At 43.5% G+C, this 114,737-nt stretch overlaps 4 protein-coding genes across 4 annotated transcripts; 2 read left to right on the forward strand and 2 right to left on the reverse strand.

Annotated features, from left to right (window-relative positions):
- Positions 1–5,135: 5,135 nt before the first annotated feature.
- Positions 5,136–13,802, reverse strand: nfx1 (nuclear transcription factor, X-box binding 1). The gene is made up of 23 exons (XM_079181802.1): positions 13,576–13,802; positions 12,004–12,924; positions 11,654–11,815; positions 11,305–11,382; positions 11,019–11,124; positions 10,854–10,925; positions 10,575–10,714; positions 10,381–10,480; positions 10,067–10,284; positions 9,845–9,942; positions 9,710–9,740; positions 9,551–9,633; positions 9,182–9,290; positions 8,873–8,992; positions 8,711–8,790; positions 8,395–8,625; positions 7,943–8,016; positions 7,752–7,853; positions 7,246–7,383; positions 7,070–7,136; positions 5,701–5,846; positions 5,512–5,616; positions 5,136–5,414 (listed from the first exon to the last, which is right to left on the reverse strand). The coding sequence occupies exons 1-23, from the start codon at positions 13,592–13,594 to the stop codon at positions 5,339–5,341; spliced, it is 3,276 nt and encodes a 1,091-aa protein (XP_079037928.1). The 5' UTR covers positions 13,595–13,802; the 3' UTR covers positions 5,136–5,338.
- Positions 13,803–16,022: 2,220 nt separating this feature from the next.
- On the forward strand, positions 16,023–65,312 carry asap1b (ArfGAP with SH3 domain, ankyrin repeat and PH domain 1b; the record flags this gene model as incomplete). The annotated part of the gene is made up of 28 exons (XM_079181465.1): positions 16,023–16,148; positions 33,422–33,494; positions 35,709–35,854; positions 37,975–38,049; positions 38,510–38,559; positions 38,763–38,892; positions 43,127–43,212; positions 45,158–45,233; positions 45,805–45,891; positions 46,783–46,883; positions 47,019–47,088; positions 49,042–49,129; positions 49,395–49,443; positions 51,712–51,878; positions 53,828–53,961; positions 54,219–54,310; positions 54,395–54,581; positions 55,689–55,774; positions 56,932–57,047; positions 57,139–57,206; positions 57,760–57,867; positions 58,381–58,609; positions 60,691–60,852; positions 62,082–62,160; positions 62,316–62,380; positions 62,464–63,005; positions 63,700–63,822; positions 63,951–65,312. The coding sequence occupies 28 exons, from the start codon at positions 16,023–16,025 to the stop codon at positions 64,023–64,025; spliced, it is 3,390 nt and encodes a 1,129-aa protein (XP_079037591.1). The 3' UTR covers positions 64,026–65,312.
- A 596-nt stretch (positions 65,313–65,908) lies between these two features.
- eef1a1l3 (eukaryotic translation elongation factor 1 alpha 1, like 3) lies at positions 65,909–67,835 on the reverse strand (the record flags this gene model as incomplete). The annotated part of the gene is made up of 7 exons (XM_079181141.1): positions 65,909–66,009; positions 66,099–66,333; positions 66,408–66,664; positions 66,831–66,981; positions 67,058–67,354; positions 67,435–67,614; positions 67,692–67,835. The coding sequence occupies 7 exons, from the start codon at positions 67,833–67,835 to the stop codon at positions 65,909–65,911; spliced, it is 1,365 nt and encodes a 454-aa protein (XP_079037267.1).
- A 1,230-nt stretch (positions 67,836–69,065) lies between these two features.
- fam49bb (family with sequence similarity 49 member Bb) lies at positions 69,066–98,428 on the forward strand. The gene is made up of 12 exons (XM_079181836.1): positions 69,066–69,173; positions 76,692–76,783; positions 85,581–85,663; positions 86,757–86,878; positions 87,769–87,874; positions 91,205–91,344; positions 92,779–92,856; positions 94,853–94,969; positions 95,066–95,145; positions 95,232–95,358; positions 96,042–96,112; positions 97,702–98,428. The coding sequence occupies exons 3-12, from the start codon at positions 85,591–85,593 to the stop codon at positions 97,763–97,765; spliced, it is 978 nt and encodes a 325-aa protein (XP_079037962.1). The 5' UTR covers positions 69,066–69,173; positions 76,692–76,783; positions 85,581–85,590; the 3' UTR covers positions 97,766–98,428.
- The last annotated feature ends 16,309 nt before the right edge of the window (positions 98,429–114,737 follow it).

Raw genomic sequence — 114,737 nt, forward strand, 5'->3', positions numbered from 1 at the left:
GTGTTGCTGTTAACTTAACTATTCCTCTAATTCCTCTGCTCGTTTCAGCCCTAATATTTTGTGAAACTAATAGTTTTCCTGTAAACCGGGTAAGTTTCCGGGGTAACAAACAGCCATTGAGCCAGCACATTCCTCACCAGCCCAAAAAAAAAAAGGAAGTGCTCCTTTGTCCGTTTATCCCTGCGAGTCACACAAAACACAAAGCCGGGGGAACATTTGATTGATACAAAGCCAGATCTGTATAGCTTTCCCGTCTCATCAATCTCACTGCTGGTGCAGAAACAGTGTGGAAACTTATGGAAAACTCCGGAGCTCCAACACTCAGCGAGACATTGATTGACCTTGATTAGTCGCCCAAACTAAATTTCAAACATGACTGAGCAGAGTGAGTGGGGTGTATATATATATGAGGAGGGGGGGGGGGGTGTCCTGTGCAGCTTTCCTTAAAAAGTCAGGTCATGCATTCTGCAGACTGTAAAAGGAGCTGATCCTCTGATCCTCCATCAGACCTCTGGAGCTGTGACGGCCCCCTCGCATACTAATGTGCCTGTTCTCCTTTTTCTTTATACTGAAGGGAATCTCTGTGCCAGCAGCTGGGTCAGGGAAGACTGTGGATTTTAATTAAGCTATTTTAATCCTGTTTTCATAGAGAGGTGTGCCTGTATCGCTGAAAGGGTTCAAGCACTCTCTCTACGGCAAAGAATAATTTGACATAAAAGCAAATCAAAAGCAATAAATAAAATAAAAGCAATCACAAAACAAGTGCGGAGCAGCTCAAAGGCCTCCTGTGCAGAGTACGTAAAACTGAGCAGCGAGAATAGAAGAGGCATGTCATCCCTGCACCATTTCAGGGAAATTCAATGTAAATTGTATCTGGAAAGAAAGTCTTTGCATACAGGAAGGGATATGGAAAGCCAACACAAAGCAGCAATTTCTTGGAAATAAAAGTGGTTATGCAGTATTCTGTTAGCTGATTGCACCCAAATGCCAGCGTCTGTGCTTTTAGTTTTATATAGATCATCAAACCGAAGTGCATGTGATGATGCAAGCATCTGAGTCACCAAGTCCTCCATAACTCAACAGTTCTGTACATGAAACCAGAGCAGGAAAAATAGAGAGAGATGGAGAGAGGGGGACATCTGAGAAGGCCTTTAAAGTGTGCAAAGAATTCAGCAACTACACATTCACAGAACATTTTACGAGGATGAAGGCCTCATCAAAAAGATTTCAGCATCTTCAAGTCTCCCCTAAGCGTTTTAAGTTTTACTGACTCACACTGGGAGCAAGAATAATGAGATGATAATACAAGCACAATAACAAACGTTCCCCTAATGTAATACAGTAAAAAATTAGCGTTTCCCTTTCTTGTCCAAAGATAGTAAAGAAGACTGATAGCACTCTTATGTCTGTATGATAAATATAAAGCTACCTCTAGCAGCCAGTTAGCTTAGCTTTGCCTAAAAAGTAGGTGTAAAATATTAGCCTAGCCGGGTGCATTGACAAATAAATAATCCAGAATATCACCACATAGCATCATAGCTTGTTGTTTTTATATTTTATATTAACACAGATTAAACAAATGATAAACATGTTCTTAAGAGTTAGCCAAGCTAGCTATTTTCTGTTTCCATGCATTCTCTATGCTAAACTAAGCTAACAAGGCTAGCTAAACTATAGTGAATATTGCAGACTACAGCTAGAGTATAAAAACTAAATTTTCCTTTGGATTAGCAAATGTAGATCTGGCCTCAATTGTACACTCCAATTTAATACAGTAAAAAGTAACTTTTCCCTTTCTTGCCTATAGTTACAAGAAGCTGGATAGCACTCTCATGTCTGTATCCTAAATATTGAGCTACAGCTAGCAGCTAGTTAGCTTAGCTTTGTCTAAAGACCAGGAGCAGGTGGAAACAGTTAACCTGGCATTGACCAATAAATAATACAGTATATCACCACATGGCCACATAACGTGTTATTTTACACCTTGTTTTCTTTGTCATAGACTGTATATGGTTTGTGTAATGAGATGTAACATGTTTGTGAGATTTAGCTAGAGGTTAGCCAGGCTAGCCGTTTCCAGTCTTTATGCTAACTAGGCTAGCTAAACTCTGCAAAAAAACTGTCCCAAAACGTCGACATATTATTTTAATACAAAGTTTAGTGGCTTCTCTACGTGCATAAAGCAGATGTAGCTCCAACAGAAGTGAATGTGTTGCAGGCTACAGCTGGAGTATTAAAAACTACATTTTTCCTCTGGATCAGCAGAACTAGATCTGGCGTTAACTGAACACCCCAAAAATTCCTCTCCTGCTGCTGTTGTGCACCCACAGCAGAAACTTTCCCCGCAAGATCCAAAACACACATGCACACTTAAAGGAGAGGGGGGGGGGGGCACTAACGTGAAGCACCATTATATCATTGTGTGAGCCCTGAATCAAGGAGGGAAGGAGGGAGGAAGGGGGAGAGACTGCGAATGAATTAGAGGCATGCGTAAAGAGGCGAGAGGATGATCCTATCTCTCTCTCTTTCTCTCTCTCTCGCCTCACCGTGCATCCCGTATATTACTCCTCAAGTGTCTGTTTCCCACACCAGACAAGGTTAACAAGCCGCGCTGGTGTGTCTGCGTCGGCTGGAAAAAACGGGGAGGGGTGTGAGGTGGAGAGGTGGAGGGGTGGAGGTGGCTGCAACTATACAGTGATGTGCTGTGTGATGATGCAGACTACAGCTACAGTAGCCTCACACAGTCCCCTTAAATATACAGTGAGGTGTGTGAGGATGCAGACAGTATAGCCTCACACAGTCCCCTTAAATATGCCCAACCATACAGTGAGCTGTGTGATGATGCAGACAGGCTACAGTAGCCTTAAATATGCCCAACCACATCCCACTCCCTGCTCAATGTTCTCGGATACATTGTGCACCATGCAAGCTGTACACCGGAATAATCCTAAATACACCGAGAGGGTGGAGAATAATCCTGCTTTTATTTATTTATTTATTGTAGATATGCACAGTGAATTACAGCTATAGACGAGGTAAAAAAAAAATAACTCCGGTGCGCACTAATCCGGCTGGCAACGCGCCTACAGGATAAAGAAAATAAAATAAAGAATAGTTTTAATGGTGGATGCGTATACGGAGCAGCGCGGCTGAGGCAAAGTGATGTGCAATAAAACAAATGGTAGCATCCATACCTTTCTCTCCATCACTATGCGCTCTTTTTTTTTTTTTTTTTAGGCTACTCAACAACAGGAACTGTAGGATGTGTCTCTCTCCGTGGAGGTGTCCGGTCCAGCGCGGCGCGGAGCTTCCAGTCACTCCTCAACTTCCTCACACGGCTTCTTCTTTTTTTTCTTTTCTTTGAAGACAGAAGCGTCTCTCCGATCACTTCCCCATTACTGGACAGCTAGGCGACTTATATTAGCACTGGCCTGTGGGACGCCGAGTCGGGGATGGAGCCAGAGCCGGGATTGGTGAAGCCTCGTTCGGAAGGGGAACAGGAGCGCAGGCGCGGATCTCTCTGCTGGAGAGTCGATATAATGAAAAATCACCAGTGGCAGGGAGCGTCATCAAATTATCCTCAGGAGCAGGCTTTTTTTTAAGGGGGGGGTGTACTGTCCGATGCAAGCTTTAACAAAAGGACTGTGACATGATGACTACAGGTTATTATTATAATGTGCACTGCAAGAACAAAGACACATTTTTTTTTCATTCTAGGCCTCAATGATGTTCTGAATAAAGCCTGTTTACACCACCTTCAGCTCCCTAACCACATGGACTGTGGCACTTTCTCATAAAGCACCCTTTATGTAGGGGTTGCGAGTTGTAACTGCTTTATGGAGCAGTTATAGGCCGATATTAAGGACGTTTGGTCGCCAGATTGTGAAAAAGAATCCCCCTTGGTTGCATTGAATCACCATTTAATTGATTACTAGCATTTATAACATTATAGTATATCATTTATTGTCAAGCTAGGTACATCTTTAAATCTGCTTATATTTGTTGGCTGTTTTTTATTGTATTGTTCTGTAAACTTAAGTATTGAGAGCGAATGGGAACTGGAGATTCTTCATTATTACCAAATTTAAAGGATGATTACCAGCCAAAGGGATTTCCCAACCTGGCAACCCACGTTCTGCTCCTTTTAATGGGTCATAGCGGACATAAAAAGCTTTAGTAAATGATCGATTGACCATTAATGAAGCTATAAGTTAACCCCTTTATCAAGAAAGGTAGTATCTAAAGGGGAATAAGAAATGTGTGAATGCAGGACTACTACTGAGATTTACTGACACCATGAGAAAATGTATATCAATAAGCATGGGAATATTATCAAGATTAAAGGGGTATAAATACTGTTGTTCTCCGAAATAAGAGGTATTAAATGAGAAACATCGTATATTCTTACCTTCCATTTTTATATTTATTGCTTTTCCCCTGTTTAAGTTTCTTTTTGGGTGAGTTTTCCAAATCAAGGGCCTAAGAATAAAAGTGTTGTATGCTGTACAGATTGTAAAAACCCTTTGAGGCAAATGTTGTGATAATGGGCTCTAAATAAAATAGACTTGGAATCTTTCAATTTAGGCTGTACAATTGAAATATCGCTTGCCGGTGAACTTAAGAGTCTTCAGATCTATATCAGAATATTAGTGTCAGTGTTCAAAACCATCATGATGAGCAGCATCCTCCCTGTTTATGAATCCCACTCACGTCCATAAGTTATGAAACTGACCTCACCTATGAATTCCTTGAGGTTTTACCTAGGAAGAGTTTTTTTAGAAAGTGCAGCACAATATCTGGGTCATAGCCGTGTTTCCACACAAAGCCTTCTTACCGCAGTGTAGCCCACTCCTACCCACCCACACTCAATCAGCAGAGGTTCACTATGGAGGCCTTGGCTCCACACCAGCAGATATCCCACTGCTGGAAATGTTCTCCAGCTCAATCTGAAGAAGCATCTACTGTTGAGTCGTGAGCTCGTTTTATGAGTGATTGAATATTGACGCAGACGCATTAAATTCGACAATTGTGTCCTTTAAATAAGGAAGAATTGACTGTTTATTAAGTTCAGTGAGGGACCGGTTGCATTCAAAGGAGGCAAACAAAAAACACTCAGCTTTTCAAAATGATCCGTGCAGAGCTCAATCAACTTTAATTAATATCGAAATTCAACTCCTCCTCCTCCTCCTCCTCCTCGATAAAACAAGCAGGTGTTCCCAAACTTAACCATTTAATTATGAAGCCACAAATGAAATAAGGTGATTCAGACGTTTTGGCAGATTGATGTTAATGAGTAGATCCTGAGGTTTCTTCTTCGTATTACTATTTTGGCCTCATTTTAGTCCTGGACGTCAAAATAATCTATCACAGGCTCTTCTTTAACCATCTTCGACCAGGTGCCTCCGCTGGCGGCCCTGAGAGGAGAATCAAGAGGAAAAAGAGTAAAAGAGTCAGTAAATGTGAAATCTAACATTAACAACAAGAGCAAACAGTCCAAAGAGGAAGACCTACTTGCTGCTGTGCTGTTTGATGTGAGCGATGGGGGGAGGGGCCCTCGCAAACGTCTCTCTCTCTATCAGCGATGTCAGGGTTGAGTTTGGACAGGCGGACTTCCCCCTGAGACAAATACACAAATTCTTCAAATCCACAGCCAACACTTCTTTATTTATTTGTATTATTACCGTTTGAATAGAGCCTCACTTTTGGGCTGTGATGACCACGTTGCGTTTGGGCTCGCTGTCGTAGCTCACGCTCTCCACGGTGTAAACCTCGGCCAGCTCGTGGATGATCTTGCGGTGCTCTCTGTTCATGGGGGGGAAACAGTGGCTCCTCCTCGGCTGTTTTCCCTGCAAACACCAGCACCGCACAAGCATTAGCAATTTAAACAGAAAGGCATTTCAAAAAGCATCGCTGATCTGCTTCCCGCTTCGCTCCAGCTACACTGGGAGTTACTGTTTCTATCACTCAAATACATCGAAAAATCTATCCTCAGATAAAGTGGCAGGTCAGGACCTCTGGATGCAACGCAGATCTGAGGCAGAGCGAGATCATTAACAGGATGGGAAAGAAGAAAGTCTGACTAATGCTCTTGTGGCTGAATTCCTAAAGCCAAGTTAAACAATCTGAAAAGCCTTCACCGAGAAGCAGAGGCTGTTATAATTCACATATATTCCCACGGTACGGGTGTGATGTGTGTGGGTGTCCACATATGTATTCCACCTGACTTTTTATACTAGTTTACTAGACATGGAGAGTTTGGGAAAACTACAACTGGCATAAAACTGACCCACTTCCTCTGCCACAAGCTAGTTTTGCAACATTTTGATAGAGGACAAAAATAATAGCCTCTGTATTAATAAAGTATGAGCCCACAAAAGAAGGTTAAGAGCAGAGAATCACGTCAGTACACATGCAGCAAATACAATAAAACCTTTCAGAAGCAGACTCTGAGGCAGAGAAGCTTTTGCCCCCATGATTCATCGTTCCAAAAAGAGATCCAGCTGGTCATAAACAATACATTTTTACATTTAGCACAGAAACCAGAGCAGCAGTGACCTCGACTGTTTGGCTCAATGCATCCGACGAGACTGTTTTTCTAGCTGCCCCATGAGGAACCTACTCATTTAGTCTGGCTTGATACTAAAGAGGCTTCGCCGTCCTGTCAGAAATCTACCACAGCCGGTTCTTGCAGGTCCACATGGAGAATTGACCCGAGCTCAGTAACAGCTGAATATACAACAACCAGGTCAGAAAGCAACGTAGAAAATAAATATGATAACAAAAATAATGCACGTTGTGGGTTTAGACAGCTCTTGTTTTGCTTTACTTGATGGTGCTCCGGCTGTTCCTCACAGCGTTGTATCTGAACTGACATGAAATGAACCTCCTTGGGGTCAATTAAGTGCCATTCGTCGTTATGCAAATGAAAAATCAGTAGATGCTTCGGTACTGAGAGGTGATAAGTTAAGGTTGTCAATGTGCAGGAAGAAGAGAGAAGAGTGGGCTCACAACACAGCCAGCAGAGGGAGCACAGGAGGACATCTAACTGTCTGTACTCGGCTCATCTTACCTTATTAGCAAGCTCAACAAGATTCTTGATCTCCTCTTCTACCTCGGTGACAAATTTCAGGTCCTTTCTAAAAAGAGAGGAGGAACAGAAGAACGTCTGTATTTTCTGTCTGTGGGAAACAAACAAGATGGCCGATAATAAACGCGGTAAAACAGACGGAACAGTAAAAGTCGGACCTGGCATCGTCTTTGAGGCTGTCGCTGTATACAGAAGTAGAGCGGGCGTTGAAGGGGTCAGAAGATAAGTCGATCTGCAACGCCTCCGCCAAGCGCCTGTTTCTCTCCAAGGTAGCGCACTCTTGATCACATTCAAGCCTGAGAACACAAACCGGATGAGTTACACAAACACGCAGGCCGATCTCAAATCACATCTTTACGTTTCACTCCTCGTTTCTTTCTCTTTCTTTGCCGTCTTAAAATGCTTCTTATGAATCACCGGATGGTTCCGAGTGGCTGATGTAATCCAGTAAATGCATTACCTCTGATTGATTGATTTAAATATTTATGCACAAACAAAAAGTAATCCCTCATAGCAAACAGGAAATCAATTTCTATGCAGAGGACTATTTAAATAATGTTTTATTATTGATTGAAAGGAACGGCATGGTGCCTCGCGGCTGTACTAAAACCACTGCAGAGAAACATGCCTCGCCTCCTCAAACACTCCACACCCTGCTGAATACCTGGTCTGCTTCAGCTCCTTCTTAGTGAGGAGCGGGCCGATGTCCATCGACTCGCCGAGCTGCATGTCAGACAGTTTACTGGCCATGGCGATGGCTGCATACCTGCGGGCACAGAGGGGTCGAGGGTTTCAAAAGCGCACTCAACATTCAAAAACATCCAAACAGCCGAGCACGGAAACGGTTTAACCGACCTCTGGTATGAAGCGGTTGCCTCTGTGCAGGGCACCGTTTCCTTTCTTCGACCGCAGTCACACTGTAGAGCGACCTGTGAAAAGTTAGAATTAGACTCCCACCGGTAGTGTTTCACATGCAAGTGGAATCGACTTCAGGCTTTTTGTAAGCAGACAAATATGTCACTTTGTTTAAAGGTTTGGTGCTGCTCGTGTGAGACATTCCTGCAGCTGTGAAAGCTCTCGTTGTTTGTTGAGCTTTTGAGTTTGGAGGACTGCCACCGAAATGTTATTACTTGATGCCAAGTTACTATTTATGACAGTTCCACTCTATTAGAGCAGCTTTCACCGACATGTGGCTAACAGGAACAGAAAGAATACACATCTGTACTGAGCACAACCCACGAATCCAACGACAATCTGCGCAAACTTTGCCACCCATGTGTCTGCTGCTGGGAGTCCAGCTGTTGTACCTTGGCGGTGCAGGTGGTGCGTGGGCAGCTGCTGCCTTTATGACAGGGAGCGCAGCACGGGTGGCCACAGTCTGGACGCAGCAGCGCGCACGGCTGCAGGCAGCTGCCTCCCGCCAAACACTCGCTCCGGTGGCAGATCCGTCGGCAGCGGTGCATCTCACACGGCAGCGTTTTGTTACACGTCAGGCCACAGGAGATGTCTTGCAGATGACATGCGATGTTGCTGCGTTGCTGCGGGCCGAAGAAAAATACTTTGGTCACAGGAGTCAAAAAAGAAAAGAAAGTAATACGAGTTATGCAGCTCGGGGGACGTTACCTCGTGCTTTCCCATGCACCATTTCTGAGTGAGGTACGTGCACGGCGGACACTTGTCTTCACTGTGGCAGTTGTGGAACACTAAATGAGAGATAAATGTTAGGATTCTCATTCACAGTTTAGAACTGCAGTGTGAACGTTTGCCCTTTTTTTATTATCTCACCTGGGTGGTCGCACTCGTGTCTTCTCGTGCACATGCTTTTGCACTCTGGTGGCTTTGTGCCACAGGGGATTGGCGGGTACAAGACAGTGAGTCCACAGTGACACGCCAGCTCATCAAAACCTACGAAACAAAGGAATCATAGCAACATAAGTCATAAATCATTGCACATTAATGCCAGACATAACGCCACAGAGGACAGAAAAACTATGCAACAATGTCAAATGACTTTTTTTTTTTTTATTGTTTTTGGAATGGCAGGATGTGGTTCCTCTGAGACTTGGCTCATGAATACAGTGCTGCAGGACTCACTGGACTGCCAGCAGGGCTCACAGTTTCCACGGTGGCAAGAATCCTGGCAGCGGTGGAGGCCACAGTTGAGCTTGTAGCCGCAGATCAGAGGACACTTGTGCTCCACGTTCTGGACGGACAGACAGAAACCAGTGACACCACCTATCGCCTAGCGCTGTCCCAATAACAACACTTTTATTGCCATTTTGATTCATTGTATTAAACACTTCATCAGACTTATGTGTCATCTCCAGATGTGTCTAGCTTGCATGAAAAACTCACATAAATGCTTTGCCACATGTTCAGCAGGATAAAAACCAGCATCTTTTCAGCTCTTTTGCCATTTTCGACATCAATTTGTTCAATTCTACGTAGTCACAGGATACTCACCACACAACACAGCTCGCCGCACTTGTGTCGGCCGCAGGAGCGTTTCTTGTTGCAGCGCTTCTCACAAGTGAAGACGAGCTCTTCTAGAATAGAAAGAGTCAGAGGTGAAACACCAGACAATGCAAGTAGATGGTGACCTCGATTGTATGTAAATCTCACCTTCTTTTTGGATCGTTGCACATGGGACCTCCTGAAGAGCAAAGGATTCTTTTTAAGTTCTTTAATATCATAATTTGAGCATAACTAATGACAGCGATGATAAATGATAAACGTTCTGCGGAGGTTTCTGATTACCTTGGTCTTGGAGCCACATCTGCATCTGACAGTGGAGGTCAGGCAGCAGGGACCACAGCTGTCCTCATGGCACATCTTCTCACACAGGTGGATGGTGTCTGAAATAAACAAAGACATTTAAGTCCTGACAAAGTGTAAGAACAACGCACGCGAGCTCAACAGAATGCACATGGGAGAGTCTGAGGCACGTTGAAACACACACACTTTGTCCGTCTCCCTTACCGCTGGAGCCGCAGACCAGGGGCTTGTTGCAGGTCTTCCCACAGGAGGGGATGGCATCAGAGCAGCACCGGCGCTCAGAGTAGCCCAGCTCCAGGAGCTTGGTCAGCGGCGTCTGACTGCAGGGACACGTCTTCACCAGGCTCGGGGAGCGGGGACACGGCTGGCACGGGCCGCGGTGGCACTCCAGCTGGCACCGGTGAGCTTCGCAGTTCAGCATCCTGAACGGAGGAAAAGGAGTGTGAGGCAGTGGTGGGAACTCTCCAACTGAGGCTAACGGAGGACGGACGTCATTAGTGTCACGGGGTCAGACTTACTTTCCGCATAACTTTTGACAGGAGAAATGTCCCGAACCATCGAATCCGTCTTTATCTGTGCCGCACAGGACTTCACGAGTGGTGACGCCACAGTAGCACCCTAAAGACAATAAAACCAGGAGAAAGCAGGTCAAATCAAAAGACAAACGTTTATCCGTCAGAACATTGTATGGTGGGAACAACGTGAGACTCACCCTGCTGAACTTGCAGCTGGCAGGGTTGACACGCCCCGCTGTGGCACACCTGGGTGCAGGTGTGTTTGGCACAGTTGAGTAAGGCAGCACACGCCGTGTTACACCGGAGCGCTGCACCCTGGCCACAGCGCATTGGTTGACTGCAAAGATAAAGTTCTATCAATACCATGGTATCAAAACCACAGACAAAAAAAAAGGAAGCAATCTCTTTGGGTAAACAGATAAACACACAAAGACACACAGACAGAGAGGAGCAAACGGGATTCAAATGTGGCGGACCTGGTCTTCCCACAGATACAGGATTTCGTTATGAAGGCGGGACATTGTGGACAAGGTCCAGGGTGACATAAGCTGAAGGGAGACACAGAAAATACTGTTGAACAAAAATACAACAAAAGAAAAACAACATCAAAACACTGTAATCCTGTGATCTTCAAGGCTCACATGTTACAGGGGTGGTTGCAGTCCGCTCCGCTTCTTTTCTTCCCACACATGTCACCACAGCTGTGGGGGATCTCAGTGCGCTGCCACTCTGGGTTTGTCACTTTACCTGCCAATCAAAAGTTGAATAAAAAGAGTGATGACCTTGTCTTACAGCTTGATTTGCTATAAAACGGGGGAGAAAAGAAGTCTCACAAGAACAAATTATACATTCAATTATCCAACCGGACAACTAATAAATTACTGCTCATGAAATGTATTTAATTGCATGAATGAAACAGTCACTCACCACAGAAGCAGGTGTAGGAGGTCGGTTGTTTCGGTGCAACATTCTGGCAGGCCGGACAACGCCAACCTTCAGCCGATTCTGAGAAACAGCATGTTTTAGTACAAATATATATTGTTTGTATAGACTTTCCATAAAGACAACAACAGATATTCCCTCTGGACTCAAAACTGCAATGTGATACAATGTATTGTTGATGCAGCAGGAACTTCAAAGCCTTTTTGTTAATGGGGCCTCAGCGTCTAGGTATTGTTCAGCCACACAACACCATTATGCATTACAGTGGATTACGCTGTTGTTTCGTAGCCTCACAGAGACCACCATACTGGGGGGGGTAGTTTAAGGGCTGTACCGTCTGCCTGGGAGGCCGGGGATCGAGCCCACTTCTTGATGCAGTTCAGGTGGAAGACGTGGAAGCAGCTGAGGCAGCTCCACACCGGGGCCATGCAGCGGATGACGTCACAGCAAACCATGCACTCATACTTCTCCTCAGACAGCTGTTCAATCAGACACCCTGTGGAGGGAAGAGTTGAGAAAAGATTCTTTAACCTCAAGAACAGGCAGCTCCGATATTCATTTTGGATACCGCCAAATGATGCGAGATGTCTACTGTGAGTGGTAGAGTTATCTTGGCGTCCCGTAATATAAAAAAATATAGTAAACAACTCTTTCTCTATGAGTTTACAGGAGTTATGGTCTCACCTGTCTGCGTCTCCTTGCTCTCTGGCACCTTGTCCCAGCTCCTCTGGCCGGGCCTCTGGTTCTGATGATGCGTTGTTCTTCTCCCTCCTCTGGCCTGAAGGGGTGTTTGTCGTCCTGAGCCACGTCCAGCTTTACAGGCAGCATCCTGAGAGGATCTGCCGTAGCCGGAGTCATCCTGGACACTGGCCCCCCTCTCTGAGTGCGTTTCCTCTTGCGGTGGTAATTTGGGCGGTTTAATTGGGCCCTGACGTTGTTTTACCTCGGCGTGTTTCCTCTGATGATCATCGTGTTGATAGTCTGGACCTGTCCTGCTCCTCTGACTTCTTTCCCTGATGTCTAAAGAGGGGTTTTCTCTTTTGACGTCGTTTGATCTCTGACCATCTCCTGCAGTGTTGTTCTCTTTTAAGCGAGTACTCTTTTCAGTTGGTTGTCCTCTCCTCTGCTCCTGGCTAAACTTCCTGGCTCTTTTAGCTCCGGCATCCGGGTCTTCGCTGGTTTGTTCAAGATTCCTGCCTGCATCTTCTCTTCGCCAGCTGGGTCTATCGGGTCCATCATCCATGGGATGTGCCCGAGAATGAAACCCCCCGGCACCCCTGTTGTTAGCACCATATGGGCCAAAGTCACCTCCGGGTCTTTGGCAGCTGGAGCCATTTACACCTCTATTTCCTTCTCCCCTCCCTCTACCTCTGCCTCGCCTCCTGGCGCCATCCTCTCCCTGGTAGTGAGGCTGCTGATGCAACACATAATCTGAATTATCGTGGCTAAATGGGGGTTTAAAGCCCTGATGAAAGTGTCCGTATTGTTGAGGAGGATCATAACTATTTAGGTTTCTGTCATTGTTGTATCTGGACCGGCCTCTTCTGGATTTCTGCGGAAATTGTTTTTGGTGCGACGCCTCATTTGGATTGAGGTCAGGTGGGTCTGCAAACACAAACAGTGACAATGTTAAAAGCCTGAAGCTTCGTGTATGATAATCTCAACCAAATACAGCTACAGTATATAGCTAAATATGCTATAAAGAGGGAATGAAAACATGTTCACCGGTCAATTAGTGTGTCTTTAAATCAGTCTATAACAATCAATCGCTACCAGAGCCCAGAATAATGTCTTAAAACTTACATTATACAGTATGACCAACAAAAATAAACAAAATAACTCCGCAATTCAGCATTTTGCTGTTGATTTACTACTCAATCACAACACATACGCGGGTCATGTAGCCAGCAGTTAGCACCACAGGCTACCAACATTACTCAACTAAGCTAATAATCATAAATAATGGATCATAAATCAGGTGTAACGTTGGCTTACAAAGTTCAATGTCACGTGATGTCTACGGATAGCATGACGACACTACTGTTACGTTAGCCTTCAGCTCGCTAATGTTAGCTGAAAGTTAACATCAGCTATGCAACCAAATGAGCTTATTTACCAAATAAAGAGTGTGTGTAAAACGATATAAAACACGTTTGATCAAGCGGTCTATCGTTACAGAACAATTAAGTTAAATTTGGACAGTAATAACTTGTTTTCCTATGTATGGACACGTTATTTCGACAGCATGCTAGTTACCTGAGGAGCCCTCAGCCATTCAGTTTGAACTCTGGTTATTTCTACTCAAGCTTGAGGCCAACAGGCTGTTATGTGAGAGATGACAACCGTGTGCAGTTGATCGGCAACAATATCCACTTCTTCACTCGTGTTCTGGTTCTTAAAACCTGCGACGAACTCCCTAAAAGAAGCAGCAACAATCTCCTTCTACCTTCAACTCACTTTATCAACACTAGCTTAGAGCTAACGCAAGCTACGTTACGCTAGCTAAGGCAGAAGCTATCAAAAGCGGAGCTTCCGGTCAGTATTTTTCAAAGTAAAGGTAAACAGAATTCAAATAACCGGACATAAAATACTTCCCCTCTACAGAAACTCTATTTGATACCATTGTGGTTTTAAAACTATAGTTTGGAATATGAATGAGTCATGCTTATGGGTATAATATTTATTTGCGAGGACAACTCATTCAAGGCATAATAATATATTGGACAGAAAATAATACTAGTGAACGGCCACAAGGTGGAGCTCCATGTTTGGATTAGTACAATATGGAAAGAGAGGCTTCTCTAATTAGGAATAGTGGGGGAAATCGAAATAAGTCTAAAGATATTAAAACATACTTCAATACTCAATATTTCTCAGATTTTGAAGATATGACACACAGTTGTGAAGTTGGTTTAAAAAAGGAAGTAGTATAATGTTACTTTGTGGCAAATATCTGTTTGTGTATTATAATACACATATTGTATTACATGTGTTTGACATATTTCTTTATTTTTTAATGCAAACCTTCTTCCCTTGAGGATAATGACGTTTTAAATGAATTAAACTGAACTGAATTTATTTTAAAAGGACAAAAAGATTTACCATACAGACAATGACATACTTTATAAATTCATAAAATGATTCTTTGGACACCTATATGGGATTAATAAATGAACACTAACTTAATACCCAGGAAACTATTTTTTTCATGTGACATTCAGCTGAACTAAATTGAAATAAACTCATCTGACAGTAGGGGACACTAGTCCAAACTCACTAAAACCAACTGTTCAGTTTTATCAGCCCATGCCTATGATAGGCTCATATTCTTCTGACGACACTCAGGATTATAAATATGATAACAATTATAAATATATATCCTTCTAGTTGTCGCTTCAAGTCAAACAAACGAAACATTAATGTTTATTTTGTCTGTAAACCGTTGTTTTCTGCGGTAAGCAGGCCTTCAGTGGTGCGGGGCTCTAGCAGTCACAGATTCCAGATCACGCATGCGCAGAGTGACATCTCGGCCCCCGTCGTCCGGGCGAAGTGGGTGGAAGAGAGTTGTGTCAAGTTGCCACCAATAGGAGCAAAATGCCGTAAAAAAGATCGTTTGTTTTCAAAATAAGAGAGTAAGACTACATCGTGATGATAGCGTACTGCTTTTTGTTAAAGCATTACATTATGATAAAAATGTGATTATATATCATCAGAAGCTCCTTACATTTTTTATTTTTATTTCAAATCAACTCAATTAATTATAGTACAATATCTACAATTATTTTGCAATGTTGTATTAAACCGGCTGCTCATTAGTCCGTATTAGTCCACATTTTGCTGAAGTTTGAACACATTTGCCATTTAACCACTGAATCCAGGGCAATACTAACAAAATGTGACAAAAGTTGACATCTATTTTGAAAAAATAGTCAATAAAATTGAATTTGTGCATCAACTGGGTTTTCTGAAATAATTACATTTTGCAGAATTATATGTTCATTGGCCTGCTTTATGTGACGAGGGGAAAATATGTATATATATATATATATATTGTTTTTCTATACTCATTTGGGGGATTATCACATTTAATTTACCCCGGGGTCTTATTTTGAAAGCCATTACCGGAAATGAGATCATTCTTTCCAGCTAGCTTGACCCTGGCTCTGAGAAAGCTCGAGCGCGGCCGAGCAGGAGAGAGTGGCAGTGAATGTGTCTGCGGCAGCGTTTTAGCGTTAAAAAACCACAAACTACGGCCGGAGAAAGGAGGACCAAACCCCGCTGCAGCGAGAGACGACCTCGGCAGACCACATGGACTATGATAGAATCTAAACAGAGGCTGGTAACGGTGCGCTGTTTGGACGACAAGCGGTTTATTGAACATCTGTAGAGCATATAATGAGGGCATCCGCTATTCTCTACGGTGGTTTTTCCTCCGAGGTTTAGTTATAGACGCAGAGTGACACTATTTATACGTGCATCGCTTTTAGACATCTCTCGAGGAAAAAGGACGCACCGAGGTAACACATCCTGCAGACATTTAGTTAATTCCCTGCAGTGAAGTCATCTGAGAAGAAGACACGTCTTAATCATCTCTAGTTTAACACAGTTTCGCGAGGAAAATCGGCATTCCCCTTCCATCGGCTCCTCCTGTGGGCATTTCCCCCCCCCTCTCCCTCCCTCCCCACCACCCACCAGTTTAAAGGATGCCGGATCAAATATCGGTGTCCGAGTTTCTCTCGGAGACAACAGAGGATTACAATTCCCCGACAACGTCCAGCTTCACCACCCGGCTGCAGAGCTGCAGGAACACCGTGAATGTGCTGGAGGAGGTAAGGCCACGGTGTCCGCCTGGATGGATGGATGGATGGATGATTGAAGACGCCTGATTAAACAACACCAAATACTATATTATTATATTAAAGAATGCATATTTAAAGCACATACAACAGGTTTTTACATGGCGGAATGCAGTTCATATACATGCAATCAACCCTAAATTCACTGGTTTAAGTTTAAAATCCCATTAGAGGCCCAAATGCATTATTGTGTCGCAACAGGAAATAAAATAATTGCACCTGTTGAGCTGCAGTTGCTGTGAAAGTGCATTTTTTTTATTGTACCTGATGGCAAAAAATGTGCATTTCCCGCCCACACACACACACACACACACACACACACACACACACACACACACACACACACACACACACACACACACACACACACACACACACACACACACACACACAGATAGTTAGTGCAGAGCTGGTGCATGTAGGTGACCTCTCATCCTGTGGATCTGCTGCTCCTTTCTTACCAGAGTAATAATAGAGGGTGGGTGGATGTGTAGGCAATAGGAGGATGTGCACTCAGGCCTGCAGCTCTCTCTCTGTGTTCACTGTTACATAACTCACAGCTTCAGAGCATGCTGCCAGGCTGTGGCACTGTGTGTGTGTGTGTGTGACAGAGAGAGAGAGAGACCTTCCCCAGTCACTGGCAGTCAAATCTGGATTTAACTGTCAGGATTATAGAGATTCCCCGCTCTCGTATTGGCCAGGTTTGCGTCAAAAAATGCAATATTTGTCCTCAAAAAAGTGAAATGCGGTGCAGAAACACACCCAAAGTCACACTCTGTGATGCTGTGTCACCTTCGATCATGTGGGGGGGGGAATCGGGCCAGGCAGGTGTGTTGCTATATGTGTGTGTGTGTGTGTGTGTGTGTGTGTGTGTTTCCCACCTCCCCACCCCCCACCATCATCCTTCCTGCTGCGATTAAATGGAGCATCAAACCAGGATGGCGCACACCTTCTCCGTTGTCCGTTAACGCCAACATGTGACCTCATTTCCTGCTTTTAGCTGCAGACGTGAATGACCTCAGACTCAGTCTTTGGTAGTAATCTGTCATGTGATGCAGACAGTTTGAAAGTGATCAAATGGGGTTTATTTATGACTAAATAACTGTACAGGTCACATGTAAACAGTATAAGATGAGCAGGACAGTAACCAGATATGTTTGTTTAAAGGGAAAGAACACAGGCCTAGTCCTCTCTTCGACGTCCTAACAGCCACTTCAACAAACCGTCCGTGCTATCCATCACTTCTATCTTCAGGCTTTTACAAGCCTATTATATCATGATGATAAAAAAAAAAGAACAAATCCACCAAAACAGGACCATGGTCGTGTTTATTCTCCACTTTGTGTCTGCTGACTGTAACGAGGGAAAGGCTCGCATCATGAATCACCTCTCTGGCTCCGTGCCTCTGAACCCAGAGACTGCAGCAGCACAAACGAAAAACATCTGGTCGAAAAAAAGGGCCGCCATGTGCGCCGGGCTTCGGTAGCCGCTCTGGAATTCTTTTTTTTTTTCGTTGCAGAGATCACATGACAGGGACGACCATTATGCTGGTACCGAAGAGAGGGCTAACACGCTGTTTTAAACAAAAGGCTGAAACATTTAGGGCGAGGATAGTCGGGGAGGGGGGAAACACCCATCAGACGGCAAACACACCAGCAGACAGCCGGCCTAAAGATGAATACAGTTAGATTAGTGTCTGTTTCGTAAAATAAGCTTCCCTGTTTGATCCCTGCATGGACATGTAAGGGCTCACTTGCATCATGCACACAGAGCCGCTGCAGTAAAGCGGCCCTCGGCGTCATTTTGCCTGAAGACGAGTTTGTTTAAAATGTCCCGGGGTTTTCTGCTGAGCTCCGAGTTCCTGCCCTCAAACCTAAACCCCATTAAGTCCCTATTTCTTTCCCCACCCACGAGTCACTTCCTCGGTATGTTGACGAGGTAAATTATGCAAAGGTCCGGCTTGAATATTTAATGCTGTAACTTGAGGGGGTGAGTTGACCTGCAGGATTCTGCAAGTTATCTATCGGTGCAAAGAAAGAAAGAAAGCAGCATCATATCGTCCTTACTCATCAATTATTGATCCGCGCATAATGACACAGAAGTATTCACGAGTCAACAACGAGCAGCACGGTGGACAGATAAAACCTTCACTGTAACCTTCGAGATCGGGCCGATGTGAATGTGTGTGGGCGGCGGACCAGGAAGCCGTGTTGGTACGTGTTGTGTTTTTTTTTATTTTAGTTGTCATCTTTGGTGCTGAGCAGCCATTGTTGTGGTTTCCCACTGCATTTCCCAGAAATCTGTGAGAAGTTGTTAATGGTGATCCTCATCTGTTCATCCAGATTCCAGAGATTATAGCGGCAACTAACAGCAATTTCCGTTATTGATTGTTGTAAGAAAAATGACAGTAAATGTCCCGTAATCCAGGAACTCAAAGTCCTACAATTGGTTGTCCGTGGTATTTAATTAACAGTGATATGAATGAGAGAACGGCAGTAAAATCTTTAGATTTTTGACACTGGAACCCAAAGATAAATACTGATGGAAGCAAACGGATGATTGGTCGGTTGGTTCGTCAAACAGCCAAAGATTGCCATAGATTTTTGTTTGTTAATTCCTGCTCCGAGCGCTTTATTTCTCATGTCTTAGTTTGCAGACCACCATGACATTTGCCAGTACATTTTGGCTATCAAAGGGAAAACCCCGTTTTGTTTTTTATGACCCTCTGACCTTTTCTTGAGTGCCATCCTCAGGGCACACGTCACATGTTTAGCACCACGTCCACGATGCTGGCGAAACCTCAAGAATAGAACGATTTCTATGGTTTATTTTGTCGTTCGTGACATCCGCGAACATTTAGCCTCAGGCAGCATCTGCTTTCATTGTCTCTGGTGAAACCTGGCAGCTCACAACAGTCAACCCAAAAATGTTTCTGCACTCAAACGATGAATTATTTCTGCTGATAGTGGTAACTACTGCTTTCCTCTTTTAAATGTAGAAATACACATCTATGGTGTAGAATTTGTATTGCCTTAGAACTTACTATATTCCATAAAGTTAAAGGTAACCTCACTACATAATATATTACAGTAAGGATTAGTTTGTTATATTTAAAGGATTGTTTTTGCTTTTGTGGTTGTGGAATAGTTTGGTTTTCTGGGAGAATGTCCCTTCAGTTAATTAGCAACACAATAAATTAGAGCAGCAACGATTAGTCGTATAGTTGATTAGTTGGTTGGAAAATCGATAGGCTGCTATACGGGAAATCAATTAATTATATAATATTATTAAATGAAGTTATTATTTCAGAAAAACTATTCTTGGGTTGCAGATTCTTCAACGTGAGAATTTGTTGCTTATCTCAGATTTACGTCATTGTAAACGGAATATTTTAAATTTTGGAACTGTTGTTCGGACAAAACGAGACATTCAAAGTCTTGTTTCAGTATTTTCTGACACTGGTCGACTTAATGATTAATCAAGGAAACAAACAGCACATTCATTGATCATGAAAGAGTTAGTTGCAGCTCTACGGCAGACGATAACGCAGAAGACCAAAGAAGAGTAAACACGATAGCAAAGCAGCAAATCCGACATTTGCTGGTATGAAAATGAATTCCCCGCTTTCTCTTATTTAGTTAATACTAGCAGCTAGTTATTCCCCCGTGGGGCGTTTATTGTCTCTCTCTCCCCCCCCCACAGATGGCCCTTTACGTCACTGGGTTAGCTCTCCTAAAGCACATACAGCCACAGCAGCAGCAGCACAAGGGAAACCCTCACTGCATTGGCATTCCTTTGAGCGCGCCTCTCGCACCACATCACATGGGCCGCACCAGAAGAAATGTTGACTTTTCACAGTCATTCTATTCAAGCATGGCTGGGCTTGACCTAATAGGCAGAGGCCTTTTATATTCTTTATATTTACGTAACGGCCTTTTCAGTCGCCGCATGTTGGACTCGAGACACTTTTGATGCCCTGCTGTATTTGAAAGAAGAAGCTGAATGAGGAGTTTTATTCCAAACCACTGCGCACGTCGTTGCCTGAAGTCGTCGGAGAGTTATTCAAAGACAGAAGAAGATCTAGTTTTATAAAATGTCTCTTAGATGTTGCCAGGAAAGGAATTAACATTCCTCTCATTCTTTTAGAAGCGTAAAAGTTTATTCTCGTCAATTTATATGAGTACGTGTCGCTCCAGTCAAACGTTGGAGGCCTCATGTAGGAAGAAGCTGGTCTCAAAGGTGCCGTGTGGAGACTGTAGAACTACTGAAGATGTCCATGGGACACACATTCAGAAATGCATATGAGGCGGTAATGTGCTGTAAAAGCCAGCAAAGCACCAAATAAATAAAGAGTACAAGAGCTGTGTGTCAAGTTCTACTAAATCAGGTCAAAGGACCCCAGTGAATATGGCCATGCCAGTTTTTTCACCAGCCAATATTTAGACTACTTTCAGAGCCTCATTTAACATCTTTCACGACAAGCTAGCAGGACACGGTTGGTACCGTAGTTTCATATGATTACCGTGAGTCTAAAGCCGAGCCTGCTACAGCCTCTGTTCGGCCGAGGACGTCCGCGTCCAAGTGAAGTGAAGGAGGTTAAAACAAAAGAGAGCAGTTCATGCATATGATTTATGAGTGAAACATGTTGAAAAAGAACCCAAGGCGGTGACGTCCTCACATGTCTAGTTGTTATAAAATTCAAACCTATTCTGTTTACTGTCGTATAAGATAACGAACGGCAGCATATCTTCACATTTGAGAAGCTGGAACCGGGAACATCTTTGCGTGTTTGCTTGAAAAATATTCCCAAACGATAATTTTCTGTCGCTTGACTAATTTGTCTAAATGTTTCAGCTCTTAAACACACCATTAGGAGTCATGCTGTGTCTTTTTTATACAACACACGACAGATGAACATATGTCTGATACTCTCATAATTAAAGTCATCATGCAGAGGAAGTCAGAGGATGTTTCTGAATTATGTTTTTACATTACGTTTTTACAAGTTAATAGTCAGAATTATAAGCATGTATAATAGTTAATAATATAATGAGTTTGTATTAGTAACAGATACAGTATTTGTTGACTATATAGTTTGAAGTTGTTTGTCTGTAAAGCACCTGAGGCCGTCTCGTAGACGCTGTCATGTGAGCGTTTATTCTCGTCACATGTAACATCTGGTCCACCAGCAGGGAGCCGGTCGTAACAATATCGACACAGATAACAGATATTATTTGTTTTGTTCATTAAGCCGTAGAGCATTTTCAAAGCTTACGTGTTTCGCTTTTTGGGGAATATCTTGTGTCACACACTTAATTAAAACCAAATACTGTAGATTAATTGGTTCATGGATTATTTAGCCTCCGTGGCTCCATATTTTGGACCTCTCTTTGCCCCCCCCCCCCCCCGCCCCTTCCATCAAAAACCAGGCAAAAAGGATGAATAATTCAAAAGTTCGAGGGAGGGTTTTTATCATACTTGGCTTTACATAACATAACTGAGCGCTGGCTATTTAAGGCTCCATCCACCAACATTTGCAACTAAGGAGCACAGCTGTGTCAGATTCAATTATTAATCAAGTTATGGCTTTTTTTTTTTTTTTTATTCATCATTTGTCCCCCGTGTCACCGAACCCGGTGAATCATATGGTGCGAGAGAATGGGAGCGTTTTTTCGTCCCATGGCGCCGTTACTCACATGACATCTTGTTCCAGTTAAACAAAACAAAAAGCAGTTAACGTGGTCATTTCCACTTTGTCAGTGCTCACTAAATGCTGTTTCAAAGATAACAGTGACGCCACTGCTGTGATGTTTAATCTTTCTGGGATATCTTGTTGATGAAGTTAGAACTTTATGACCCAATAATGACCTCCCTGCTTTATCTACCTTCAGTAAAGTAGTAAACATATTTCTGTATAAAAAGGCTTCAGACTCAATCACATAGTGCTTGCTGCAGTCGGTAGGGCTGAAAAACACAACTTGAGTAGTTCCTCAACTTAGATTCTTTGCCTCGAAGCGTTCATGTCATCAATGGAGCTATTATATGGGGGTCAAGTGATGCTTATTGACCGCACAAGTTGAAAGGGAAGGAAAGAGAAAATGCAAAAAGAGTGAAAAGAAAGTCAAAATGGCGGAAATTGTCAAAGTTTTGCAAACTGCTTTGTTTGGCTGCTTCTTTGCGCTAGCAACTAATTAGCGGATAATGCAACAATGCAGGCTGAAGTGCTTTATTTAGCCTGTTAGCTTAGCCACTGTAGCACAAATCTTTCAGGCGTTCCCCTTTTCTAGGCCTGTAGTCACGTCACATGAATGTAAATGAATCCTAAATTAGCTGAAATGTATGTGTTACTTATTATCTGAAACCAGATACAAACAGTTTAATAAAAGAGCGTCTCAGGGGGGCGATTGCTCCTTTAAATCTCTCACTATAAATACGAACAAACCTCTTAGCCATTTTCTAATTTGCTCTGTCTCCCGCAGCAGGAGGTGAGACTCTGTTGTGTTGCTTGTTTTGTCGACGTGTTTGCCGATCTGTGGCTGAAATCTGATAATCGGTCCGTGGGCCACAGCTGTTGGCCTACCTTCCTGCCACAGCTGCACTGCGTATATCATCAAGGGCTATTAGCCGGCAGCGGATTAGCCCCGGACCAGACTCTGCCCCGGCGCTCTGATCCCCCTGCTCTACCCCAGATTTAGACCAGGAAGAGTGGGTCAGTGTTCACATCTGTCTGCAGCGATCCTCACACGGATGGATGCTGTTAAAGTCTTCCTCCATCAACAGCCATTTTGATCTCGGTGTGCCATCAATGCAGCTATACTGTTACATTTCCATGACTGTAGAAATATGGTCTTATACAAATATGTTTTATTAGCCATGCTAGCAGTGGGGCTATACAGTAGATATGCTAATGTCGGTCGGTTGGTCTGTCCACCGCTTTGATTCAGACTGAAATAGCTAAAAAAACGTGATATTGTTTATTACGTTCATGGTTCCCTGAGGTTGAATCCTACCCACTGTGGTGATCCTAAGACTCCTCCATTAGCACCACCAGCAGGTCGACATTTTGAGTGTAAAAATGTGGCTGTACTGCCATGAAATTTGGTACAGATGTTCCTGTGACATCAGCATGTCAGCATTGTCACTGTGAGCATGTTAGCATGCTGATGTTAGCATTTAGCTCAAAGCACAGCTGTGAGCTGCTAGCATGACGATAGTTTTGTTCCTTAGTGACCTTCATCCATCTTTACTGTAGTTTATATGAAATATTGTGTTAAAGAACCATCACTTTACATTCAAATATTATCCCAGTATTAATGCCAATAAAACAGAGTGAAAAATATGATATATACCGATATATTTAAGAGATCCTAACACAGAAGACAAAGCTACTTTTCTGTACTTCAGCTGCATCGACACATCAACACCCACAGATTCCTCCTCTTCCTCTTATGTTCATCTTTTGCAGCTCTTCGTTTTTCTTCTTCTATGCTTGTATGAGCGCAGTGCTAACATTGTTGTACTCACTGACTGCCCTGCAGAACCAGGAGACAGCGTTGTCCTGTGATGACTGACTGTCTTGTTGTCGCCTGAGGGGTAAACAGTGCATCTCTGTTTGTGAGCTTTGATGGTGTTTGGCCCCTGGACTATGTGTGTGTGTGTGTGTGTGTGTGTGTGTACCACAGCTAAGCATTTGATACAGCCTTTCAATGTTGAATTTGAATACTACCTTTCCCAGAACAGCCAAGTGCATTGAAGCCCGGAGGAAAGGCGTGGACAGTCCTTCAAGACAACTTGTTTACATCTTCTCCTAATGCCATTAAATGTCAGTAAAAAGCATTGCATCACTTTCTTTTCCACATCATGACAGCGGCCGTCAAAGCTCCTCACTGCTCTCTGAAAGTACACAGACGGGGGGAAATCCAAGTGGGGATGTAGCATTAAGAATGGTTCAAGCTTTTGTTTGGACGTCACAGTAAAGGCTTATTTCTGTTCCTCTGCGTGTCCAGTTGCTCAACATATCTGAACATCCAAACGGCCCGTGGGAGTGGATACACCTGTGGTTTTGGAATTAGCTGGTCTCTAACCCGGCAAGAGTCCCATAAAGTGTGAAATTCGAGACTCGTCTGCAGAAAAACTTCAAGGAATGCTGTAAAGCACTCTGCAGAGTCTGTGACTTTGGCCAAGGCCTCACGGCCGAGCGTCCGTGCAGGAACGTTACTCAGAGGCTAAAAAAAATAAGGTTACTTCTGATTGTGCGTTTTTTTATCAAGGGAGCACATTCTTTGGCGGCGTGCCCGAAAGATTTACTACGCGGGCGGCTGGTTGGTAGGAAGTTGAGCTGGCGGGCTTATCAGTTGATCAATGATCAGTGAAAGATTAGAGATAAACGCGTGGAGTTGTTTGTTTTAGTGTTTCTTTGATCGACATACACAACGCTGGTTTGTAAGTCTTGGCCTTTAGCTCTTTTTGTGAAGTATTGTATACTGTGTAATAATGATCAATACTCAAACACTTAAAAGTATTTAAGTGTTGTTGATATAATGAGCCAGATTTTTCTGTTATTGTTTCTCATTTGTTACTGATTAACATTTAAACAAAACACCTTTCGCTAAGTCCCGCCCCTGGAAAGCAGATTGGCCAATCATAGCGTAGCATCGGTTAGTTGAGACTATATGGCTGTGTTCCATTGACTCTCATTCAATCGTTTCAGATCTTTATTTTCAGGCTAATGTTGAGGATTTGGAGCTAGTCATGGTTAAACATGGTGTGATAATGATGGAAGGAGATATACGTTTGTAAAACGTTATGTTAATATGTCAAAACCTGTGAAGCTAATGTTAGCAGAGTATGTTAGCACATCATTAAGTAGCGTTAGCACATCAATGCTACGCTACCTACGGAAGGTACGTACGAATGTATAGACATGCTGCAAGGTCAACAATGAATCTCAACTTTTAAAACCAGAAGTTACTAAACATCTACAATCCATCTGCTGAGGAAGGTCGTGTTATATGAACGAAAGGTCCAGAACAGCTACTTGGTGAACATTCAATCTCCACCAAGACCAGCGATTCATTGTGGGTTTTTATCTAAAGCACCATCGTTGATTTGTTTTGTTCAAGTGAAGCAGTTTCTGAGGTTTGTGGGTGAACAAACTTCTCTCTGGTCACGTTTTGAACCGGAAGTTAAAAGTCAGGAGACCGTAAATGTATCTCTGTTTCAACACATACCTTATTGTCTGTTGAGGACTAAATGATCAATCAAAACCAGAATCACTAGATCTGTTATAGTTCCTCCATCCCTGACTAGAAAGTGTGAGTTTTGAGTTTCATATTTTTCAGGAAGCAAACAACCTCTTTGCTATCAGTGAGAAAACAAAGAGCAAAGAGCAAACACTGTAAGAAAGAGGATGCTAGGTCTCACTTTTTTTAAATAATCAGCTGCGAGTTCCTGTCGCTATTCTCCCGCTGACAGCTGCGTCACACGAATAATGACTTTTTAACACCATACAGATACAGGTATGCTGCCTGTTTGATGAATGCAGTCTAATGCAGGGGTGTGTGGGCGAGACTATAAAAACATGCACATCGCTCGGATAAAAAGGTGGTGGGCTGAGAACGAGAGAGAGCGAGAGAGCATCGTAGAGGGAAGTCGCCAAATGAAGTGTGAATGCGACGCTGCAAGCGTGCTCGGCTTGACTTTTCGCCGGCCGCACGCATGCGTGTCAGTTCCTGCGAGATGCAGCTCGTTCCTTTCCCTCTGAGGGTGTAGCTCCAGGATGCTAATAGCGGGACTAATAGCCGCAATACATAATGGAGCAATCTCTGACTTATATTGACTTCTCTTACTGGCCAATAGCATTAGCAGGTCAAGATTTGTGTAATATAGATACAAGTGAATTAGAGCAGATGTTTCGTGCATGAAGTGCCAGTGACTCAGTCTTCTTCCGATTGTCATTTCATCACAGTAGATGTTCCGTTCAACTTGATTCTTCGTCAAAGTAACATTATTATCACATAGCACCCCAGTGGAGAGCAGGGACCGTTTCATTTCATTGTGGTTTGGACTTCCAAGTGCTAATGGCGAGGTTACTACGAATGGGAGTTTGAGAGTTGGCTGCAAAGATTGCGACGCATCGACGAGCTGCGCTTCTGGATAGTGTAACAAAGAAGGATGAGCATAACATGCAAAATATGATATTGTGATTAAAAAGAGCAAAAAGCAAGCGATGGCATCCTTTGCACTGCAGCTGCTTGAGTGTAATATCTGATTACAGATGTTGAGCAAAGATCACATGTGCTATGATTTGGTTATCAGATTCTTTATTGCTTCGTGGTAGCTGTCGGTCTGTCGACTTCTTTGGCCCTCACTGAACCTTCACAACCAACTCAACTATCAGATGGATTGGTTCAGTCATTCGTGGTCTTGTATGAATTTAATTTCTATCAAAAAGAATAACCGTGAGTTTTTAAGTTCCTCGTCTTTCTACCAGAAAGAAGTACTATCGGTGTATATTAATGTAATTTTCCAAAGAGAAAACAAACAAAACATCAGTTTGATTCATTGTCCCCTTTGATATGAAGCAACTTTTGTTTCCAGTAAGTGAATTTATGTACTAAAGACTCCCCTGAAAAGTATGAAACGTATCTTAAAACACATGTTATGCTGTGTAGAGTGGTCAGCAGTAATGTGTACGTGCATATGTATGATGTGTAGTTTAGGGGCTGAGACTTGTAGAACCACTGGTTTGACCCTTTTGAACTGCTTTGTCATTTTCTGTTTATTCCTCCACTTTGGTCATTGGTCTGGTCCTCCATCGTGGACTAGTAAAAATGAATGTGAGTAGGTGGAGGGAGGTGTTAGAGTATGCTTTGGATTGTAAGCATCAGCATGTGGCCGAGTGATAGCTTAATTATTGCTATTGATCGAGAACCCCCTGTAGAAATATTATGGTCTTTTTCAGTGTGAGGAGGTAAAGACCACTTCGTATTGATCGATGTTTGGGATCCTCATTAACTTCAGAACCCTGGAAAAGATGTAGTCTCACTTGATCCTTCTTGCATTACATCGGTCCTGTGGTCACCCTGATGCACCTCCTTAACCAAAACCAAAACCACCGGCAGTCGATCGCTCTCTTTCAGTACTGTGTGTGTGTGTGTGTGTGTGTGTGTGTGTGTGTGTGAGAAATAGGCCATCTGACCTCAGCTGCTTTTGGAAATGTTACATCCTCTCATTTTTCCTCTCCCACTTGGAGAGCTGAAGGCCTCTCTCCGGCTGCAGGCCCAGAGAAAGGGATGTGCATTTGTTTCCTGCCAACGAAAGCAGCTCCCCACCCTTCCTGCTTGAGTCATGCCACATAGACTCAACAGACAGACAGACAGACACAATGACCTGACTCCACTGTGAATTCTTCATCCAGACAGAAATAGAAGCTTTATCACTGTAATTTACACAGACATGTAGCCTTGTTTTTGTGTTTTTAGGGTGTATTTTTATAGTAGTTGTTGTGTAATTATGAGCCAGAAAGGAAATGAGAATACTTTAGTGAAAAAGGAAGCAGAAATAAAACTTAAGGTTGGTCCGGAGATGTCTGTAAAAAAGCCACTGCGGATGTTTTTTAGCCCCGTGTTCTGTTTCTGGGGAAGTCCTTTGATAATTCCCTTTCCTGTTTTCTTCTTCTAGGAAATAATTAGCGTATTAGCAATTCTTAGATCTCGGGTGTCCAATTTTTTTAGCTGGGTGAAGCGTCAAAGCTGCCACAGTGGCACAAGTTGAGTCCCAGTGTGCTGCTGACGAGCAGCGAGCGGGACGGTTAGTCAGAGCTGCTTCCCACAATCTCCACAGCGAAGAATGTTGAGCCGACGCGTGAGACGGCCAGACCGCGACTCCTTGGCAGCCGCACAGCCGCAAAATATCGAGGTGGAGGAGAAGAGCAGCGAGGTTCAAGGAGCCGGGGAAGGATGAGTTCAGGGAGGAAATGAGGAAGACGACTTAACGTGCCATGAAAGTGACGGGAATGTGGGAATTTCAAGCGTGGATCAGTGGATCAAGAAAAGCTTTCACCAGACAGCCAGAAAGCGTGTTGTTTTTCAATTCCTCAGCTGTCAGCGGCGAGCAGTTGGTGTCATTAGACGGGGTGCTGCCGACCCGGGACAGGACACCGACGAGCCTGGCCGCTTCCTGCTTCCTGTCAAAGGACGGCTGCAGGGGAAACTGCAGGCCTGCTGAGGGAGGATAAGGCCTCCGGGCAGGAAGCATGAAGCTGAGACAGCCTCCAGTCAGTCATGCCCAGTCACTTACCCCGACAACCCCCCCCCCCCCCGAGGTTCTGACCTCCTGGGCATGACTGTGTGTTTGTGCGGTTGTTTGGGAACCAGGAAGTCTGCCCCATTAACCCCATTGGTCACACATGGGTCACACTTTAAGGGCTTTTTGGACTATGAAATTATAAAGTAGGGCTGCAACAAACTTGTTTCTATTTGTCTAGTATATGAAAAGCCTTAACAGTTTCCCCAAAGTCCAAGTTGACCAAAACACAAAGATATTTCATTTACAATAATATAGAAGCGAGAACAGCAACAAATTCTTACAAACATACAAACAGCTGATGGATCACTGACTAATAACATCTGTGATCTTTTATTTATTTTTTGTGATATTTGTTGTTGATGGAGTGGTTTTTGTGGCTTTTAACTGCTCTTCAAGCTGCTGAGCCACAATTGATTAAAACCCGCTTCCATTTCTCTCAGAATGCACCAGAGAGAAACCTCCGGCCACGAGCTAGAGGTCGGTGATAACACAATCCAGCGCATCGCTTTCCTTTCCTTTTTTCGTACCGCGTTTCCTCTGCGACCGTCTCTAGCTCGGCCTGGGAAGGCCCGGGATGAAGGCTTGCGGCTCTGGCCCTAAACCGCTCTCTTCCTGTGGGGAGGGGCGGGGCCACGCTGCTCCCAGCTCGACTGTCCCCGATGGTGATGTCGGTGGCCCACCAGACTTGTCTTGGATCACGGATCCCTTCTTGTCACCATGCTCTGTGGGTGTGACTTTTTTCTGCCGTGTCATCACCATTCTTATTTATACAACCAATGTGTTCGTGATTAAATTGTTTACTAGAGCTAAAAGTGTTTCAAAGTTCTTCATAGCCTCTTAATTTAGCTCTCATAGTGCGGCAGATTAATGCATTTTACTTTAAAATGAACAAAATCATCTTTCTAAATGCACGTTTCCAAAATCAATGAGTAAATTACCGCGATCTCAATATTGAGAAAGAAAAAATTATGAATTTTGCCATAATCGAGCAGCACTAGACTTTTTTCAACATTTTGTGACTTCTTAAAGACCAATCCATAAATCAGTAAAATATTTGTAGATAATGAAAATAAACATGAGCTCCACCCATTGCGTGAGTTTTGTGAACAAACAAGGTTATGCATACACGCTTGCACACAATAGCAGCAAAGTTACAAAGAGTGCATTCGCCAAGTATGTTTGTGTCCACGACGTGATGAAATGTGGAGTGGATCTTTATTTTGGGTTTCAACCCTATTGACACCACCATCAATACTTCTAAAAGAATTGTGTTTGAACAGGATGAAATGCAAGAAATGCCTTTTCTGCCTGCTGATTTTTAACACCAGACATTTTATGAAGTTTCAAAGGCATTTATTTGTGACCTCGCTGCTCACGCTGGTTACAAACTCTGTCCTTGCTGAGGCACCGAGCACCGCCACCGCCCTTCACCTCCTTAAAGCTGGCCCTTGACCTGTTTGGCTCCGCTTCTGACAGACTTCTACTTAAAAGCATTCTGACACTGACACGTTGACTTTCACAGCACAAATGTTTCTCCGAGATATGTATTTCTCGTTGGAATAACACAATGTTCTTTACGTCTTTTTCCTCAGAGGCACTAAATAAATCGTCCACATGCATCACTCGCTGTTCGGGTGGAGAGACGAGCGACCGCAGATGTTTTGGCATTGTCGCATTTTCTAATCCCCCCCCGGGTTGAGTTGGAGCTTGCCGTCGGTTCCTGGCAGATAAAAAACAATCCTTTGACTACATTCAATAGTTGTCGGCCTTTTGGAGAGCAGAGTTTGGATGCATTCTTGCCTGTTGCCAAGGGCTTGCAAAGAATGTGTGCCAAGACATCGCTTATACATTGATTCCCCCCCCCCCCCCCCCCCCCGCCTCTAAAAAGCTGAGAGATAACAGCTTTAGCAAACCACCTCTCCAAGTTACATTCTTCACATTTACCACTGAAACGGCGCCGGCCAATGTGCAGATATTTATTGTTTATCTCATCAGAAAAATTGCTGAATGAATGTTCCCAGCCTTGTTATCCAAAACAAACCGTCTAAAGCTGTCACTTAATCCGATTTTTGACACGGTGACGTATGGATGTGTTGGCACGCCAAAATCTAAATCGGGTAAGAAAGTGAATCTGTGCAAGCGTGTTAATGTTACGGCTGAACATTTTAATTACGAACACAGACAGTGGATTATGGGTGACCCTTGGGTGGCGGTGCCAGCTGCTCTCAACATGAGCGCCACAAAAGTCAGCCCGCCTGTTCATCCTAATCAGCACACGGCACTACACCGTCTGAATAATCACGGATTTGCTTTCGGAGTCGTCTGAAGTGCACACTGAGCGGGGTTTTTCGTGCGTCGCAAAGAGGCGAAGAAACGCAGCTTGTTAGTAAATGTGTCCGCTGTAACGGGGATCTAATGCGTGACCTTTGTGGTTTAACTCGTGTCTAATCACTTCGATGGAGTCTGCAAGAAAATATATGCTGCGGAAACAAAGTCAGCTGATCATTTTCTTTATTTAATTATTCATTGTTTAGCCACATTAACCCAGAGCCCATGGTGGCGTCTACAAATGCTGGAAGATATTCACTTCACAATAATACAAAAACTCATAAAATGGCCTCTGAGTGGAGGCGCCTCACTCGTGTTTTCAGAGAACAGGGGTCACTTGATTAGTAACCTCAAGTTTTCATCATTTCAGCATGTTTTCATATGCTTTGAAGATTTTCCACTATAGTAATTATCAAGATGTCATATACAGAGACAATACTGGTCAATACTGGTACAAGCCACTGTAGAGCCAACACAGGGCTAAATAATGAGGCCGTGTGGGGAGTCATAGGGCAGCGGAGTCTGTACCTATGTGCAGGAGGGGGGGGGGGGGGATCAAAGGGCTCGGCCCCGGCAGAAAGGGCCCTGCAGCGGCAAACTACTGTTGCCATAATTGGGGAAGAGCCATGTAAAACCGCCCAGGGGAGGCCAAGGACGCCTTAATTATGTCGTGAAATTTAATTAGCCCTCTGTTGTGTGTGTGTGTGTGTGTGCGTCTGCTCTTAACCGCCTGACCTTGATGTAATGGTGTTTTTCGCTGGTGTTTATCATCCATTACGAGCGGACACGAGCAGAGTTACGGTTCCATTCCCTCCGGTTAAGAGGGACTGCATATGAAATGATTGTGCTGTCGGAATAAATTATGGTGAAAAACGGTAATAATGGCTCAAGACGGGTGATTCAGGTGACGGTCTGCGTTGCCTGTGTCTTTTTCATATTGTTGCGGAGGAAAGAATAAATGCTCGACCTCAATATCGCTGCATTTGTGAAGCCGGTCAGGAGGGTGCTGTTGCATTTAACTCCCATATTCCCCCAACAAATAAACACCTTCCTTTCACTTCATTACACTGTGATTACACATCATAATCAGGGAAACACCACCAGCCAATAACTGCTAGAAACTTAATTAAACAGAAGGTGCTGTGTTTGAATACTCCAGGGATGTATTAGATTTAACATAAAGGCTGTTGGACAGATACTGAAGGTGGTCAAATTGAATAAAGTTTTTAATTTATAACAGCATGATGTGCATGTGAGTATAGACGCAGAATGTCTTAACATATTTAGAAGAAGACGTTCTGAAACAATTATTTATTATTTGAGTAATTCGGATGGTTTCTATTACTGTAAATCCAACAAATGGAAATTCACCAGATCTTTGGGCTCGAATGAGGTTTAACCATCACCAAACATGTTAACATTGTTAACTGTTTATTTTAACTCCAACAACAAACTACATTTATAGTATGCACATGTATCAGAGTAGAGTCACTCCAAAAATAATAGAGGCGTTGTTGCACTTTTAAACCAGAGTTCAGAGAAAGTTTCTATCTCCTGATGGCAAGTTATTCTTTATTATTCCAATATAATATTAAACATTTTTTAATAAATTTACATTTCAAGGCTATGAAATTGAAAAGAAGCGTAGAGATTGTGCTAGACCGATGAGGTAATGACAACGAGAGGCAACCGGTTGTTTGAAGAAGATTATTCTAAGACGGGCTAATAAAGACAAGACAAGGCTATAAAACACAAGAAAGGCTTTTAGAAATGTCTCCTTAAGAATAAAATGTACTTGAGTTTAGGTTTCAGGCCACAAATCAAACCGGGCAGCATGAAAGATGTTTAAATGTGGCGTAACGTCCGATGATGTTGATATTTTCTCTGGCAGGGAGTGAGCTCAGCAATAATAAGAGCACATGAGTTATTCTAACAGGCGTATGATGTTTATGATGATGAATTTTCCTCGTGCAAAGCTGTTTTTTGAGGGTCGGGGGTGACGAGTAAAATCGGTTCAAAGGTCACACAAGCATGGCTTTGTCTTAAATGGCTTTGCAGGCTTTTCTCTAAATATAGACATGCATCATCGTTAAATGGCGTTATGATCTATGGCGTCTTTGAAGTGTTTCTCCTGTTTGTATTGGTCACTATTTTAACTTTGGGTGCTGAACTCTTGAGCATAAATCTCTAAACTTTGCATGGAAGTGAGACTGTAACAATAGGTCAGTGGCACTGTTTATTCTTCTCGCATTTGAATGTTTCACAGTGAATAATTATCGTAATAAATAGCCTGACTGTTATAAAATTGGATATCCTGCCTATTTATTTTGCCTATTGGAGAGGACAAAGGCTTTGCTCCAACGGTCGACAGTGAAATAATGATTTATGCCACATTCAGGTCAAGCACTGTGTTGTGAGCACTCTGTCTACATTAGCTATGCATGCTTTGAATTACTGAGCAAATATTCTTCTTCTTTTGCCCTTAATTCTTCAAGTTTGCTGTCGCGTTAAATCAACTGTCTTTTCATGTGAATGCGTGTCCCGTGTGTTCCTAAAAGATGAAACCGATTCGGAGGTTTTAAAGGCGTCCTCTGCTCCTCTTTCCTCAGGCGTTGGACCAGGACCGGACCTCCCTGCAGAAGGTGAAGAAATCAGTGAAGGCCATCTACAGTTCAGGACAAGGTGAGACGAGTCTGCTCCTAAATGTATCAGGACCGAGTGTGCTTAAGCTGATTGTTGGGTTTGTTCTCACAACTCTTTCCCACAGGAGAGCCCAGGGTTTCTTAAATATCTTTAATAAAAAATGAGGCTTGCATGTTTTTGTTGTTTGGAACATTGCCTTTTGTGGGACAGATGGTGTTTTGTGTGTGTTTTTCAGGCTGTCCCAGAAACCGACACCTGAGTTTTGTTTTGTTCGTTGCTGTGACATGGATCCTCAGTAATTTTCCACTGAATACTTCTGAGAGCAGCCTCCTCCCTGTAAATTGACAGTTTCAGATCCCACAAAAACTGTTTGTTTGTTCTCCACAGAAAAGAGAGTTTACCTTCCTCCCATTTTGACTCTCTCATGAAAACAACTGCAACAACTCTTCAGTCGAGTGCCTTACCAGTTACACAGTAGTTAGTTACTTTGGTTTGACGTAGTTACAGTGAGAAAAATACTGTTTGTGATCTAAACATAAATCAGAGTGGGATGTTTGTACTTCTTGCAAATATAATGAATAGTTAGACTCATGGCCGTAGAAACACTTCAGCCCGCAAGTTATAATCCTTCAGATTTCAGTCCTGTATGTTCAGTTGATTTGGAGACACCCGGGGTTACTGATGGTAACAACAATCACTCTATACTTCACTCTACACTGTAGCCAAACAAACTTGTGTCGATGTTTTACAGAAGTCGGTCAATAATTGACCCTTTTCACCTCACGTTTGAGCTATCGTGATTTGATATCATGGAGCACTCAAAGCAGCAGCAGCGGCAGTATGAAATGTTGAGTTTGCATCAGCAGTAACTAAACACGGCTCTGACATTCTATATATTATGTGAAGAGAGTCAATGGTGAGGCTGTTAACAATGAGACAAAACTACAAACAGTAATGCTGCGTCATTGCTTGTGGATTTCTCGTGCGTAGGAAGTTAATCTGAATCCGGTAAATGAATGGTGGACCCCGCCACTGCTGATAAAACCTACTATATATAGAGAGAGAGGTATTAGCTGAAAGTAAGATTAATTAAATGCCTGTTTCAGAAAAAAAGTATGACCATAAACTTTTTAAATATGCAATTTTTTGGTGGCCCAGATAATACCTACAATGTGGAGTAAAAACTAAAATATATATATAGAAAAATATAGAAAATACAAAGATGAAAAACACAAAAAACATACAGAGGACAGAACTGCAGCCCTGTTTGGATTGTATTTGAGTTTCCGGTCTGACAAAAGTTCAAAATGGCCACCACAGCTCTTCGTGCTCCTTGTCTCACCTGCCCACCGTCTCAGAACTCAACCTCACATTTGGCAACGGTCTGAACATCGCTCCCCCTCCGTCCCTCACTTAGCGACGAGGACAGATGCTGCTGTTTGACTGACGGCTCCTGCAGAGCTTCAGACTCCTGGAGACCCACACATCTTGTCACGCCGACATGTGCTGCGTATAAAGACGACTTATTACAGTCAACGATGTTTAAACAAAGTTTCTCTGGAGCGGCTCTGATCAGAAATCACGGGTTACGGTCACATGTGTCTTGTTATTGTGTCACTCGTGTTGCTGCACTGATGAAAGGAGAACGTTGCATTGTGGGATCTGTTAACTATTTCCTCCACATCTGTGTTATCATGAACACAACGAGGAGATCTTAGAAGATGCACAAGCCTGTTTGTTCCAGGTGTTTTTGCCTCTTTGCTGTTTGGAACAAAGAATGAACAAACACTTTTCTTTCACTCATGTTGTTGTAAAGTAAAATCTTGCAACATCAGCAAGCATATATTTAGGATATTCTTGGGAGAGTTATAAAGCTCTGTGTGACTTGCATAGAGTCATCTTCACCAGTAAATTATACAGCATGTATGTGAACATCCTCGCTCATTGGATAATAGAGGTGCTGAGTCAAAGGCTAAAGTTATGATGTAAAAAAGACACCATCTGATCAGAGAAAAAGTTAACAGGATTATAAATCTGCTAACGTTTGGTTCTTAAAAGGTTTTCAATATTCCGAGCTTCGGACGTGTGGAGGTTTGATAATAAGCCAACCGTCACCTTTCTGACCGTTGCCCCTTTGCACAGACTGCGGGCCTCGACACATGCTAATCATGCTAACCATGCTAATCATCAGCCAGAGTTTAGGGCAGAGAGACTAAACCAGCGGTTGTTCTTTCTCCTCTGTCTCCAACACAGACCACGTCCAGAATGAAGAGAACTACGCTCAGGCTCTGGACAAATTCGGCAGCAACTTCATCAGCCGGGACAACCCCGACCTGGGAACGGCTTTTGTCAAGTTCTCCTCCCTCACCAAGGAGCTGTCTACCCTGCTGAAGAACCTGGTGAGTTCAACGTGCCAGCACTTTTGATGTCAAATAAACGGAGTAGCTTCTCCCACAGAGTGCTCTGCGTTTGCTGTGGATAGCCAGAGGGAAATTCTCCAAAGACAGAGTATAGTTTTTCTTTCCTGTCTTCGCTTCTGTAAGTGGTTTAGGATTTGGGTTTAAGGTTAAGATTAGGATTAGGGTTTAGGTTGGGCATGTAGTGGAGAAGGTGACGAGGTTATTGAGGAATAAAACTCATTTAATGCATATAAAGATAGAGGTGTATGTGCCTACAGGTTCATCAATCTCTACCCTTTTAAAAAACCTGTATAAAATGTGCTGACACCGCCAGACGCGTCATAACAGCCGGTCAGTATAGCTGACTGCGGCTATATCTACCTCAAAGCTTTGTATTTTTTTTTTTTTCCCAGCCGAGGCTCTTATCTTCCTGCCGTGGATTTCCCCTGACGCTTCTGTTGAATAATGTGTCCTGTTTGAATCCTCTGTGAGTGATTGTTGTTGGAAGAAGAGCCGGTCCCCGCTCTCTCCCTCTCTTCCTGTGTGGCTGACGGCGAGATTAGACTCCATAAATACACTTGGCAGCACCAGGAACAACTGTGTGTGTGTGTGTGTGTGTGTCCATAAACCTTCCTAAATCGCCCACCTGTTGGCGCTACCTGCATATTGCAGAAAAGTGAAACTATCTCCACTCGTTCCTCTCTCCTTGTTTTCCCCTGTCTCTTAACTCTCGTCTTTTCCATTTGGAGTGTTTTATTGAGTGACTCTTTTAGACTTCAATAACTGCGCCCCGAGGGCTGCTGGTATGTGCGTGCACTACAAATGAGAATTGACGAATAGTGCTAGTGCCCTAGATGTCCTACATGTGTTATCGGCTGAAATGTAAGGATTTTATAGACAAATTTGGCCACGTTGTTGCCAGCTTTTCCTCATCCTTCTCGGTGGTTGTTTCCTTTATTTGAGAACGTTTTACTAGAAGAGACGGTGGACGCTTCCAGGATGGGCTGTTAGAGCACGCCGGCAGCCGGCCAGCACAGGATTGATTCTGACACTGGCCATATGCAAGTCAGGCACTTAAGAAGCACATTACCGCCCATTAAGCGTAGTTTACTTCCTTGACCGCTGCTGTGTGTGTGTCTGTGGAGCCTCGGCTAACAACAGCAGGGACTTAAATGCTTAGTAGTGTTGTAAATGACCTCGCTGATCCTAATGGTTAGAGCTGCTGAGCATAACTGTGGCAACCCAAGCTGTTGGCAACCAGCTTTTGCTAATTCTTCAATAGACTAACTTGCACTTTCACTATTATGTCGCTGATGTCTTAAGTGTTGCTCTGCACTGCAGGTTAAAGGGACGAGGCCGGCGTTATTCTATATTTTTCTTATGGTCAATAAACCCATTATGTAAACTAAAACCGACGTTCCATCTTTCAGTGCATAACAATTCCCGTATTCCTGTTTTTTTATTGACAACGAATCAAATGAGCACATGCAATGTGGAAAGGGTCGCTTTAAATGAAAAAAACCCACTGAGAATTAACACCTAACTATGCAGCTCACCTCACCTATATGGAAGAGTTTTAGTCGATGTCTTTCATTGGCCACGAAAATTAGACAAAACGATTTAAGGTTCAGCAGAATCTCCTCAAGCGCAGACTGGAGCGGGGCCTCCATCAACGACAGACCTGCTTCGCTTCCTCCTTCGACCCGCTGCAGTAAAATGAGAGGTCTTCTAAAGGGAGTCAGAAACACTACCTCTTTCATCCACAGGGACCGCCAGAATCAACACAAAACGAAAGTTTAAAGTAGTAGCTTTAAAAATGGGTCACAACTATATATTTTGATCCCTCAAACAACAATTCATTTATTGGGGACTATTTTCAGCTGCTAATAAGATACACATTTAGGGCAGTGTTCATCATAATGCACCATGATAAGGAACATGTCACCCAATACAACAAAGTAGATGACTTGTGTGTTTTTCATCAAGCTTCAGCGACACAGACAATACTTTTGTAAGATCAGTTGAGCCTTGTTTTATAAAAGTTATGATATGTCAGCGCTGTTTCCTCGTGACAACAGCTGCATTATAATCCCCTGTGTTCTCCGTGTGTCCTCTTCCAGCTCCAGAGCCTCAGCCACAATGTGATCTTCACCCTGGACTCGCTGCTCAAGGGGGATTTGAAAGGCGTTAAGGGGGTAAGATTTACTGTTGAACAGTTTCTCTCCCTGACATTTATTTTCTCTCTCTGTCTCTCGACTCTTCCGACGCTCCCCCATCCCCACGGCACAGCTCAACAGCGGCACAGGGACAATAGATGCCTCCTCTGCACATCTCTCTATTAACCTCTGTATGTTGAGTGTAAGCGAGGCCAGAGAGACTCTGTTTTAAAAGCTCGCGCTGTAAATCTTGCAGAAGTAAACATTTGTGCCTTTGTGTTGTGCTTGAGGCGAGTGGCGGGTAACTGGGTCATGAACCGTTGATGTTCGGGGTCCAACAAGAGGCATGGACGCCCGCTTGGCCGTCCCGGGCGTAAATTGTGAGCGGAGTGAGGCATTTGTTGGACCTCTGGTAGCGATCCAACTCTGCAAATAACTCTGGTCCCCGCGGTGACCTCTTTGTAGTCTGCTGATGCTTGTCCCCCATGTGTTTCTGCAGGACATAAAGAAGCCCTTCGACAAAGCATGGAAAGACTACGAGGCCAAGTTGTAAGTGGATAATTAAAGTGTACTGTTGTAATACAACACATTTGCACCATTAAGCTAATTATAGAGCACTGAATAATGGATCAACACTCTGTGGATAATGTGTCGCAATGTTTGGTATGCCCTCCAGAAGATATTGAACGCATTGCAGAACAACAAACCTGCATGCACGGTGAAAGAAGTAACCGTCCTCTTCTCTGTGTCAGTACAAAGATCGAGAAGGAGAAGCGAGAGCACGCCAAGCAACACGGAATGATCCGCACTGAGATCACCGGGGCTGAAATCGCCGAGGAGATGGAGAAGGAGAGGCGTCTCTTTCAGCTCCAGATGTGCGAGGTAGGTTGTAAAGCGAAGCTACAGTTTAGGACCTTTTTGGTTGGCTTCTCCGCAGTAATCAAGCATCAGAGAGGCCCAGTAGTTAGCCAGGCCCCTTTAACGGGCAGGTCAGAGGTTAAATGCCCACAGTACAGCACTGTGTGCTGTCCAAATATCCTCTTTTATGGAGCTGTCTCATTCTAAATCACAAAATGACCGTCGCATGTTATGTTGTGTTCCGTTGTTGGCAGACAACACCTGCACTGTGGCAAACAACACATTCATTTCAATGACAAAAAAACTGCAGCATTGTCCGACAAGACAGTTGAACCTTGCTCAAGTTATGCTGCAACATAATATAACGTTGCCTGCATTTAATACCGTACATGCAAGTAAACATTTCTGGTAGATTACTTATTACTCTGGCATTATTAGACGTGATTAGATGGTCAAGATAGAGATATTAGATCGATTTTTATCACGATAACCTTCCAGATGTGTGAAATGCTGTCTTATCTTGTAGTGTTTTAGCATTCAAGCCTTCAAACTCATGGTTCTGTCACCTGAAACCAACCTTCCTGGGTCGTATTTCATCTTCTTACGGACACCCGTTGCAACACAAACCCTCCAACGCATGCGCTATTTTTGGTTTGAACACCCACTTATTACAATCCTATACGTGAATGTATGTAAAGTCTTCTTCACCAGCTGCGCTTAAAGGAGACTTTAAGCCTGAGATTACTTTTTCTTTCTGAGATGATTTGAATAATTTAGAGAATATCTTTAAAACTTCTGCAGCTTCACATGTAGGGATTACAGCAGCCCCCAAAAAGACACATTAATTCATGAACAAGGTATGCACAGCTGTCTGCCTCAACACTAGACTGAAACTGTTTTTTTACAATGATTGTATGTCACGGGATATGATTTAGAAAATACAACACAAAACATCTTGTGTGTCAGTCAGATATTTGAGCAGCTCGTACTTTAAGTGTTGTCAGATGTTTCTCTGTTTCTGTAAACTTGTTTTCTTCTCAGCATGCTGTGACCCTGTTTGAGTTGTCTTCGGTATTAACGCTCTAAGGCGAATACTTAAAGAACTCTGACAGCGAGAATAAAGTGTAAAACCAATGTGAGGTCGTTATGTGCCCAAGAGAATCAGAACAAACTGTAAGCGCTCACTCTGCTCTGCCAGAAAACCTCTCTCCTTGTGGGTGGTGACCGCCTACGCCTTGTTCACTGTTTTATCCTGCGAGGATTTTTTTTACTCAAATTACATAATGGACCAATGGCTGTTGCACTGCTGTTGCTCGTGTGAATTATTCAGTACAGAACTTGCTGCAGTCCTTCTGTGCCCTGCAATGCTGATCTGCCCTCGTCTCATGGTGACTCAGAGGTGTTTCCTTGCCCACATTTTCCACCTGTGTTCCCACCTCTTATCCTGCTAGAGACCTGGTGTTTGATTACGGTTATGTACACGTACATGTTTTCCAGGAAGTGCTAAAACATGGGACAAGGGGAGCAGATGAGAGTACAACAGATGGAGGCTGTACTGTATGAAGAACAGCACGCTAACATGCTGATGTTGTGCAGATGTAATGTTTTCACCATCTTGGTTTAGCATCATAGCACTTGAATATTTGCACAAAGCACAAAGTACAGCCGAGGTTGGTGGGAATGTCAGCGGCGTGGATTAAAAGAAAATTCACTAAAGTTGATGTGAATCGTCAGAGTGTGAATCTACTGTCATCCAACGTGAAGCCCTCGTCTCTAAATGATATTTACCCCTCCTAGAAATGTTCTAAGTGTTGGTTGTTGTGTTCAAACCACTTTAGCAAAGTGTTTGGAGAAGCCAGCACAACACTCTTTCAAATATTATCATATTATATGAATATTTAGACCAACACAGAATTTAATATTATTAGATTTTGTCACTTCTATCACAATTCATTGTTTAATACAACTATAAATACAACTTCCTGTATTTCTGGGCAGTATTTGTTTACATTTTGGCTAATAGGCATTAAAAGCTTTCAGAATTACCAATTAGCGGTCCCTGTTTGCATCTTACTCATGGATGGATACTTTGATACTGAAGATAGCTTTTATTTTGCTATTATTTTTGCCAAAATAAAATAATTCAAGCGAGTCAATTTCCCTTTTTTTAGCATTAAAGTTTGAAGCAAAACATTTTGTCTTCATGATTTCATAAGATCTACTCGACGGTCTGTATTATCCATTGTTGTAGCTCGCCTCCAGTTGATGCCGGATGCCAAAAAAACGAGCTGTAGCTCCCACGTTATATTAGCGCTGGCTTCCTCTTTCATTCTCAAGTCCAGATTTGATTTTATATTTCTCATCATATGCAGAGCTTTGCATGTTTGTGCTCTGACTGACGGTATGATGCCGATCTGTTGTGTCCTCACAGGACTGCATGAGTCGTCTGCACGGTGCCTGTTGGTTGTTGCAGCATAACAACGTCAAACAAAAGGCCTTTGTGGTTTCGGCCTCTTGTTACTGAACCAGCCTCGCTGTAAACGGTAGTTAGATGACTCCGTGGTTTGAGGAATTCGCCTTAAAAAAGCATTAAAGGGCTCTATTATAAGAGCATAATTGACTTGTTTCTGTACATATATGATGTGATGGTTTCAGGCCAAGTGAAGTTCGGTGCATCCCTAATTATTTTATACTCTGTTCATGTTCCAGAAAATGTTCTGTATTTTACTAAGATATAAGAGCTGAAACTATTACTATTTAAAAAATATGTTTAAGATGACCAAGAAATTGTTACTGGCATTTTTACTATTTCTTGACTAAATTAATTAATACTGTCAGCAATTATTTCCATTAACAACTAGTCTATTTGCAGTATTGATACTGCAATGTAAAAGTGACATACTGTGTTTATCCATATTGCACATTGAATATCTTTATGTGAAGCATTTCTTTAATCTGACTAGTTTTGTGTGATGTAATCCACAACGTTCTGGGATTTATCTGTACTTTTAAGCTTGTACCTCTATAAAGTAGTATAAAATACTCTACCAATACAAAGAGGAGCTTGAATGATCACAAACAAAAAGAGATTTCCTAAATCAACAGTCATCATGGTTGGAAATACCAATGTTGCTGCTGTGTGTGTGTGTGTGTGTGTGGGGGGGGGGGGGGACAGTTGCTGCAGTCAGTGGTACAATCTGTTCATCCCACTTAACCTCATTTCTCTCTGTGTGCGTGCACTCTCTCGCTCTCTCCCTCTCTCTCTCTCTCTCTCTCCCTCCATGTTACTCAATCACCAGATTGCAGGATGCTCTCACTCTCTCACCCTTTTCATCCCCACGCCGCCAGTTGAAGGAGTGTGGAAAGGCAGGGCTCAGCAGGCTGCATTATGTCCCGCACGGACACGGCAGCGGTCCGAGCGATGCCGCTCGTTCACACAAAAGAGCCCCGACACGCACATGCGGCAGGGCTCTCCAAAAACACTGAACCCACACAGGGCTCAGACAAAATGTGGATAATCTCCCATCCAACAGGCTCTGTCAGCCAGACAAAGGGACAACACATGCGTGCGTACACATGTATGCATGCACATACAGATGCACTCATGCGTGTGCTAACGCATGCATCCACGCACGTGATATAGAGAGCAAATTGAAAATGCATGTTGGCGTCGGAAGCTTTTGTGTCACAGATTAAATTTGGCTGCGGAGCTGAAAGTGGTCTTTAGCTGTGTGTCTTTGTAAATCTCTGTGGATTGGCATGCTGCGGGATTATTTTAGATTAAGATTAGCTTTTATTCGTTTGTTTGGTGGGAGCCCTGTCTGAAGACTCCTCGTTTGTTTTGAATCCCCAGACACCCAGACTGAGCATACACTCTACAAAGCACTTCCTCTGCAGGCTATTCTCTCTCTTTTTATAATGCTAATGTGCAATATTTCTCATCATCCTTTTGAAACTTTATTTAGATCAAGGCACACTGGATGGTATTCTCTTGTACTGCAAGTGTGTTTACCAGTCTGGTCCCCACTCCCACAGTGTCAAGGCAGTCTTGGCTCGTACATCAAAGCCTTCATAAAGCGCTCAGATGTGATTATCATGAGGAAAAGTGTTCATACTCTTAAGTGTCTACGGCAAAGCTGATGTCTTCATTCTCTCTGTAACAGCTCTGCCACATTATACCTCATTAAACCAAAAACCCTTTAAACACACCCTGACTTTCAACTCCCGGCTGAACTTTTCACCTCTCTTTGCTTTGCAGTACCTGATCAAAGTAAATGAGATCAAGACCAAGAAAGGAGTGGACCTCCTCCAGAACCTGATTAAGTATTACCACGCACAGTGCAAGTAAGTACCACCGTAATCCCCCTGAACCCGAATGTGTGAAGGACCCCTGTTGTGTGCATCACACCCACTAAGAAATGTATTTCCAAACACGGCAAAGAAAATGGTTGCTTCACTCTCCCTCTTTGCAGCTCTTGATGTCAATTAGTTTGTCCCCTGTATGATTCACAGATCTTGAGGGTGCACAGTCGTGTGTGTGTGTGTGTGTGTATATCCCTCATAAATATGCACAGGTCATCATACAGATATGTTCTGACAGCTGTCGAGTTCGGTGGGTAAATAAGTGGGCGCTCTCCGTGCCAGAACCTCAGCTCACAGCGTTCTGCGACAGAATGACAAATTTTCTCTCAGCGTTGCTAGGTCCTGTCATAACACTGGGACAAAACAATACACTTCCCCCACCTTTTAATCTGTTCAACCTGGGCGTTGATGGATCGAAAAGCTGCAGTGGAGATGGATTAGAAGCAGAAAAGCAAATGATGGAGAGCTGAGGGACGAGTGTGACTGCTCGCAGCCAGAAAGAAGACGATGTTATCGTTTTTACCACCTGAACCACCGCTTCATTCAACAAATTAAGGACGGCACTTAACGGGAAATTTGGGTATTTTGTCAGCCAGGCCCAGGGAAACATGGACTCTTGCAAGAACAACAGTGGGTCTGTTCAAAATTACACACTATTCATACTAATATGATGTAAAATTGAGTGTGTAGTGCGTTCTGACCGGTTCTGACTGCACAGTATGTTTATTTTGTGCATTCATGAAACGGCCGAATGTATACTAGATTAGCAAGAGTTTCTTAATATGAGACATGAGTTTACAGTCTGCCGGTAACAGCATGCTAAACGGGGAACTTAGTTGGCAGGATGTTAGTATTTCATTTCAAACACAGACCTTGATCGGGGTGAAATCCCTTTGGCTTCCCAAAAAAACTTCAAAGTAACAAATTACCTCAAATCATCTTCTATTGACGGGTAATAAAGTGTGTTGCTTGTCATTTTATTTTATTTTACTACTTGACTTACTGACAGACGCACTGCCTCTCCAGCATGCACACAAGCTAAATCACTCCTCACTAGCATAATCACTTTGGCGTATGCGCATCAATGCAGCAGGTACGGCAGGATGTTGCTCTGCAGTTTGCTACAGCTCCTACGGGGATTTCTAAAGAACTACTTTCTGTGCTTTGAGAAGTTTTTTTGTTTTACAAAGATGTGAGAGTCTCTTACTACTCATCCCAATAAACATCATTCTTGCTGGAGGCCACGATTCCCTGAATGTGGTGGGTAAAATGTTATCATGACCAATAGTCATAATAGGTAAACGTAATGGTAAAAACATTCATAACTACATAGTGCGGCAAAATGTGCAAGAAAGTCCACCGAGCTGAACCCAGTCTATACCTGCAGCATCAACACTTTTAACTATATATTCTGCAAGGCCTTCAGTCCGCGTGGGGGAGCCGGACGGAGTGGGAGGAGAGATGGGGGATCCTTAATGCACAGATTAAAAGAAAACAAGCAGAGGAGAGATGTGACAGAGAAAGTAATGAGCAGAGGAAGGGAGAGGAGGGCGCGGGGTGGAGAGAGAAAAAGGTCATTAGCGGTGATTTGCGACTGCAGCGCTGCATCGAGGTGTGTAACGCTGACAGATCTGTGATGGATTTCAGGATGTGCTAAGCACCTCAGTGAATCTGCTGCGGACACGGCCAGTCGCGATTTCTGTGCCAAGAGGCAAAGGCAAGAGAGTGAGCCACGCTATACATTAAACATAAACTGCACCAATCTCCTCTCTCTCTCTCTCTGTGTGACCTTCATAGGGGCCAAAAGCAGCGCGCCTGACATTTGCAACGTATTAATTCGCGAAAATTGACCACTTGTCTCTCATATTTATACCAATGCATGTTAATGTCAGTGAGATTCACACGTGCCGCACCTTTTGTTCTCCAGTTTCTTCCAAGATGGCTTGAAGACGGCAGATAAGCTGAAGCAGTACATCGAGAAGCTGGCAGCGGATCTCTACAATGTAAATACGCACATCTTCCATCTCGTGTTATGCTTGGACAAAAGTGCCACGTTGACATGCATCATAATACGTTTTTGGAAAGTTTTGTTGTGCTCAGAACAGCAAACAGTTTTTAAAAAGACGAGCCTTCACTGACTGCTCATTAGCGTTTCTTATTTACAGCACTGCTCGGCTTTCCCCTGAGGCAGCAGTTTTATCAGCATATAATGCTCCTGCAGATGTTATGTGAGGGGAAAGTAGCACATCTGCAGCAACTGTCATGATTCAGAATCTCCTGGAAACTAGAAAAACCTCACATATCCAAAGATGGTAACGCCTGGAAGTCAGACAGAAGATTCTCACAAAAACACTTGGCAGCCATCGGCACAGTGTGCGGATCTTCTGTGTGGCCCTCGCTCTTTGCTTTGTGATGCAGCACCTAAAAAAAGTTGTTGGGATGTTTGTTAAAGCTTGGGGAGAAACACACAATTCACTAGAGTGAGAGACTTCGATTTTCAGAATAGAAAGTAAATATGAAAAGGCTGCTAAAGTTTTGTCGGTGCGTCCTCATCTCTGCATTTGTTCTCCTCAGATCAAACAAACTCAGGATGAGGAGAAGAAGCAGCTGACTGCCCTGCGGGATCTGATCAAGTCCTCCCTCCAGCTGGACCAGAAGGAGGTAGGCAGGTCACATTCAGAGACACCCGGCCAAATTTAAAACGCATACAGGACCAAACGCAGCACCTGATTCACCCGCCTCGTTGCTCCGGGTGCCACACAGATACGTTGTTAGAAACCGATGATCCGACACTCCGATCCCACGTTTATTTACCCCGCACCTCCTCTCACTCTGGCCACTACCAGGTCTGGAGCTCGTCTCCTGCAGCACAGAGCGAGTGCCCAGTGCTGTACCATGCTGGTAGCCAGTGTGTGGTAGGCTTTGCTGGTGACCAGTGTTGTGCCTCACTGGCTGCTCAGTGGAGAGCCACTCACTGCCCCGACTTAACACCACATCCCTTAAAACACTGCCAACCCCCGGAGTTACTTATAAACGTAGTCTGTCGCGGCTGTACGTGTGTTTTTCACACATTCACGTTTCTGCATGACACAACAGTCTTTCACATTTCACATAGCACCTACGGTAAGCACGACATTTAGAGGGTTAAACACGTGAGATTGTTTTTTGGGGCGGGCGGCACACTTTTTCACACCCACCGCCTGCACCTGAGCTAGATCTTTCACACCTCTCCCCTCTATCTCCCCTCTTCTGCCTTCTGCTCGTCTGGATTCAAGTCTAGAAGAGTAAGTGCTGGTGCATGTTGAGCATGCTGGCATCAGTCTGTTCTGCTTGACAGTAGAGTGGTTTGGCCCTTTAGAGGCTTCAGAGCATGCCTTTCTAGTTTCAAATGTTCTGTTTCTGTTAGCACTTTGGTGTTGAGAAGAGACCCTGTGCTGTACTTTGGTGTTGGAGGATGAGTTTGTAGTGTGTTTGTGTCTGCGTTGCGTGTCCTTCAGCGGCTCCTCAGTGCACCCCGTGTGTTAAACGTTGGTATTGTGTGGATTCGCACAGGACTCGCAGAGTAAGCAGGGTGGCTACAGCATGCACCAGCTGCAGGGAAACAAGGAGTTTGGCTGTGAGAAGAAAGGCTACCTGCTGAAGAAGAGTGATGGGTAAGCTGCAGACACGGCCATTATTTTTTTTTTAAAAAGGCCGTGGAGCGCCATTCATGTTGCATTAAAAGTGGACACAGAAAAGAACATAACAAGTCCTTACGTCATGTCCCTCCCTCCCTCTCTTCTTCACAGGCTGAGGAAGGTGTGGCAGAGGAGGCAGTGCTCAGTGAAGGGGGGCATGCTCACCATCTCTCATGCCACAGTGAGTTCAACACACACACACACACACACACACACACACACACTGACTGCGCAGATCAAAGGGAGAACATCATGCGGGGAGGTTGTGTTGGTCTTTCTCAATCTGCAGGCTGGCAGAGTGGAATTGACATAGATGGGTTGTCATGGCAACACCCCCCCCTCCTTCCCACACCCCCAACCCCCCCCCCCCCCCCCCCCCCCCCCTCCGCCTGCTGCGCCTCGGTGACTCATCTCAGAGCGAGTGTGAGCGTACTGTATACGCTGGCACGTCTGCAGGGTCGACTCCTCTGCTGTGCAGCTGCAGTAGCTGCTGTGTGCCGTTTTATGGACGAGAGGGAATCTAAAAAAAGATGAATTTACATCTGATCTCACGATCCGTTCAGCAGAGCAATGCAGTTGTTTCATCAGACACCGATAAATCCAAAATGTGACAAATGTTCATTTGGATTTAGGAATTAACGAGGTATAAGCGGTGCATGTTGGCTATGTCAACCTGACTCTTACTGCACTTTGAAATTATCCAATTATTGTTAAAAGAAGCTCCTGAAAGGTATCAGAGGATTAGGTTTTTCGATCATATGTCTACAAACAAACAAATTCACTTTTAAGATATTTAGGGAAGCTCATCTGATTGATAACAAGCAATGGTACCAAACATGCAATTCAAACTACTTGATTTTATACCTTTTGTGGATCAGAAATCAAACTGAAGCTTAGTTTTTTGTAGCTGCTTGATTCTTAGACTGTAGGCCAACAATAAATAGTTGTGGTTCAATAACACTTCAATCTATCTGAAAGATGACACGTCAGACACTTGTCTTCTTACCACATCTCTTCATTATTCACAGTTCATTGCTGGCTAGGAATCACACGAACCTTCTCTATATGAAGAGATTTTAGTTTGTCATCTTGAAGAAGATCCTTTTCAGATTACATTTTTACCAGTTTGATGAATAAAGTTCACTAGTTTGCTGCCAGTTCTAGTAACTTTGAGTAAACTTATGGTAAACTATCGGACACGGCTGGCTGTAACATGGCCGGGAGGATAAGCTCAGTGCATAGCACTGACTGAAGTATCCATGAGTTTGTATCGGTCACATGTTTTCAGAGTGTTCGGGTGTGAAACTTCACACAGCCGCTGCGTCAAACATGGAAACATCCTTCGTGTCTGCTACGAGAAGCTCAGGGGAGGCGTTCGTCTCCGATATGATATGAAAGGTTTCATTTTGTTCTGCTGAGTGATGGAGGGCCTCAATCTTGAACCTGTCTTGTCTGCTCTTCGTAGTTCTGAGAGCTTCTAATCTCCTCTCAGTTCTTGTTTTCTTCAGCTCTGGTGGCAGCTGAACTCTAGGTGACTCCAGTTGACATGGCGGGATGCCAGCAGGCCAGCCGAGCTCCACGGCTCATCACAGCCTGTTAGCATTTCATTAGCACGTGTCCTGGCCCCTCCTCCGCCCCTGGCACTGGCAGGAGACAAAGTCCAGTGTACATGTGCCAACTGGGCCCACTATTACAGTATACAGAGCAGGCAGCACGGTCCAGTTTCTTAACGGGGACAAGACAGTTCATCCCGTTTCTGTGTGACACAAGTCTGCAGCTTTAATTATGTGAATTATAAAATTCCTGAGATATCTATCTGGATCGTAGCAATAGTTTTGAATAATTGATGCGCAAGTTGACACAAAAATCTACGGCGGTTCCAGCTTCTTAAATATGATGATTCTTTCTGTTTTACAATATTTTTAATGTAATATCTGCGGGTATTTGTTGGACCAATCAAGCTATTTGCAAACGTCATCTTGGGTCTTGCGAAGTTCAGATTTCCTGACATTTAATCCATCGAAACAACAATAACTAATTCATAGAAACCCTTGTGTGTAATATAGTGTTTTTTTATGTGAAAACATATTTCCTGATTGATCCGTGTGACCCTCAATGTGATTATTCTCCACAGTCCAACAGGCAGCCGGTCAAACTCAACCTGCTCACCTGCCAGGTCAAGCCGAGCACTGAGGACAGGAAGTGCTTTGATCTCATTTCCCGTAAGTTTCACTAGATGCCCGAATAGTTTAGTCGTCCGCATGTTAGTGGGAGACAGTTTGGGGGGATTCCTGCACTTCATAAACATCAAGGAAAACGAATCTGTGGAAGTACAACAGACTATTATTAGACTGCACGTCCAATAGGTGCCACACAGACGAGTGGTGTATTTGAATAAGTGACTGCAGGCTGTCTGTTGCTTCTGGTGTTATAAAATGCAAGATAAGACATTTACTTACTTAACGTCATTGTTTCTGTGTCCAACAGATAACCGGACGTATCATTTCCAAGCTGAAGATGAACAGGAGTTTGTCATGTGAGTACTTCAGAGTGACACAAAGAGCATTTATCATGATTTCTTAAGGTTTACGAGTTTACCTGTTACACTGTACGCTTCTTGTATATCTGGCCACATTCAACTGAATCCAGTGAATGAGTGTGTGTGTGTGTGTGTGTGTGTGTGTGTCACCTGATGGCTTTTATTAATGGAGGGGCTGGTTAGCGTCTGCTCTCATGCTTAAAGACAGGAAGTTACAGAGAGTCTGTGAGAGTGAGTGGCACCGAGAATAGCAGTGGGATTTGTGGTCTGCAGTAATTCACGTCGTTGTAATCTCACGCTGTCACACACATGCATGTCAGTAGGCAGACACACCCACACATGCACAGACACATATTACTAGAATTCTAGTTTTATTGATTATCACACAGACTTTCAGAAGTAAGTTAAGCTTTTCATTCTTAACAAACATACACACACATTTGATTGTACTTCTGAGTTTTGATTGGACTAAGAGACAAGTGACTTAAATTATTTTTTTAAAGTTCAGTCAGTGACTCGCGTTGTTTCCTCTAAATATGTTGCCTGAAGACTACACAATTGAAAATAACATTAATTCGGGGTTGAAGCATTGCCTCTACTGTATTCAGTCTTCGACTGAACTGAGTTATTTCATACTGATGCTCTGCGTTTATTCCACCTTTTTTTACATTTTGCACTTCTTCTAATATAGATGTTAATTTCAGGTAATGCTTATTTAAAATATCAAGCTAATAACATTTCTGTTTTTATTGCTGGATAAAAAGGTTATGTTTGTTCTTAAATCACAAGAATTGTGGATGTCAAAAATAGTCTCAAGGCATTTAAATGATCAGAAACACACTGAATCATATTTAAAAAAAAGGTGTTCACACTGATCTTCTTAAGCTGTCGAGACCTAAAAAGTCTCTTGATTTGTGGCACTTTTCTGCTCTGGGTCTTGCGTGTCCTCACTCTGATGCCTTGCTGCGGTTGAACACTGTGTATCACCGTGTCCTTGTCGTCCTTTGGGATCCAGCTTGCTGCTGCTCACTGCCGCTTCAGTCACGCACTTCCAACTGCGGCAGCATCAGCGTCTTCTTGGGCTTTTCCATGAAATATTTAGTATTCCATAGGGCTCCTGCTTTGTGCGATCACGCTCCCCCTCAATTAGGCTAGGAGCATATTATGCATAATATAAGTAAACACACAAACGCTTTGGCTCGGCATCTGTACACCTACGCAGCTGTGGATGAAAATATCTTGTTTTTTTTTCACACATACAGAAAAACAGACAATCTAACACATTGGTTGGTGTGCCCAGTCCCTGTTTGGCCTCTGCCTTTGCAGACGGGGTCGAGTGGCAATGACAGAGGAAGTGCTGACGTCAGCCTCATAAAGCCCTATGTGTGTGTGTGCGTGTGTGTGTGTGTGTGTGTGTGTGTGTGTGTGTGAGGGCCTGTTCAGTGGTTAGACTGCAGGAGCAGATTGTGTGTTGTAGAGAGCTGCAGGAAGCCAAGTTTGAAAGGCAGCTACATCGCTTCCGATCTGCATGATTCTTAATGACTACAGTGTGTGTGTGTGTGTGTGTGTGTGTGTGTGTGTGTGTGTGTGTGTGTGTGTGTGTGTGTGTGTGTGTGTGTGTGTGTGTGTGTGTGTGTGTGTGTGTGTGTGTGTGTGTGTGTGTGTGTGTGTGTGACCTTTTCCAAGTAAATAAATAAAGTATGTTGAGGGATTTAATCCAAAATGAGTGCGTTTTCAGACACTTCATTAAAAAGGAACCATGTTCGAAAAATAGAAGTAAGAAGAGTTAAAGTAATTATCATCAGTAGTTATAGAAATATTTCCGTCAAGCATCTTTTTTTTACTATAATTTACATTTTTTAATGATTTGTTTATGTCTATAGAGCAGAAAGGATTAGTCACTTTCTAGAAATAGGTGACTCATTGTTGAAGTTATTTTTTAAGAGAAAATAGCAGCTTCTCAGTTGTGAAGATTTTCAGTTTTTCTCTGTTTTATATCGTTGTAGAGTGAATATCTTGGGGTTTTGGACTGTTTTGCTACAACAAATGGTGATGGCCAACAGTCACAATTTTCTGCCATTTTATAGACTCATCAATTAAGTGACTTGAGAAAATAATCTCTATACTTCGGCAGTTGCAGCTGTAGATTTTTCATATTAGCTTAGTGGTGCTTTTATCTCTTAGTCAAATACCTCTGCAACTGTTGCTTTCATGAATGCATTTATTTTATGTATAACACCAGTAATGATGTGATCCCTTCTGCAGCTGGATCTCGGTGCTGACCAACAGTAAGGAGGAGGCCTTGAACATGGCGTTCCGTGGCGAGCAGAGCAGCGGCGGCGAGGACGGTTTAGAGGATCTGACTAAAGCCATCATAGAAGACGTGCTGCGCATGCCAGGCAACGAGTTCTGCTGCGACTGCGGAGCTGCAGGTGTGTACTGCTGCTGTTTGTGTGTCCAGAGAGGCTACATACACATCCTCTTCCTGTTTTATGCTTAGTCAACCCTCACCTTGTTGACGGAGAAGGCAAACAACCTTACTTCAGCATTTTCTTTATTTCACTGTGGGCCAATGTTTTATTTAAAGCCACGCACCAATCTTGATTTCTTTGCAATGTCACAGCTGCCTTGAACTCCGTGACCTTCAGTTCGATGGTAACCGAGCAAGCTGCAAATCCTCCTGCAGCTTTCAACAAACAAGTGTGTGTGTGTGTGTGTGTGTGTGTGTATGTGTGCGCGCGCACAAGCGCTGTTAGCATTCAGGACACAACCCGATCCTGATCCTCCCCCACATTAGGAAGCACGGACTCAGCACTCAGGAGTGGCGTAGACATTCAGGCCCTCTGACACTTAACACACACACACGTATACATGCATATACACACACACACACACACACACACACACACACACACACACACTCTCTATCCTCTGTCAGCTCACACACTGCAGCTCACCGAGCCACTGAAGAGAGGACTTTATGCTCCGAGGGTTAAAAAAAACCAAAAACATTTGTACGCTTTGAGAAACGGCATCATTACATCATGTTCTTACATAAGTCACGCACGCTCTGTCGACCCCTGCATTCTGCAGAGAGGGGAGGTAATATGTGTCTATATGCTCTTGTTGCTTCGTCCATTCGCGTACATGGTTTCAGTACAACACATGTTCCAGATGTGGAGTTTAAGCCCCGTTTCCCGTTTGATTACTGTTTTTCTTGATCAAATGCTCTGACGGGGTTTACTTTTCTCAACCAATAAAATGACTGTTACTTCGCGCTTGAAAGATCCCGTCTTTGTTCCATCTGGTCTCATTTGATATTCTCCCAGGATCTCCCTCTGTACGACACAGCTTTGCAGCTTTAGCATTAATCAGCTGTAGAGGTCACCGTGCATCAACAGTGCACTCCGTGACCCATCGCTAGCCTGCATCTGCTCATTGTGTTGTGAGAATGTGTGTGCGTGCCTGGCTTTTGCCTGTGTTTCGGTGTATGACTCATTAGTTTTCGAGCTGCCTCCGACGTGTCCGCCTGGTGTTCATTTGTCGGGTTCCAAACAGAACAACATCCCCGGCCTCACGGCATCAGCGAGCACACAACCGACAAAGCTTTTAAAGCTCGCTTAAATCTCCCAGATTGCATCAGAACATCAGGCGGTGACGTCGGTCGATGACGGCGGTTTACAGGGCGCTTCATCACAGCGTGCTCGTGCCGTTTGATTGGCAGTAGGTTACGCAATGGGCTGTACATGCCTCCTGCAGTATGATGCGACTGTGGTCATCGTTTGTGCCTACGACAGTCTAGTGGTCTGAAAGGTTGATGTATTAAGAAATACAGAAATTTTTATTTTATTCCCACAGAAAATCATCTAGATTTAGTGTTGCATCTCTGTTATAAAGGAATTTCAGAGCAGGAAATGTATAGAAAACATTGGTGTCAGTCAGTGATTAATAGCTTCTGTCAAGGCTCAACATTTTTCTCCCCAAGTCTTAGTCATACAGGAATAAATCAAATGTAGGGACGCTGAGAAACCAATTCCTCTACTGACAGCGGCCTTAAAGGACCAGAATACAGAGCAGACACACAAAACATCTAGTAAAGGACGGATTTTATGGCATTTAGTTGCTAGTTGACAGTAGAGAAGCAGACGACATGTGTCTGATGTCCCAAACTGGACTTAAGTTGAATTTTACCGCCATTTATTTTCACGATTTCTGGCTTTTCTTTCTGCAATGTGGAGCTTTCACTGTTACGTGGCACTACTTAAATCAAAATATTTTATTTGGTTTTCAGTTACCACCTGTGATCACGTTGACTATAGCAGCAACGATATATACTGTGTAGATTATAAAGAGCCTTTCCTCATATTGTCTGTGTCTATAGATCCTAAGTGGCTGTCCACCAACCTGGGGATCCTGACCTGCATCGAGTGCTCTGGAATCCACCGAGAGATGGGAGTCCACATCTCCCGCATCCAGTCCATGGAGCTCGACAAGCTAGGAACTTCAGAACTCTTGGTGAGTCAGAGAAATGGTCTACCAAGTGAATAAATAGCCGTTTGAGGCGGCAGTCCACGCCCTTTTCCGCTTTCATCTCGAGTGAAATATTAGAAGTAATGAAAGAGTAGTGGAAATGCTGCAGAGAGCCGAATTTGATCCTTAAAGCTGCACAGATGCATAATCCCAGAACCGACGTGCTCATCTGTCTCTGAGATCATACAAATGCTGTTCTACTGCTGTGAACTAATGCAGACTTTCTCTTCTTTCTCCACCAGCTGGCCAAGAATGTAGGCAACAGTAGTTTCAATGAGATCATGGAGGGAAACCTCTCTACCCCTTCACCAAAGCCCACTCCATCCAGTGACATGTAAGTACTCTCTGAGCAAAAAAGCTGCCCGGAAACTAGATGTGCTGACTATCCAAACGGCTGAATTCCTCTTCTCCGCCACAGGACCGTGAGGAAGGAGTTCATCTACGCTAAGTATGTGGACCACAAGTATGCGAGGAAGACGTGCACGTCTGCGTCGGCTAAAATGATCGATCTGTTTGAGGCGGTTCAGTCCAGGGATCTGCTGTCCCTCATCCAGGTCTATGCAGAGGGGGTTGAACTTATGGAGCCGCTCCCAGAGGTTGGATCGGTAAGTCCTCAATCAAATATCACCCATATCAAAAAAACACAGGTACTCACTTACCTCTAGTGGTATCTGGTCGAGTCATATTTGGTTGCTCATTTGACTAAGATGCCTATCCAGTGACAGTTTAGTTTAGTATGTTGCCTGGAATCTTGGCACGTCAACGTCCTCATACACGGTTACATGTATATTCATCCTCGCGTGACGTTCACTGCCAGCAGGACAACCAACGCTGACACATTTCTACCAGTTGGTGAAGTATTTGGCTGGTGGAAACGGGTGTAACAGTTGGAAAATTGACAGTCATCCAGATAAGTTCACCAGCAGGTGGTGATATCCAGCAACCTCCATTTTTATTTCGAGCTCACATTCACTCAGATGACATCTGTGGCGGCACAATTCATGTCTCTGTTGTTGTTTTTTTCCCCCCGTGATTCAGCCTCTTTGTTTCCTCGCCTTTTTTTGCACTCCTGCTTCAGGCATAAACGAAAGTTAAATAACAAGCGGTGGATGGTGGAGATGCTGGGTGATCAGACTTAGTCTGACATAAATGGGTCAAGGTTTTATAACACAGACATGGTAGTTCTCTAATGAAAAATTAAGTGTACGTTGCAGCAGCAGAATAAGAGAGGATATCGTGTGTTGACAGAGGGAGCTGCTGCTGCTGCTGTCTGCGCTATGAAGTCTGACTCACCGATATCTGATCCGCTGTTGTCAGTACAGCTGAATGGCTGCCGACAGCACAGCGTCATTCCCCCCCCCCCCCTCCTCCCTGCACGACTACATACGGCCCTTACTCTACCCTATAGATGCCACCAAATATACAGCACATACACTCCTATACGTCTAGTCTTTCATCTCCATCTTCAATGCTGCATCTAAAGAAAATACATTTAGTTTAAATTTACATTGCCGGGGGAAATTATTGCAAGATACTCGCAGAAATGTGCAGATCTCAGCTTCGTGCCTGCTGAAAATAATATTTTAGGAGCCATTTTGTTTACTGCAGCTTGTTTAAATGCTGAAAGAGACTCAGAGAGGGAGAGAATACAGAATGGATGCTGCCCAAGATTGTCTCACCGTGTCTTTGCTGTGTTTGATGGCCCCCTGCAGGAATCCGGAGAGACGGCACTGCACTACTCTGTACGGACTGCTGACCAGACCTCCCTGCACTTAGTGGACTTCCTTGTGCAGAACAGGTAGATTTTTAGCTACCTAATGGCATTTTTTCCCCACTAAGAATAGAATTGCGGGGGGTTTTTTTTACGTTTGTTGTGCAAGTTAAACAGCATACAAAATGTCTTTAAACACATCAGCGGTTTAGAGATAAATGATGTAGTAAACAACAGTTTTGTGCAAACGCGTGGCATCAAATGTGATCCCTTTGTCTGCGGTGAGTCTTTCTTCTTCTCTGCTTCAGTCTGTAATAAACGCAGTGGAAGTGCAGAGCAAAGCTTAGCGCTGCACAGCTCAGCTCAGATTCCCACAAGGCAAACAGAAATGGGTCAAGCACTTGTTCCCTGCCTTAATTTATTCCTCTCTTTTCAATTGTTTACTCACCACTGCTCCAACTGCACACACAAGAAGTGGAACCCTCTTATTAATTAATAGCTGTGCTGGTACGGTGTCATGCTCGGCCCTCATTATTTAAGATAATTCTCTCGCCCTTTCTGAGAGCTACAAGAGATGTAAAAGGGATTATTTACCTGCTGTAGCATGAAGTTGGTTTTGCACGGCTTTTACAATTACAGCATGTCGGTCTTGTGTTATTTATTTTTTTATGACTGATTTCATTTGCTCACATTAGGATCCCCATTAGCACAAACAGTGTCTGTTCGTCCTGCAGTCAAACACACTTATACGAACTTGAATTATTTAATCTTCAGACAAATAAAATAGTGATTCTTAATAAACATTAAATCCTTGTCTTAATGACCTTAAATTATATATTTAACCATCCTGTGCTTTCACACATTTAATTCCAAGTAAATGGGGTATTAAATACATTCTCTCTCAGGTTTACATTTGATTTCTTAGACCTTTTTTAATATTTTACACACACACACAGTTTGATTATGCTTCCTGAAATGTTTGGAGATACTGTTTTAACAAACAGCACACTATAAAGTGAAAACAAATTCCAGTTTTCTCTCACGCTAAATCACAAAACTCTGCGAAATAACACATTGACCTGAAGCTGCAAGACTGTGGAAAACACCCTGAGGCTTGTAACCTGTGTCCTGACTCTGTGTGTGTGTGTGTGTGTGTGTGTGTGTGTGTGTGTGTGTGTGTGTGTGTGTGTGTGTGTGTGTGTGTGTGTGTGTGTGTGTGTGTGTGTGTGTGTTTTCTCTCCCAGTGGTAACCTGGATAAGCAGACGGAGTGGGGGAACACGGCCCTTCATTACTGCAGCATGTACGAGAAGCCCGAATGCCTGAAGTTGCTCCTGAGGGGCAAGCCGTCGACTGATATCAGTGAGTCACCTCCTCTCGTTAATGTCATCCGTACGCACGTATCCAGTCTCCTAACTGTTGCTCGTCCCTCCTCCCCCCCCTCCCGATTCAGCCAATCAGAACGGAGAGACTGCGCTGGATGTTGCCAGGCGACTGAGGAACACTCAGTGTGAGGAGGCAGTAAGTACAAGACCGCCCGGCTGGTGGTTTTTGGACATCACAGTGGATTTGAATGCTCTCAAGAAAAATACTGAATCGCAAAAGAAAAATATGGAGAAATGAAACAAAAGGTTGCAGAGAATAGATGGCGGGTGATCAAACATGTTAATAGGCAGATTATTCGGAACACTAGATGGCAGTCAAAGGTCTGGCTGCAGCCTCGAGCAACAGGGACAGTAGAGTGGAAATAATTGTTGATGTATGTTCATTATTAACGCTAGTATGACCGTGCAGATAGAAAAAAGCTGTTTTATATGCAGTGTACAGTGTCTAATAAATATATTAGCACATGTAACAGATTAGTGATACTGTCTCCTTGTTAATTAACCATACCCAGAGAAGACTGAACCCTATTACACATTTTTCAGTGTCTGTTTATAGATTTTTATATTGGCAGGCAATTTAATGTCACTCCTTTTATCTTGTTGCTGTTTTCCATTTGATCGATAATGGTTTAGATGTGTGTAACTGATGATGGTCTGTGTGTGTGTGTGTGTGTGTGTGTGTGTGTTAGCTGGTGCAGGCTGCAGAGGGGAAGTTCAACCCCCACATCCATGTGGAGTACGAGTGGAGCCTCAGACTGGAGGAGATGGACGAGAGCGACGACGACCTCGACGATAAGGTTCGAACAGAGCGTCTCATTCAGTTGGATGAGCTGGAATTCAATCAGGCTTTCATCACGCCGCCGTACCGGGCCGTTGAATCTAATAATAAAAGCGGCTTTCGAGTCAGTCTGGAGTGGTGTCTACAGAAACGTCGGTATTGTCTATCAGCCAAATTGTTATATATGTAGTGACAGAAATTCATGGTTGAGGCAGACATACCAATTTATTCTACTTACAGCAGCATCAATACACCATCGTGCACCACGGCTTTGAAAATGGTGCCTTAAGTAGTAAATGTCAGATAGTTGACAAAAGAATAAACACTTCCCGGTGAGCAGATTTGGTGATTTACTAGTCAAAAGTAATCTAAACATTGAGGTTAGAAAGTCTTTTTAACTACTTTTCAATGGTTATATTTCAACGGTCCTAACTCCATGCCAGACATCTACAGATATTTTGGCCTGCAATTCAGCCAATCTGCACTTGTGTGCATGTCGGCTCCGTCTCAGCTGCGTCGTGTCCCTCTGCAGCCCAGTCCCATCAAGAAGGACCGGAGCCCGAGGCCTCAGAGCTTCTGCCACTCCTCCAGCCTCTCCCCCCACGACAAGCTCTCCCTGCCGGGCTTCATCAGCCAGCGGGACAAACAGCAGCGTCTGTCCTACAGCGCCTTCACCAACCAGATGTACAGCGCCTCCACCGACCTCACCTCCTCCCCCGTGGCCGACGGGCCGCCGCTGCCACCTAGGAACCAGGGAAAAGGTCAGACCGGCCTGCTCCAAGTGCTTTTGAAACCATATTCTGACGACATTTACAGTTTTATCAGTGTTTAGTTTACATCCTGTAATGCAAATGCTGTCGGACTACTGTAGAGGGAAGATAGAGTTTGAAACTGTACTTTGTTATGTCTGTTAATGTTTGATTATATTCAGGACAGGATAAGGTGCAGATGAGTGCTTCCTAATCACTTTTTTCTCCTTTGCACTGTCAGTCAGTCCACACACACACATATACAAACCCTCCCCGCAGTGGAATGCAATTTGTCAACACGCGAACCGGAGGGCGGGATACAGGTGTCATGAAGATTGCCTACGCAGTAAACCTTCAGGAAAACATAGCTGCAGGGGAGGGAAGGGTGGCGATCGTTAGTCAGTGTGAGAGTGAAGCTAAATGCAAACTTCATCGTTATCCTTCGACACAGTATACACACGGTGCGCTGTGGGCGTGCTGTCTCTGCAGTATTAGAATTAGAGATAACACTTCTTCTGTGGACACCAGCACATCGCAGGGTGAAAACATTCTAAAGCTTACACTGCAAAACATCCATCTCAACAAGTCATTTTTAATCCATTATTGAGTTTTTAAATCTTAATTTTTCTTAAAACAAAAGTTATTTCAATTGAACCCTTAGTTCATGTTGCTACGCCTGTCGGGCTTTCCGTTCTCAGTCCATGATGACAACGAGGCAGATTAACCGTCGGCCTTTTGCTTTCACACAGACGTGAACAGCAAAAAGTTGGCTCCTCATTTCGAGCTGGCAGCCGTTGATTTCGTTGGCTGAAATGACGACTGTCGCTGGCAGATTTTTATCTAACTAATTAACACCGACTCTTTCTCCAGCTGTTCATCTTTTTAAGCTGAGTCGCTTTAAAATGAGAACCCTGTTAAATGGTCTTAGATATGCACATGATAGCCACATACTTGACAAAATGCTAAAAGACTGAGGCTAAAGCTGCGTCTCTCGGGACAGAAAGTCAGCATCCTAATCATTTGAGGAACCGCGTAGAAGACATAAAGAAACCATCACCTCCTTTAAATAGCACTGGAAACGAGTGAAGTTTGATTTATTAAAAAATAAGATGAAAAGCCAGAATAAGAGGCTAAATGACACACATCTAGAATAACATGCTAACTCTTCAGATGCAGCGCTCTCTCTCTCTCTCTCAGCGGGTGCTGAAGAGCTCGGCCCCCGGGGGCCAGCTTCGTGCCATTTTTCCTCTTTTTATTTCCCTTCTTTGCTTGCCACTGACAAGATTTCATCTTGTTATTTTACAGTGTGTGGGAGCAGCTCTTTTCTTTTTAAGACTGACATACTGTAGAATCTCTCCCACACTCCTCATCTCGCTCTCTTTTCTTTCTCTTTTTTGTTTCTCTATTCTTTCAGCTCCACACTTGGCATTCCTCGGCTCTCATTCGCACTACGCCACACTGGCTGGCACCCGACCATACATCAGTGAATATCCTGGTTTTATGTTCTCCCCCTTACTCGGCTGTGTGCCCCCATACAGTATATACCTATCCCTCAGCTGTTTCGTCCTTTACAGCTCAGATTCGCAGGGTGGTGGTGGTTTATTTAAGTAGAACAATGGGACCGTGTAGGCCAGCTGATTCTCCAGTTGATTATTTCTCGCCTACATGGGTTTTTGGAATCATGTCCCACCATCCTTGAGCTGTAAACCCTTAACCACAGCTGATTCCTCTCTGGCTGAGCTCTCTATTGGCTGCTTTCACCCTACTTTTCTCTATATTAGGGAACAATTAGTGCTTTGGGGTCCCGTTACACACAAACGGGCGTGTTCATGAACAAATTCACAGAGTAGAGACACCAGCAAATGTGCCCGCAGCCCAAATGTGTCTCTTTTCATTATTTCGCATTCCAGTCCAGACCTTTCTGTTGTATATTTGTTCAGACAGTATGTTGTTCTACTTGCTCCTCCTCTCCTCTCCATGCTTCATTGTCCTCTCCCTTACTTTCTCTGGGGGTTTTTTGGGGGAGTCTAACAGAATGACTTTTTTTAGGGGGAGCCGCATCACCTCATGTGTTTTATGTATCGCTCCTCCAGCTCCTCCCCCATCTGGCCCTCCCTCTACACTCACACCAGGAGGCAGCTCCACCCTGTCCAAGAAGAGACCTCCGCCCCCACCTCCTGGACACAAACGCACCCTGTCTGACCCACCCAGCCCGCTCTCTCACAGTCCACACAGTAAAGGGGGCTTGACTGGGGGTGAGACGCAAGCACACGTCAGAACAGTAGAGCTGCTTTCGCTCCAGCCTGAAGCGCCGATGCTATCATCGTCCAAAATTGCAGGGTTATTTAAAAAAAGTCCTGCACTGAAATTAAAATTAAAAAAACTGGGCGCAGAAAAAGCTCCTAAGAGGACCTTGAGTTAAGACTTGTTTGATCAAATGTTCCCAAGATTAAGAGTGAATTATTAAATGTTTCTAGATTTCTTGAGGGTTTTTAATTTAGACCAGTGGAGGCTTTTTTTATTTCTCTTTGTGCAGTTTAAAGGTATGTTTAATGGTAGTCTGACTCATTAGGTGGATATGTGTAGGGCTCCACATAACATTTATTGTAGTTATGGAATAATCTGGTATTTTTATTAATCATTTGGTCTAAAGTCCAATGTGACTATTTTTTGACCTTTTTAAGGAAATTAATCATTTTACTATCACATAACATAAAAGAAAACGGTAAATAAATAATGCAGTTAAGGCTTTTCTCTGTCCTTTACTGCGAAGCTGTGAAAAGTATTAAACCCTCAGCTTGTCGTATGTGCTGGATGGTTGGTCGTGTGAGGGTTAAAAATAATGTGATTTGACATTATAGCACCGTATCCAATACATTTGCGTTTAACTACCTTGAATGGTGAACATCTGACTGAAAAATGTTGTACTTTGCTACCTTTAAGAGACAATTTTAATCATTAAACATCCACAAGTTACGCTGAGTTCACCAGTAAACATACTTCCAAACGGCACAAAGAGACACCCAAGAGAATGACTCTGTTCGGGTTAGAAGAACTGTAAAAAGTCACAGAGACGAAAGCATCGTTTGGTTTGACTCTGGTTGGTCTACACTGAAAAGAAAAGTGATCTTGTAACCACCACAAAAGAAGACACCTCAGTCATCTTACCTGCAATCTTGTGTTCCTTATGTGTATTTTGACTGTTGTTCCACTTTTATCATTTGTCCTCTGTGGTGTTTTGTGCATTCTGTGTCAGCCGTACAGTAACACCCAATCACTAATTATCATGATGACACTTTATTGCACAACCACTAATTATCAGGGGCTCATAGAAAGCTCAGCCAGATGACTCCTCCCTCATTATTATTTTTTAACCATCACAGCATGTTTAAGTTATTTCCACATTTATATTAAATTCATCTCTTGGTGAGTGCTCTGTTATGGTGTTGAACGATCTGTGTCATCATCAATGTCGATGTTTTAGGGAGCGACTCCACCCCTCCTCCTGTCAGCAAGATGTCTCCTGTTTCTAACAAGTTTGAAGGAATTCCTCAGCCGCAAAGGTACAAAAAAAAAAGAGTCCCAGGGAAATTTCAAGTTTAATTGGCTTGAAATGTATTGCTTTATTTGCTATGATAACATATATTCCAGCTGATGATGCAAACATATTCTTGGATTCTGTTTTTCCATTTAACTTCATTTGAAAATCTTTTCCCAGCACTACTTCAAGCAACACAAAGTCTACACTTGGTCCACGGGTTCTTCCCAAACTACCTCAGAAAGGTACAGTCTTGGTCCAGTTTTCATTTTGATGCCAGCTGTTGAATTGAAGACCTTATTAAGTAACTGTATGCTGCTCTCTCCAGTGGCATTGCGGAAGATTGACACCATACACCACCCGTCTATGGATAAGCCCAGCCTCCCTCCAGAGGTCTTCCAGAAGTCCCCGCCGGCGATTGACACCCCGCAGAAGGCTCCTCTGGCGGACAGGCCTCAGCCGGGAGACCTGCCCCCTAAACCGCAGCTGTCTGAACTTCCTCCTAAACCTGGAGAACTTCCACCGAAGCCGCAGCTCTCAGACCTCCCTCCTAAGCCTCAGCTGGGCGACCTCCCGCCCAAACCCCAGCTCAAAGACCTGCCTCCCAAGCCGCATCTCGCTGACATCCCCCCCAAACCTGGAACAGCCGAGTCCACTCCCAGGCCGCCTCCCGGTGAGACGGTGCAAAGGCCTCAAACGCAGCCTCCGCCTCCGCCTCAGCCTCAACCGCAACCTCAGCCTCAAGACTCACCGTCACCTAATCAGCAGGCCACTATAGGGACCCCCACCCAACAAGCTGCTGAAGACACCAATGGGACCCCAGCAGGGACTGCGGAGACACCAGTGCCCCTGCCGAGGAAGATCAACACGGTATGAACATGCTTACCTTTTAGTTCTATTCTTAAGATTCCTTTAGTTTCTTTTTAAAGAATCGTGACCCAGGTAGGTACTGAACAGGACAAATAAACTCTCAAGTACATGAACTCTAATGGAGACCCTGATTTTAAATGACATATTCATACATATCTTTTTCTGTTCTGCGATTTTGTGTTTGATAGATCTTAGATAAATGACCAATTAATCAGTCTATCTTCTATAAATGTAATACATGTGATGCGTTATGCCATTTAAAGGCTCTTCTCCTACTGCTGACAGTGTGGTATCAGTTATTTCTACTGCTCCGTGTTGCATATTCCGTTGTTTTTAGATTATATTTCCCCATTTTCTCACTCAAAATACACTAGAAACAGTTACCCGATGAAAGAAACGTATCTACAGTGGTCCAAGAGGATCCAATATTCCCACATATGCATGAATATGACAGTAAATAAAATGGTGAACTGCCCCTCCATTTTGAATTTGTCAAGAGTATCTGAACCCGGTGGTCACATAGAGAACACACTTAAGCATTTATGTGATTTTGATGCATTTTGTTGCTTTTTCTGCCAGGTCTCTTCGTTAATATTAATATTCCTGGACACCTTTTGGTTACTAAGCTAAATGAGAGTTAACAGAGACACGTTTGTGTTAACTATGGTAACAGTTTTGTTATGTAAATGTCCAGGGGAAGAGCAAAACCCGTCGGGTGAAGACGATCTACGACTGCCAGGCTGACAATGACGACGAACTGACTTTTGCTGAAGGAGAGGTGATAATAGTTACAGGAGAAGAGGACCAGGAGTGGTGGGTGAGTCCAGCTTCAGTACTACGCTCTTGTTTGCAGCACTTGTTCTTCTTTGAACCATCTGAAGGGAACAAAAAAGAATCACTGAATGCCCCTCTACTCTTCCTCACATGTTCTCTTTACACTTCCAGATCGGGCACATTGAAGGAGAGCCGGACAGAAAAGGGGTGTTCCCCATGTCTTTTGTGCACATCCTGAGTGACTGACAGTCGGAGAGACTTGCACTACGCCTCTGCCTAAATTGGGAGGCCCTGTAAATAGCTATCATAACACCTCTTGTCACACGACAAGTGTCCTAAAAGAAGAAGAAAAAAAAACGCAACGAAGAAGAAACCCGAGAAGGCTCATCTAGCCGTGGATGCCTCATCCATGCTGTACAAAGAATGTGTGTATTCTTCCTTTACCAGTATTATCTTAACCCTATAGCACGGCTGTGACGAAGCCACTCTCAAAACCCTAGCACTTACCTAAAGTCTATGTTTATGCTGTTACTGTGTATATATGTATGTAAATATATATATTTGTGTGTGTGAGTGTACATACATGTTTTATTGTACAAAACATGTACCATTGCTCTCTCTCTCTCTCTCTCTCTACCGGTCCGATTAAGCGTCAGGGCGGTAGACTTTGAATTTTATCTGTATTGATTTTACTGGCCCTCAAGTAATTATCAGCTTATATTTCTGAAAAAAAAAAAAAAAAGGACAAATAAGAATTGGAATGTGAAATAGGTCATGTCACTATTTGTCTCTTGCATCCCTGTTTACCACCATAGTTGACCGAAGAGGCTGGAGTCTCCCACTGATCTCCCCCACCCCCCGAGATGAAAACATTAAATGTACTCCTTGTTCTTGCTTGCTTTGTGTGTACACGTATTATGGTTGTTTTACAGTATAGAAACCTGCTGCTACTGTGTGGTGGAATATCAAAGCCTGTGGTTCACTGTAGGTCACTGATTTACTCCTTGTTACACTGTTCACTGTATGTATGCAGCTCTCGTTTGTGAACTCGACGCCATCGCCACAGTCCTTTGACCTTTTCTGTGCATGGTGTAACAATGACTGGAATTGAGTGGAGTGCTGCGTTCAACGACGCTCACCTCAGGGTTTGAAGAGCCACTATTAAGCAGGACTACGCAAAATAAATAGTTATCCTGTTGAAGCCACTATTAATGACAAGTACAGGAAACTCAAGAGGATGTCTGAGCAATAACTTGATTTTCTGAAAGGCTAGAAATTTCACATTAACCTTTGTTCACAATTCAGTGTCTTGTAAAAAAAACCTCATGAGCTTGACATTTTTTTTTTTTAAGTTTGAGTCATGTAATATCATTCCATGTTACTGGATCCTGTACATTTCCAGGTTTGCCTGTGAACCAGAGATGTCTTTTAGAATGGTGGACTTTGTAAAAGGCTTGAGAGCCGATGTATTTTCACCCAGTCCTCACTGACTTGCAGTCCCCCCTCCATGTTAGGAACAAACCCCATTGTATCATTAAAAGTGCTGTACTTAAAATCTGAGCCTGCTCTCTTGCTTCATCCCTTTGATGTTTTTACTTCTCCTTGTAAGTTAGATTCTAGATAAAAGCCACAGATATTCTGGAGGAGAAGAATACTTCGATATGACGGTCACAATTTTGAGGTACTTTTTAATGCATCAAGTTCCATTTTTGAGCTAAACTAAGTTTGCTTTAAGTGGCTTAATATTTACCCAACAGGCATGATCTTGCATTTCCCTAAATGTATAACTATTCCTGTAAGCGGAACAAACCATGTGGAAAGCTTACTCTAGTTTTAATTAAAACTTAAAAAAAAAAAAAAAAAAAAAAACCTTGCAGTGTTAGTTTAAGAACATTTAAGACAAAGTTAAGATAAAGTTCAAATAATTCTTTATTTTGTTATCTCAACAAATTACAACCAAAGTTTACCTTCCAGTTCTACCGAGTCTTTTGGATTTATCAACACAGGAATAATCACTTAAACATAAATACTTTGTGTCACAACACAAAAATAGCATTTTACCAAATAAAACTATTCAAAGCAGCAATACCAGGATTTACTGGTAAAAAAAAACAAAAAACTAAACAAATTTACACACTTTGCTTTTTTTTGGGCAAGTTTTGACCCTTCTGCACAGACTTGATGACGCCAACAGCGACTGTCTGCTTCAGGTCTCTTGCTGCAAACCGACCTGAGGAGCACAACAAAAATGAACCATTAAACACGGCACAAGTCAGATTTCTTGTGCTTGAAGAGGTTAGACTTGGATGGATGTTGTACCTAAGGGAGGGTACGTGAAGAAGCTCTCCACACACATGGGCTTGATGGGAACCAGTTTGACCGTAGCAGCGTCTCCAGAGATCAGGGCCTGCGGCTGGTCCTCCAGTTTGTTGCCGGTGCGCCGGTCGATCTTCTCCTTCAGCTCAGCGAAGCGACAAGTCACATGGGCGGTGTGGCAGTCCAGGACAGGGGAGTAGCCGGCTTTGACCTTCCCTGGATGGTTCAGGATTATCACCTAAAGACAAAATCCCATCAGCACAGAGGGGAAGCCACACATTTTAGGTTAAATTTTCACTCAATTGAACCAACCTGAGCTTCAAAGCTGCTGACGTCTGATGGAGGGTCCTGCTGGGCGTTGCCGGCTACATCCCCACGCCGCAGGTTCTTCACGGCCACGTTCTTAATGTTGAAGCCAACATTGTGTCCTGGCAGAGCCGTCTCCAGCCCCTGGTGGTGCATCTCGATGGACTTCACCTCAGCAGTGATCTTGGCCGGGGAGAACATCAGGGTCATGCCGGGTTTGAGGACACCAGATTCAATCTTACCCACTGGCACGGTCCCTACTCCTGCAAGGACGAAGAACATTTTCAAGTAACGTCTTTAAAATGACCTACATTTTTTATTTGATCAGTGGACAAATGTTGCTTTCCTTCCCCCACTCTAATCCGTCTGCTGCCCCTGCTGGGCCATTTAAAAATGATTTAAAAAGGAACTTTGAGCAGGATTTCGAACCTCCAATCTTGTAGACATCCTGCAGAGGTAATCGTAGGGGCTTGTTGGTGGTGCGCACTGGTGGCTGAATAGAGTCCAGGACTTCTAGTAGAGTCCTCCCACTTGCGTTCCCTTCTTTTCGTCTGGATTTCCAGCCTTGGAACCAGGGCATCTGTAGAGAAAGACATTATTTTTGTTCAAAAGGTTTGCATGTACTCAGACATTTTTTAACTTAAACCCATCTCTACCCTCTGAGTTGCAGTGATCATGTTCTCTCCAGTCCAGCCAGATATCGGAACAAAGGGCACAGTCGCAGCCTCGTAGCCGATCTTCTTGAGGAAGCCGCTCACACCTCGAACCACCTCTTCAAAGCGTTTCTGGCTGTAAGGGGGTTCAGTCAGATCCATCTTGTTCACACAGACGATGATCTGCTTGACCCCCAGAGTGTATGCCAGCAAGGCATGCTCTCTGGTCTGACCGCTCCTTGACACACCGGCCTCATACTCTCCTTTCGCTGCAGAGACCACCAGGAGGCCAACGTCAGCCTGAAAGGACAATGATATAGGTGAAAATAAAATACATATATAGCAGGAGACGTAAAGTACTGAAAATATATACTGCTTACCTGTGACGTCCCGGTTATCATGTTTTTGATGAAGTCCCGGTGGCCAGGAGCATCAATGATGGTCATAGTGTATTTTTGAGTGTTAAATTTCAGCAGAGATATATCAATGGTGATTCCTCGCTCACGCTCAGCTTTCAGTTTGTCCAACACCCAGGCAAATTTGAAGGAACTCTTCCCCATCTGTGAAACAACATAAAACAAGTCTCACAACAGGTGTTGAAACATTTTACAGCAGGGTGTTTCCCCCTCTTCCTTACCTGTGCTGCAGCTTTTTCAAACTTCTCCAGTTTTCGCTGATCGATGCCACCACATTTGTAGACGAGGTGGCCGGTGGTGGTCGATTTGCCGCTGTCGACATGGCCGATAATCACCACGTTAATGTGAGTCTTCTCCTTCACCATGGCTGAATCCAAGTTTGCCGAACAAACAAAGTAACTGCAGTTTTCTGAGATGAACTAAATGCCTCCACGCTTTCAACTTCTTCTGTTCAATGATTCTGGACCGTGACAGTGGCTTTATAAGCTCCACGTGGCCACACAGACACATGATTGAAGGCAGGTGTGCTGTGGTTAATTAAGCTTAATGAGTGGCTGATGCCTGTTTGGTAAAAACTGAATATTTGACACTGTTAAGTAACCTGAACACCAAAGTAATTAAATGCTGTAAAATAATTCCTCACGGATGTTATGTTTCGTGAACAGCAGCGAGAAGGATATAAATTGAATCTTTAATCAATGTGCAGCAACAGGCAGTTACAGTCAGTTGATCCAACACACCTGTCTGTTAGATGAGCTCATTAGTCACTAATGATCTCAAATTACAACCAGGTGTGTCATTCAGTCTGTGAAGTAAGGTCTCCGTAGAGAAATCCTGACTGGCCACACAGCATGAAGGGAAAATAAATATATACATATTAAATATGTAGAAGTGACTATAATATAGGAAGACAAGAAGCTAAATATAGATCCCACCTTCACCCATTGTGCTAAACACTCAAAAACCTATAGTTTAGGGGAAGATGCCTTCTAATAAATGTCTTACTTCATCTTCTTACAACTAATTGCACACATGTAAATAAAATCCTTCTTTGAGGGAACAATTGTGGGTGAGTTCATAGTGAGATGGCAATAAAATGTACCGATGTTCCCTAACTGTAAGCTGGTGTATTTCTTTATTTGCTGAGGCCTATTTTCTAAAATGAAACATCTTTTTCACATTCAAGGCTTTTGAAAACTTCAGTTCCACTGACTCACTCTGGGGTCAACATGGAGGGTCAGATGCCACATTAGCGCCCCCTACAGCCTCTTTAAGGTTTACATGAGCTTTTTGCTCAAGGACACTTCGGTAGAGGGAATACACGTTGGACATACAACCTGTTATTATACCTAAAAGGCTTCAAGCAGTTAAAAGTCCTACTTATAACTGCGCTGTGAGAGATTTTCTTACTAGGCTCAGTTATAATCTAATGGAAGCGGACGTTAAAACCCATCACCGGGTCACCGCTGGCGGGCGGGTCCATCTTCAGTTAGAGTATGAAGGTGAACACCGCCCACCTCCGCGCTCAGAGGTGGAGCAAAACGAGCCCCCCTCTCGTTTGACGGCCACAGTGACGCTCAGTAACTAACCCGGAAACAGCGACCAGCAAATCGCGTTTCTTCTTCTTCTTTCAGTCCCGTACCGCTGGCTTTCTAGCGTGGTATCCAGACCTCGACTCCAGTGTTTTCTCCACGAGCATCAAGGTAAAAACAGAGGAAACATACTACAAAATACTACTTTATGTCGCATTTTGTCTGTCTTCTCAACTAACCTCCTTTGCTGCCCACCGGTTGCCATTCAGCCTGGCTTGTTTTGAGTGTTACATTAAAATTAGTTATGAATCATAAAACGTGTCCGGCGAAAATCCGACCCACGCATTGCAAAGTTACTATAAAATACAAATACAGTGGTAGAGAATTTGTGTTTAGTATTTTTAAGTTGCATCCTCGATGCTCCGTTAACTTCCCCTTTTCAGAACAGCGGTCTGAAGGTGGACGTTAGGCTGCACCGATAGCTTTTCCCTTTATTTGACCAGAGACACTGGCTGTTTACTAAGCTTTATCAGGTGTGTTTGACATCGACCACTCTGCAGAGACAGGTAATGTATTCGGGTATAAAGTAGCCTGTGGCTCAGAATAAACACCGCTCTCTTTACATGCACCATCATGCACCATTAAAGGAAATGCACACACACACTGACAGCTGGTTGGAGCTGGTTTGTCTTTAATTATTTTTATTCTGATTAATGCATGATGATGATAATAATACAAAATGTCACAGGTGTCTAAACTGTGGTCCTGGTTGTAGCAGAACCATAATGTAAAATTACTTCCTGAATTTAAACTCTTAAATTCAATAAAAGTACACAAGTACTATCAGATTATTTACTTAAGTAATGCAATATTGCTGCTTGTCTTATTTTAACAGTTTTATATACAGTTTAATATACTATTTAGTAATTAATCAGGCAGGTCATTTTTAAATCTGACGCTGCAAAATGCAAGTAAATAGATGTAGTGTCACAAAAAAGCAATATTTCCCTCTTAAATGTAGTATAAATTTGCATTAAATGGAAATATCCAAGAACTTGTTCTTAAAAATTGTACTTAGTCTGTGCTCTGGGACCTACCTAGAGTCCAATGTTAAAAAAAAGTTTTCTCTTTGCGTCAGTAGTCTGCACAAACCTACCCTAGCATGGAAGTCTTTCCGGCCAGTCTCTGCAAAGGCTGTGAAAGTGGAAGTGAAACGTCCCAGAAAGCCGGATTTGATGGTTTGTTAGGCAAGTGCAGCCCTGTTGTGGTTGTGATGCAACCACAACATTAAATTAGTCTCAAAAGTCTCACGGTCCCCGCTTGGGCTGGTTTGGAAAGAAATACATCTTTAGGATGTGTGTTGAGGGGAGAAAAGACTCCTGGTGTTTTCCTGTTAAAGGTATGCTGCACTTTTATAAGTCAGGAAACCTTGATTTGTGAAAAGCTCCGTCTGTCTTGAGGAACCCAGGAGATAACATGCCTCCAGGTTATTTGAGTTGTCCCTCTTTTGCAATATGTCCACTGCACATTTTCAAAGAGGGAAGTATCGCCTTTCTCTGTGTTCTTTAGCAGATGGACATGCATGTCTGCTCTCATAGTTTTGAGTATGTGCTCTGGAAAATACAGGTCGGACTGTGAGACGTGGTGCGACTTGTCTCGTACTCTTTCTGCAGCGGTGTGAGGAGATGGGAGGATAATGGCTGTTAGTCTACAGCTAATTCTTCCATGTTTTGAAACATGTATTTCATGGGTTCAGGCAGTAACCAGTGGGAGCTTTTTTCTCACAAACTTGTTTTGGTAGTGGAACAAGCATGGGAATATGGCTCATAAACCCCCGTCTCATTGCAGGAGGCTTGAACCTTCATGAAATTAGACATGTACTGCATCATTTGTCGTGCAAAGCAAACATTAGAAGCCCCCCGGATTAGGAGAAGATTCTTTTTTTTCATCCTTTACATGTCACTATTTAGTTATAATCTGTCTGTAATCTTGTCATAAAGCTTTTGACTCCCAGTCTTTTTCCTGCGTGAGGATGTTGTTGACATTAGATAAGGCTTTTTTTGTCAATGCTTTACACCAATGTTTGCATTATGGGTGCTTAAATAACAATCGGGGGGGGGCAGAGATGTGTTGAATCTGTTTACAGCAGTCTCTCATTGTGCGAACGTAACGAACCCTGAGGAAGCTGTACAGTAGATAAGGGTAGCATGGGCTGATAGCATGAGGGCGGAGTCACTGTAACAGTAGTTCATGTAAATAATTTAGCATTTTTCCAGGAGTCCTCCCAATGCGTGACCTTTAAGGGCAAAGCTGCTCTGTTGTTTTCATGCCACAGACTTGCAAACAAATTTAACACTCTGTCCATACATTAGAGTAAACAGGTTGGACGTTATCTCATTAAGGAATATTCTTGACTTCATTGGAATGTCACAGAGTCGCCAAGGGGTCCAGACCCCTCTGTGCGACCCCCTCCCTTGAACACACCCAGCGTGGCTGAGCTGCCGGCTTCAGGTTGGGTTACTGCAGTTATTCTCGGTATGAGGTTCACTGTCGTCTCCTGCTGACAGTCGGACTATTTATTGTACTTCCGGCAGCAAGTGGATGCACTTATGCTGAAAGGGCTCATCTAGTTGAGTCATTGTTGTAACAGGTAATGCAGCGTTGTGTGGTGTGGTGCGGCACGTCGACGATGATCGAATGAATTTATTCCTTTTTATACTATCTCCTTTTTATTATGTGCTCGTGTAGGTTGCAACACTTGTGCAATGCAGCACAGTCCACAGCAGCTTCAGGAGACGACCACAGACTTGAGCCAACACCTCTCTGACACGGGGCCCCGCCAAAAACCATGTTTTCAGATTTAGAAATCTGTCTGCGTCACATTGTTAGCGTTGTTGCGTCTCCACACTCACTGCAGGCAGCACGCTAGGTCAGGTGCTGCTGTCTGAGCTTCATGCACAACAGAGCCGTATTGATCCCTTTCTGTGGCATTCTGCTGTTTGTTCACTTATTTGGATTAACTTCCTCCAAGTGTTTTTAGCCCGGTCAGCGTTCTGCTCTTACGCCATTATCATGACTTGGAGATTTAATGGCTTAAGCATTGTTCCTTAAATGCTTAGAATTGTTGTTTTTCATACATTTTTCTTGCAAATACTTCGTTTAGTGGTGTGGAAATATTGGCAATGAATACCCGAGTCAGCGTTTTCATGTACTTGTCTGTGCTATAGGAGTAATCTCATTTGCCTCTTGACTGCGCGCACACACACTCCCTCTTCCATTGCTACTGCATGTCTGCTCTTGTTCATAAAGCAAATCATAGTTGAGATGATGACATGACGTGCGTCACTCGCTGGGAAAGGCTGACTGTGCCCCCCCCCCCCCCCCCAAGTAGGCCGGCCCGCTCCTTCACACGGCTGAATTATTAGAGAGCAGATATCACAAACGACGTCTTGATTTAAAGTTGCAAGTCACCGTGTACCCTAAAAGTTGTCCCTGGTGTTAATGACTGCATCAGCGTTTATGGACCTGATGAAGTGTCCCTGCGGTTGAGTCCACTAACAGATTTTGTTGGTTAACACACACGCTGACTGCCTTGCTGTTAAGCAGAGAAAGATGGTGTGGCAGTGGAGGTCCTAGCTGTGGTGGTTTGTGTTTGCAGCCTTTGGCGATGGCGAGTCATATACTTTTGGTGTGTGTGTGTGTGTGTGTGTGTGTGTGTGTGTGTGTGTGTGTGTGTGTGTGTGTGTGTGTGTGTGTGTGTGTGTGTGTGTGTGTGTGTGTGTGTGTGTGTGTGTGTGTGTGTGTGTGTGTGTGTGTGTGTGTGTGTGTGTGTGTGCGCGTGTGCGCGCCAGTTTCTGATCCGCAGCGCTGGCTGTGCTGGTAGACTCGAGCATTCCTCTCAACGAATCTCACTTCGGTCCTGTGATGTTGGCTTAACTGAAGCCCTAAGCGTGCACATAAGAAGAAGAGAGAGGGAGAGTCTCTTTTTATTTTTTTCCTCCAACAGGATGCTTTCATTTGTTGCCTCCCATATGCAGCAGCAGCAGCATCGTCAGAGTAAATGTGGTACAAAAGCAAAGTGGACTTTGCATAGAAATTCTCAACATGATGCTATGAATAACCCACTCAAAAGGAAAACAAGCTGTCACTTTGTGTGCCCCCCCACCCCCACACCTTTCACACACACACACACACACACACACACACACACACACACACACACACACACACACACACACACACACACACACACACACACACACACACACAGAAACCACCTCCAGGCTCAAATCAGAGAGAATATACAGTACAGATCAGGAGGTTTTTCTCCTTTGACAGCAGTTAAGCAATTATTTGGTTGTTCTCACATCAAATCACGGTGGCATGTTTTATTATAGTGTGTTAACCCAGGCAGGCATGAGATGCTCATGTCAGTGGACACACAGAGCAGGGTGTTACCACAGATGGCAGATCAGCATGCGAGAAATTCAGCTTTTGCATGAAACTGTTGCTGCGCTGCCCCCGCACCAAACCGCCGTCTTCACGTGGTGTTATAACTGTAAAAAAAACCAACATGTCCTACTTTCTTTTTTTTTTTACCCACCTGCCTGTGCATTCATTAAATCATGTCTAAATTGAGGAACGGATGTATGAAAGTATGTAGTTACATGTATTATGATATTTATCATAGTCAAAGCTGTAGAAACCTGGACCAAAGGAGAAGAACGTACTCACAAACACTCACTATTTTTTATTTAACATGTTATAACATCCCTGCTCCGTGGTTGCCCGGCATGGTGTGAACCGTTTGTGAACCCAGCTGAGAGTCATGAGCCCTCAACAAGTCATCTGTTGTGACATTTCAGTTGGAGGATCTCCGTGTAACTGATCTGAATGATGAGGCTCCGTGGGCTTCAGTAACCCAGTCGATGGAGATCCATCCTCGTCTCTCAGCTCACCAGTCGAGACCGGGGGGGGGGGGGGGGAGAGATACAAGTTGTCATGGTAACTTGAGTTCCAATGGAAGTTTCATTCGGTGGTGTTGAAACACAGCGAGCACTGATTTCTATCCCAGTGTCACTTGCTTCAGTCCCCCCCCCCCCCCCCCCCCCGTTTACACCACTGAGGTTAGCCTAAATAAACCGGCGTGTGTGTGTGTGTGTGTGTGTGTGTGTGTGTGTGTGTGTGTGTGTGTGTGTGTGTGTGTGTGTGTGTGTGTGTGTGTGTGTGTGTGTGTGTGTGTGTGTGTGTGTGTGTGTGTGTGTGTGTGTGTGTGTGTGTGTGTGTGACACACACAGGCACCGCATACAGTATGGATCCTATTGATTCCACGGTGGCCTGCTTTAAAGTCAGCACTCATCTGCAGCACACCCACCACAGTGTACAGCAGGCCCACACATGTTGGCCCACAGTTATTGACCCCTTCATGTGGCGGACTTAATTAAAACCAAACAGATGTACTCTGTATGTTGACGTATTGCTGCGACATACTGAAGATGTGAGAGCACAAGATTTCAACTTGTCTTTGCTCCTTTTTAACAGCAGCGGCGTGGAGACGTTGCAGCCTCGTAAATTACTTCTTGTACACAAAAACATTCAAGTCCAGTTCTGGTGTGTAGCTACCGAAATGACAAATATAAAACGGAGAAATGTGCCCTTTGAAGCAGCAGGAAGCGAGCGTTCGGTTCAGAGAGAGCTGCACTGAGCAGTGTTTGTTTCATCGCCTCTGATCATGTGGGAATAAAGCAATATCCCACCAGTTGTGTTGGTAAACAAGAGCTTGCTGTGAGGACTTTACTGAAGTTTTGTCGTGTGATTTTAAGGTTATTGAAATTCAGCTCCACTGCCGTGCCTCCTCTCCTCCCATGACATGGTGCTTTTTATTTCAATGACTAGTTTAAAGTCTTTGCTGAAGACAAAGAACTCATCATGTGACTGAGTGGATGCCTCGTTGCATGCAGTGCCACTTCACTGTGATCTCATCGTGTGGGTCTTTTCCCCACAGCGGCACTGAGGTGGATGACGGTGTTCCTATAAACGGAGAAGCCACAAACCTGATGTTTGCCACAGCCGTGTTCATAATTAAATAAAACATTTGATTTAAGTTCCTGGAAAGGAATTACTCAGCGTTTTTCCTCACTTTTTGCAGCGACGGAGAGATAAAATAATCAGCATGTTGGCGTCAGCGTTGAGCTCAAAGTGCAGCTCACAGAGCCGCTAATATGGCTGTAAAGTCTCGTTTGAATAAGCAAAAGCACCTCGTTAGGTATTCTTATTTTCTCTTCCTCAAATTGTGAATGATGTTTCTTTTCTTTGACAGATAAAGTAAATAAAATCCATGAACCCTTTTCCACTACGGGAACAATCCGCGTGTTATTTTTAATGCTCGTGACTCCATCATTCTGATAATCCGGCCCGTGTTTGTCGAGTTAATTTCCTGGAGAAACACACCGCGTCCTTTAGTTCCCCTCTTGAAGTGCTAATGCAGCGTAACCCCTGTAACCTCATATGCTTATTCAAGGGAGGATTTGGCCTTATGTTGTGGCCCCCAGCTGTAGGCGTGATGCACAGCAGACTCCCATGATGCCCGGCTGCCACAGATGTCACCCAGAATGTCCCCTGTGACATGTCAGCTGTAATGGATTAGGAGCACGTCGTGGTCAGTTTGCATGAAGGAAACGCTCCGTCAGAACGAGTTATAAGAAGACTATTTTATTGGCTCTTGTTATTCTTAGAATATAGTCTACTTCTCGCTTTTTCCTCTTGAGTTTGCCCTTTTTCACGGTGTCTTGTTTGCGTCCCCTATCGCTTCTTCCTCAGCTCTCGCTGCTCTGGTGGGTTTAAAGTTTCAGGCTTTGAAGTCAGATCACAATCGTGCGTGACCAAACACCACTACTATGGCCGTGCATTTGTATGCAGCCCGGTGAAGAGAGCAGAGCCTTTGGTCCTAACGGTCTCACACTCTACTGAGCTTGTTCTCTCAATCAGGGCATGTGAGCGACTTGTAACAACGAGCTTGTGGCTCACAGAGACTGTGTCGAACTGAGCTAGAAGCTAGATGTGTTTTTAGAGAATAATGTTTCTTCTAACGTCTCAAAGTCTTAAGCTTTCCTTGGATTAAAGGACATAAACGTGAGCTGGATTTGAGTCATTGTGCTGTAGAGCTCTTACAGGAAGAAAAACCTGAAATGAATCAGAGGAAGTGTTACACAATAGGATGTGGTGTGTTTTTTTTATGTGCACCTATTTGTTCCATGTTTTATAAAAACACTGCAATCAGCCCATGTTTCACAAGGAAGGTATAGACTCAAGAACAGCCCTGAAGTATGCAACACATACTTCACATGATACCTGCAGTTCCCCTTTTTGTGTGATTTTACTGTCTTACCCCCGAGTTTAAAAGAAGTTTATGAATGTTATCGCATGCATTTGTTCGAGGTGAAGAGAGCACCGGTTGTGTTCAAGTGTCATTAGTTCCACTGATGATGCTCAAAAGGAAGCAGTCCGTCAGGTACTTTAGACAAACGAGAGGAAACCTTTTCAGTGGATTTGTGTGTTTTTTTTTTTTTCTTCTCGTAATGATGCCACAGTTTGACTTTAACGGTTGCAAAAGACCCTGAAATGTGCTTTTTTTCCCCCTCTGGTCTGAGATTGTCATCCGTGTTTTGTTCCTGTTGACTCTTGTTTCAGAGGCTGACCTCTGGTGGAGGACTGTGACCCGGGGCCACCTGCCAGGCTGGGCTTCCCTGCTCCTGACCGACCGTCTCACAGCTCCACTGCTGGTAAGACCTTCGGTGTATTGAATGTCATTAAATGGTGAAGAATCGGAAGATATCTGATTTACAAAAAGCTATCCTAATTTGAATCAACGTTTGAGAGGTTGTTGAGAATAACAAGGCTAAATACTGTGTGTTACGTCTGCATTTCTCCCATTGTTTCACACTAATTTGGGTCATAGTGCGCACTGAAGGACTTTGACTCAACTGCCATTTAGAGAAATGCCTCTATTCATTCAGTAACCTTGCTTTCTTTCCACTGGTGGTGTTTTCCATGCAAGTGTGGGCTCAGCATAGCTAGGACCAGTTTATGGAAATATCTAAATACAGTTTGCATGAATTGCACTCTAATTTTGCCCCTGTACGTTATGCACACAGCTCCTTCTGTGTATTCAGATTGACTAGAGAAATAGATACAGGTCACATTTTTAACTAGGACACTGTCGGCTTTAGTCTGAATGCAACACTGCATTGCTCTCTATGGACATTGTGCCCCAGCTGGCGTAGAGTCAAACCTCGGCAGAACTGCCGTCTCTTAAACTCCTTCAGTCTGAAGGGAAACGACGAAAAAACCCATCTTAAAACCTGTAAAAATCCCTTCAAGACGGTTTCTCTTCAGGTTGTTGTGTTGAGGAAAAAGACTCGCACGCCATGTTAATAAAATCAAGACTTTATTGTCAGTCATCACCTAATCTGATGTTTTAAACGCGATCAAGAGAACCGTAGGAGTAGCTTTGGTGCACCGATACAAAGTAGACGTGTCATTATGTAAGAACGCCCGTGGTATACCTATTATAGTCTTAATGTAGCCCGCTGTGGGTGGATGTGTAATGCTTGCTCAGGAAATGAATTGCATTGTGGGCCATAGAAAGGAGTTGAGTAATGTAGGTGCTCCCAGCTTCCTGTGTTTGTGTAACTACAGGGTCACGGCTCAGCTCTGACACGAGACCACGCTCGAGCACATTTGACTTGTTTTCATTTAATAGTCGGTTACATTGTGGCGTTTGACGTTTAGTGGTTTCACTCTCATTATAGACCAGTATATTTCAGCAATGTGTAGTTTTTCTGCACATTTTTATTTGATGTTTCACATTAAAAGGATTTTTGTTGTTGTTTTCACCCCCCCCGCTTGCATGTCTAGCCATCCCTGTTGTATTTTCCTCCGCGTCTCCTTGGAGATTGTTACCATGACACAGGCGGCTATCATTCGAGTGGCTGGGCTCTGGTGCTGGAATGTTGTGCCGTTTTGACAGCTAAGCCTCAGGTGGTTTCATATATAGGATCACTAAGTCAGTGAGGTGTGTGTGTGTGTGTGTGTGTGTGTGTGTGTGTGTGTGTGTGTGTGTGTGTGTGTGTGTGTGTGTGTGTGTGTGTGTGTGTGTGTGTGTGTGTGTGTGTGTGTGTGTGTGTGTGTGTGTGTGTGTGTGTGTGTGTGTGTGTGTGTGTGTGTGTAGGCTAATGCCAAGCTGCCGTGCTGCTAGTAAGATGCAAATCTTTTCACAAATATAGCCTGGATGGCTATTTCAGTGAGCACGCAGTCCACAACCCCGTGGCAGTAGATGTGCTGCATTACAAATGGAGAATGGAGCCGAGTTAATGCAGCGGGCCGGGTTTTGTGTGTATGTGTATATATACATACATACACAGGATGGATTAGGCATGCTAAGCCAGGGGGAGGTGTGGTACAGTAGCCTGAGGTGAAGCTTTTCTTGTCTCTCTCTTTGCTGTGATCATAACCGGGTCAATACTGCCCCCCGCTGGTGAAGCCTAGTACTGTTATATACCTGTGCAGATGGCGGCTTGTGAACAGAAAATATTAGGTTTTATTTTTATTTAAAGCTCTAGAATTAAGGATTTCCCCAACTCTCTCTCCCTTGTCTGTTATTTTCTGTTACCATATCTGCCACTAAATACACCACAAGAAGCAGTTTTTGTTTTCGGGCCTATTCACTCAATTTACCTATTTAGAAGGCCTGATGAGATGGTGTGGAAATATCAGTAGCTCCACTCATGACTCAGCATGTGGAAGATGATCCGGCCCCTCTCGACCTCACCCGCTGAGCAGGTAATTTGAGATGATGTGTCTTGAGTGGGTGTAATATGTAGAGTGGCTTGTTATATCAGCTAAAAGCTCCCGGCTTCTCCTCGACCATCTATTATTTACGCCCCTGGAGGGCTGACACTGTATTACTTCCTGCCCGAGTTTTCCCTTTAAGGAGCCCATCAGGCGGCTGTCATTCCTCTGCAGCGTTACAAAGCCTTAATGTCGGGCAGATTAGTATGAAACATGGCAATAACATTTAGTCTGCAGAAATGTCATGTTCGTTTTAATGTGTTTTACTCTGAAATGGCTGCATGTGAACACTGGATGGTGCTCTTGCGTCACGCAGAAACTTGACATGTGGCCTCGAGTAAGAAATACATTTTCTTTGCTGCTATTTTCTGCCAAATTCTGCAGCAAGTGATTGTTCTCCAGACAAGACGTTTCACTGTAACCGCTGCCACTTGTCATTAGCATTTCTACCTTTTCAGCTGAAGCGTTCCTGAAGCCGGTATGTTGATGATAAAAAAACGGTTTTGGGAGTGGTCTTCCCCCTCCGCTCACTCAGTGTGTGTGTGTGTGCGTAACTGTTTTCATCCTCCAGATGGCACTGCTCTCTTTGTGAATGAAGATTCTGGTACTCTTCACTGTGACACTCATCACCCATCCACAACCCTCCACTGGGCCCCACCCAAAATCCTGTTAGGGTAATACAGAGCAGGACAAAAACAACATATTTTAAGGTGAAGCTTATCTGTGTTTCTTCAATTTTAAATCAGGCTTTAATTTGCCTACTTGCGTGAGGCATTGTGCCCCCTGAATGCTCATCCCTAAATACTTCGATAGATTTGGAGGGATGCAGTGGCGTCGGTGAGTCAGTCAGAAGGTCAGTCGTGTAATGATGGTTTCGGGGCTGTTTTAGCAGAAGAATGGGAGATCTTTGTTTGAATGGGTTTAGGAGGCGGCTGCCCTGAGGGAGGTGCGTCAATACTGCCCCCCCCCTCTTAATGATTCCCTAACACATCGTAGGAAGGAGTCAGAGGACTCTCAAGGGCAGGGTGGGGAGCCTTCTGAGCCAGATGTTCAGAGAATAAAAGTGGTAGATTTGGAGTTCCTAAAAACACCATGGACTGCTTTTTACAGCTCTTTTATGTATGTATGTATGTATGTATCAGTCACAAGAGATCTCAGGCTTTTACTAGAGCAGCATCTTCACTCGAGATGATCGTATAAAGGCCCCTGTGGTGTCGGAGGAAAAGTCTCCTCGCTGTCTCTTTTTATTTCCCACATTTCGAATCCATTGATCTGAAATTAACATCAGTCCCGGGCTGTCAGCATTCGATGGTATAAACTGTCGTATTGCTGTGACTGAAGAGTGGCGCTAAGAGCCTCTTCACGGAGCTCCATCTCAATGGAGCCGGCGTTTTTTTTTTTAGCTGACTCTTTGTGTATGTGCCTGTTGCCATGGTTTCCCACTTTTTCCCATCAGGTGCCAGTCCAAAGCGAAGGGGCTAAGCTCGAGGATGAGGCGCTCCCGCTTTCATCCTCCTCCTCCCGGACAAACTACCGGTTTCATGCGTGTTCGTTTGTGCCGATTGGGTTCGTCGAGGAGGGAAAATGTTTCTGGCTGCGGGAGTGAAGATGAGACGGCTGATACAGGATGTCACCTCATGCATCGCTGTCAGTTGTAATGATTAAATCGTGCTGTAGAGGTTTGTTTTGCTAGAATCTGGGTGAAGGGGGGGGGGGGGCATTAGTTTGATGTTTGCAACAATACGGAGGCGTGGCGACGAGGTAATCGAGTTCACCCCCGTAAACAAACAAATGGCAGACGCCCCCTTCTTTCCTCATCATGTGCCCCTTAAGCCATTTTTAGTCAGCTGGGATCGGATTGGCAGGAGATGGTCTGGGGGGGGGGGGGAGAAGTCGAGTTCTGGGGGGAGGAAGAGGATCAGGGGAACGCATGCCAGCCCCATTTGGGAAGTGCTCCCCCATTTTCTGCCTGTCGAATCGGGCCAGTGTCAGCGAGCTCCGGCGGGTCCAGGTCTGGCCGAGTGGGCTAATGCGATGTGGCGTGTCACCCGGGGAATGTAGGTCAAGTTTAAAGCTCTGCTGCAGTGTGACGCCTCTCAATCCCTCCCCTTCACACACACACACACACACACACACACACACACACACACACACACACACACACACACACACACACACACACACACACACACACACACACACACACACACACACGCTCGCAATAACATTCAGCACACGTCCTCACCTACATCACTATTTTCATTGAGACAAAATGAGATATGCATTTTCCTCTCTAGACCCACATAGTCTCAGACATAAACACACATACACCCTGCTGACTCTCCCCCATCCCCCCAACCGTCTCCACACCCCAGGCAAGCTCCGTCTCAGCCTCTCCACGGCGGAGACCACGTGACGCTCCGGTGTCTGCGCCCGGTTGGGGAGGGGAGGGGAGGGCGTTGTTTTTCCTTCCATAGTAAAGCAGCAGGGCACGTGGATCCTCATGCTGCAGCCGTGTAGTGGAATGTCAGCACTATCCCACTCTTACATTAGTAAGCCATCAGCCCCCGAGCTGTTTTTTTTTTTTTGCAGGACGTTGCCGCAGTGCTGGGTTTCAGCTGTGCCCTGCTTCTATGTGTGCTTAATAAAGGGCAGGCCCAGAGCTGGGAGACGTAAAAGGCAGTGCCATCCAGAGGTCAGGCTGCTGCATGGGCGTGGCATTGTTTTGGTGTCTTCACCAAAACAGGCTTCAGCCTCTTTGCATCATCTGCAATCTGCAAATATTTGGGATGTTGATTTTAACGATAAATCCAACATTTTGTTATTTTGTTTATTTTTTTATTCATAGCAAATCATCATATTCAGCTGCAATTAAAATGTAATATTTTGTTCATTATTATAGGGTTGTGATATTTCTTTTTCAGACATTTTTTGATATTTAAAAAATAATGATATTAATGTGAATTTGCTGAGCTGCAGAAAACGCAATCAAATCACATTAAATCACTGAGTGCTCAGTAGTGGAATTTAATATTTCTCCATCGTCTCCAGTCGACTTCACCCCCCCCCCCCCCCCCCCCCCCGACTAATCCGCTGTTTTTGGCGCATTACCTCATCTGTATTAATATATGCATGTACTTCCATGCCTACTACTACTGTACTCGCCCCTCACCCGGAGCTCGCCTCTCATTGGCTGCTGCAATGTTTTCAATGGCTCCAAATTTTTTTTGGGACTCCATGGTTACAGTGAGCTGTTGGGTAGATCGGCTCAGCCAATACGAGAGCTGCGCGGGCTCCTGCTTGTCAGATTCTGCCGCTGGCCTTAGAAGCAGCCCTCCCACCCTCGCAGCGAGCACGCGATGGCTCAGTGGGGGGGTTCAAAACAACAACAAGGCTGTCGTCTGGCTCTCTGTGGTGCCCCGGACATGCCAGCGCTACTTGGTAGTACTACAGCCACGAGGGAGGGGAGGGCTTCGATTCCTCAATCTCTCTCTGATGCAAGTATCTGTGTACTATCAGCCAGCACCTCATCCTTTCACTTACTACGCTAAGCAGCCAGTTACTCAGTCACCAACACAAATTGTCATCTTTTAAAGGGAGGTTCTCAGGGTGACATTTGACTGGAAGAGTTGGGTATAAAAAGCTGTAAAATGTACAAGTTTAATCCGCTCTTTTCTCTGGTGCACTTGAAGATTCTGTGATGGATTTTGAAATGCAGCCACGCAAATCCCCCGTCCTTAAAATGACCTCATTATAAGCAGCACAGGGGAGCAGCGCTGGGCCTGCGAGGCTGCCAGTGTCCGTGTTGAAGCGCCGCCCGGCCCGGCCGGCCTCGGTCTGTGAGCGGCACAAAGGTGGCGGTAGAGGACCAGAGGAGGCCTGGCGATGGTGGGCAGTGCCCACATCATCCGGCAGGGTGGGGTCAGTGACAGCTCTCATCCCTTCTGAGGTCGGATCAGGTGCTGCTTTCAGACAGATAGTGAGGCCACAGCGCTGGCACAGTCAGACATTCAGGTCACATTAGTGGAGGGAAAGAAGACGAGGCTGGACAAGGCAGGTGGGTCTTTGCAGGTGGTCACTGGGTCGAGTGACTAACGGGAGTTACGGTGGCTTTCGAAGTAAATAAACGTAAACATTTTTTAGAGATGGACCACATAAAGACAAAAATAGAGCTGCATTTAACAGTTATTTTTTATTATTTATTCACCTGCTGATTTGCTTTTCAATTCATTCATTAGTCTCTTGGTTTATAAAATGCCCTTCACAATTTCAGTCCAAGGTGGCATCTTTAAACGTCTTGTTTTGTCTGAACAACAGTCTCATGATGTCCACTTTATTGTCATATAAGACAAAGAAAAGCAGCAAAAAGTGGCTGAACAATAAGAATTCGGGGCCTTTTTGCTTAGAAAATACTTAATGATTAATCAAACCTTTTAAAATAGGTCTTATTTGAATTCATTGTTTCAGCTCTAGTCACAAGTGTGTCTTAGTTTCTTCAGTGTGTTGTGAACCAGAGGAAGCATTAACATGTTAAAGGAGCTGCTCGCCTCTCTAACATCTATTAATAGACGCGTCGACCGAGTACCTGGTTACATGAAAGGTAGTTTTATAAATTCTTTGTGTACTCTGTCCATGCTTCACTAATAGAGTCAGGACATGACCCACTGTTTAAGATGCAAGACATGTCACCCCCCCCACCCCCCGCTGATGGTGCATCTCATGCATTTTAAAACCACTCCGTCCAACCCTCTGCTCGTGACTGCTGAGTGTGTACTTTGCTCTGTCCCAGCACCTCCCTGTCTCCCAGTATTACCTGTGCACACATGATTTACCCTGTCACCGCTCGACCCTCACGCAGTCACTTTGGCTCTTCACCCGTCACTCATCTCAGATGACATCCGCCTGCCGAAGTTTAACCTCGGTGTTCATCCGCGTCGGCCCTCCTTCCGCCCCTCTTGGAGGACATCCTGTCCGTCTCTCCGCTCCGTCTCCGAGGGTTAAATTCGGTCTCCGTTGACGGAGCCTGCCGCTGTTTTCTCTGCAAACCATCACAGATCTCTCACTCTGTCATACGTCTGTTGATCGGCACTCTGCTCTCTAGGAAGTGAGAGGACCACCGGAGCAGTAGAGCTGAGGCTGCCACCTCTCGTCGCTCACATCACAGCTGAGGTGTACGCCGAGTACAGATGTGCCTCAGCGGGGAAGCTGTGGATGTGACGGTAAAGTCACAGCGTGACTGCCGAAGCTTGAACACACCAATCATCCTCTTCTTTAACCTGCAAGTCCCCTGAAGCCACCGTCTCATTTACAACACGAGTATAAACTAGTGATAAAGCACTGTTGTTGGGCTAATAACGCAGCCACTATCAGCATAGGTCGACCTTAACGGTAATGCAATTTAGTTTAAAGTTTTTAAACTGGGCAGGGAGGAGTTATTTTTGTTCATACAGCCGCTGTGAAGCGGAGGTTTGTTGGTTACTCATTTGTGAGTGAAAGTCCACAAGACTGCAGTGTTGTTACAAAGCAGTTCAGACTCTGCTTTGGTTTTGGTGCTTCTCCCTGCGTACGCTCCTATCTATTGACTAGTTAAGTGTTTTGATAACCGAGGAATTGCATTTATCAAGAAGTCAGTCTCTCTAGTATAAAGATTTGTCAGATGAAATGATTGAAGACGCCACTTTGAGCTTCAACAGTTCTTTTGTTATTGATTTATCGGTTGATTTGTTTTTTAATTAATAGTTTTGTCTACAAATTGTGAAAATAAAGAAGAACGCAACATTGCATGTCTTTATATTCTTTGTTTCAGCTGACCACCAGTCTAAGACAACAGAATAGTGATTTCACTCACATTTGTCAAAGAAAAGCAGCAAATTCTCACATTTGAAAGGTAGAAAGTCTACCTTTTCAATCTAAAAAGAATTCGATTGAATTATCAATTATCTCAATCTTTTTAGCTTTATAATCAATAATGTTTGGCCGTCTGACTCATTTTCCTAGACTTACATATATTCCAACATGACTCATGGAATGGAATGCATGTGTTTATTATGATATTATATTCTTTAGACTTCTGCACAGACTCTCTGTGCTCTTGTAATTAATTTAAGTTGCTGTACCACATGTACATGTACACATGTATGTGTTTATTTTACTAAAGCATATTCAACATCGATGTTATGTTTCAGCTCCTACGACAAAGACCCTGCGTTGCAGTTTGTTATTTCAATGCACACAAGGTCGAATTCACAAACTCCAGACTTCATAAACGGGTCCTCTTAACGTTTCTGCATGACAACTTCCTTTTACAACCGTTTAATTGGACGTGTCCTGTTATGTGTTATGTTGCTTGCTTCACGTGTAGATCTGATTGTGTGTGATTTCCCTGCGGTGGCTTGTGAAATGGATTACTTTGCATACAACTGCCTGTAAATGCTCATGATTTCTGGGAAGAAACTTAACAAAGCAGAAAAACGTATCTCAGCGTTTCTATTTTTGGGGGGACTTTGTCTTGTGACATCTGGTTTGGCCGTGGCACAGGAAACACACATGGGGGGGCGTGGGGGTCCAAGGGGAGCGCCGGTGTCTGAGCGGCGGGCACATCTGGGGCACCGCTGGGTCCACACAGGCACCAGAGCAGTGGAGCACAGCAGGAGCGAGGTGTCTCACCACCTGCTGCCTTCACTGCTGCATTCCTCCATTAACTGATCCCGTCTCTCTCGTCCTCTGCAGGTATCGTAACATGGGGAACCTACTGAAAGTCTTGACTTGCACAGATCTGGAACAAGAGCCCAATTTTTTCCTGGATTTTGAAAGTGAGTCTTTTTCAAGTGATTGCTCCCTCCTCCTGATATCGATCACATGAATATCTTACCATAACATTATCAACTCTGAAACTCTTAAGTCTTTTCACCCGCTCTTATCTTTAACGCTATGTTCTTCCCAGCGGCAAGAGAATCAAATCTACCACTAGAGCTTCTGCACTTTCCATCAACCTGCCTCTTCCATGTTGGAATGTGAGCAGAATATCAATCAGGGCAGAGTTGCAGCAGAGCCCCCTCCTCAAATATAAAGCACTGAAGTTCAGCTGCTGCATAGCCTAAGGCCCCTCAACACGGCTTGATCCTGCACTGAAGTGTTCTCACACTTGGCAAACCCAGAGACTCAGTCATACCTTTTTGAGAAAACAATGCCTCATACAGCTCGCGCTGTTTCTAGGTGATTTTGTATGAAAAGAACATCGCAATTAAAAATTCAACAAGTACCTCTTTTGCGCAACACTCAATATTGTAACGTTTTCTCTCAATTTACCACATTCTCAGCATTTTATTTTCATTTTCAGAATGCTGTTACACCCTGAAATCATACCTCATGGAGGCTCACATCAAATATATAAATGATGATTTTAAAATCTATCATTTATGATAAATTACAAAGCAAAATAATAAAAATACCGCATGAAGTAAAAAGACTAGACTGCTGTCGATATGAGCTTTGTTTTAGATCCTTCTTCTGCAGGCCAGCAGGAGTTTGCAGTCATCGCACTTGGCAAGGTGTTCTTGCTTCAGGTGGTGGGAAAGGTTCATCGTGTTCTTCATTGCCACATCTCTAACCAAAATATAAAATAAAAAAAAGACCTCTGAAAGTGAACCTTGCTGTGCAGAGAGAGCATAGCTCTTTTTTCATCTGTCTTCTCTTGTCTTGCTCCATTTTCTTCCTCTTTCCAGCGTCAAAACTAAACGCTGGAAAGATTATTTCAGTGAACTCTAATTTGCATAATTAAAAGTTGCCTATTAGACATTCTATTAGGCTTTGCAAGAGTTCCTAGAGCTGCTTTTTACTGTATTATTGAGCCCAGTGTGAATATGGATTTAGTTCCGGTCACATTCGCCCTGTTGTCCTTTGCAGATGCCCAGCCCACAGACGCAGAGCGAGAAGTGTGGGAGCAGGTCGACGTGGTGCTGAAGGACGCTAAGGGGATCCTGGACGAGCTGCAGGCGTACAAAGGAGCAGGGCAGGAGATCAGAGAGGTACACCTGATACAAACATCCACCTCCGACCGACGGGACACAGAGCTGCGGCACAGTTAGGACAGACCGCTGTGCCGAAAAGGCATTGAAGGGATGCTGCTTTAGGTCATGGGGAGATTTTAAGGGCCTTTATTTAGAGTTACGATTTTTATCAGTCATTTCTTTATTGATTGCATCTCTCCTCTTGGCCTTATCACCCACTGAGTCAGTAGATCTTTCTTGGTTTAACAAAGAAGTAAAGAAAAGTCGGCCTCAGTCTGTTTTAAGCTCTGGCCTATAGAAAACATTTTGCATTTAATTTCTGTAGAATAATTGACATCCCATTTTTGGTTTCACACAGACCTACAGTCAGGGTTCAGTCACATGCCTTCTGCAGCCTCAAAAATCAGCAGATTATTAAACTTTTCAGAGTGAACATTTGTTTCCAACTTCTTTATCTGAAAAAGACGTCTCTTTTGAAAAAAGAACTCTCATATACGGACAGTTAAACAACAATACAGCAGAACCAAAGATGTCAACTTTTTTTATTGCTTATCATAACTGGCGCCTACATTACCCACAATGCAACCTAACTGCAGACAATTCGGTCGGATATTTAGGTGTCTTATGTTTGTAGCGGCTAATGTAGCCTTGAACCACTCGCCTCGAGAGATATGAGGTCTAAGAAACTCTCTAACTCCACACCCCCCAGACTTTGTGTTGCTCCTTCTGGAGCCACAAAAGGTTTCATACAAGTTTTCCCCACATATGCAGCAGTACTCTCCAGACTTTGATGTGTCAAATCGGTGCAGTCCTCCCAGATATGTCACTGCACACAGTTATGGGTGCCTTAAATGGTATCTAATGTAAGATTTAAACTAAAAGTCTTTTTTTGGTGTTTGTATTTCCAGGCGATCCAGAATCCAAGCGATGAGGCGTTACAGGAGCAGGCGTGGGCGGCCGTGGTTCCCCTTGTGGGGAGACTGAAGAAGTTCTATCAGTTCTCCCAGAGATTAGGTACGATTCTGTCTCTTCTGCTCCTAAAGGGAACCTTTGTTATGTAGGACGGTTTCTAGTGGAACAAGCTCAGGTGTCCTGTGAGGATTTTCCTCAAACAGATGCAACGTCATGTGTGACGCGAGATCCAAATGTGCAATAACTGGAGCTGTCAACAGTTTTTAGTGCAGTTTATCATTTTAAGCACAAAGTCACAGACGTTAAACCACGAAGGTCGAAAGCGGACGTCCGATATGTAGAAGGTCTTTTCAAAGTGGTGTCACACAGGCACAACCTCCATACATGACCTTAATTGTTTGCATGTGCATCTGCAATATTGACTGCTGAGCTGCAAAAGTCAACAGACATGCGACACACACACACACACACACACACACACACGCACATAATGCACCCCATCCTTATATAAACATGCTTTGAAAACCCCCACAGTCGTGCATTTCTCAACATGCTGCTTGCGCTGCACTGTGCACTGACCTCTGTAGGAGGGGGCTATAGGTTGTTTAATTAGCATGGATACAGGGGGGGATGGGGGGAGTAGGCTTACTGCTCCCTGATCTTCTTATGACCCTGAGGCGGAGGGCGTTGGGGGATGGAGGAGCAGAGCCTTGATGCCCTCAACCCCGTAATCCCAGTGGCGGTGGAGAAGGTAGTCAATGGGAGCAGTGGGCGGCAGAAGCCCGGCGATGGCTGTTATGTAACGCCCCCTCTCAGCCTTGGCCACTGCTCTATTTTGCTGCCTTGACTTTAGGCTTCGGGGGCCGTGATGGGCGTCCGCGTCCTGTCCTACAGGCCGGTGGGTCTGCAGAGCACCACTACCAAGCACGGAAGACGTTATGGAGGGAAGATTATGCAATTGGCTTTGCATTTGAATTGAACAGACAGGTTTTTCCTGCTCCAACTACTAGTTCTTGCATTGCACATAATGCGACATAAAAAATATACATTTTGTAGCTACAAAACAACCTAAAATCCAAGGTGTGATCCTCATATTGCTTTTTTTGTCAGTCAAACCCCCTCAGTATTGATTTTACAGCACTATAAAACAGAATAGCTACAACATTTTGACTTAAATGGTTGTCTTGTATTAATAGTGTGGGTTTGTATATCCTAAGTTAATTAATTTTGTATATCACAGGACTGGGACAGATTTATCCTGCTCCAACTACTAGTTTGCTGACAGAAAAGCACTTATTTTCTGGCTATATGCCTCCCTAGAATCGAAGGTGAAATCCTAATATTGCGTATTTTGTCCAACCAATAGTCATAAACCTAAAATATTCACTTTACAGGAATATGAAACAGAGAAAAGCAGCAAAATGATCATATTTTAGAAGTGGAAACATGTCGACATTGCAACAATGACATTTTTGCTTGATTAATGAAAACTAGTCAGTTATGTAAGGGACAGTTTTCTCGCTCCATCTATTTCTTGCATGGACAACATTGTTGACGGAACAATATAAATGTTCTAGCTGCAGCCCCACAGTTGATGATCAAGATTAAAGTTTTTTTTTTTTCACTGTTATTGACTGAAACTGATCTGATTTAGAGTCAGTCTGGTCCGGCAGACATTGTAGACCAGACTAAAGTCCCGCCATGCTCTGACCCTCCCCTCTCGGCGAGTAAAGCGCCTACATGCCCGCATTCTGCTCGCCTGCTCTGCCGTGACCTGATGAGATCAGACATCCCCCCCCCCCCGCTGCCCCGCCCCGCCCCTCACCGACTTCCCGACATACTAGAGTGGCTCGTTTCTGAAGGCCTGAAAGCAGCTCCATCTTAACTTCTGTTTTGACTGGGACCGAGAGCGGCGGGGGTTAAAAGAAACTGCACCACTAAGGCCATTTTTAATCAGCCGCTTCGCTGCAAACGCTGGCCCCAGCAGATGGGAGTCGTTACCGGATGGCAAACGTGCTCAATTTACTGCACTGCACTGCCAGCGATCTGTCCGTCTCCTACAAGTCCCCTCACGATTATCTTAAGTAGACCGCGCTCTGAATCTGCTCTTTTATGTTGACATGCTCATCGTCATATGTAATCAACAAGAATTATAAAGTACACTTTGGAAAAATCCACACAAAGCGCTCATTTGGTCCCACGCAGGCTCATTGCGTCGGATGTCGAGCTCGTCTGGGTTATGTCATTATCGAAGCCTCTCTACAGCGTCTAGACTGAATTCTGAACACCGTCTGAGTCTATAAATAAAAATTCCCTCTGGGCTTTCAAGGGTTTCTATTATTTTCTTCTTTTTTTTTTACGTGAACAAGACATGTTTGTATGAGGATATTACTTGTGTGGAAGTCATTTCCCTGCTGGTGCTCCTCATGCATGCTTCATTATCGGTCTGTGGGTATGCTACGTCGATGCATGGCACAGGCTTTGTGTTTACTTATTGTCAAAACAATGAGTGTAATCCTGCTTGAGTGGAATCTCGTTCACCCACTCCCCCTCCCCCCCCCCATTTTGTGGCAATGAGATAATTAGTCCCCCATGTCTCATCTGCATCTGAGCAGGAAAGCCTCTCTGCCCCCCCCCCCCCCTCTCAGACTGGCACTGGGCCCTGGGCAGTTTGGACACCACCGCTGCCCCATTATCTGTCTCCATCCTAATCAGGCTGCTTCAGCTGGCGGACGCAGTACGCCGATCACACATCTAACTGCGTTATGATCCACTTTAGGAGCTGTGCTTCGGCCTCGTCCATCGTACACGTAGAAAAAGATCTCTCTGTTGCTCCTCCTCACTTTTTCTCTATCAGAATCATTTTATATAGATACACAGCAGACCTGGATTTAAAGCAGTTTTAGTCTTTAGGATAGGAGCACTTTGGTGGGACGACTTCTGTTTTAACTGTCCAACACACTGACTACAATATTGACAGATGCAATCTATGCCAAATAATTATGCATTTTGGCTGCACGGTATTATTTTAATTATCGATTTAAACGGTTTACATAAAATGGATAAAAAATGCATTACATGACATGTTGTGTAAGTTGTTTTCTTCAAGACATTTTCTTGTTCCTGCCTTCCAGTTGTGATATTTTGCTGCTATAAATCAATGATGAAGTGCAGTATTTCCTCTTTCCTTTGACTCTTTGCATGTAGAGCTGATACTTCAGCTTTTCACTGGGTGCTTGAACGATAAAATATCATCATTCACTCACTGATGACCCGGAAGACTTTAACACACATCAGCCAGGTTTACGGTTCATCCCGGTCCTTAGAGAATGAACCATATATATCTTTCACAAAAAGGTTCAAATGTTTCTGTGGCCGCCCTCTTGACAGCGCTGCACCTCTAACACCGATCTCTCTCTCGTTGGTTCACAGAGGCGGCGCTGCACAGCCTGCTGGGAGCTCTGACCAGCGAGACTTACGACGACCCCACGCAGCACCTGGAGCGGGAGCAGGCGCTGGCCAAGCAGTTCGCGGAGATCCTGCACTTCACACTGCGCTTTGATGAGCTTAAAGTACGAGCATCTCTTTCTCAGACATATCCCAAGTCTCTCTCTCTCCTTTTTTAAACCCCAAACTCACCTTTTGGATGTTGATATGAACTCTGTACTGTTCTCCTGTGATACAAACCAGACCTCTTAGTCGGACTACAAGCTGCTGATGCCCTCGAATTGATTTTAGCTCTGCAATTTTAAACTGCAGCCGGTGAGCGCGTGATTAGCATTTAATTAGAATCCTGATACTGCTCTGCTGTTTATAATACGGTGGACGTCGGTGAAATGGCTAATAAGGCTTATAGCGGGGAAAGAGGGCTGCGAATCGTTGTTGTCCTGAGTCGAGTTCTGCATAATGTAGCAGGTTTCTTAGAAATGCTGGAGGGAGGGGAACTTGAAGAACCCCGAAAACACCAGGAATGAAGCGCGGGTGACGGTCGAATGCCCATTGTCAAAAACATAATTGTGTGAGCACTCATCTGGTTAGACAGTGGCTGAACTGGTTCCCTTTCACCCTCGCTCTTCAGACAGAAAAACCTAAAAAAAAACACCCCGACACCCCCAGGCGATTTGCTCCGACGTCCCAATTAGTGCCCACTACTCAGGCTGGCAAGATAAAAAACATGAAGGTAGGGGGTGCAAGGTGGCATGCCAGGCCTATTCATCAATCTTTCACACCCATACGCGGGCTTCTGACCTAGTTAAAGTGTCTGTGTGGCGTGCGGCCCCTCCCTGACGAAGAAGCCTGTCTCTCCCGGTGCACACAGTGGACACAGACTGAGTACCAGTCTATTGTAGCGGGATTAGCCTGCTGCCAGTGCAGCTTTGAATGTGACAGGCTCATACAGGAATGAGGATAATTAACCACATGATGAGCTCTCACTGGTGGTGACGTGTGAAAGAAGCTCTCTGGTTGGCCGGCTTCTGTTTGAGTTTCAGTTTGGCTTCGCGGTGAAACCAGATCATTCATATTTGTGTAGGAAGTTAACTGACTCCTGTCATTTTTATCTGAGGCTGTAACTTTGAATAACAGGCCTACATTTGTCCCCTCCGTAATGAGACCATTTATACCTTTTTGTCAGCTTCATAATTGTTGACCCCCTTGTCACAAACTATAAGGATGCACAGCCCGACTGCAGCAGCAAAATAACCAAATTGTTCCTGACAGGATGAGCGGGGATGTGGATGTAAAAGGGGGATGAGTGTCAGAGGATTCAAATCCAGTTCAGCAAATAAATCTGTAATTGTATCCGTGTCCCTTTCATGGGATTTTATTTTTTTTACCCCTAAAGCTATGTTTCTGCCTTGTTGGCTAAAGCATTGTGTCATGGCGATGGAAGTGTTTGATCCAGAAGTGAATGTCCTGCTGCAGGCGGTGCCACCCACAGACACGGAGAGAAACTCTGTCTCTCTATTAAGATGCTTTTCTGTTTTGTCTGTCTGTTTTTATTGCAGATGACAAATCCTGCCATTCAGAATGACTTCAGCTACTACAGGAGAACCCTGAGCCGGATGCGGATCAACAACGTACCGGTGAGCACATTACGTCCTCCTCATCTCTGGGCGACTATAATCGATGTTTGTGTAACAACGGATCATTGGATTGACTCCTTGCATGTGAGAAGTAGTTGTGAAATTGACAGAATTATCACCCAACGTGATAAACAGCGGTAGCATTTACGTCAGCTATCATTAGGTTCCGCAGAGACGACTGAGTTTATTTTAATAGAATAATGTATAATAAATAGTGCATTTCAGTGTTCAAGCAGTCTGTAATTTCGTATTCCTTTTTAATGTTTCCACGGCGTTGGCCCTGATCCAATGCATAAATGTGCGTCATCGTGATTCGTCTGTACTCAGACCCGATATTGATTGAAGCCATCAGTTCTCATTAGAATCCCAGCTCAGTTCAGAATGCAGGAGCGATGAAGGAAGTTTGCAGACTGTTAGAGCCCCCAGGAGTCAGGAAGAGTGAGGCAGGGAGCGTCTCGCAACAGGAAGTCGGAGCCCCGCGGGGAGTTTGAAGCACAAAGTGTCGGGCAGCGGCGCGTGGCGCCAGTAACTGATCCCAAATCAGTGGCGTGGCCCAAACCCTCTAGAGATGAAACGCCTAAATCCAGGTCAATACAGTAGATGAAACCCAAGACAATAAAACCCCTAACAGTCCTCAGTGTTTCAGATTCATGCATTTAAATTGAGAATGTCGTTACTACCAATGCATGTAGCGCTGGTAATGCAAGATGACATCACCAAAACTGTCAGTTACGAGCTCGTCCTTATGTCTTCATGTTTATAGCTCGACATCTATAAGGTCTGATCTAAAAGGCAAATTAGCGACCCCCTCAGTTAATGTATTATTTGTGTTTTTAAGTGCCATAAAACTGAAGCAGCTCACTCAATACCATTTAAGTGGATGTTCCCTGTATTTATTACGGACAATAGCTTTCATATGAAACTCAAGGACACAACCACTCTCCTCATGCATGCTGCACTTCAGATATACCTCTTCATTCAGCAGCTCCAGAGACTTTAATGCAGGAATCAGTGGGATTTCAGTGTTTCTGTCTGTGCAGAACGAACGGCTCTTAGTTTTGACCGTCTCACGGGAGGTTTCATTCTCCAAACCAGAGTGTGCCATTAGGCAAATGGGCCCAGACAAGTTGTCGTTAGGACCTGTCACTGCTGGGAGAGGCTCAGGCTGCCGTCCTCTCCTCGCACAGTCGCCGCTCAGACGACTGAATCATTCAGACATCTGAGATGAAACATATCTGTCCCCGTGGTAACAAAGTCTTTGAGCTGGTGTGTCATCATTTGTTGAAACATAAATTGGTTTGAATTTTTTGGGGGGGATTATTCATATTCTGTCAGTGTTCTCACGGAGAGAAACAAACAAAAAAGGCAGGAAATGATCTTATTATTTAAATATGTAGACAAATTTAGAACCGGCTGTTCAAGAGACACCTTGTTCTTTGTAACCCGGCAGGTGTTTTCAATGTCTCGCTCAGCCTGAAACTATAAAGCAGCAGGATCTGTTAGTCAGCTGGGAAACCAGGAGGAGCAGCAGGGCTCGCTGATGCAGTTTATGTCAGTATTTCTCAGTTATGATTTTATTTAATTCAATTCCTTTTAATGTGCGATCTATCGGGGCTGCGTGACAACGACGAGCGGGACGCCAGACAAAACATCCAATATTTCCAGATGTTTCATGCTTCCTTAAGAGGTTTCAAATAAGATTAGCTCATTATCTATTTTAATAACAAAACAACAGCTTTTTAAAAAGCTTTTCTCCAGCAGTTCAGACATGTCACTCATCTGTTTAATCTAAAGATATCAATCCACACTCTCACAAAGCCTATCCTTCAGCTCACCAGGATGGATGCTTTAATGGTGTTTTTCACGTGTGTATTTGGAGTCGGACACAAGAGTCCTCTGACGTCTCTGTTCTGTTGCTGACCCTGACCTTTGACCTGAGGAGATGCAAGAAAGAAAGAAAGGAGTTTTACCGTTATTGTCTTTTAATGATTTTCAGGCGGAGGGTGAGAATGAAGTCAACAATGAACTGGCCAATCGGATATCTCTGTTCTACGCAGACGCCACGCCCATGCTGAAAGCATTAAGTGACGGCACAACAAAGTTTGTATCAGAGGTGAGACTCGCGGAAGGAAGCAGTGAACACTTTGAAGAGATATGTGAAAGCATCCTCTCATTTCTTTTTCTGTCTTTTTTTTAATTTTTCTTACAGAACAAGAACCTGCCCATCGAGAACACAACAGTCTGCTTAAGCACGATGGCGAGTGTGTGTAAAGTGATGTTGGAAACACCGTAAGTGACTCACTGCATCGCTAAGAGCCGCTGCAGTTCTCCTTCTTTACGTTCTTGTGTTTAATTCCTGCTTTGTGTCCTTTCAGGGAGTACCGCAGCCGGTTCGCCAGTGAGGAGACGGTGTCTTTCTGCCTCCGGGTGATGGTCGGGGTCATCATCCTGTACGACTACGTCCATCCTGTCGGAGCTTTTGCAAAGTCCTCCAAAATCGACGTGAGTACAGTCATGTTCAGTGAAGACGTATTCAAAACCTTATTTAAGTAAAAGTATGTACATTTTATCAGCAAAATGTACTTGAAATTATGGAAAGTACTCATTGTGCAGTAAAATGTTCCCTCAGTGTTTTATTATCGTGTATATGATGTTTGTGGATTAATGTTACCGCTGCATTAATGTGTATGTTTAAGGTTGTGCTAATTATAAACTCCTTTATGTTCTGTTGGGTAGTTTAATCAGTGCGTCTTATTCAATAAGAGCATTATATGTTTGCAGCGTCTTCCACTAAAAAGTTAAATAGTGCTCATGTACAACTCTGTGCTTTCATATGAGTGAAAGAGGCCCATCGGGAGGGCTTTTAAACACTTTATTTAGCTTTAGAAAAACATTATAATTCATAATTATCATCATTTATAGGTGTTAACTGGATAGGAAGGCTATGAAAAAATTGTAATCTGGAAAGTACCTACAATTTAGTTAAGCAGAAATAACTATTTGCAGTTGATGTAGTGGAGTAGAAGTATAAAGTAGCATCAAATGGAAATACTCAAGTAAAGAACAATAACCTCAGATGTGTACTTTATTACAGTACTGGAGTAAATTTACCACCACATGTTGGCTCCACTATACCACTTCTCAGCTCGCTACATAAAGCTAACTCCGTGTTTCTTCCTCCGCAGATGAAAGGCTGCATCAAAGTCCTCAAAGATCAGCCTCCGAACAGCGTGGAAGGCCTTCTCAACGCTCTCAGGTAAGCTCGTGTTGAAGTCAGCCCAGCATGTAATGTGATTGGAGCAACAGTCGCGGCTTTCATTGAGAAGGGAGCAGGCTGCTCACGCTGTGAGTTGAATGATATCGGTGCCTGTTCATGAGCAGCAGACAGACCGCTCGGTTTATTTCCCTCCCCCGGCCGTTGGCACAGTCGGTGACTCATTCTCTACACGGTCCAGCCGGGATTCAGTCAGCTGTGAGCGCTCTGTGCCAGATCCGGGTTGGGTGTCGAAGCCTCTCCATGAAAGACCAACTACATCTGACGCCTCGTCCCCCTATGCAGTCTCCCAAATATCCCCCCTTCCCCCCCCCCCGCCTCGCCTAACGCTCACAGCTGCTGGAGATGACGGGGTCATTTCTGCGGTGACCTCGCATCTGTATCTCTCTCTGTGTTTCGGGGCCCGCCGGCGTTACCCGGTCGCATGACGTCACTCGCATGCAGAAGTGGCCAGATTTCATCTCTGATCTGACAGAGGATGACAACATTTTGTAGCTGTACGCAGCGGTGGAAAGTAATTAAGTAAATGTATTCAAGTTGTGTACTTGAATAAATATAACTTACTCATGTATCTTTTAATGATACTTTATACTTCTTATGAAAGTGGAATATTGTTCTTTTTACACCGCTACAGCTGTAGTTGCCCAGACTAAGATTTTACATGAAATAAATATAAGATCATAAAATACTTAGTTATAGATCGGCCATACAACAATGTGATAAGTAGAGAATGGGCTCTTAGAAACATCGTATCAGTGTGGAAACAGTTTCCAAAAAAAACCCTCAAAAATGGTGCCATTTGCTATATAATCACGTGACAAGACGTTACAGTAGACTGTGGCTGGTTTAGCCGCAAAATATGTAAAGATTGACAAGATGAGCACATCTGCAAGACGAGCGAGCAGTCATGCCTTTCAAACGTAATAGTGTCAGTAACTAGTGCCCCGTCATAATAGCGCGCACTGGGGCCAGTCAGAATTATATTATGCAACTGGGGATAATCATTTTGCTTAAATGGGTCCATTATTGAAGGAGAGCGCTGCAGACTGCAGCCGCTAAACATGCCGCAGTGTAATCGCTCGGAGCAATTCTTCATCGTCGATGTACGTCCAACAGTGCTTGTTTTTGCCACAGACCGACTCGGATTGTTATTATAAATGTCTGACAACATCCCTAAAGAGAAATAAGCATTTCTCTTACTTTTGCCTTGATCCCGTCTGTTTGTTATTGCGTTCGAACAGAAGTCTCGTTCTGAGATCTCGCGTCACATCCTCGTTGTCGAAATCCGCAGAAAATTCAGCCAAGATGTTGAAGAACTTTTAGAAAACACTAAGCAACACTTCCTGTAGTCCAACACATCAAACTATGACAAAACCCGGCGCTCTGCTCTCCTCTCGTTGTCTTCCTGCAACAAGTCGCGTGACACAAACCGACCGCATCGAGCGAAAGGTGACGAAAGATGTTTTATTTCTCTGTGGGGTTCTTTCCATAATGTTTTCAACATCTGTATCCTTCGTCCACCTCTGGATGAGATCACTGATGTGTTTTTTTTTGTTTTTTCTCACCTGCAGGTACACAACCAAGCATCTGAATGACGAATCAACCAACAAGACTATCAAGAGCATGCTGCAGTAGACTGAGCTGCTACAAACTGCTTGCCTCACACACCCTGCTGGGGGGAGACGCCACTCTCCTGACTGATGTCGGTGCACAGAATGTTTTTGTTGCTTTTCTTTTAGTTGATAATGGAAAAAGAGCTACAGCTCCGCCCTCTTTTTTTTATATAATGCAAAATGCTACTGCCATTATGAACGTCTTTTTCTGTGCCAAAAAGATGTTGCTGGGATGTGATGTTTTCGATGAAAGGCCATGCGACAATGGCAGCTAATGAAAGCATTGTGGTGTTTTAAAACTTGTTTTTCCCTCTATAAGGGACGGGAGTGCTTTGACTTGAAAATTTAAAAGAGAGAGATATATATAGAGAAGTATATATTATTTTTGTTTGATTCGTTATTTAATATTACATCCTCTGCATGATAAAAATGATGTCTTTTCCTTCTATTTAAAGAAACTAATGGTTCAGTTTAATTTGTCTGCTCAGTTGTGCATTATTACATGTTTTGTTATTGAAATGGTACCTGTCAAAATGAGATTCAAGAGTACTGGTTTTATATTTTTTATAGGTTTTAATTTGTGCATATGTCCTCTTTTTTTCATAGTTGTGTCGTATTTTTCATTTGAAAACTTTAAACTGTGACGTGTGCAAAATCAAATTAAATTGGGAGTGTGTACTGTAAATGGACAGTATGTTATGGCTGGAGAAATTAAAAGGAGAACTCTTGTTTTCTACAACCCGTGTTGTCAGGTTTGATCTCTTATCTCATATCGTCGTCTGCGAGTAGCTGAGAGGAAGTTTGGTGGGGTTTTTTTTTCTCGTGAAAAGCAGTGAAATACAGTTTCTCATGCTCAACCGCTAGACAGGAGTGAGGAAAGATGTTTTAGATCTCACAGCTTGATGAAATGTACACAGCGACACACACGGAGGCAGTTCATTTTCTTTTGAAATGACCTCGTATACTAGAAACAGTTATGCATCTTCTTTAAGCTCGTACTCGGCACCAACGAGCAGAGAGACGCCATAGTTCAGCATTTAGCAATTAGAGAGGCCGATATTTCCCTCAGGAGTTGGTTGAGACCGGAAACAGGTTTTCATAGTTTATCGAACCGGGCTAGCGGTTTCCTCTCTTTTCCAGTCTTTATGCTAAGCTAAGCTAAGCTAACCGTCTGCTGGCTCTGGGTTAATATTTACCGCACAAACATGAAAGCGGTATCAACACTCTGTAAGAAAGCGATTGAAGTGTGTTTCTCAAAATGTAGAACGATTCTATTCAGCAGTAATCAGTCAACCTTAAGATAGATTAGTATCATGACGGATAAATTGAAAACAGGATTGTTTTTTCTTTTAGATTAAGAAAAATACATTGAAGAATTTGTTGCTGATACATATTTCCTGAATGTGCTTCTTATCTGTTCTACTTTTCTCACCACTGTCTACTAGTTGAAGGCTCCTTAAGAAACATAGCTGCATGAGGTCGATGACCAGTGGTCCTGTTTCTTTCATCAAAAGGGCTTTTCTGAATCTATTATTCTATTCTTTTCTTTTACTCTCTTCCTTAGTAAGACAAAACAGAAATATCCTTTCAGTTTTCAGTCCACTAACCTCTCTGTTTTTTTGGGGGGGTTTTTTCTCCTGCTTTCAGTCGTGCTTTAGAGGGAGAAGGGGGCTACTCTTGGGTGGGCACTGCAGCAATATCAGCAATGCGTTGGAGAACTTCTCAGGGTCAAAGACAGAGAGGCAGCAGAGTGTGGATGGGTGTGTCCTCTGCAGCATCACTGCACTGACATGGGAAAGGAAGGAGACAGGAGGGAGGGAGGAAATAAAGTGGTTTAATCTTGGGTGGGTTTTAAAGTCCTTGAGGGAAAGAGTGGTAAAATATGAGAAAGTGCTGCCTCCTTAGCTTCTTTTTTTTTTCAATCGATGAATGCAGCTTAAATGTGGTTGTAGACGATGCAACACTCACAGAAAAAAAGTCAGCCTGTTATTCAGCGTGACTACTTCTTAGTGGGCAGCGGTAACCTTGTTCTGATCTCCCACCGTGACCCTCGATGCAGAAGCTCAGTGATGCAGCTCTGATATCCAGATGAGTGAAACCTTTCTCAGGGAGGGCTGTTGTGTTGAATCTAACTAACATCAAGTCGACCTGTTTAGATTCTCCACACCTAAAGATTTGACTGTTTGGAGGCGTGTCTGCAGACAAAAAGCTCTTAAAAACATTGTGATCAAAGTCAAAACGTACACCAAACCTCCACTTTACACCGAGATGGTGTAACGGATCAATACTGAAAGATCCAAAGAGGTGGATTAACATCTGTGAATATCGTGAACAAAATTAATTTTACTCTCGACTGTCCTTTATATCGTGATTATCTAATTTACATTCACGTCCAATGCTCTTCATATTTGTATGAGATCAATACATTGTGCTGTTAGGTGCCGGTAGGGATGCATAATGTGAAGAAGGTGGACACTCTGCACATCCGACCCCATTAAGGTGCAGATGTAGGACAAACAGCATACAAAAGCAGATAAAAGAGCGGCACAAGCAAAAAAAAGTATGAAAAAATGAATTAACAAAGAAGCTGATGGACGAGCTGTTCTTGATGTTATTAATTTGGAGTTATTTGTGGTAAGAGAGAGACAGCCAGTCATTTTATTCTACTTCAAGTTGAATCAGCTGTTTTTATTTTATTGGATTTTGAGATATGTTCATAGAAAACAGAGAGTTATTCATCTCATTCAATGCAGATACATGACATTTATTTTAACATGTTCAATTTATGCCCAAACCACGCATGAAACGTTCTGCAATGAGCCTTTTTGTATTTCTTTTCCCTTTTGGCACCTGCATTTGTGCACAAATGGAGCATAGTTCAAATGTGTTTTTTAGTTTTTACACAATGACCCATTAGGGAGGCTGATTCTTAAAAGGTTACCGTGTGTTCCTGTGCATATTAATCATGGCACGTTCATACTCATTAAACCATTCAGTGACCCCTAGTGCTCTATGTGGAAGCATTTGGATTTGTTATGTCGCTCCGCTCAGGTTTTCCCTTAATTTGACACCTGTCTGTGTGTATATATATTTTTTTCTCTTTTTAAAAGCCCCAATAACAAAATAAATTTGTGTTTGATTCAGCGTCAGTAGAAAACAAGGCAATGCTGGATAATTTCTCTTATGCTTCCCCAAACAAACGGTCCGCTGTAACTTCCAGGCAGGGGCCCCTAACAGAGGAACATAACAGCCGTAAGAGGACGTCGAGGTGTCAGAGGAAGTAAATTATCATGTTGGTAACACCTCACAAATAATATCTCTCTCTCTCATGACCCTGATTGATCCGAGGGCTTTAGGGCAGCTGTCGCCTCGGTTAACGATGTGTAAAAGTCTACAGCATTTCAGGGTGTGACACAAAGAATGAAAGAAATTGAAGAGATGGAAATGGTTTGACATTTATCTATTTATTTCTTAGGACAAATATGCCCCATTTACCATAATAAGGGCTTTTTTTTAAACACACACTGAGTTTGACTGATGTGTTGACAGTTTGACATTTGGACTATTACAGTATGTGCCACAGTGAACTCTGGCATAACTGTCGGTTATTTCTGAGTAAAGAGTTTCTTCTTTTATTCCAGGGAAAACCCCCAGCAGCCTGAGAACTGTGTTCTGTCCATAAACCACAAGGCCCCAACACATTGCTCATCTGTCTCTTGGGTGAGACAAGTTCACTTTTCTGAGAAAGACAACGGCTATCCTCTGAGACCACCCTGCCACCCTCTCAACCACCCCTCCGCACACAAACACACTGTCACAGATGTAGACCCCCCCCCCCCCCCCCCCCCAGAAATCCCACTTCCTTCTGCACGTTGCTTTAATCGGGGGAGTCTTAGTTAATCAGTCGTGTCAAAACATTAACGGCTCATTGAGGATCACTTTTCATGCCAGCAAAACTGAACCAAGAGTGCTGTAATCTCTGTCAGTTGGGCAGATAGCATTCTTTTTTTGGGCAAAGCGTCGCTGCTCAATCAGGAACTAAGCGTCGGTGAAAGTATTGCTACACATCAGCGAGAGGGCACAAGTTCCTCTAAAATACTGTCAAAGAAAGTGTTACAGTTTTACACCAAGAAAAATGTGCTTTTTGTCTTAGTGAACTTCTGCTCGTGAACGTCCTGTAACACATTGAAAAACAGCCAATCTATATTGAGATTTAGAGTTCAGACACATGAGGAGGACAGACTGTGCAAAGGTCTCTGGCACATTAAGGTACATTCAGGTTTAAAGTTTGTTGATACTAAAATAAAACAGAACACTTTGCCTTTATTTCAGTTTTTATATACCATACTACATACATATTACATGCATTATTCATGAAGACTGTACTATAACATTTTTATGACTTTTTTTATGGCAAGGGAAAAGCATGCTCACTTGGGTTTGAGATCATGTGACTGACTTGGCCATTGAAGAATATTCCATTCCTTTGCCTTGAGAAGCTCTTGGGTTGTGTTCACAGTATGTTTTAGGTCATTATCCATCTGCACTGTGAAGCGCCGTCCAATCAGTTTTGTAGCATCAGGCTGAATCTGAGCAGATAGTTTAGCCTTAAACACCTCAGAACTCATCCTGCTGCTTCTATCAGCTGTGACATCACCAATAAACACCAGTGACCCGGCTCCATTGGCAGCCATTCATGCCCATGCCATAGACCTGCCTCCACCATGTAAGACAGATGATGTGCTTTGGATCATGATCCGTTCCTTTCCTTCTCCACACCTTTCTCTTCCCATCACTCTGGTACAAGGTAATCTTGGTTTCATCTGACCAAAGAATCTTTTTCCCAAATCTGGTCGGTCTTTTTCAGATGTTTTCTGGTAAAGTCTAATCGGGCCTTCCTGTTCTTCAGTGTTACCAGAGGTTTGCACCTTGTTGTAAACCTTCTGTATTGAGATTCTTGAAGGCGTCTGTTGATTGTAGACTTCGACAATTACGCGTCTACTTCCTCCAGAGTGTTCTTGACTTCGGTATATGTTATGAAGGTTTTTATCCTCACCTAGGATAGACTTCTGCGATAATCCACTTAATGTGTTCCGTTTCCTTCTGAGCCTTTTAGTGTTGGTTAGCTTGCCAGTGCATTCCTTCTTTTTAAGAATGTTTATTTGGCCAATCCTAATGTTTCTGCTATCTGACTGTTTGTTACGTTTTTTCAACCTAATAATGGCCTCCTTCACTTGCTTACTTTTTTTCGACATACTATACTTTCATTTTTTCTGACTTTCGTTTTAATGATTTGTGTCGACATGCTATACTGTCGCTCAGAGGTAGAGCTGGTCGTACTTCAATCAGAAGACGGGCTGTTCAATTCTGTGTCGATGTGTCCTTGGGCTAGACACTAGACCAATTTGGCCTGAAATTTGTGCCATTGGTGTGTGAATGGGTGTGAATGATTAACTAACCTTTTTTGACATACTATGCTATACATTTTTTCATGACATACTATGCTAGTCTCTGTGCTTTCTCGCCTTGCAGGTTTCCATTCCTCATGGTTTTGCCTGCTGCCGTGGCCCTGCTTGAGACCCACTACTACCATTATTATTTGTCATATTTCTAGTAGTACTGCTTTCATTATCATTCTATTATAGCCACTGCTGCTGTTATCATTAGTAGCTATCCTTTTTCTGTCATTATCATTGCTGCTACTGCTGCTCTCATATGTATCATTTCTGCCACATGCATTGATTATGTTGTCATTTTAATATGTTGTTTATTCTGTACGCATGACATCTATTGCACTACTGTTCATCCTGCGAGAGGGATCCCTCCTCAACTGCTCTCCCTGAGGTTTCTTCCATCGGTGGAGTTTTTCCTTTATCCGATGTGAGGGTCCAAGGAAAGAGGATGTCAGATGTTGTACAGATTGTAAAGGCCCCTGACGAACATTTGTGATACTCTGCGATACAAATACGATTGAATTGTACTATTAGATTTTATGAAATTTTTATGACAAACTATACAATTACTTTTTCATGACAATTTAATGACTTTTGCTTGCATGTTGCTCTTTCGGCCAGGCCTCCCTTGGTAGAGATTTTGTAATCTAAATGAGACTTATTCGGTTGCATCAAGTTTTAATAAACATAGTTTATGTTGTTGCTCTCTTTGTGTTTGATGAGCTGAAGACAAATTTACAACTTGTTCTACTATAAAAGGATATTTGTTGACATAGTTTGACTTCATTCACAATATTTCTCTACACACTATACATTGACTTATTTTGGATTTTTTTGACATGTTATATATACTATGACTTATTTTGACATACTATACTATGACTTGTGTATGACATTTCTTTCCCACATACTATACTTTGACTTTTGTATTACTTTTTTCAAATTACAATACTATGAATTTTTCATGACTTTTTTGAGATGCTATACTATGCTATACTACTAATGACTTTATCAAAGTCAAACTTTGAACAGAGACTGTTCACATGTTGTGCTATGATTTGGGAGAGGTTTTAGACTTGCAGCTTCATCATTCCAAAGAAATAATAACAATAAAAGTGTTTTTTTTCCCAGGCGAACCTGAAACTTTTCAATTTGAGCTGTGTGCCATCTTCATTTACTCTTAACCAGTAACATATACACTGATATTTACACATCTGAACACATCTCACAAGTGTTACCTTTATTATAACATCGAAATTATTAAAATAGACCTTGTAGTTGCAGAAATAGACTCTTTTTAGTATGGGTATGCAATTTTCAAGCAGAGGCCTAAAAATAGGCTTAGGGCTTGACTTTTTGTAATACTATACTGACTTTATACATTTTTTCGACATGCTACACTGTGACTTGTATATGAACATTAACAGTGGGACTAAACTTACACCATTATACATGTCCAAATGTTTTATTGACAAAATGGGAACCAGGGCTTTTTTGTCAATGATGATAAGGCTAAGATGGCACAAGTTAAACTTCATCCTCATAATAGCATCGTCGGATGGGACAACAGCCTCTTCTCAGAGGTCTGGAGAAAGACTCATTGCATGATGGACAGGAACCACTTCCGGACCCTCGGGATCAACGGTACATTTCTGCAAGACATGTGAAGGCCCAAAATAATGTCCACCCCATTGACATCTGTTACTCACTCAAACAAACAGAAAAATGTGTCAAATCTAGAGTCAGGTTTATTGGGGCCATAGTTTTTTCCGACATATTTTATGATATACTATATTATGACATTATTATGACATACGATACTATGACTTTCTTACTACTTTTTTATGACATACTATACTATGACTTTTATAAAACATTTTTATGGCTTAATATATTATGACATTTTTAATGTCACTTTGTGACATACTACAAGCCACTGTCACATTTTTTGTCATTCTTTAAGATGTTCTATCCTGACTTATTATGGCTTTATTTGAGACATTTTTATGCCATTTTAAAAACATTTTATGGCCTTTTATGCCTGTCCAGTAAAGTAATAATACATTATTTATCATTGTTTACAACAACTTGTTCACCCCTTTTAAAGTATTACTTTTTAGATTTAGGTCTTATTAGAAAGTGGTACTAAAATATTGTCTGATCATTCACAAATTTAGACAAACTTAGATCTTCCCAAGTTATTTCTGATCTATTAAGTCTTAATGTATGATTTAGTAACCATTAATATAGTGACTTAAATATAATCTGCTCATTTACAATTTTTTGGCCGATTTTCCCAATTAATTACAATCTATAAAGCATTAATGAATAACGCATTAACTATTAATCAAGCCATTAGCTACAAGCATGTAAAATATTACTGAAACTGTGGCAGTGAAACATCAACTTCATACGTTTTGACAGGATAATCACTACAAAAGTGTTCCGATTCAAATCTAAGAATAACCTCAAAGCTTCAGGCTCAGATTAAAACCTGACTTGGACATCAAGATTTTTTTTGTCCACGTATACAAAACTGTCGTGCCCACATTTACTTCCACTTGCAGTTTTGATCCACCCTGCCTATTGCAATTTCCTCAGACGGAGGTCCTGAAGGGAGTCAACCGTTTTCTGTCTTTCTGTAGAACCATAAATCATGGCGAGTCCTGATGACTGTGCTACTGTGGTTACAGTCTCCACAGTGGAGGTTTGTCTCCAGCCATCCTGTCACTGAGTAATATCCGACAGAATGGCACAACATTCAAATGAGAGGCCTGGCTGTGTGTGAAATCCTCTGGTGTGGTCTCACCAGGTTATTGTGTTTTAGTGGTCGTCCTGTTCAGGCTAAATGGCGAAATATTTTCAGTTTCTTATTCTTGGTAACAGGAAGTCGTGGGTACGACAGAGTGGAAATGTTTGAGACCTTTGTAACACTTATGAAACTAAAGCCAGCAGCCGGTTAGCTTAGCTTAGCATAAAGACAGGGAACAGGGTGAAACAGTTAGCCTGGCTCTGTCAAAAGCTTTAAAAAAATTGCCTACCAGCATCTCCAAAGCTCACCAATTAACACATTATATCTCAAAACCAAGCTGTAAAAATGACATGTTGGGTTTTTATGGGCTGTTATGTGCAGGACGCTTCCTTAGCTGGAGTCACTGTAAAACCACAACTTGACGTTTTTTTACACTTCGTCATTTGTATCAATGAAACAAACAAGATATAACGTGAGATAAGGCATTAGCATTGTTGGTAGACATCTTTCTTTATATTTCGGTCAGAGCCAGGCTAGCTGTTTCCCCTTTTTTCTAGTCTTTATGCTAAGCTAAGCTAACCGCCTCCTGGCTCCAGCTACATAGGCTAATTATCGTGCAGGCATGAGAGTCAATCCTCTCGTCTGTCTCTCTGCAAGAAAGTGGATATTCCAAAAAAACTATTTCTTTAAGATCATGTGATGTGTGCTGCACTGTGCTACTTTATGATATTCTGCATTTAAGATAAAAGGTTTATTTGATGTAATTATTCATGAGATTCGATGAATTAATGTGTGTAATTGTTCCTCATTTGTTTTCTGTGAGTGTAGTTGATGTTTTCTCGTTTGTGATCGCAACAGGAAGAGAAAACATCTACCTTGTTCTCCCTCCAATTAGTTGCTCACTCTAGTGGTATTAATGCAGCGTAGATAAGTGTCTCCCTTTAACAAATTGAAAGCCAAATTAAATGTATTTTCACAGTTTGTGATTTTAATTTTAGTCTTCACAATACTCACATTTTGAAATAATCATTGAAATCTGTACGACTATTTCAAAACAGAAGAGTAGTGGAAATATAATTTAGATTTATTGATTGCAAAGTGTCATTGATTATATATTCAAACTCATGGATTAGGTAAGTGGTACTGTCTTTAGACACTACAGTGTTTCCCTCCAAAGGCTGATGGAGTGTATTTATATTGAATTAGAAACCAGGCAGTTTGTGTGTTTGTGTGTGTGTGTGTGTGTGTGTGTGTGTGTGTGTGAGGGTGTGTCAGCCGGTGCAGTGCTGCTGCTGCTGCTGCTGACTTTAGCTGAGAAGCTCCAGCTGCTACTGAGCGTTCACATTACTGTAATCAAGCCCTGTTGGCACCAGTTACGGTTCCTTTCCACCTCTTTCATGCCATGCTTCAGGATTATCTTACTACTTACTAGAAAGGGAGCTGTAAAAGATGTCCGGCTTAAATAAGACTTTTTATGTGAGCAGATTTTTGCACGCGGGGTTACAACTGATCATTGCACTTGTTTCCAGCAAAGGATCATTTCTTTTAGGAGACAGTAAAGGCATCTACTAGCAGATCTCTTTACCTGCATTAAGCGGAAGTAAAGCGATCTCACCATATTTCATGATATGATTTCAGGGCAAAGATGCACATTCGTTGACGTGTGAAGCATCAGCAGCACTCTCATCACTGACCTATTGCAGGGCGTGTCACATGAGGAATGAATGGAGACCGGCAACTACAGCTGCAGCTATTTGTATCTAACATTTAAATGACATTTAACATCATGTCACTTCACGATCTATATCCTCTGCAGCGACAATCACAGCTGCACCCAGAATAAAAGTATTCCAGCAAGATTTATAATTTCTCTTTGGCAAAATATCCTTTTTTTTAAGTAATAATTATGTACTTGGGAGGAAAACCTTGCAATGTCAATATCACTTTCGACTTACTCACACCCACAAGCGCACGCACTTGCTGTGGTTGTGAGCCTGCAGGTGGTGCAGTAGCATCAGCTTTGGCTCGCAGCTCTGTCTGTCGGCCTCTCCCTGACTGGAAGAAGAGCTGCTGACTAGAACACATTTCCTCCGCTCCGCTCTGCAGAGAGAAAACACTGATTCAGCTCTTATGGGAGAACCCCGTCTCTGGGGTTGTGGGGCCGAGGATATCACCACCGATGCTAAAGACACCCGCATCCCATCCTCATCCCTCTCTGTCACATTGGAGCACTCAGTATAAAGATTTGTTTTATAATGCAGGTATCGATTTGCTGTTAAATATGGCTAAATCTATTGGCCACTAATGATGCTGACGATTTGTATTGCACACGTTTTGTAAATTAAATGTATATTTGACATTATTAGAAGCCACGGTTGATGTTCAGGCTCTTCTGATGTGTCCACACCATACAGTCGCCAATCACAGTGCAATATTGAGGAGGATGATCGTCGCCTGTGAGAGCGGCCTCAGGGTGATGATAACTGACAGAGCTCAGTTGCTGGGTCTACGACCTTCGCTGGTCTTTACAGCCTGGCAACAGCATAACACCTTCACATGCCCCTGCAGAGCATATCACCCCCCTTTTCCTCCTCCTCCTTCTTCTTCTTCTTCTTCTTCTTTTACAAAACCCCTCCTCAACCACAACCTCCAAAACCTCACCCTCTCCTGCTACTCCACATGAATAATGCAATGGGCCTTCTCGATCGTCGCTACCAAGATGCCACGGCATGTTTTATTCACACTAAAGTCAGACAGATCTCCACCTCGCCACTGCCCTGATCCGCGAGCCGCCCGTCGGCCTCAAAGACATCAGCCTCAGCTCGGCGTGTCTGCTCGCTGCTCGTCTCCTTGACCTGCACATCCCTGCAGAGCAGAGCGACGCCCCGTTTTTAATGGAAGTACAGAGCTGGAGGTAAATATTTGCATTTAATTCTGGACGCCCTGTCACATCGTGCTGAAATTAAATGTGCTTTCAATCAGTCGTCCTTTTTCCATTCCATTTAACCGCTGTATTGATGTTGTTCGTATTCAAGGTGGCATCATTTCTACACTCAGTGAAAAACATAGTGAAATAAGATAAATACCTTTTCCAGTTGTTTATCCTGTGTTATTGCATTAATTCTGCATTGAAAAACCTGAGTTAATTACATTTCTGATGACACATCCTTCACTTTGGGTCATAAAAGATAAATTGGTACCACTTTTTTTTTTTACAGGTCAACCAATATAAAGGGTCAATAATAAGAGCTCACTTGGGTTGTCGGGTTGTGAAATTTGTTTTTACTAATTGGGTTGTGTGACCTCTGACCTTTGTCAGAAAAGGGCTGCAGAGGATCTGGACCAAAAATCCATCTATTTAACAACTATGATCAAACATTGATTAATAGATTGCTAGCATTTATAACCGCATTATTACCAAGAAAGAATAAACACCAACAAAAAAAGGATATTGCACAACGTGGCAAGACAAACGTTGTTCCTATTAACGGCTTATGGCCAATAGTTTCAACCTATTAACCCTTTAAACAGGGTGCATTATACGTTATCATCAAATATGATTTGAGATCAGCGATCCCTACAATCATGTAAAAATGCACTTAGAAGAAGCGAGTGGAGTTGGAGGAGTGTGTTTGGATTTGAAAACACAAAAAATACATTGTTGTCGTCAAAGTTGCTGAAATGAAATATAAATGTCTCCTCCTGTGCTTCCTGTTGCAACAACGCAGGTGAGGTGGTTGATCAAATCCTTTGTTGACATGCGGCTCACCCTGCTCACATATTCTGTTTCACTTTTCCAGATATATCCCATTACGGATGCCAAAGGTTCTCTAACTGCGACTACACTGTGTTTTCAAACAGCACCACTCAATGTTTACCTGTAACAAATGTTTACCTGGACCGTTGTCCTGAAGGTGAGGCGTTCCCCAAAAACCAACTGCTTTGTGTATCATTTGAACATGCATGCACCCATGAGTAACCACCTGTGTTCCTGTTTTGAAAACAACACGCTTCCCTTCCTCTAACAGACGGTGTTGCCACATCAGAGTTTTTCACCCTTATCTGGCAGCCTGATCGCTCCCCGCTCATTATCTTATGGCACGGTCCGAGAGGCAGCTTTGGTCACGCGTTACCGACCCTCCATGGCCACGTCAGCGAGGGATGACAGCACTTTGATGAACCATTTCTTCCCCCACGGGACTCTCGTCTCCGCACCTTTCCGAAGTACTTGATTTATTATTCATTTGTGTTCCCGCCGGGTTAAATTCCAGGGCTTTCTGTACAGGTTTTGATCCCATTTTGTCCCACAGCCCGAAGACATTCTCAGATGGACTGGAGACTGTTTTCGACTGCGTACAAAGCCGATTGCCCAACTCACTTTCACCGACAATCCTTTCTTGCATCATCCTCAGTATCTCCTTAGTATGCATCCCCCAAAAACGATCCTTCACCTCTGAGTGGTGTCCAGATGGTCCGCCATGGCAGCCTCTTCATCCTTTAAGTGGTGAGATTGGCTGTTGAAGAACAAATATGATTAGATTTATTTCTCTTAGCAAAGAATACAAGCACTTTCAATACCCCAAATCCTGAACGTGTAATCTTACTATGGTATTTTTGTTTTTTTCGGTTGCATTTCAGGGAAAGTCAGAGATGTTAGTGGAATCTTTTCATTCACGTTGCCCACATACAGATAATACTTGTTTTGTTTTGCAACAAAGGCTTCCATCTGGATCCTGTGGCTCATATTTGATGCTGCTGATAACAATGATTCAAACATGACGTGTTCACATCCAGTAAATGGGTCAAAGGCAAAAAGCTGTGTCATTTATGTGGATTGTTTAAAATCTTTGACGCCTTCTTTATGATACGTAAGGAATACATTAGAGGATAAAAGCTTTTACCGCGATAGATCTGGAATAAAAATTCTCCCATATATTGTCTGGTGTATTTATTTGACAAGCATATAAATAGTGAGTACTTATCTGAACCTTTGGTCCTCTTGAACAGCTAATGTCTTTAGCTTATACTGAAAACCCTTAACACAAGAAAATGTGTGAGGAATGTAATAAACAGTGAGTTTATCTGCTCCAACGTAAGCTGTTCATCCCTTATGGAGATATAAATGTCAAAGGTCAAGAAAACTGTCTTGCCCGAAATACTGAGGAGTATTTTTATGCTAGCCCTAGGTGGGTGATTTCAACATATTGACCCAGGCAAAGACACACTGAACCTTTGACGGGGGGAAAAACATTGCAGAGAACATAAAACACATTAAGGAGACTTTTCAGAGGATATTGAGCTGGGACCCTCCATACGCTCCCCTGGCTAACTAGACATAATCCCTTTTCTACAGTTAAAATGAAAACAATCTCTTTGAAAATACAGCGAATTATGTAAGGTATGTAGCCAAACGTGGTCACAACAAAATAACAGTCTCATTTTACATTTTCCCATATCATATTCACATTACTAGAAATAACTAATCCGACACTACTTGCAAGTACAAGTCAGTTTTTTTTTTTTCTATTTCTACTTCGTACACCATCTTGTTTTAAAACAAGTGTGTTTTCAACCGACTCATGGAGCTAACGTTAGCTTAATTAGCTTGCTAGCACAGTTAAAAGACAGCCTTGTTTTGTCTGTCTTTGTCTGAAATCAATGACCCATTGATTGAAAAGTCACAAATAATTTCGATGTTAACCTTCTGTTTTCTGTTAGTAAGGAAGGAATTTTGTCTTTTAAAAAATATTTCAATCTTTTAATAACCTATCAAAATATAGGAAAAAGGTGCCAGTATTCATCATAATTATGCTTTGCTTTTGCACAAAACACTTTGGTATACACCTTGATAATGTTTTTCTTTAGGACCGTGTATATAGATGAGACAGTGTTGTAAAGGGAGAAGGTGTCCCTAATGAACTACGCACCATATGACAACCTAATTTAAGGACGCTTGAAGCACTCACTCATGTCCAACATGCCTTATTTTATGGATTATGGATGCTGAAATGCCCTTTACACCCAACAAGGAGACTCCTGGGAGTCTCAGAATCTGCTCCTGTCCAAGTTTAGTAAATAAAAGCCTGAAAACAGATGTCGCTGCTCAGATAGCTATCAGGAGGAAGGACAGTGGGCCCAGTGGAGCGATCCTGGCCAACAGAGGTCATGTTCTGCGGTGGGAGAGTAACTGAGCACATCATTGAGCGCTCAACTTGACCCTCGGTGAGTTATTGTGTGGAGGCGTTCTGGTTTGCAGGGAGGCCCTACTCAGATCACTTACATCCCACGCTACCTGTGGTGCTCCAGAGACTGTCCTGAGAGGGTAGTTTGTGTTGGTAGGTGTAACATGTATGGGTGTTAATATTACTATCAGGGGAGAGCTTCAAAGAGGAAACATTTCTGCCTCAGCTGAAGTCAATTTTCGTGTTTCTCTCATGCTAAATTCATTAAAAAAAAATGGAGCTGCTGTACATCAAGCTCTTTCCCTTTCTCCCTGTGCGAAGTGTTCCCATCATTCACTCAAGGCTTACTTAACCAGCGGAGTGGAGATGAAAGCTTGAGCATTCGAGTACCCCCAAGATCCTTTGATGCCCGACCATGAAGTATGTCTTAGAGCTTTTAGCATTCCTGACTCTGGAAATCAGTCAGAAAGATTTTTTTTTTTGTCTCAGAGAGTAGGAGGTCAACACGGTGAACGCTTTTTCTGAATTGAATGTATGTTGTTAAGACTGTTGAACCAAAATGCAATGAGTCAGGTACCGCACAGCCACAGCGTGTGTAATCTTGCCACGCTTGTTGCTGCAGATAGCACAACCGCTGGATACAAACCGTTGTGGAGGGTGAGACGGTTGTTTCTGATAATGTGCAGCAGTTGTGCATTGTTTGTTCTAGATACAGAACAGAGCCAACAAACGTTTCTTCTTCTATTTTGAGCACAGCTGTCTATTAGCTGAGTGCCTGTAAGCCAGTTTTTCTGCTCTCAGCTTTTTGTCAACTCTGCGGAGATTTGGGTAATGGCTTCCGCTCAGCTTAAGGAACGGCTCTAAGTGTGCAGACAGACTTCATCTCCTTTCCTCAACAGGCTTCCCTCATCAAAAAGTCCCAGAGGCCACTCTCCGCTGCCTATACGGGCCCTCGTGGCCTCAGCTGCTCAGGCTCTGGAGAGCATCGGGCCCACTCAGCTGTCTGTACCCGTCCTGAGCCCCCCGCCCCTCTGCTAACCACCGGCATATAACCCCCGCTACGATTGACAGCATCTGTCAGTGTCACTCATTCAGCAGCTTTTTGACGTTTGACCTTTTGAGACGGGACTGTGCTGGAACTGTAAACACAGTTTTTTTTTTATCATTATTACGCAGCTACAAGAGGAAATTACTGCTTGCTACTGCTGTAAATATCCTCTTTCACCATTCTGTGTATGGTGTTGGACTTCATGTAGGACAATATATCATATATGAGAGCGCATAAACAGATAAATTACCTGCAGCAGCACTTCTCATTGACCTTTGCTTTCAGATTGGTAAAAGAAACGGGGCAGAAGCTTCGTGATGCCGGCGGAGAAGATCACGCCTTCACCCTTTTTATTAGAGGCACCCACTGATCCGCAGGCTCCGTCCCCCTCGCGGGGGAAGTCGTTTGTCAAAGACAGATCCCCTCAGGAGCTCTGCAGGATTTAGGGGTTTCCTCTGCTGTTCATGGGGCACATTTCCCAGAATCACACTCATTCATGGTGAGTGAAAGCATCCAGAGGAGAAAAGAGCTGCCTCTCGCCTCCATTCAGCAGCCCAGGCCCCTAATCTCTGCTGGGACAGCCCATAATGAGAAAGGAAGGCCCGGGCACTCACATCAAGCACCGGCCTCTGTAATAAAAGCACAATGACAATAGATAACATTTCATGGTGTAACATGGACTGCCTCATCTGTGTGTGCTGCTGGAAACTTTTAAAGCACTTCAAATACCTCACGTTTCTTAAAGCGCATTCCTTTGTCCCACAGCAGTAATCACTGTGTCCTTATAATCACCACTGTGTGTCACGTGTGGCAGATTTATGAGTCTAGTTTTAAATTGGTACACATTTGTGTTATACCTTTCAACACATTTTACTATAATGACAACATATAGTAAGGTATATTTTGCCAGTAAGTGATGCCATTTACAAAATATTGCAGCACAGATATGTGTGGTCCCAAACAAAGACACATGGATGAACAAACCGCATCTACTTTTGTAAATACAAAACCCGTAACATAAAGTTTTCCCCTTTTGTTTCCACTTACGAGTAATGTATTTCTGATGAAGTAGAGTTTACTCAGCCCATAAAGGTCTCTCAATTCAGATTGATCTCCTACAGGGTTTCCTGGAAATAACTGTGCAATTTTGTACCAATTATGGGGGAAATCATTCTTCGTTTACTTTTTTATTGCATTGCATGCTCGCCTGTGTACAATTTTCACTTTTGCATGTTCAGCTCACCTGCTGTGCACAGACTAGAAGACTTTCATGGTTATGCTAGTTACTGTAATTGGAATGAATGAATTGGAGATCGTTTCTATTGTACAGTAATTGTCACCAAATTACAGAGCTCGTTTGCAAGAAACTTCAAGGAAATTGTTAGAAACTTACAGGCACCTTTTTATTGAATCATTCCTTTTATCAGCGGCGATCAATATCAACAAATTCGGAGATGCATGTTTTTGCACATTGACAATATGCTGAATTATACATACATCTACATATAGATTAGATCTGTAAAATGTATATTCATAACTAATTGCTTGCTGTTGCAGTT

Source organism: Pholis gunnellus (assembly GCF_910591455.1).
Source record: "Pholis gunnellus genome assembly, chromosome: 20".
Classification (NCBI taxonomy): Eukaryota; Metazoa; Chordata; class Actinopteri; order Perciformes; family Pholidae; genus Pholis; species Pholis gunnellus.

Bases quoted from the DNA above. Each gene is read 5' to 3' on its own strand.
- nfx1 (XM_079181802.1), bottom strand. The intron at 10,285-10,380 runs GTAAGTCTGACC...TCCTCCGTTCAG, and splicing joins TGTCAAAAGTTATGCGGAAA to GATGCTGAACTGCGAAGCTC. The intron at 8,017-8,394 runs GTACAACAGCTG...AACTTTTCACAG, and splicing joins GCACCACCTGCACCGCCAAG to GTCGCTCTACAGTGTGACTG.
- fam49bb (XM_079181836.1), top strand. From the start codon at position 85,591: ATGGGGAACCTACTGAAAGTCTTGACTTGCACAGATCTGGAACAAGAG. The intron at 87,875-91,204 runs GTACGATTCTGT...GTTGGTTCACAG, and splicing joins TCAGTTCTCCCAGAGATTAG to AGGCGGCGCTGCACAGCCTG. The intron at 92,857-94,852 runs GTGAGCACATTA...AATGATTTTCAG, and splicing joins TGCGGATCAACAACGTACCG to GCGGAGGGTGAGAATGAAGT.